This window comes from Mytilus trossulus, chromosome 13, assembly GCF_036588685.1.
Source record: "Mytilus trossulus isolate FHL-02 chromosome 13, PNRI_Mtr1.1.1.hap1, whole genome shotgun sequence".
NCBI classification, from domain to species: domain Eukaryota; kingdom Metazoa; phylum Mollusca; class Bivalvia; order Mytilida; family Mytilidae; genus Mytilus; species Mytilus trossulus.
Window position 1 is genome coordinate 26,408,233 of NC_086385.1, and position 144,179 is coordinate 26,552,411.

A 144,179-nucleotide genomic window follows, 5' to 3' on the forward strand; every position below is an offset into this window, starting at 1 on the left:
TTGAGTGACTTAGTTATATTAGTGATATTTGTTTTGTTTTCTTATCTTAATTAGTCAATAACACTATTATAGTTTTCAGATGTTCATAAGTGAAATCATTTCAATTAAATGAAACGAAAATATTATGTTTAGATCTAAATGAAAATATTTCACACTGGATAGCATAACAAGAATGATCTTAAGGTGGATTCTCGAACTTATCCTTTGCGATCCATCCAGGCTGTTCAAACTATATAGAATACAAATATCAGAAATCACTGTTTTTAATATATTAAAAATCCCGACTTTAAGAGCATATCGTCTTATTGATTAACGCTAAACAAACAAAAACTGAACAGAAAACGTTGTATTATATAAACTAGTGGCTTTTAAGAGCTTGTGTGCCGTGGTTTGGGAAATGATTTAAGATAAGGTTAAAATCTCAGTAAATACTTTTAGATATCCAAATAATGATCACGACTAAGTTTGGTTTAATTTGTTAGATAAGAAGCAGGTCATCCCAGTGTAGTCATACAATAGTTATTGAAGACCCCTAACTATTATTCAAATAAGTGTTCAAGATGTGAACATCTGAAATTGTTTTCAACAATTTTACCGTAGACTTCTAAACCCCTATGTTCTATTTTTAGCCATGGCAACCATGTTGGTTGGATGACAGGGTCATCGGCAAAATTTGTCTATCAAGATACCGAAAAGTGTGGCTAAGTTCAATTCTATTTTGCCTATTAGATGAAGTTGATAAGGTTTTGTAAAAGATAACAAACGTTTATAAAAAAAATGTTAGAAATTGACTATAAAGGGGAATAACTCCTTAAGGGGTCAATTGACTATTTTGATCATTTGACTTATTTGTAGATCTTTATTTGCTGAACATAATTGCTGTGTACAGTTTATCGCTATCTATAATAGTATTGAAGAAAATAACCATAAACTGCAAAAAGTCCTTACAATTACTAATTCAGGGCCAGCCACCCAACTACGGGTTGTATGATTTGTGAAATATTAGGACAGATAGATCTTAACCTTGTGAAAACTTTAATACCTGTCAGATTTGGTCTAAATCCTTTAGATTCGAAAATATCAGTAAAAATCTGCATTGTACCCTTATGTTCTATTTTTTTAGCCATGGTAGCCATGTTGGTTGGTAGGTTGGCTCATTGGACACGTTTTTTTAGACTGGAAACCATAAGTTTGATTTCGGCCAAGATTGGTTTAATTTGTCGCAGTACTTTCAGAGAAGAAGACTTTTGTAAAATATTACAAAAAATGTTTTAAAAAATGACTATAAAGAGAATTAACTCCTTAAGGGGTCAATTGACAAGCTCGGTTGTTTTGACTTATTTGTATTTTGGATCCTTAATGCTCTTCAACTTTCAAATTTGTACGTGCGATTAATATTGAATTGTCATCTCTGTATACGTCTTCTTTGCTACATGAATGGAAATTGACATACCGGTACATCATTCTAAAATAGCTATATCACATCTTGGAATATTAAACAACTCAGAAACTCTTCAAAAACCTGCAAAAGCAATGAAACACTTTGTACTTTTTTGGTTTTATAACTATTTTGATATGAGCGTCACTGGTGAGTCTTTTGTAGACGAAACGCGTCTCTGGCGTACAAAATTATAATCCTGGTACCATTGATAACTATTGTAGTTCTCCCTTATGTCTTAATTTTTTGCTGCTTTCAGTTTATCTTTATCTTTAATATCATTGAACATAATTACCAAAACCTACAAAATGTCATTAAAATTACCAATTCAGGGTTGTCTGATTCGTCAGAAAAGTTCAGGTCAGTATAAACCTGATGAACATTTTTACCCATTTCAAGGACAAGCGGGGTCGTTGGAAACATTTGTTCACCAGATACCATAATGATGAGTGTGGCCAAGTTTGGTTAAATGTTGGCCCAGTAGTTTTAGAGGTGAAGATTTTGTATAAGTGAACTGACGACGACGACGACGACGAAGGACCGACGACAGACGCCAAGTGATGAAAAAAGTTCACTTGTCCTTTCAGGTTAGGTGAGCTTAAATTGATTTCTATGTATCAAATTCTTTATATCAAAATATTTCATCAAAGACATTAAATGTTAATTATGCCTTTGATATGTTGCAGGACCGATCAGAGCGAAAAAAGCGACAAGATCAATTTAAAGAAAATTTAGAACTTATTTTGATTAACCAGGAAAAGAAAGGTCACTTGAGAAACATTTATTTTGTTTCGAATACTGAGGATGCTGATATTGTGTTTGAAGAGATCAGGAATGAAATTTCACGTCAAGCCATGGATATGAAAAAGTGGGGCAAAGACTGTCCGTTTAAATGGCTTTTGTTTCAACAAGTCTTATTAAAGTTGAAAGACAGCAATGTACCAATTTCAAGCATTCAAGCATTACTGAAAACCGCAAAACATAAAGATATTGATATCAGGGAAGATAATGAAATCAAACAATGCTTGCAATACTGTCATGATGTTGGAATAGTTGTCTACTTTGATGAAGAACACTTAGCCGATTTTGTTATTCTGGACCCTAAATGGTTGATAAATGCTTTCAAATGTCTTGTTAGTGATAAAATTGATAATGTTATTAAAGTTTCCGATGACTGGCAAAAACTGAAAGAAACTGGACTATTAACAGATTCACTTATATCTCGCATGTTCATGAAAGAAACAGAATTGAAATTTGATGAAAACAAAGCACATTTAATAGAAGTGATGAAACAGTTTGATATCATAGTGAAATTGAAAAACTCTACTGCCTTATACATGCCATGTATGATGAAGTCCTGCTCTTTCAATGATTTTCAAAATCATTTTTTTGACAAAAATCTGTCATATTTCAAATCTAGTTGGTTATGTTTAGAATTTAAGTTTCTTCCTCCAGCCTTTTTCAATCATGTTATTGCATGGTACATTAAGCAATATCAAGTGGGTGTAATAATCGATAAAGAACTTCGTATGAAAAGACATGCACTTTATCGCCAGATTGGTGTGTTTGATTTGGATTCTTCTGGTTATAAACAACTTGTAGTTTGTGAAGGACCTAATACCATAGCCCTTCAGGTATGGGACTCAAGCATGTCAAAAACGACTTACGAAGATTTGGGATCAGAGCTTTTCCGATTCGTTGACACACTACGAAAGCGCTACAGTCTTCGTATATCATATACAAAAACATTCACATGTAAAGACGGTGATTTTAAAATCAATCGAAAAAGAAGTGAAGATTTGGTCGCTAGAGAATTTCGATGCTCAGAGCACAAGACACTCCACTTATCTGAAGATTTGTTAAAGCCTTGGATAAGAAAACTATAACTGTTACAGTAAAAGATGAGTAATGGCACTTTGACTAAGGCGACTGATGTTTCATATATGCGTTCAAAATTTGTGTATTTTTCTAAAAATAAATGCTGATATATGGCATAAAATATGTATAAATTCAAATACATTTAGACAAATATTTTTCATTCTTTAAGACAATACATACAGACACATTAATGTAAATAATGATTTTCGTGAATAAACAAAGTCCAGACAAAGGAAATAAAATGACCGACTCCTGTGTTGAAGCAGTTAGTAGTGGAAATCAACAACCAAAAAGTCTATAAAAAGGTCAAGAAAAAGAAATATTTCTCCTTGAAGAATATGTTCTGGAGTAAGACCTTCAAAATCTTTTCCGATACATGCAAACGTCTACAAAGCATTAATGACCAAGTACAGATACGGCCGTTGGTTGGTTTGCAGAGGGCTCTTTGCATCTGGCGAATATATTTTGACAACACATTTGACAGGAAGAACCTTGTGTCCACGGGGTAACTATAAGGAGAAGATCTATTACTATTCATTCTAGAAACACTAAAATCGTGCTAAAAACAAACCAAGATAAATGAAAGCATAGGTGAATGATGTACCTCTTTCTGTAGATGATGGCCAGGTAATAAGAACGCTAGAAACCTCAGTTATGAAGTTTTAAAGAACATATGACAGAGAAAGACTAAAAATGGACAATCTACTAAACAATTCAGAAAAGTGGCCGCATTGTGATATGCAAACCTTTTTATCCACCTCTACCTAAGTCGGTACAGATTTGAAAATATTGGGCTAATATACAACACTATGATCAGGTCCTTTCCAAACAGTCTCTTAGTGCAGATTTTTCCCAGGGAGGATTAACTATGGGGCATTTGCGGTCTTTCTATTCATATCTTAAATAATCTAGGTTGAATTGATTTTTTGTCAAATTCAGACGGTACTTGCCAGAATTTATTTCTTGCGGAACCAAAACAGTTACACATGCGTTAAGTGGTGACAAAGTCTTTACATTACCAAAGAATGAGATTAAAGAAATTTTGAATTCCTTCGAAAAAACATTTTGGAAAGAGATATTTATTATCTACACATGGCAAAGCCTTATACAAAATTATGTTTTCCAGATTTTTTTTCCTTGAATATTTTAAATCTGTTTACCCTTTTTATATGAAATGAAAGTTATATAGTGTATATTATATGAAGAACATTATAAATAGTCAACGCAAATTGTTGTCAACATTTCAACAAGTAAGACAAAAACTTAATATTCACTTTTTTATATACATAGTTAAGTATTAGACATCCAAAATATATCAAAACATGCATCAAATATAAAAAAAAAAAAGAAGATGTGGTATGATTGCCAATGAGACAACTATCTACACAAGACCAAAATGACACAAACATTAACAACTATAGGTCATCGTACGGCCTTCAACAATGAGTAAAGCCCATACCGCATAGTCAGCTATAAAAGACCCCGATAAGACAATGTAAAACAATTCAAACGAGAAAACAAACGGCCTTATTTATATAAAAAAAATGAACGAAAAACAAAAATGTAACAAATAAAAAAACGATAAAGACTACTCAGAAAAAAAATTCCCTTTTCATCCGTTTCCTAAAAAGATCTTGGAAAATAAGGAATTGAAATTTGTATGCAGAGATCTTGAAGATAAAAATGTGCATACCTGTGTATAATATTGTTGTAAGTGGCGGATGTTTATTCAAGGTTATTGTGTTTTTTCTTGAATTATTTAACATTTCACAGGGATTTAACACTGTAACTTTAATTATCTATCCCTTATTCTATTGATTTAGTATATACATTGTATCATATATCATTCGTTCAGTGTATGTTCTATTGTGTTAATATGTCTTTTATTTGAGTTATGCCATTTCAATTGATATTTTATAGTGCGTCTTTCTATGTTGTGATATGTCAATATTGGTTGAGTTTATTGTGAAGTTGTGGTACCATTTAAACATTTAAACCCGACGAAATTGTTTGCAACTCTTCTATTTCAAGAATCTGGTGTTCAGTAGTTGTCGTTCGTTGATGTGGTTTATAATTGTTTCTCGTTTTTTATTTAGATTAGACCATTGGTTCTCCCGTTTGAATTGTTTTACATAAGAAGTTTTTAAGGTCCTGTATAGGTTGCTGTTCGTCGTGAGCTAAGTCCGTACTTTGACCTATAATGGTTTACTTTATAAATTGTGACTTATATTGAGAATTGTCTCATTTTGCACTCATGCCACAACTTCTTATATCTTTCCAATGCGAGAAATATATTAATTGGGAGGAATTCACAAATTCTAAAATCTAAGAATGGTCTAAGTATTTTTCTCGTCTAAAAAGTTGTTGTAGAGATACATATTAAAGGATTTTCAATATAAAGTATAGCATAGAATCATTTCTAAAAATATATTTGTATATAGAATTAAGGTGGCACCCTACAGATATAGCAATTTTTTCCCCCCATTGATTTTTTTTTTAAATTTGCATACATATACTATGCAATGGCCTCTATAAAAAATGGTTTAAAATAGTATGTAACGAGACTCGTTTCCATGGTAACGGCCACCAAAGTTGGTACATTACGGGTATGCATAAATACATACCTGATGTTAAAAACCTGGATTTTTTTTAAGCTTTTGAAAGTATTTTGAAAGGTTTGTTCTTCATTTATTACAAAATTATTATTAAAAATGTAAATAAAACACAAATAATGGCAGTTTTATTCATATTCATTAATTTCGGCTCCAATTTCATTTACACTGCTGCACACAAAAATCACAGATTTTGTTAAAAAATTCTATTTTCTGAAAATTCCAAAAAAATGGTACAATGATTTTTTTTTTAAATTTGACACATGATGGTCATAACAATTAGCTTCAAAAAAATAAAATTAAAAAAAAGGGGTCACCAGGCTACTTTTTGACTGAAAATCGTTTTTGTGACCTCTAACGACACAGTGATGAACAGCTGTTATTTACATGTCTTTTAAAATCAGTAAAAAAAGTGTGACACATGTTGTCATGTCCTTTGTTAAACTTACACAGAATATTACAGTTTTAAAAGACAATGAAATGAAATCATTTTTGTGTCTCTACGATCAATGGTTGCCATGGCAACAGGACAATAAGTTGAAAAATTCAAGTTTAGCATTGTTCTGAGGTGCAAGAGATACTACCTAAAAGACACAAAGAGATCAACTACCATTATTTCAGAGCTACAACACATGGCTTCTATGTAAATGTAAACAAATTGATATGTTACACTGTAATGTAGCTTATATAAGCATTACTGTGGTCAAAAATGAGCAAAATAGATAAGTCAGGAGTTTGCGAAAATCTCCCTATTTTTTTCAATTATCGATTCATAGCTATAGACAACAGTTATGCAAGTAAATGGATTAAAAAAGTGTCAAGACTCTGTCACCATGTCCTATATTAATGATTAAAGTTTGATGAAGTATAATGATAATACATTATATATTTTCAGTTGTCATAGTTACATAACCAAATAAAGGGCTGCGCTTTAGCGCATGATACGCCCATTGCTCTTTTAACTTGTCTTTTAATGAATTTATATGATCAACTATAAATAGTGTGAACCCTGTCAAATAATAAATAAAAATGCACAAAAAAATTGGCACTATTAAGGCTACATCAAATTTAACTAAGTTTGTTGTCTTTATTTTTCATCCATACATTCTATCTTGTTCACAACACACTTTCTGAGTACCAAGTACCTTTTATATTTATAAAATGGAAAGGGAGCTTATGTGAGTTATTGTCTGAAGTGTGGACGACGGACGGACAGACGGACGGACAGACGGACGGACGGGAATACCATAAAACGTCCCGTCTGAAAGACGACAGGCGTATAAAAATGTCAAAAAAGACTACAATGACAATGAGGAGCAGCAAGAAGATAACAGGGAAAGTGAAGATGGTGAAAGTGACTCTACTGAAAGTTATGATCTAAATGAGGAAGAAGGTGATGAAAGTATGTTATCATAAAATGATATATGCCTCAGGGAACAGTTAGTAGCTCAGGGACTGCTAATGTGCTTTCATCCTTGCAACCATTCAATAATAGTACAAACGTATGACATTCATGGAACCTATTTTTTAAAAGAAATTTAATGTTTTAAATTGAACTAAAGATTTTACAAATTTTATGTTTTCATCAGATTTTATTTAGTATTATTTGTTACATCAATAGATATAAACAATTCACCAAAGTTTCATGGACATTGGTGAAAGACTTTATGAGTTATTGTCCGAAGTGTTAAAAATCCCCCTTTTTTTATGAGTAAAGCCCCATAAATCCAAAACTTAAAATCTGATATTAAAAAAAATGAAAGGGAGCTTACAATAATAGATATAAACAATTCACCAAAGTTTCATGGACATTGGTGAAAGCCTTTTTGAGATATTGTACGAAGTGTTGAAAATCCCCCCTTTTTTATGAATAAAGCCCCATAAATCCAAAACTTAAAATCTGAAATTAAAAAAAACGAAAGGGAGCTTACGTCAATAGATATAAACAATTCACTAAAGTTTCAGGGAAATTGGTGAAAGTGTTTTTGAGTTATTGTCCGAAGTGTGGACGACGGACAGACGGACGGTACGACAGACAACGGTATACCATAATAAGTCCCGTCCCGGGCGTATAAAAATTATAAAATTATAACTTTTTCAAAGATTTCTTTATTTTCAATGCCTCAATTATTGAGCAAACATATAGACTGTTATATTTTAAAATATGTATATAGTTTAATCTTCTGATTCAGTCCAATACTGAATGATAGTCATAGCATAATTAGAGTTCACTTTGTTCTATTTCAAAATTGTCAACCCTTCCTTATTGAATACTACAGGTTGCTACCAGTCAGATATATCATAATAGACATTTGCGGAAAATAGGTCTACACCTAGGATTACACCTTAGACCTATGATTACAGTTAAAAAAACAAAGGGTCATCTCAAAATGAAAAAAAAATAATTAAGAAATACAGATACATGGCAAAATGATTTTTTTTTATTATGTAAATACGTCTTTACGGCGGCCAACGAAGGCAGCGCATATGGTCACAACAGATGTAAGCCTCTGTTTGATGTGTCCACAGAGTCCCCATAGATCTAACTTTATAATATTTTAATTCTCTGATTGCTTGTTCAATCTTAACTCTATAGTGGGTTATCAGTCTATTTAACTTTCTACATTTTCTCTTCATATTACGGGGTTTTCTAACAATTTGCTGTCTAGTATAAGCTGTCAGTTCTGGATGTCTGTTTGGATTAATTTTGTCCCTGGCCCATAAACTGCAAATGACAAAAGGGATAAGATACTAGAGGATCTATCTCCTGAAGATGATAATAACGGGCCACTTAATCCAGAGCCAAAAAAAACCCCCAAAAATGCTACTTCAATACAAAATATAGAGCAGGAAAAACCAAAAGAGCCAGAGGAACCAAAAGAACGAGACGAAACGAATTAGGAGGAAATTGGGCAACTGCAAGCTGCCATGAGGGCCAAGCTATAAAAAACCTAAACCAAAAAAAATGCCGCTCATGAATTTGATAAGAAAAATCATGAGGCCTACAGCAAGTTTATTACGAAAAAGGTTCCGAAGTTGCTCCGCAGTCTTGTTGTCTCTTCATCAGAGTCTGACGATGATGAATAATAGTTCAAATTCTATATTAAAAGATCGACATAAATATAAACACCAAAAAATAGGTTGTGTTATCTTTTCGTATACTTTTGAACGTTTATTGATAGAGGAAACGTAAAAAAAACTGTTTGCTCGATTGAGATAAAGTTAAATATTATAAACATTTACGGAATAGGAAATGAAATACCACGAAAAAAATTTATATATATACATGTAGTTCTTAAACAACAACTTGTTGAATCTCATTCTCCTTAAAATAATCTCTGTTGTCAAATCATTTTATGAAATAATGTTCGTTAATTTTTTCATATAAAGATATATGAAGATGTGGTATCAGTGCCAATGAGATAACTCTCCATCCAAAAAACAATTTAAAAAAGTAAACCATCATAGGTCAATGTACGGCCTTCAACATATGCATACTTTTGGAGTGGCATACTTGAACTATAGTGTAACACAACGACCAAAATAAAACATTTTAATTATAATTTCATGTTTTGCTTGAAAACTCAATTGTTCAACATTTAAAATCATCATAGAAGAGATAGCATTGGTTTGGAACGATAGTTTGTATTTACACTTTGAGACGACCAACGTTTAAATGTTACCTGTAAGTGTAATCGTAATCCTATTCGTAGGTGTATGCGAGTTTTCGCAAATGTCTAATACTATTAGTAGCATTAGTGAAAAATAAATGCCAGTTATTTTGCTTGCTTCATTTAAAATGTCACATCTGCACATATTCTATCCCTGAAATAGGTTTCATCCACTGACAGCTCCTTACTGAGTGATGTTACTCTTTCTTGGAGGACGTCTTAATTTCTTCTTCACTTTCCCAAACTTTCAGCGTAAATTTTCCTGGGGAACTTTCTGATGCTGCATTTACCTGAAAGTTTAATTTATTTATCATTAATGAAAAAGTGTAAAATATAATATTAGAGTGCAAAATTAATCCAATCATGCATTAGCACATCAGATTAAAATGATTATATACCTGACTAACAAAGACACTCATTTAGCGTTTAACTTCAAAATGTGATATATAGCCAGGTTTTGGAAGTGATTGAAAATAATTAGGTCCCCTAGCTGATGGGTATGCAATCGTATATTGCTTCTGCATATGATGTGGGGTTTTTTTTAATGTATTATGACAATTTGGAATGAAATATAAGTGACAATATAGGGAGCATTATAGTGTCCAATACAAATGCAAATTCAAGGTACATGTACATATTTTATAGATGTGACCTTGACCATTTACCTTACACTGTAAATCAATACAATTGAACTAGATATAGGAAGATGTGGTGTGAGTGCCAATGAGACAACTCTCCATCCAAATAACAATTTAAAAAGTAAACCATTATAGGTTAAAGTACGGACTTCAACACGGAGGCTTGGCTCACACCGAACAACAAGCTATAAAGGGCCCCAAAATTACTAGTGTAAAACCATTCAAACGGGAAAACCAACGGTCTAATCTATATAAACAAAACAAGAAACGAGAAACACGTATATATTATATAAACAAACGACAACTACTGTAAATCAGATTCCTGATTAAGGACAGGTGCAAACATTTGCAGCGGGATTAAACGTTTTAATGGATCCAATATTTTTGTGATTTATATCATTTATTCTTTAAATAATACTGTCGTGAGCGGTTGATATTTTATTTGTACTTTACTTGTATATTTAGATGTGAATGCATCAGGGTAAGATTGCAGTGACTATGTGCTAGTTGTGAGAGAAAATGTGAGTCTGAGTATCTGTTTTTTCTCCAGTCATTATATTACCGTATTGTGAATATACATTTTATAACACAACTGGATAGTCTTGTACATATTTTTCGATATCAACCCAGAATACCGTAGTCAGGATTGTTGTTATATTGTAAAATCCTGATTATTGAAAAACAAATAAGATTGAAAAAACTGTATGCAGGTCTTTTAGTGTAAATAATGTGAGGCAATATTTGGTTTCAAATTCACTTTATTTTTTATGTTTGGATATATATTAATTAATGTAAAGAAATGCAAAAATGCAGTATTTTTTATGTACGGATACATATTAATGTAAATAGTTATCAAAGGTACAAGGATGATATTTTCAGACTTATCAGTGACGCTCAAATCAAAATATTCAAATCCGCATGAACCGAAACACGTGTAGAAAGCAGTGAAGCACGTCAAGTACATGCTCAGAATAAAATACTGTAATCAAACTGTTGATATTCCTTACAAACATAAAGGTAACACAATACAATACAATATGCTTTATTTCAAAAACAGTCCGTCACATTGACACGTGAAACTGTCAACGTATATTTGTTCCACCTAACAGAAGTTCCAATGGAAACTTTATTATAAACAATGTCATAATACCTGTACCTGTTGGAACAAATATTCTATATTATTTATTCCGTTAGGAACATCTACTGTAATATTTATTCCTGTTGAAATAATATTCCAGAATAGTTTTTCCATTTGGAACTTATATTGTGAAGGAACTTCTATTCCGTGACAAAACAAGAGATAATAAAATCACATACAATTAAATAAATAAATAAAACAACTTAAAAATGAAATATATATAAAACAACTTTACTTTACATTATGATTTTTTAATATTATGATATTTTAGTTAATTTTGAAATGAATAAAGACACTTTTTTAAAGTACGTTAATATAAGTCAATGACAGTAGTCCGTTTATTTTTGCTTCTCTCGGATATTTCACATAGTACTCTGGAATATGCTGATTTCTGATATTTTTTAATAATATAGAATTGCATTCAAATAAATAATGGTATTCATTGCCGATTGCAGTTAAACACAAATTACATGTCCTCTCTTCTTCCGGAATGTTATACCATCTTTCCAGCTTAAATGGAGTTTTTACTTTGCAGCATCTTAATTTTGAAATATATTTACGTTCGAATGGTGTTAATTTTAAAAGGTAGTTTTCTAAGCCAAAGATTGTTTTAAAAAGTCCATAATATTCTCCTCTGGGTGAGTTGTCAATTTGACTATGCCATTGTTGAATGAATGAATCTTTTAGTTTTTCTGTCAGTACGATTTTTAGTTGATTTATACCTAATGGTGATCGTTGAGTCCAAATATAGCTTAGTTCGACATTGTCTAGGATCGATTTAATATAATCCATTCATTTGAAAATGTGATCATCTTTTAAGTTGAACATAATTTGATAAAGTATACTGCTAAGTTCATTTTCATTGGTGAGAAGTTTGTTCCAAAAACACACCATTCTACATTTTTTACGGTATCTATTGGTGTACGACCAAGTTCTCCATATGCCATAAAATTTGGTGTCGACGATCTAATTTTCAACACATTCCGGCAAAACTGTAGATGGATTTTTTCAAAAAAAAACACTCCCATACTCTCAAATGATGCACATGTTTTACTTTTATTATGACTGTAATGAGTTGCAAATGGAAATTGACATATTTGACCTAGATACGACAGCCGTTCATGCTGGCTGTTCAAACTTTCGCTCGGGCAAAAATAATCACGAATATTATGCCTACCCATGTTAAGACTACAATAAAGTATAGCTTGCATCAATTATGTTTTAATCAGCAACATTTAACAGTAAAATCTAAAAATAAAATTCCTTCATCTGATCAGCATTTAAAAGTCATTTGTAAAAATCAATTGACAGCTAGGACTTTGCATCAATTAAAACCGATTTAAATACATCCTTTAAGTATTAATTTAAAAAATAGAAAAGGACACCATTATCATGGCTTAAATTTAAATAAATAATAATCTTCATCAGCAACATTTTATTGTAATATCTTAAAATAAAATTTCTTCATCAGTACCATTTTATAGTAATATCTCAAAATAAATTCTCAATCAGCTTTTAAAAGCTTGTCACCTCAAGACAATGAAACAGTTCTCTATACATATCTTAAAAGCAGTGTAAGGGAGTTGATTCAAACCATATTGTGTTTGAAATACCTCCATTACACTATAAAATAAAAAAAAATGTAAGGGTTCCGCGGAAACCAGTGTCTCGCCTACTTTTGCTGTAAATCGCAGGCTCAACAAAAAATGAGGAAAAAAATCAATAAAAATATTCCTCTTGATACTATCTTTTCATTGTAAGAAGCTTCTGTCCAAGTTTGGTAAAAATCTAGGATAGTTAATGAATCTAATTAATGTTTTGAAAACTTTAACTGCCGCCTGTATGTAATGTTAACTGGAAGAAAATCTAAGTCCATTTACAGTAAAATACAGAAAAAATGAAGTTATCTTTTTACAAAATTTACTTCTGGATACTATCTTATGATCATAAATAAGCTTCTGTCCAAGTTTGGTACAAACCAAGAATAGTTTAAGAAAGTTATTAAAATTTTAAAAACTTTAACCACAGAGTGAATGTAATGTTTCCCTGCAGAAAAACTAAGTCCATTTAATAGTAAAATACGGAAAAAATGGATTTATATTTTTACAAAATTACTTCTGGATACTATCTTATGATCATAAACAAGCTTCTGACAAAGTTTGGTTCAAACCAAGGATAGTTTAAGAAAGTTATTAAAATTCTAAAAACTTTAGCCACAGAGTGAATGTAATGTTTCCCTGCAGAAAAAACTAAGTCCATTTATAAGAAAAAAAACGGAAAAAATGGAATTTTATTTTTACAAATTTACTTCTGCATACTATCTTATGATCATAAACAAGCTTCTGTCTAAGTTTGGTAGAAATCCAGTATAGTTTAAGAAAGTTATTAAAATTTCAAAAACTTTAACCACAGAGTGAATATTTGTGGACGCCGCCGACGATGACGCCGACGACGGAAAGTAGGATCGCTTAGTCTCGCTTTTTCGACTTAAGTCGAAGGCTCGACAAAAAGAAGATGTGGTTTGATTGCCAAATAGACAACTCTCCAAAAGAGACCAAAATGACACAGAAATTAACAACTATATGTCACTGTACGGCCTTCAAAAATTAGCAAAGCTAATACCGCTTATAACATGGTTTGTACTTAAGTAATTGTTCATTTGCCAGGACATCCTTTTTCAGCTCTTTTTTGCCCCCAATTCCTAACCAGTGTAGGCCATAACCAACCAAAGCCAATTCTTACCATTCCTTTGTGGAATGGAAACTTGTGGTATAATTTCAGAGATCTCCATACACCATTCCATAAGTAATTGTCTGGAAACTAGAAAAATGCTTATTTGGGCCCCTAATTCCTAAACTGATTGGACCTTAACCCCCATAATCAATCCCAACCTTCGTTGTGTGGTCATAAATCTTGTGTTTACATTTCATAGATTTCTATTAACTTATACTAAAGTAAATGTAAGGAAACCAAATGTCTTCGGAAGAAAACGATGACACCGAATGTTTTTGCGGTCCTATGATAAATACAGTAATAAGTTTGGCAAACCAACAAAAAAGTGATATAATATTCGATCAAGAAAAATAATCATTTTCAAATAATTTACAGTTTTTATTAGGGAAAGAATAAGATAAAGTGATGGGACAATCCATTTGCTTGAAATAGCAATATTGGTAAAATCCTATTCATCTTAAAAGTTTATAGATACAGACAAAGATTCAAAAGAAAGATTTATTCTAATTGATGTAGAAATAAACAAAAATCTTTACACCTTACTAAAGATGTATGCCCAAACTTAATTAAAAACCAGATGCTCTGCAGGGCGCAGCTTTATATGACAGAAGGTCACACCCTGAATGGTTGGGGCAAGTATGGACACAACATGCAAGCTGAATACAGCTCTGAATTTGGATTGTGATTAAAGAGTCGACACAGCATAGGTTTCTGACACAGAATGAATGTAGAGCAATTTACTATGCTGTTGTATATTAATCCTCTCAAAGAAAAAATATTTGAAGAAATTTTCTTTTAAAATTCTAAAATCTGAAATGAGATAAAAAAAAATATCCCATCCCAATTTTGTTTTCACTTCCCCCTTTCCCTTATTCCAAAAATGATCTCAATTCAAATTTGGAATGAAGTTTGCAACAATAACTACTCATTTAAATACATCATGAAATATCAAAATATAAAATCTCATATAGTCATAGTTAAGATTAATATTAATTAATAGTAACTTCTAAAAAAAATGAATGGGGAATGTGACCAAAAGGACACAGATGATGCACCCGCTAGCATATACCATAAAGGGACATACCTCAAGAACTGTGAAGCTGCCAAAAATTGAAATTAAACTGAGGTTAGAGGTAATAAACAGATATACACATTTCATTAAATTTAGTTGAGACAAACTTAAGTTAAAAGAACAGAAACTAAAAAATCTTCAATTTTTCCATTTGTAAAGTGGCATAACCTTAGAATGGTAATCAAAGTGCTTGTAATCACTGAATGGTAAAGATTGCTTTATTTTATCAGTTGGTAATAAAGTGAATATTGCATTGTATATTGTATATAGCATTGATTTAAGTTGATTCAACTTCTATTCCGGACAAAGAAAGATAACTCCAATTTTCAAAGAAGATAACATAAAGCATTGGTTTTAGGTGATTCAACAACCATTCTGGATAACTCCAATTTATTGACTTGAAACTACAAAATTGTTTAATGACATTTCAATGCATGTACAGACACTGAGTTCTGTCACAAGACTGTTGTCACCAACGAGGGTCATGGAGTTTTATAGTTCGTTCCAATGTTGTACTGTTACACCACCGTCCCAGGTTAAGGGGGTTAGGATCCCGCTAACATATTTAACCCCACAACATTTTGTCATATGGTTCACCATGCAGTTGTGAATATTATTGATAGAGGACAATATTGTTCATGTTTCTTCTATATACTCTTGTTTGTAATTTCTTACTTACTTATATACAATTTTGAAATCTAAATGTAAAAGTGCAACAAACATCATCTACACACTTTAGATATAGCATCGTACATATCCCCATTTATATTAAGGACAAAACAAGCAATGATGATTTTTTTTTTATTCAGGAAAACATTTATTGTTATAAAATATTACTATTGTCTTCTAGTGGGCGATTTTTTTTCTTCCCCGGGTGCTTTTATTTTTCCCTGGGCGTTTTTTCTTTTCCCAGGAGCTCTCCGCATTTTGGGGCGCTTTTTAGTAGGACTGAAAAAATATATTACATCAATCAAATCTGATGAACTTTAATTTTAGTGAAGGACTATAATACTGGTTCAGGTTAGGGTAAAGTGCTCACAAATATGTTTAACCCGCCATGATTTATGTGCCTGTCCTAAGTCAGGAACCCGTGGTTCAGTTGGTGTCATTAGTTGTGTCCGTCATATTATAATTTTATGTTATAAATTAGGCCTATAATTTTCAATTGAATTGTTTCATATCTTTTATGTCAGGGCCTTTTATATCCGACAATGCGGTTTAAGTTTTTCTCAATGTTGAAGGTTGCTAAACATAAACATAATACAGTCATTCCTTATAATTTAAAAATTCTAAATTCCATTTTAAGCTGGAGTCAATCATGAAAAAATGTTGATGAAGTCACAGTTACATGACAAAATTATGTATATGAACTGATAGACAAAATACTGCCTGCCAATCAGAGAACGTATTACATCCAAAATAAAATTATTTAAAAATATACCAGAGAAACTATTCTACCTTCATATTTTTCAACGGTGGTCTTATAATTGATAATACTTCAAGACTAGAAATTCAGTTATTAAATTTATTATTTTATCTATGATGCATTAATCAAAATAATATTGTATTCATTTATGTAAGACATGTTTATGTGCAATAATTAATAACAAATGCAATAAAAACATAAAAAAACCTTCTTTATTAATATAAATAAATTGCATAACTAAGCAATTGAACCAATTGTTCAATAACTGATATCCTACAAAACAATCTTAAAAAGAAAATATGTAATAAATGTACTCAAGTTCAGATTATTATGAAATTAGTTCCTGATGTTGAATTTTATGTAAATTAAGCTTCATGGCTTCAAATCGGGAATGTACTTTCTCTAAATTGATGGTAGACTGAGCTTCTGACTGCAATGGCTGTGAATATATTGAAGCATTTGTAACAGAAGAGGAACGAGACTTTGAGGATGGCTTAGATCTGAAAACATAAAAACATAAGACACATTAAGTAAAAAAAAAGATCTTACATGCAATGTCATGTAAAAAATGTAATGTCATGTAAAAAGAGTCTGAGGCACAAGATATCAAGGTGATATTCAAACTGATAATTGAAATTGATTTGATAACGCCATGGGAAAAAACAAAAAAAAACAAGAATGTGTCCATTGTACATGGATGCATAACTCGCACTGTCATTTTCTATGTCCAGTGGATGGTGAAAAATGTATTGGACTTTAACTTTATTTAAAAACTACTTTGACCATAAACTGTATCCTGAAGCGGGGTAGACGAAAGGAAGAACAAACAAATGAAAAACATTATGCCCCTAGGTGGGTATAAAAATAACAAAAAAAAGAACGGATTGCAAAACACTACATAGAAACCTGATGAGCAATAAGAACTCATAAAGTATACCCCATCTTTCAAAATCAATACAACTTGATAATGCTAAGAGCCAGACCAACTATATGAACCAACTATGAAAACCTGTCATTAAAGCCAGAATACAAAATTAAATCTTCTAACCTCAGTGGCAATGTGTACAAATATTTAGTAATGTCAAAAAGAAGGGTGACTGACTGGCAGATAAAGAAATCAATGACACAGGTTATATGTTCTTCTCGTATATTTCATAATGGTATAATACTAAACCCCTAACAGAAGGGATTGGACCTGATATTCATATGATGAAGACATAATCTTTCAATCAGTTTAGATAAGGTCTGGGGCTATCATGTCAGTAATTGCTAGTAGTCAGCCAGCTGAAGGACGCCTCTGGAAGCGGGAATTTCTCGCTACATTGAAGACCCATTGGTGGCCTTCAGCAGTTTTCTGCTCTATGGTCGGGTTGTTGTTGCTTTGACACATTCCCCATTTCTATTCTCAATGTTATAAATGAACCTACCAAATTCCATGATGACACAAAAGCAATAATTACAATGTGTCACAATTGTTTGAACTATTTAAATATACAACAATCTTTTCCTTATTATTTCCTCCAAACAAGAGCATAGAATGTCCACTCTGACTTCTGTATTAGCAAAAAATATTCCACTGTTGGCATACTTTATGGAAAATTGTCATACTAGAAAATAATACTACACGTACCTCTTTACTGGGATCAAGTAATGTAAATTCAGAAATAAATGCGAGGTTTTTATTATTGCGAAAAATGCAACTGAGTTTTAAACGCAATAATTTAAACTCGCATTTTGAAATATTTTATATGAATTTAACAGGATTTTTTTCAAAATCGTAAAAATTAAAATCGCATTTAAGCCTAAAATGACATAATCGCAATAATAAATGCACGCAATAATTTCTGAATTTACAGTAGTTTCAGAGCAAGAAATATATTTCTGGATATTTCTGATACAGTATTTTGATCATGATGAAATATCTGTCAAAAGTTTCATAAAATTATTTTGAATCAATGTTTGAATCTTTATTTCATTTTAATGGCATAGACAGAATGTAGAAAATGAATTTCTTGCTTGATTTTCCTTCGAGGTATGACATACACTTCATTGTATAATATTATTCTATCTTACCTGACAGGATGCCCCTTTCGGCCCCTCTGAACTATTTTAATAATGTTTTTGTTATTGGTCATTTCTTCTGCCAGTTTTCCATCCAAGGTCGGAATATTTAAATCAGTCTCTGAACAATTCTGGAACAAAGAATAATAAACGAATCTACAAATAATAATCACAAAAAGTTTGGTTATTTAATTTTTTTTGGGTCTAATTTTTAGGTTTTAACTATCTATCATGTGCATATTATAAGTGCTGACTACTGGGCTGGTTAGAAAACTATTTTTAGTAGCAACATATCACTCATATATACTTAAAACATACACTGACTTTTGGTTTTATCAGGTTCACAATGTATAACTTTTGATTAGATTGGACTTAAGAACATGAATGGTTTAGACAGGTTTTTAGTTTAAGCAAGAACCAGTTTAATATATTTATGTGCGTATGATTTTTTAAGTATGTAATTGTAGATGTTTGATTGCTGTCTTTTACCGGTATTGTTGATCAAATTGAGATTGTGTGATGTTGATAGAGGATTTGTTTTCGTGGATGCATGGTTTTGGTATTCAAAACATGAACTGTTAATGATGTTTGATAAAATATTGTGATCTAAGGATCTAGTAATCAAAATTGAGATGGTCATTGCGCCTAACAGTACCTAAATATGTATTTAGTTTACTATTATGCCTTTATTGTATAAAGGTAAATGTGCTCAGATATGTATGCTTCATACCACATCTTCTTTTTATATTCACACAAATCTAGAGAGATTTAGCACATAAATACTTTATGTTCGTTTGAACACAGTGAATTTAGAACATAATACAGGTTTCACTATATCATGTTGTCAACGTATCAAATACAAACAGTATACTTACAACAAGAATGTCTGTACATTTCCTCCTTTCTAACTGGCAGGCTGAATGTAAAGGGGTAAACCCTGAGATGTTTTGAAGGTTGACAGTCATATCATTGGGATCTATTTTTAGTAACAACTCCATTATTCTGAAGTTATCTCCCTTGAGTAAACAGTTATGTATTGCAGTGGAACCATCCATGGAATTAACAGCACATATATGATTGATAAATCCATCTGTTATTAAACAAAAATAATATACATGTACTGTAAATTCAGATATTATTGTATGCATTTATTATTGCGATGTTTGAAGAACAAAAATGCGAGTTTGATTATTGTGATTTTAGGAAAAACTATATATCATGTACAGATATATGTATTAGATATCAGAATGCAATTTCCTATTATTACAATAATAAAAATTGTCTAGTAATTTTTTTATTTTACCAACATAGACGTTTACATTCATAGCTTTACCAAACTCTAAAACCTAAAAAAATGTGAAAAAATCATCCAAACATTGACCATGTGACTGGTTTCTGCATCAGCCAGTTACATATAAATGGCAATTGTATTTTAAAACTATATGTAACATACCATGATATATAGATAGTCCTAATGGGCGACTAATATCTTGTAGTAAAGACTCAACTTTTCTGCTTTCTACCACTTCAGATCTACAATTTTAAGTCAGAAAAGATTTGATATGTATAACCATAGCAACCATTCAAAACGAGGAATGCAAATGCAGATCAACCTATGGTAGCAATACACAATTAGGAGTTTAGTTTCGCATAATGGCCCCTGTGGATTTTTCAAATAGGAAAGTTATTGTGTAATAAAATTCATTTTAAGACAGATGAGTGATAATTTAGCCTTCAAAGATGGTTTATTAGAGCATCAAGATTATTTTTTACATGTTTTATGGGCTGTTTTCTATTTGACAGTCCGTATTTTCATAGCTAGACCCGCCATCGGTCCAGAAATTAATGTACTGTTTACAAACACTCTTTTTCTACACGAAGTATTTGACGCAATTTTACAAAAAAATGAGACGAAAGACATATGATTTTCATTGGATTTGCTGAATGATATATGTACACAGCTTCAGAAAAGGTATTACTTCAAGCGATTGAAATTCTACTTTTAGCATAATTTTGGGGAAATATGTGACATCTTTCCCCCCCTTTTTGCAATATTTTATAACAAATAAATGCAGATTGTTGCCATGGATACACCAAAAAAAAATTATATTTTACCATTTTATATACTGGAAATAAAATCTATGGAAGATTCTGATTATATACATATGCCTATATATGACACAAACAGTAAGCTTGATATTGCAAGAAAGCAATGAAAAGGGAATGGTAAAATTCATAAGGGCAAATTTTAGTATTTTTTCCTAACTGTTTATTGCTACCTATACTGAAGTAAAATAGACAATAGTTGAATTTCATACGAATTATTTTCTGAAGCATCTGTTGGAAGATAAAATTGAATAAGAGTACTTATTACATTGGTTGCAATCAATTACATTGATTTCCCAGTTAAATAAAAAAAACGATAATTTCACATGTGAAATAAACATGGTTATTTCACTCTCTGACGTCATACAACAATAGGCGTTGTCAAGACGTCGATAACGGCGGATGAAAAACAAATTGTAAATGTGTAGAAAAGATATAGTTCCTTACATGTTTTACATTAATTTCTTTATAAAAACCCATTTGCCAATGAAATAAAAAGAATAACTAATTGAAGATTTCAAATATCTAAAAATATTCAACTCGTGACCGGACAACACTGATAATTAACTCATGCTACGCACATTCATGAATTAATGTGTTGTTTGACCACTCGTTGAATATTTTTCTCTATTTGAATTCTTCGATTAGTTATTCTATAAATATTTTTTTTTAAAGTAAACTATAAAAGTTAAATGATTTGTTATAGATGTTTAATACCAGTTTCAGCAACACATAGCTATATCATAACAGCCAGCTTTAGTGTTGGTTTTCCAAAACAATTTCCACAAATGCATATATGATATGAAAAATAATTGTCAATATTGAAAGATTTTCAATTCATATAACTGACAAAAAAGTGAATACAAAATAAGAAGATATGGTATGTTTGCCAATGAGACAACTCTCCACAAGAGAAAACAAATTACCAAATGACACAGAAATTACATATTGGTCACTGTACAGCCGTCAGCAGTGAACAAACCCCATCGTCAACTAAATCTACTTTACAGTAAAGAGACAAATCTATATGCAATCTCAGTGGAAGAGAAAATTTCTTACCTCATTACTGGAGAGTTTCTCACAACTGGATAATAAGTACATTGAGGTTCACCTACACAAATAAAACAAAGTACTCTATGTTATGAAACTTTAAAGTTACCAATAATATATGCTTCAAACAATATCTAAATTCTTTTTTTATTATGTTCATTAATTCACCATACCATCATTTTCTTACATAAGATAATTTTCTACCTACAAAATTGAAAAAGAAAAATAATCTGATTCATTGATAGCAAAATATGAGACTTTATGTTGATGCAGTTTTTATTTTTTATTTTAAACATGAAATTGAATGAAAAGGTCTGTTTTATAGTTTTATTACCTACCTTCCTGACTACCAGTTCTTACAGAGTCAGTATCCAGAACTCCAGAATCATTATCTGAGTTGTCCTCTCTGAAAAGATAAATCCGTTTTTTCTGATATGTATTTGGTTTTCCCCTATTTTCACTTTACTAATTAAATACAAGTTATCATCAGTGCAAAGTGATTTCAAGTTAAATTAATTCTTGAAAATAACATACGACTTATTTAAAAAAGAAGTGTGAGTTTCTCTTTAACTAGAATATTCAATAAGTATATTATTTTACAATCTTAACAGGTACCGAGGTTTCAAATCCTAAATCAAATTTACCATAGAATTTCTTTTTCATTTGATACAATGCTGTATCTTATTATCCATTTTTTTTTTATCTACAATGATTGTTTATTTCTTTTACAAAGATAATGAAAAGTACAAAAATATTACAAGAGGCTATCATCTTCCGCAAAGGATTGTGGGTAAACAGCAGACTGTAACAGGAACAGAACTACATCAACATTGCCAACTTTACATGCTACCATTAGTGGAGTGTTACCATGGTGATCTCTAAGGTTATGATCAAACCCTGGCTGTAAATAAAAATTACAACAACATCAGCTTTATTTTATCCATATATATCATAAGGCATGTAAAATCGTAGTAATATAGCCATCAAGTTTAATCCTAATAAAATAAATTTACAAATGTAAGAATAATAACTTTTTTTCTGCTATATTTTAGTTATAAAAACAATGTACATGTGATCCTTGTTATTTGTTTACAAGTCCGATTTCAAAATCAGAACATGATTCATTTCCCTAACTTAATACCAACCAATTCAAAACTTCCTAGACTACCATTACACATACATGTACATCATGTAAATCACTTTTTACAAATTGTGACTTGGATGGAGAAATGTCTCATTTGCACTTATACCCCATCTTCTTATATCTATATATCCAAGCTGTATGATGAATAAAGCCTTAGTTAAATCATTGTCAGTTGTATTTAAAAAAAAATCACCAATAATTTAAAAGTAAACTGGCCATAAAATAAGTTGTTCTTATCGATACTCACCACCCAAGCCTTTTTCAGTTTTTCAATATTTTGTTTTGAATCTTTTTCTATCAAATTCATGACCAGATCTGTATGTCTCTGTCTGTGTGATAGTATTTCACTCCAAACACCTTCATATTCAGGCACAGAAAATAGGTTACCATTGGCATCCAGAAGGGCTGTTGTTGATCCATGGTTCAATAAACATTTGACAGGTTTCAGAAAACCTAGAGAGAGGGACACAAATTATATATAAACAAGAATGTGTTTATAGTACATACATGCTCCCCTCGCACTATCATTTTCTATGTTCTGTGGACTGTGAAATTGGGGGTAAAAACTCTAATATGGCATCAAAATTAGAAAGATCCATATCATAGGAAACATATGTACTTAGTTTCAATTTGATTAGACTTCAACTTCATCAAAAACTTTAACCAAAAACTTTAACCTGAAGTGGGACAATTGGATGAATGGACAAACCGACCCACAGACAAGAAAACACAATTCCCCTCTACTACAGTGGCTGAGGCATAAAAATTATGTTTTTTGTGTATTTGCGATCAAACTTAAACATTTTCAGAGAATCATTTCCTCCTGGTCAAGGTATCAAAACTTTAGTACGTTCTATTGTCAAATTGAAAAAACACGACAGCTATTGTTCTCTGTGTTGATTATTCACTGGGTCCTCAACATTTCTTGCGAGAAAAATCCATCCCTTATTGATTTTTTGGGCCAACAGTAGATGATTTTGTGGAAATGTATAATTTGGTTTTGCAACAAGCGTCATAACTACAAAAATCATTGATGGCCTATTCATTTACCTTTGTCTGCTGATAACTGTAGAGCTGTCCTATCAGATCCATTCAAAGCATTGACACTGAGCCTCTTTTTGGAACTCCCTGAGAATCTTCCCACATCAACTCCATATTGAGGCTTACAGAAGTTTAACAGGAACTCTAAAACATCTAAACGACCTAGGCTTGCAGCTAAATGCAGAACAGTATTTCCTGTAGCTAGGTGGCGCTTTCTCAGATCAGCTCCTTTCTGAAATTACAAATAAGTATCTGTGCTTGTACTGAATTTTAAAAGAATAAGCAACAGTAGTAATTAAAAGTTGAATACAATGTGGCACTTTGAAGTTTCAGTCTAAATTTTCCATAATACTTTGATGGATTTTTTTAACAATCAAATACGAAATAAAGATGAATTTAGGTCTTTTTTGTACAGTTCTTATAAGGACTCAATTTACAAACAATAACAAGATTTCCATATAGATTTTGTGTCTTCTGGAGAGTTGTCTCATTGGCAATCATACCACATCTCCTTTTTCATATATTATGTAAATTTTAAAAGTTCTGACATACATCATCATGTATTGCCTACAAAGATGCGGTCAAAGTTAACACTTAATGCCCCCTTTGTCTACAGCAGGGGAATAAAAACATACCTCACACAGAAGTGTGACCACATCATAATATCCATTTTCTATTGCTAAGTACAATGGCCAACTACCAAATGCACTCTGAAATGATAAATGTATTAGGAATATATACTAACTAGAGGCTCTAAAGAGCCTGTGTCGCTCACCTTGGTATATGTGAATTAAACAAAGGCAGCAGACAGTTCATGACAAAATTGTGTTTAGGTGATTGTGATGTGTTTGTACATCTTACTTTACTGAACATTCTTGCTGCTTACAATTATCTCTATCTATAATGAACTTGTCCGTGTAGTTTCAGTGGAAAATGTTAGTAAAAATTTACAAATTTTATGAAAATTGTTAAAAATTGATTATAAAGGACAATAACTTCTTAGGGGGTCAATTGACCATTTTGGTCATTTTGTCTTATTTTTTAGTCTTAAATTGCTGTACATTATTGCTGTTTATATTATCTCTATCTATAATAATATTCAAGATAATAACCCAAAACAGCAAAATTTCCTTAAAATTACCAATTTAGGGGCAGCAACCTAACAACAAGTTGTCCGATTCATTTAAAAATTTCAAGGCAGATAGATCTTGACCAGATAAACAATTTTACCTCTTGTCAGATGTGCTCTAAATGCTTTGGTTTTTGATTTATAAGCCAAAAACTGCATTTTCCCCCTATGTTCTATGTTTACCCTTAGCAGTCATCTTGGTTGGTTTCCCCGGTCACAAAACATAAATTTTAAACTAGATACATCAATGATGATTGTGGCCAAGTTTGGTTAAATTTGGCCCAGTAGTTTCAGAGAAGAAGATTTTTGTAAAAGTTAACGACAGACGACGGAAGACGGACGCCAAGTGATGATAAAAGCTCACTTGGCCCTTCGGGCCCGGTGAGCTAAAAATATGAAAAGACATCTTTACCTAGAGTGTGTCAGCACTATTGTCTTTTGATGCAAAATGCCTATATAATTTCAAAAGCAATAAAGGATCTACCTTTCACTTTACAATGTCAAATTGTAGAGCTCATAAAAACATTTTGCTCATTTGGATTTTCCTTTCTTGTTCTTTTAAATTATACTAGCATTTACCACATGTTTATTTTCCCCTCAATTTGTTATTTGTTTATTTGTTGTGTTTTTTTTTCTTTTTGATGTTGCTTGTTTGATTTGCAATTGCTTTTCTAATTTAAAAAAAAATCTCCTAATAATATGTTTTTGCAGATTGACAAAACAGAAATTCCATTTTTCACATAACTCCCTAATTCTATTCAATTTCAGCATGATGTGTCATTAACTACTACATGGAGATGATTAATGACCCTGACTAACCATGAGGGACTCACACTGTCATCTCAGAAGCCATCACTTTAATTTTATTTACCTTTGTATCAACCACATCTCCTTCCTCTAATAAACAGTACAGCTTGTCAGCATTGCCTTCCATAGTAAACTCAAGTAATCCAGGAGAGACAATCTCATCCTGTCTTCTAAAAAATGAAATAGAAAAAAGAAGATAAGGAGAAAACTAGTCCTCTCTTCTATAGGGTATTGATTTTAAAAATACAACATTCACCTTCACCCCCACCCACCCCCTTCCCCCCAAAAAAAAATAACAAAATCTAAAAGTGAAAAACATAGAATGATTATTTTATCCATTGGAAAAAAATGTTTCTTTATATCTTATCTTATTGAATAAAATAATTTGTATTGTATTTGTAACTAAGATACTTTTGTGAAAATTCAATCAGATATCAAAATGTGTAATAGGATGAGAAAAGTCAAGGGAGTCCAGGACTTCTGTATTATCGTTCATACTGTAGGTTCATTTAAATTTGTGGATTTAAAATAAAATTTATCTTTTCGTGGATATTCGACTTTGTGGCTTTGCAAATATCTGCATACAAAGCCATAGAAAACTTGTAATTTGTTGAACATTTGAATATGTGGTTCACCTGTTCCCATAACACCTATGAAAATAAGTATCCAAAGAATTATTATGAACCTTCAGTATATGAAATTTGTACTTCTTGGAACACCTGTGGTTCAAATTTAGGATAAAATTACACAGTAACTGGTTTCCCACAAATAATTTTATAATAATTCACAGTAGTCTGTACTCTTGTGCCTTACCTCTGATGTGCTTGCTTTAATTTTCTTTGTAAAACAGGACTGTTGCATAAATCTAACCCTTTCTTTAGTCCCTACAAAATTAATGTATAACTAAAGTTTTTTCTGTTAAAAAAGATGTAGAACTGATTTTCCCTGAAAAATCTTCTTAGCATGAGATTACAATTTCACTTGACAAAATCTTATAAAAAATTCAGACTCTATCAGGGGATGCCAATTAAAGAGATGTTATGTTAATTGTTGATTTTTTTTACAAGTAAAGGAAATGAATGGCATAATAATATCTACAGCACAGCTACCTCACTGCAAAAATTACAATAAAAATATGTTCCTTTGACAGATGCTTATTGAATTTAAGCAGGACCCCAAAATAGAAAAAAAGTTTAATGCACTTTTGAAAGGGTGACCTAATATTTATTTGAAATTTATACCTTATAAGTCAAAGGAAAAAAGTCTAGAATGACTTCAACAACATCATCATCATTCTGTATCACAGCATGGTGTAAGGGGAGATAACCACTGATGTCAGCAATGCATGGATTAGCTCCCTTCCTAAAAGTAGAACAAAACTCACTCATACACTGACAATTATTGATAATACAAACAAATAAATATTTTTTTGTATTGTTGATTGAAAATACAAACACTAAAACATGTTATCAAAATTTCCAGTGACATTTTCTTGGCAAAATTTTTATGCTCATTTTATTATAAAGCGTTTAGTCTTGTTCTTATCACCAAGTTGGGGGCATGCATTATGCAAGATTAATATCAGCAAGATTTTATAAGGTGCAACTAATAAAATGCAGTATCTGACAAAATGGTATTGATAATAATTAATGAATGGCTGTTATTTATTTTGAATTTATTGAACCATAAAATTAATTTTTGACTCTTCACATTGAATAATCCGCGAAGCGGATTATGTTAAATGTGAAGAGTCAAAAATTAATTTTATGGTTCAATAAATTCAAAATAAATTATTGCCATTCATTATAAATAAATTTCTATCAAAAATAAGGCTCAAAGATATATATTAATATGAATAACAACGTACACAGATGTTTGCGTATGAATACACAACGTTAGAGTGGGCGTGTCTTCATAAAAATTGATAACATTGAAAATAAAGCTAATTGTTTTAACCAATCAGGAGACAGTAAATACACCAAATTTATTTATTGTCCAATCTTTGCAACTTTTCATGGATAAAAAATGATTTTGACCTTACCCCCAAAATTCAAGGCCCTTTAAGAACCTTAGAATCAGTCATGTCTGGAAAATTGGAAAATGTTACCTTTTCCAGACCCTCGCTATTGATGTATAGTAGTTTAATTGAAGGTTTTGTCTATTGTGAGGTGTGCTACTCTTTTTATTAATACTTACAAAAGTAACAGTCTTGCACTATCTTTATTTCCCATACTGGCTGCCATAGATAAAGCTGTCATTCCAATCTCTTTCATACTGTCCTTTTTGGAATTCTAGGAAAAACAAGAAAATACTGTCATTTTGAAATTGATATACTATTTTTTCAATTACAACCAGATGCTCTGCAGGGCGTAGCTTTATACGACCGCAGAGGTTGAACCCTGAACGGTTGGGGCAAGTATGGACACAACATTCAAGCTGAATTCAGCTCTAAATTTGGATTGTGATTAAATAGTTGACACAGCATAGGTTTCTGACACAGAATGGATGTGTTCTAATGAACTTAAAATTTTTGTTTTCTCTTAGAGCAATTCACTATGCTGTTGAATATTAATCCTCTCAAAAAAATGTTTCAAGAAATTTTCTTTTTATTTATGAAATTTCAAATGAGAAAAATTGAACCCATTTTTTTTAATCACATCCCCCTTTCCCTTATTCCAAAACTAATCTCAATTAAAATTTCAAATGGAGTTTGCAACAATAACTACACATTTAAATACATCATAAAATATTAAGATGTAAAAAAAATGCTTGTTATCACTGAATGGTAAAGATTATTTTAATTTATCAGTTGGTAGTAAAAAGGGAACATACATTGTATATTGTATATAACAAAGATTTAAGTTGATTCTGGACAAAGAAAGATAACTCCAATTAAAAAAAAATCTTGCCATTTCACAATATTGTGCAATTAGATATTTCTTGCCATTGTGCAATACTTTGCAATTGAAAAGCACAATACTTAATATAATAATTTTAGATCCTGATTTGGACCAACTTGAAAACTGGGCCCATAATCAAAAATCTAAGTACATGTTTGGATTCAGCATATCAAAGAACCCCAAGATTTCAATTTTTGTTAAAATCAAACTAAGTTTAATTTTGGACCCTTTGGACTTTAATGTAGACCAATTTGAAAACAGGACCAAAAATCAAGAATCTACATACACAGTTAGATTTGGCATATCAAAGAACCCCATTTATTCAATTTTTGATGAAATCAAACAAAGTTTAATTTTGGACCCCGATTTGGACCAACTTGAAAACTGGGCCAATAATCAAGAATCTAAGTACATTTTTAGATTCAGCATATCAAAGAATCCAACCAATTCATTTTTTGTCAAAATCAAACTAAGTTTAATTTTGGACCCTTTGGACCTTAATGTAGACCAATAAGAAAACGGGACCAAAAGTTAAGAATCTACATACACAGTTAGCATTCGGCATATCAAAGAACCCCGATTATTCAATTTTGATGAAATCAAACAAAGTTTAATTTTGGACCCTTTGGGCCCCTTATTCCTAAACTGTTGGGACCAAAACTCCCAAAATCAATACCAACCTTCCTTTTATGGTCATAAACCTTGTGTTTAAATTTCATTGATTTCTATTTACTTCAACTAAAGTAATTGTGCGAAAACCAAGAATAATGCTTATTTGGCCCCTTTTTTGGCCCCTAATTCCTAAACTGTTGAAACCAAAACTCCCAAAATCAATCCCAACCTTTCTTTTGTGGTCATAAACATTGTGTCAAAATTTCATAGATTTCTATTAACATAAACTAAAGTTATAGTGCGAAAACCAAGAAAATGCTTATTTGAGCCCTTTTTGGCCCCTAATTCCTAAAATATTGGGACCAAAACTCCCAAAATCATTACCAACCTTCCTTTTGTGGTCATAAACCTTGTGTTAAAATTTCATAGATTTCTATTCACTTTTACTAAAGTTAGAGTGCGAAAACTAAAAGTATTCGGATGACGACGACGACAACGACGCAGACGACGATGACGCAGACGACGACGCCAACGTGATAGCAATATACGACGAAATTTTTTTCAAATTTTGCGGTCGTATCAAAAGACACTATGTACAGATCTGAGAGTACTTGCAGTTACTGACAGCTAGTTCAAAGCCCAGACCAGCCTCCTTATTCACACTCGTAAATGACAAACTTTTGTAACTTTGCGTATGTTTTTTTGTTAATAATCCTGTGTATTTATTTGTGCTTGTTTTATATCATAAAATATAATCATAATTACATTTTTTTGTTATTAAATGATTACAGTGAAGATTTCAAAAACATTGTATGCTACTATACACACATGTTTGTAAATCAATTGATAACAACAATAGAAAAGTCATATGGTTCAAGATAATCTGGAGTCATTATTGTTTCTTTGATCTTTAATTGGTTTTTACTTGTCACCTGTTCAATATTTTTAGGTTTTTTATTTATCAGATAACAGAGTTGGAAACCTGTCATGTCACCATGTAAGGTCAAGTTTAAATGCATAGATGAACAGTAATTTTTCAGTTAAAAGGTTGGATTTAGATTTGCATGTATTTATTTTTGTGATAATAAACCAACTGTAAAATTCGTGAAAATAAATACACCGTTAAAATAAGTACAATTACAGTATATAAACAAGAGTGCACACGCTGAAATGTCTCACCTTCTTTTCTAATAATTGATTTTATGTAAACAGTCCTTAATATAAAGCTTTATTACACTGTCACATAAACTTAACATTAAACAAAAAAACTAAACATTGACTTATGAACCATGAAAATGAATTAAGGGCAGATGAACAATGCCAGGCAGACATGTACAGCTATAATTCTTCATACAACAAATATAAATGACCTATTGCTTATAGTTTAAGAAAAAGAGACCAAAGCACAAAATTTTTACACTGAGCAATGAACCGTGAAAATGAGGTCAAGGTCAAATAAAACCTGCGTGACTGACATACAGATCATAAAATATATCATACACTTATTATTGACCTATTGCATAAAGCATGTAAATTAGTATTAGAAAAAAAAGACCAAAACTCAAAAACTTTACTTTGACCACTGAACCATGAAAATGAGGTCAAGGTCAGATGACACCTGTCAGCTAGACATGAACACCTTAAAATCATTCCATACTCCAAATATAGTAGACCTATTGCATACAGTATAGGAAAAACAGACCAAAACACAAAAATTAACCACTGAACCATCAACCTGAGGTCAAGGTCAGATGACACCCGCCAGCTAGACATGTACACCTTACAATCATTCTATACACCAAATATAGTAGACCTATTGCATACAGAATTAAAAAAAACAGACCAAAACACAAAAATTTAACTATAACCACTGAACCATGAAAATAAGGTCAAGGGCAAATAAAACCTGTGCGACTGATATATAGATTATAAAATATTTTCATACACCAAATATAGTTGACTTAGCTTATTGAATATAGTATTAGAAAAAAAAGATCCTCTTAAACTTAACTATAACCACTGAACCAATGAGAAAATGAGGTCAAGGTCAGATGACATCTACCAGTTGGACATGTTCACCTTACACCGAATATACTAGACCTATTGCTTATAGTATCCAAGAGATGGACTTGACCACCAAAACTTAACCTTGTTTAATGATCCATGAAGTGAGGTTGAGGTCAAGTGAAAACTGTCTGACAGGCATGAGGACATTGTAAGGTATGCACATACCAAATATAGGTATCCTATTACTGATTATAAGAGAGAATTTCATATTACAAAAAAAAGGCCAAGGACATTGGACATGTGATTGACGGAAACTTCGTAACATGAGGTATCTATATACAAAGTATGAGGCATCCAGGTCTTCCACCTTCTAAAATATATAGCTTTTAAGAAGTTAGCTAATAGCGCCGCCGGATCACTGTGTCTATGTCAAGCTTTCTATGACATAATTCGCAGGCTGGGCAAAAAGACACGACCAGAACACTGTACTAATAGTCAAATTTAAACCACATTAATATATATACGAGCAGTCAGTATTTAAAACAATCAAAACCTAAACCCAAAATTGAATCTTCTCAATGGTTTCTTTAAACTGATATCATTCAAATGGATAGTATACGAGGTTACTGTAAACATATTGATATTTAACAATCAGATGGAGGATTTAAAATACTGTGGATTAATTTATTTTCGTGGGTACTAATTTTCGTGGTATGAGAATAACTTACATATTCGTGGATATTTAATTTCGTGGTTTTGGCAAAGTGTACAACATTTCCATAGGAAAACTTATAATTCGTTGCACATTTGAATTCGTGGTTCTCCTGTACCCACGAAATCCAAGAAAATTGATATCCAACAAATATTAATGAATCCACAGTAGAAAAAAATAACACTGATGCTTACATTTAGGACAAAAAAAATGTTGATAAAAAAACATGCCAAATCTAACTGTGTATGTAGATTCTTCATTTTTGGTCCCGTTTTCAAATTGGCCTACATTAAGGTCCAAAGAGTCCAAAATTAAACTAAGTTTGATTTTAACAAAAATTAAATTCTTGGGCCTCTTTGATATGCTGAATCTAAACATGTACTTAGATTTTTGATTATGGGCCCAGTTTTCATGTTGGTCCAAATCAGGATCTAAAATTATTATATTAAGTATTGTGGAATAGCAAGTCTTTTCAATTGCACAGTATTGTGCAATGGCAAGAAATATCTAATTTCACAATATTGTGAAATAGCAAATTTTTTTTTAATTAGAGTTATCTTTCTTTGTCCAAAATTGTAAGCAAGAAATATCTTATTGCAAGATTTTTTTTAATTGGAGTTATCTTTCTTTGTCCAGAATCAACTTAAATTTTTGTTATATACAATATACAATGTATATTCACTTTTTACTACCAACTGATAAATTTAAATAATCTTTACTATTCAGTGATAACAAGCAGTTTTTTACATCTTAATATTTTATGATGTATGTAAATGAGTAGTTATTGTTGCAAACTCCATTAGAATATTTTAATTGAGATTAGTTTTGGAATAAGGGAAAGGGGGATGTGATTAAAAAATTGGGTTCAATTTTTCTCATTTGAAATTTCATAAATAAAAAGAAAATTTCTTCAAACATTTTTTTGAGAGGATTAATATTCAACAGCATAGTGAATTGCACTCAGAGAAAACAAAAATTTTAAGTTCATTAGAACACATTCATTCTGTGTCAGAAACCTATGCTGTGTCAACTATTTAATCACAATCCAAATTTAGAGCTTAATCCAGCTTGAATGTTGTGTCCATACTTGCCCCAACCGTTCAGGGTTCAACCTCTGCGGTCGTATAAAGCTACGCCCTGCGAAGCATCTGGTTGATGAAATCAAACAAAGTTTAATTTTGGACCCCGATTTGGACCAACTTGAAAACTGGGCCAATAATCAAGAATCTAAGTACATTTTTAGATTCAGCATATCAAAGAACCCAACCAATTCATTTTTTGTCAAAATCAAACTAAGTTTAATTTTGGACCCTTTGGACCTTAATGTAGACAAATAAGAAAACAGGACCAAAAGTTAAGAATCTACATACACAGTTAGCATTCGGCATATCAAAGAACCCCGATTATTCAATTTTGATGAAATCAAACAAAGTTTAATTTTGGACCCTTTGGGCCCCTTATTCCTAAACTGTTGGGACCAAAACTCCCAAAATCAATACCAACCTTCCTTTTATGGTCATAAACCTTGTGTTTAAATTTCATTGATTTCTATTTACTTCAACTAAAGTAATTGTGCGAAAACCAAGAATAATGCTTATTTGGCCCCTTTTTTGGCCCCTAATTCCTAAAATATTGAGACCAAAACTCCCAAAATCAATACCAACCGCTACGACGACAACGACGCAGACGATGAATCCAACGTGATAGCAATATACGACAAAATTTTTTTCAAATTTTGCGGTCGAATAAAAATGTTTCTTTCAAATTTAGGCTAAAAGATCAACTTTTCATCATTAATTTTTAATGTAGGCAATTTATCTTACAAAACTAATCTGTTGCATAATTGATAGTTTTTAACATAAAACATGTTAATTTGTCAGTAAGAAGTAAAAAGGGGTCATCAATAAAAGTCAACAACTTTCTCAAATATACTAGTAATGACTTTTCAGAAACAATCAGGTTTTTCACTAATAAAAAATAAGCATTAAGACAACTTTTCAATAAAACATTTTTACATAAGAATTTTTTATACTGTTACAGATTAACACAAATTTCTTAATCTCCATAATCAACAACAAGTTCAACAAGAATGTGTCCCTAGTGCACGGATGCCCCATCCACACTATCATTTTCTATGTTCAGTGGACTGTAAACATGGGGGAAAATCTCTAATTTGGCATTAGATTTAGAAGGATCATATCATAAGGAACATGTATACTAAGTTTTAAGTTAATTGGACTTCAACTTCAACAAAAACTACCTCGACCAAAATCTTTATTCTGAAGTGGGACATACAGACGATCCAAAGAACAGACAGACAGATGCACAAACACGAAAACATAAAGGGGGCATAAAAATGTGAGTAGCCATCAATAAACATAGAGCTGTCTACAAATTATCATATTAGTTTTCTCATTTGAATTATTCATTTGTCACTTCTGGGACATTTATTGATTGCTATGAAGTATTGTTTTGCTCATTGTTAAAGGCTCTTCACTAAACAATAGCTACTAAATTCTATGTTATTTTAGTCACTGGTGGAGAGTTGTCTCATGGTAAAGTTTACCACATCTTCTTATCTTTACCAGTGCATTTGTTTACACTTATCTTAAGTCATAAGCCTGTTGTTAAGTGGTTGTCGTTTGTTGATGTGGTTCATAAGTGTTTCTTATTTTTTTTATAGATTACACTGTCATTTCGGAGCCTTTATAGCTTGCTGTTCTGTGTGAGTCAAAACTCTGTGTTGAAGGCAGTACTTTATATTATATTTATAACAGTCAACTTTTTACACATTATGACTCGGATTGAAAGTTGTCTCATTGGCAAATAAACTTATCTCATTGGCACTCACACCACATCTTCCTATATCCAATTATCACATCTACATATTTCTAATCACCACAAAAAAGTTGATGCCGATCTTGCAGCAAAATAAAAACTTACATTAGAGTACTGTGCATCTACAGACTTTAGACTAAAGTCTAACAGTTCCTTCAGGTTTTCTATCCTGAACAAAAAAAAAATCAGTATTTTTTTCAGTATTATTAAACATTTATCTTGAATAACAGCAAAAAGATCTCAATATAGATAGTAATATTTATAATTCACTGTGGGATTAACGATACAAATGTTTCAAATTGAAAGTCAATATCTGAAATTCCATAAAGGCACTTAAAAGAGATGAATGGATTTGTATTGAACTTCAAGTGGCCTTTTAAATGCATATATTTCTCATATTTGTTTTTCGTTTCTTTTTTGTATAGTTTGAGCTTGTGGAGTGCCTTTGCAATTTGCATCACTGTCCCAGGTTAAGGGTTGGCCCCCAAAAAAAGAGTTTAACCTGCCACATTCTGTATGTGCATGTCCCAAGTCAGGAGCATGTAATTCAGCGGTTATCATTTGTTGCTGTATATCCTATTTTGTAAATTATTTTGTAAGTAAATCAGAGTTTAGTTTTCTCGTTTGAAATGTTTAACATTTGTCAATAGGGCCTTTTATAGCTGGCTATGCGTTATGAGATTTACTCATTGTTGACCTATAGTTGTTTATTGCTATGGCATTTGATTATTTGATTTCTTGAGGAGAGTTGTATCATTAGTAATCATACCACATCTTCTTGTTTTTGATATAACAGAAAAAAATCATTTTAATACTATATGGATATGCTCTATTGGTACTTTTCTGGCAGACTCAGAATTTTTTTTTCAGGTGCAAGTCAACAATTTAATCAAAATGGATATCATATATTTACCTGTTATTTCTAGCTGCTAACATGATAATTGTATAACCCTCATCATCAACACAACATAAATCACTTTCTACAAGGTCATCTGTAGTTATCTGCCCCTGAAAAAAAACATGATTATTGTATAACCCTCATTGTCAACACAACATAAATCACTTTCTACAAGGTCATCTGGAGTTATCTGCCCCTGAAAATGATGAATGGACTTAGATTTTGGTTCATAATTTGCTATTAAGTGCTAAATTGTCCATACAACCAGAATAATTTTTTTTTGTCATATTTTTCATCTTAATATTGAATTTATGTACTACAGTCAAATATTGCTGTTTTTTTTCTTCTTGAAAATTGGTTGTACATCAATGAAATTGCAGCACATGTAATAAATTAATGCCAACATACAAGACCACTTCAGCCTTATAACAACTGTCTGGGTAAGGTAACAAATCTTCCTGTTGACTTTTACTCTGAAAAAATCCAGCTAAGTGTGTCAATCAAACAAAGCAGGGTTTATATTCCTACAAGCTGACACTTGTTGAAAAGCTAAATAAAACCTCCCTAAATATTCAAAGAGAACTTTTTAATAGTTGATGTTTATAGAAGTTATGGTAAGCAATTACTATTTAAGTTTTGCCTCACTCTTGAAAATCTTTCTAAGGACGTCATTTTTATAACAACCAAGTCAATTTGTGAAAAACAAGTCTGAGCTAATACTTGCAATCGTACATATATAGAAACATTATTTCTTAATGCTTACATTTATAACAATGTCAACCAGAGTTTCTCGTCTTTGCTTCCGTCGCTGACAAATTATTTCATTGCAATCAGCAGATGTGTAGTACTTGTGCATTGTGGGAAGGTTGTCAGGGAGACAGCCATGGTAGTCTTCTTGGTTTATGTCAGCTCCCCTCTTAATCAGACAGCTGAAAAACCAAAAAAAACTAACTGTTACACAAGTATTTAGTTGTTATGAAAACATTGTGTCCTACCATTGTCCACAAATATACTTCTTTTATGTTTCAAAATGACAGAAAGGACAAATAACATTATTTGTACAATATAGAGATAAAATTTAGAATTGAAATGAGGAATTGGTCAAAGAGACAACAAACTGACCAAAGAGCCAAAAAACAACCAAAGGTCACCAATGGGTGTTTAACACTGCGAGAAAATCCAGCACCCAAAGGCTTGCTTTAGCTGGCCCTGAATAAAATTGTTTACTAGTTCTGAGATAATGGAAGCATATTTTTTAAAACATAAATTTAGGATTATAACTGTTTTTTATGAATTTCAAATTTTCTGATCATTGTATAACTTTCTCTATCTGACATGTTAACAGTTGAGGTTTCATCTTTATTAAAACAAAAAGAATATTTAGTCCTTTGCCTTTCACATTTTCCCCATCATATAATCATATACATCTTAAAAGTTCAGATAATACGACTTAAGGTGGTACCCAACACCTTGACTAAAATTAATTAAGCTCGTTTAATTTTCGTAAAATTTTGACAAAGCATCGACTTTGACCCTTAAACAAAAATATAAAAATTTTCAAAAAATATACTGGTTATATAGCAGTTTGACAAACACCAATTTTGATCATTGAGAAGCCTAATATTCCCTTAACAACACATTGTAATTAAAACATTAAGCTGACTTTACAGAGTTATCTCCCTGTAGTGTTAGGTACCGCCTTAAAATACCCCTGTATTACCTGACAACATCTTCATGACAGTTCTGTGCAGCGTAATGAAGAGCACTTCTTCCATTTTCTACATTAACTTTGTTAGGATCAGCTCCTTGAACACAAATCAATAACTGAAAGAAATAGCAAGACATAACATCATAAAAAATATATGATTTGTATGTTACACAATTTTGACAGAGTGTTTAACTTTTCGACGGGTAACAGACTCAGCTGTAATACATTCTGGTTAATAGCAAAGGAAAAAATTAAACACTGGCTTTAAATCAGTGCAATTTGGAAAAAACAATCAAAGCCTGAAAGGCTGTAAAAGCAATTGCTGCCATGTTTATGTTTTGGGGACTTTTTTTTCATCCACATATATTTAAGAATTAAACATGACAGGAGTGTTTTCTAGTGAGAATTAAGAAGGTTTTAACTTTATATCAATTAAAGACTGTAGCAGAAAGTAATTTTTAATATGTTTTATATTTCACAAGGAGACGTTTACCAGGCTAAAGTTGGGGTCAAATATACATGTGCTGAAACATATAACTCCAAGAGAAATTATTATGGATTATCCCCTAGTAGTGTTTGTAACTGGACAATAATTTCCTTTATTGATTTAATTTTCATAATTAATTTAAATTTAACACTTCAGTTAAAACATTTCAACTTTCCAGACGCTAATGTTGAAAAACTGGAAAGAAACAAAATATTTTACAAGGCATAAACATGTAAAAAATAAATATATATTTCAGCTGACTAAAAATATTTTCATAATGTTACTTTGTCATCATTTCTTAAAAACTAAGTCCCAAACATTATTGCTCAGTTGATATGTGTCATCCTCATGGGGAACGAGATAACTATAATTATCGTGCAATCCCGAAAAGAGGGGCCATCACAGACAAACATGACATTAAATCGTCATTATACGAACAAGAACAAACAGCTCTAAGTTGCTTTGATATTTATCCAATTTTCAGGAAACATTGTGAAAATGATCTTCAATATTTCGAATTCATGTGAAATAAAATTGCAAACACGGTGGACCGTAGAGGGTCAACAAACGTAGTAGACTCGTTCATTGGAAAGACTAGGATAATGGTTTCATCATTTGTCATGCATACCCAGTTTTGAATATGATATCCAAAAAGGATGTACTTTTTTTAATCTATGAAACTAGAAAATTCCAAATTGTAAATATCTCTTCATCTGTACTTGGCATCTATCACGTTTGGACGGGTCCATTTCATTAGTAAGGTGATCGATAAATCTTACGGAGTTATGGCAAAAAAGGAAAACAAACTTATTGTTGTGTGTTTTTAACAAGGGTTTCGTTCCTCTAAATTATTTGCGCAAACAAATCAACAAAGTAGGTCAGTTAACTTTGTCTATTTTTAGATTACAGGTAATCATTTGACACTACGTATAACCTGATAACCTGTGTAGTGATTTTGATTTTACGATAAATTTATGAATGAACGACAATTTTATGAATGAACAAGAGCACCTGACCTCTTTCTTAAAAGAACACCAATTAAACATATAAAACCGTATATTATAAAAGATAATTCAGTCAAATTTTCAATACTAAATCAACAACTGAAATGATTCCATATTTTGTTGAAACATCGTACGAACGGAAAACGGAATCGCAAGTATAAAAATGCATTTTTTTTCACTCGGACGTCTATGTTTTTTGATAGTCAAACGGTTGTCCCCCTAAATACAAAAATACATCTACAAGAACGTATGCTGAAACTTCTTAAATCCACTAACGTTTTTCAAAAGTTTCAAGCTATGTATTGCATTAGAAAACATACACAGGTGTTTAAGAATGACAGACCAGGAGCCTGTTTAACAAAATACTATGGCTTGATCTGGGCGGAGTCTCTGATCTGGGTCACAAAGATGGCCATACGCGACGGCATGAAAGCAATTGCTTTAAAAACTGTTTTCTGATGATTTTGTTGTAAATAAACAACAGTTTTAATACATGGTTTGAGCCTGAAGCATACTTGAAATAAATTTGAAAATTTGGTCAAAGTGTTTTTGTGTTAATGAATGGACTCTGTTTAGCAGCCTCTCTCCTGCCCGCCCTACATCCCCAAGTCAATAACATATTTTTCTTTCAAAAATCCAGATAATAGTCTATTTCAAAGATTACTATTACAAAAAATGTATAACCTTCATTATTTTCAGCCTTTCCAATGTGACACAAGACCTTCCTACTTTGATAAATTCTTATGTCATGCATCAAAACAGTAACTATAAAAACTAGAGGCTCCAAAGAGCCTGTGTCGCTCACCTTGGTCTATATGAATATTAAACAAAGGACGCATTTGAATTAATGACAAGATTGTGTTTTGGTGATGGTGATGTGTTTGAACATCTTACTTTACTGAACATTCTTGCTGCTTACAATCATTCTATCTATATTGAACTTGGCCTAAGAGTTTCAGTCGAAAATGTTAGTTAAAATTTACAAATTTGATGAAAATTGTTAAAAATTGACTATAAAGGGCAATAACTCCTTATGGGGTCAATTGACCATTTAGGTCATGTTGACTTATTTTAAGGTCTTACTTTGCTGTACATTGTTGCTCTTTACAGTTTATCTCTATCTATAATAATATTCAAGATAATAACAAAAAAGGCAAAATTTCCTTAAAATGACTAATTCAGGGGCAGCAATCTAACAGCACTTTGTCCGATCCATCTGAAAATTTCATGGCAGATAGATCTTGACCTGATAAACAATTTTACTCCCTGTTAGATTTGCTCTAAATGAATTGGTTTTTGAGTTATAAGCCAAAAACTGCATTTTACCCCTATGTTCTATTTTTAGCCATGGCGGCCATCTAGGTTGGTTGGCCGGGTCACGCCACACAGTTTTTAAACTAGATACCCAAATGATGATTGAGGCCAAGTTTGTTTAAACTTTGGAGTAGGGGCTTTAATGGCCTAAAATGGCCCCAGATTTACAAGATAATAAAAATTCTAACAGAGCAGATTTTTCTCCATAAATTATTAGAATATGAGTTAATGATTTAAAAAAAAATATTTTATTTAACTGAAAAAGGTTCAATGACGTCACAATGGTAGGTGCAAATGACGTCATAACTGGGAAAATAAGCAAAAATACCGAAAATTTGATGGTTTTTCTAAATTTTGACCACCGCACCATGCTTGCACCAATTAGAAATTCTAACATTTTGACAAGTTCATACATTTCAAACTTCAGATAAAAAATCTTTTTGGTGCAAGGTTGGTGCGATAGTTTATTTTATATTTTTCATAGCCAAGCGGAGCAATAAAAAGCTGAAATTTGCCGTCCAAATTTGACCTTTTCATCTGACAAAGTTTAGTTTATACATTCTTATACCTATAGAAACTTGTTTTTTTTTTTTTTGGTTTATGAATGTAAAGTGTATTCCTAATTATATTTCCGTAAGTTTATCTAGTTTAATTTCTTTAAAAAAATCGACAGCAATAGACTTCATGTGTAAGGGAGTCAATTACAACTTTGAGGACAATTTTTTTAATTATGAAATTTTAGATAGACCTTCAATATAACAAAATCTGTACATTTCTGATGTTTTTGCTAATTATAAATTTGTTGTTTGAATGGGGCAATCTTCTCTCTCTGGTATTAGGGTCAGATCTATGCTTTATGTAACGAAAAGTGGGGGTGGGGTGGGTGGGTGGGGGGTGGGGGGGGGGTGTTTGTGGTATTTTACTTAAATTTCCATAATTGGTGAGAAACACGAGATTTATTTCGAAAATGAAACTACCTATATTCCAATTGGATGTGTCTTTGTGGGTAATGTGCATAGAGAACATGTTCTATAAAATTTGATGGTAAAAAAACGGAAACGGCCTAAGGTAGTCTATCCATATATCCTTATAAACATGTATATATTATTATACAAGTACGCCTGAGCCTGTGACAACTCTACAACAGATTTATTCATTGGATCACCAGCAGTGATGGTGATACATGGCTGTGTACATTATGTATATACAACTCGTTTAAACATCAACCCAACAATGTAAGATCTGTAAACTTGCAAATAGATATAGGAAGATGTGGTGTGAGTGCCAATGAGACAACTCTCCATCCAAATAACAATTTAAAAAGTAAACCATTATAGGTTAAAGTACGGCCTTCAACACGTAGCCTTGGCTCACACCGAACAACAAGCTATAAAGGGCCCCAAAATTACTAGTGTACTATATGGATAATTGACCTTTCCATGCGTAGAAACAAGAGCCTGAAGTCTGTAAGCATTCTATATGTCTGTTACCTTTTTAAAGGTTATGTTTTGAATAGTTTTATAATCATGCGTAAAAATGAAGTGTAAATTTTAAAATGTGACCCGGCTTTGTTGTTAAGCCCCATTTGTGGGCATTATGTTTTCTGGTCTATGCGTCTGTTCATCCATGCGTATGTCAGTCCAATTGTCCTTTTGTCTCGCTTCAGGTTTAAGTGTTTGGTCAAGGTAGTTGAATCTGTCATCAGACTCAGACTTTTTTTTAAGTAAATTTTACTGTTTGTATTGTGCGTTTGATTTTTTTCTACTTTGCCTAGAGGTAAAGGGAGAGGGGGTTTGAGATCGCAAAAATAACATGTTTAAAAGGGGTGCCGCTGTTTTGTCACCTTACCCAGTTTTAAATTTTAAAAATATATACCTTTTCATAAATTGCGTAGGAAAAAAAGTTATATTATATATATCTGATAGTTTTCTCAACTTTTCACTTATTCAAGCTTAAAAAGGTGTAAATAGAAGTGCCCCCCTTCAAACCCAACCCCTTCCGGTAACATAACTACTGTCATGGAAATAAACTGACTTTTGAAAACACCCTTTAATGCATGTGTCTGTATCTATTTATTTAAGATAATCAATATAAAGATTTCTAAGCGCTAAATGTGTCTTGTCTTTATATTATTCTTCTTGTAGCTGATAAGTGAGACCCCACCCAGCATCAGATGCACAATCTGTATATATCAGCCATACCCAGTGTTTTGTTTTGTTTGTTGGTGTTTTAATATTGCTTTCCCCCTTAATATTTACCTTGGAGTTTGTTTCTTTTTACAATTTACATCTTAAATTGCCTTTCTGTTTCAATATATTTAAAATTAAATCTTGTAAATAGAAAACAAATCGCGGTTGCCATGGGCACAGATATGTTGCTAGGGAGAAACAACAGTGAATTGGCAAAAATGTGCAATTAATTATGTTATATTTAAATAGTGTACAAGTGTAAAGTTCACTACATGCTAAACAGGTTCAATTTCAAATATAGCTATATTTAAGTTGTATAATAATCATATTTGATGAGATTAACTCCGCCATTTTAGTGGTTGCTAGGCAACAGAATAAACGAGCTAGACCCAAAATTCAATTATTTTCAGAAGGTCTATGGTATAGACTTACAACATGACAAATAATATGGAATTTGGGGGTGGGGCCAAAAATGGCCCTTATAGCCCCTAGTCCTTTGGCCTGATAGTTTCAGAGGAGAAGATTTTTGTAAAAGATTACCAAGATTTACGAAAAATGGTTAAAAATTGACTATAAAGAGCAATAACTCCTAAAGGGGTCAACTGACCATTTTGGTTATGTTGACTTATTTGTAGATCTTACTTTGCTGAACATTATTGCTGTTTACAGTTTATCTCTATCTATAATAATATTCAAGATAATAACAAAAAACAGCAAAATTTCCCTAAAATTACAAATTCAGAGGCAGCAACCCAACAAGGGGTTGTCCGATTCATCTGAAAATTTCAGGGCAATTAGATCTTGACCTGATGAACATTTTAACCCCATGTCAGATTTGCTCTAAATGGTTTGGTTTTTGAGTTATAAGCCAAAAACTGCATTTTACCCCTATGTTCTATTTTTAGCCATGGCGGCCATCTTGGTTGGTTGGCGGGGTCACGCCACACAATTTTTAAACTAGATACCCCAATGATGATTATGGCGAAGTTTGCATTAATTTGGCCCAGCAGTTTCAGAGGAGAAGATTTTTGTAAAAGTTAACGACGACAACGGACGACGCTGGACGCCTGACGCCAAGTGAGATAAGCTCACTTGGCCCTTGGGCCAGGTGAGCTAAAAAGTGGCCTTCAAGTGTATTTAAAGAGTTGCAAATTATAAACATAGAACAACAACAATAACAACACTGACTGACATTGTCCAATATACATTATTAATGCAGAAAAAACGAAATTAAAAAAAAAAAAAAAAAAAATATTTTTTTTTTATAAATTTCTAAAACCATCTATAGTTGTGTATAGTCCGCACCCCTTGTACAAACTTCATATTTCAGGAAAAAAAGTGCGGACTATACATGCCAAAATACGGTATACATATTGTTTTTAATTGGACTATCATTGCTGTGTTATTATCTATCCAAAAGTATGTGCATCTTTTTGTTTTAATGTTAAATTTTTTACAGATTCTCATGGTGCACATAACTTGCAGATACTTACATCACATAATATGCTGTTCCCAGATTGAGCTGCAATCATAAGTGGGGTCATGCCCTTTGAATTACAGAGTTCAATATCAGCATGTTGTATCCTTACTAGAGTCATAATCAGTGGTAGTTGACATAGTCCTAAAATAAAACATAACATGAAAATGAAAAAAATGGTGATCGTATTAAAATAGTTTATATTAAGTGTAAAGCAACTTAATTTTGCTGATACTTTGTTCTGCTTTACCATTTCTAGTCAATTTTGAACCTATTTAATTTCACAATTTTCTTATTTACTTTTGAAGTTTTAAAAGGAAAATTCCAAGTTTTACATATTCACGATGATTTATATTTGCGTTAATTTTGAAATCAAATTCCTTGCGACAATAAGTTGGTTTACAGTAGTTTAATCATATTTCATTGTTCAACAAGAATGTGTCTTTAGTACATGGATGCCCCAATCGCACTATCATTTTCTATGTTAAGTGGACAGTGAAATTGGGGTTAGAACTCTAATTTGGCATTTAAATTAGAAAGATCATTTCATAAAATCATGTATACTAAGTTTCAAAGTGATTGGACTTCAACTTCATACTGTGAAAGTACTTTTATTCGTGGGGTACCAATTTTCGTGGTTTTCGTGGATGACTTTATCCACGAATTTAAGTGTCCAACGAAATAAAACAACCATTATCCAAATCAAGACACTGACAGATCCCCATCGGAGGTTTGAATACTGATATGATCTGGAGAATATATTGGATAACGCCAAATCTGAGAATACTTTAATGGCAGTCACAGAACTACAACCGCATGCAAGATTATACCCATTTAATCTTTAATAATCTTAACTGCACAACTATTGATCTTTTAAGTCTCATAAAAAATAATTTGGTCGATAAAAGTCAGATTTTCGGTATTGATATGCTAGTATGATAAAGTGTTCATTTTATATCCTCATAGTTCTCGTACATATGGGAAATAATAATTTCATGCTGGGCTTGATTTTGATAACAACTATTTCACAATTCAATATACGTTTATGACATTTGTTTATGTTACTGTTTTCTTAAGGTGACATGTTTATGGCCTCATTAATACCTTTGATGGTATTTAATCCGTTGATCACTTTATCATGGATTAATAAGTGTTATCACTACGATTTACACGATCAATGTTTACTTTGCAATTTTCTTCAATCCACACTATTGGTAACCTTCTTTTTTTATAATTTTTCAATTTTTTTTCTTCAAGAAAACAAAAATCCACGAATTTAAAAACCCACGAACATGTAAATATTGATCAAACCACGAAAATTAATACCCACGAATTAAAGAACTTTCACAGTAAACAGCAAATGTACCTTGACTAAAAACTTTAACCTGAAGAGTAACAGACAGACCAACAGACTGACAAAAGATGAAACAAACAGACGAACGGATACACAGAACCAGAAAACATAATGCCTATAAATGGGCCATAAAAGGACAAACAAGCAGTCAACAGTGATTTGTCCTTCAAATTTTCAGTTTGTAGAGAAGAACAAGTAGATAAAGATAAGAGATACATGTATCAGGCAATGAGATCAGTCACTGATGTTTGATGCAGCAAGTCTTAAAAGGCAAACTAATGAATATGCATAAGCAAACTCATGAATATGCATACATCTTTCAATACACGTATAGTAGACGTGCAGCCTTATAAATTCAAGGCAAATACATTTATTTAATTTATGTGATGTATGTACATATATGTATTGACAAGTGTAGGGTTGAGATTTCCAAAGCATGTTTTACGTTGCCACATTCTTAATGCTCCTATCCAAAGTCAGGAGCCTGAAAATCAGTGGTTGTATCTTTTTTTGTAAATTAAATTGTTATAAGTTTGACCAATTTTTCTCATTTTAAATGTTTCAAATTTTCTTTGCTGAAGCTTTTATAACTTACTAAACTGTATGGGTTTTTTTTAATTGTTGAAGGTCTTAATTTGACCTATAATTGCAAACATCCTTGACATTTGAACTTTTATTTCATATAGTTTCATCATCATTTATATGTTTTAGAGTTAAGTGTGACCCACTTTTTTTGCTGAACTATTATCCAATTTGGTTCAGGGGCCATCTAAAGCCTATCTGTAGGTGCAGGATTTTCTCGCTGTGTTAAAGACCCATTGGTGTTTTATGCAATTGACTTGCTTTGGTGTCTCCTTGACACATTCCCTATTTTCATTCTCAATTTAACCATTAGCTTTTTTTATGATAATTTAAGGTGGTACCCAACACTTTCACTAAAATTAATTTGGCTCAATTAATTTTCAAAAAAATTAACAAAGTATTTACTTTGACCCTTTGAGAAAAATATAAAAAATTTAAAAAATTTGAACCAACCAATTTATCAGAAAAATTACACTGGTTATATAGCAGTTTGAAAAACACTAATTTTGATCATTGAGAAGCTAAATATTCCCTTAACAACCCAATGTAATTAAAAAAACATTTAGCTGATTTTACAGAGTTATCTCCCTGTAGTGTTAGGTACCACATTAAGTCATTGCATAATGAACTCAATTATTTCAAACATGAATTACGGGAACAATATTACCTCCCCTTACAGCTACATGGATCAAGAAATCTCCATCTGTATTACATTCTGTATTCACATTAAAGTTTAAAGTCTGCAAGTAAAATTACATGGTTAAAAACACAAGAAAGATCAAGTTCAATTTGATAAAAATCAGGCATAATGTGATAAAACTATCTCATACAAACCTTGATCAGTAATAGAATTTCTTTATCTATTAATGAGAATGCAACCATACAACACAATAAATATAAGAAAAAACATATCTTTCACAAAAGACTCATAAATCAAGGTCTTGGAAAGGGCAGAAAAATAAGTTTATTGGACCACAGATGAAATATAACGTTGTGATTGGTTGAACGCCATCACGTGGTGACCCCCTATGAAACCGTATGGGGTTAGAAAGTTTCTTATGGAGTTTATGACGCGTTTATGGCGACGTCATCTATAAATGTTGTTGTGTTTCATTTTTTATTTTTCACTAAAACGCTGCAGAAAAAGTCCAGCGTCCGATAAATTCGTTTTACGGTTAACTACTGACCCCCTATGGATGCATAGAGGGTGAATAAAGTTCAAAGGGGACTCGGCCTCCCGCCTCACCCCTATGGATTTTACTAACCCTCTATGGATCCGTATGGGGTCAGTAGCGTACCATATAACTTATAATGTTTAACACTCCAAGCAAATTTGTTATTTTTTTGGCCAAAAATGTAATATTTTGGTTTATACAAGATAACCAACTATAATTACTTTGTTCAAGATCTTCTTCTAATGGATTACTACTTTTGTATAATTAGAATCCCCCTCCTCCTGTTTATAACATAAGATTTGAAAGCCCTGTAATCATACCTGTAGATTCATTTGTATTTCGTAAACATTTCCTGTCATTTGAGCCATTCTGAAAAGCACTGATTTATCATGGAAACTGGGAACAATCAAAGTCTCATAAGATGGACAAACACTTGTGTTGATGTGGTATTTATTTGGTAGGTGCCTCCAAATCTTTGGACAAAAACATGTTTCATCAGCTGTATATCCTAAAACATAAAACACTATTTTTATTCATGATTGAAGCAATGCAATGAAGGTGTTATATTACACTATAGGGAGATAACTCTGTAATACTCAGCTGAAGGTTTTAATCACATTCTAATCTTAAGCATATATCAATGATTAAAATTATTAGAGTTTGTCAAACTGCAATTTTTTCCATAAAATGATTCAGATAAAGTTTTTTTTTTCAATTTTTCAATTCCTGTCAAAGAATGAAAGTAAATATTTCTTCCAAATTTTATGAAAATCAGTTTTATTCAAGGCGTTTGGTACCACCTTTAATATTGAAATCAATAAGTTACCATTCCATTCTGACCATAATTATGTGCACTGAATAGAATTCAGAAAAAAGGCTCAATCAATTTGGAATACAAATCCTGTGTCCATGCATCACTTACAAGGATTTAACAAGGTTTTGTTCTACTTTCTGTTTTATATATAAAGCTTTAGGATTCCTCTGGTTTTATCCTTATAATACATATATACCGTCAAAAATTTAAAAGCTGAAATTTGATTGGCTGATGTAATCATATTACAAGAACAGAAAGTAGAACTGAATGTAAATCATATACTTGTATAAAGCAAGGTTAGCATTGAAACAGAATCTGTATTTTTTTATAAGATTGAAAAAAGAATTATCTGTGCTAAGAACTTATGAATTAGTTAGGTTTTAGAAAAATTACAATGTATATCTTTAGAAAATTTTCTTTGAACAAAAGTTAAAAGTTACAGCAAATTAAAATATTTTAATATCTTGGATTTATGATGTTTTTTTTCATTCTTGATACACAAGGTACAATGAATTTACATAGTAATAAAAAATAAATGTATTTAGTTCAAAGTCCAAATGTTATAGTTACCTCTCCTATCAGGGAGTTCAGGCATTATTCCAGATTTGGTTAGATAGGTAATCAACTGTGGTCTCCTCATTAAACAGGCATAGTGTAGTAATCCTTGTCCATCTTCCAAATGACAATCTAGTCCTTTAAAACAGATATTAAAAGAGAGAGGTTAGTACAGGATTAATATTTTAAGTTGTTACCAATTTAGAGAAGTAATGTTGAAATTAAGAGTGCAACAGTCAAAACTTTCCTGCAATATATTGAATACAAAAATCACAAAATCAAATATCTTGACTTGACATAAAAGTATTACCAATAGCTGTATTAAGGTGAGGTATTCTTAAAATTTTGAATTATTTGAGAATTTTTGTGTAAACATTCAGAGCTAATTATATAAGTTCCCATCTTAATGTCTTAATGTGGAAAAACCATAAACTTTAAACTTTTTTCTTTTTGTGGCAAACAAACAAAATAAGAAAATGCATTTTTAACTTAAAAGTACACACAAGGTGAATCAAATTATAAGTTCTTGCTGGTGTTCAGTGAATACATGTTGAACAAGGTGAAACAGAATTGAAAGAGCTCTTAAAGGCCCCTTCTAACAAATTCTTTATATATATTAATGGGTAGGTCATGTAGGTAGTGAGGGATTATATATAATTTGTTTTGGATGAAGACATTTATCAATAAGACAAGAAGTTAATGTTTAAGTAGGAAAAAGTCTTTAAACAAAAATGTTGAAATGATTTGTCACAATTTTTGTCTGGTAGGCTGCTTTGAGTCAAATTATCTAGGTTTGCAAGTAGGCAACATCAAACAATTTAAATTTTATATATATATATATACATGTATATTTTTGGCTAAAACAGAAAGAATTTTTAGTGGTAATTGCAATTATTCACCACTAAATCAACAGAGTTCATTTTGAAAATTTACCAATATATATAAGAGTATTTTTTCACTGAATTTCCTTACTTTTACTGTATCTTATACACTGAATTAATACTTACTAACAAGAGACGAGCTAATAAGAGATTCTAGTAATTGAACAGGACCACAAACAACAGCCAGCAAAGCTAGCTCAGATATGGCGTCACATAATGCTGTATTCTGTAATCCATCTGTTAACAAAGATTTCAGACTGGACTCTTCTGGCCATAGAGATTCAAATTCAATGAGATTTCCAATACCAATTTTACGATTAGAGAAACGCTGTTGGTTTAATGATAGTGCTGGACGCCAAAACGTATTGCAAACATTCAAATATCTTTGGTTTGCTTCAACGAATTCTACTCTAGATGCAAAATGTTTTTCAGTATTTTCCGATATTTCTACTGGCAAGAAAAAAGTTCGATTTTGAAACGTGTGGTAATGAAACTTTGAGCATGTACACTGCTCTCCAGTTTCCAAATTTCCACCAATCACTAATGAGCAACTAGAATTAGTTTCATTACAATTTGCATGCTCTTGATTTGTTTTTAGTTTCTTTTTATCTTTTGACAATTTCACTCCTTTTAACCATTGAAAATACTGTCTTAGTGAAGTCTTAACAGTCTTGCTGTGAGTGCTTTTATCAACAGGAGTTTTCTGATTGTTGTGAATTTTGTATTTACCATCATTTTGTCTTAGAACATGAACAGATTTACTAAAGTCTTCGATGTCCTCACGATCTTTTGGACCTCCACAATCAATAGACTGTACACCACCAAGATCTAGAGATTTTGTAAAATTTGATCTCTTTCTGTCTACCAAACTTTTTTCTGGAATGATATTTCCTAACGTAGACATATGTTATCTATGTTTGAAACAGGCTTTCCCGAAAAATGTCACTCTTATTTACAATACTAGCACTACATGATTTGTTTCTTCTTATTTGTTTTTCCATGACTTCCAACTTCCAACATGGTAAATGGTTTACCTGAAAGAGACAAATGAAATCAATGTCATCTCCTGCCATTAAGTTTTAAAAAATATTGAACAAATTAAGAGTGCTCATAGAATCTTTAGTTGTCTTTTTTTTTTTAAAAGACATTTTAAATTAATAATAAAATTTCTTCAATTATAACTTCATTAAATTGACCAGATTTATAATTGTTATGTCACTACAAATTGTCACCACAAGTCTGGAGGTGTCAAAGTATATATGACACTCCCAAAGACAAATTTTCATGTTCATGCACTTTTCTGTAAATTTCCTATGTCACAAATGATAAATGTGCCTGTTACAATTCAGGAAAGATACTGAAGCCTGTTGTCAATTGGTTGTTGTTGGTTCTTGTCTTTCATATAATTTGTTTTACATAAACTGTTTTGTTATTAATTAGGCTGTCAGTTTTATGTCCTCATTGACATGTTTGAATTTCACTTTTTTTTCATGTCAGCACCTTTTATAGCCAACTGTACATTTTGCTTTTTTTCTCATTATGAAGGCTGTTGGGTTGCCTTGAATTGCTTACATCTACTATATTTGAACTTTGGTGAAAATACATCTGTGTTGTAGTGGTCTCATCCATCATTGTTCATTCATTGGCAATCATATCATTCATATAGATTGCATATTTTGGCGTTAATATTGAGTCACTGATAAGGTCTTTGCGTCGGAACTAAACACATTTATTCTAAAAACAGTTGTTGGCATGACACGGGTTATGTTCTTCTCATATATGTTATGATGGTAAAATACTAAACCCCTAACGGGAAGGATTGTGCCTGATGTTCATATGATGAAATCATAATCTTTCAGTCAGTTTAATTGAAGTCTGGAGCTGGCATGTCAGTTAACTGCTAGTAGTCTGTTGTTATTTATGTATTATTGTCATTTTGTTTATTTTCTTTGGTTACATCTTCTGACATCAGACTCGGACTTCTCTTGAACTGAATTTTAATGTGCGTATTGTTATGCGTTTACTTTTCTACATTGGTTAGAGGTATAGGGGGAGGGTTGAGATCTCACAAACATGTTTAACCCCGCCGCATTTTTGCGCCTGTCCCAAGTCAGGAGCCTCTGACCTTTGTTAGTCTTGTATTATTTTAATTTTAGTTTCTTGTGTACAATTTGGAAATAAGTATGGCGTTCTTTATCACTGAACTAGTATATATTTGTTTAGGGGCCAGCTGAAGGACGCCTCCGGGTGCGGGAATTTCTCGCAACATTGAAGACCTGTTGGTGACCTTATGCTGTTGTTTTTTTCTACGGTCGGGTTGTTGTCTCTTTGACACATTCCCCATTTCCATTCTCAATTTTATATCACATCTTCTAAATATTTTTATATTATGTTATCATGGTTATAATGTCAAAATTTACATAAGCAAGTAAGGAGGGTGGGAGTTCTGAAAAAAAATCTTGCCAAATGACATTTACAATAATTTTTGATAAACAACTATAAAATGTTCATTTTCTTTTAGACGATAAAAAATTAACTATTTTAAAAAAAAAATATCTGTGACAATAATTATTAGAAGTGTGACGGGATTGCTTCCCTTAGAAAACTTAGTGGATATTTAGTCAGCCGTAAGCGGTTGATCTAAAAGGAAGTACTTCTTTAGCTCAGTCGGTTAACACGCTGCCTTGTAACACAGATGTCCCAGGTTCGAGTCCCGGTGGAGACATGCGATTTTGCAAATAAAATCATGTTCTCCGATTAAGGAGTAGCCGAAAATTACCATAAAAAGCCTGACAGTAAAGGGCATTTCTACCCTAACGTCATAACCAATTGATTGGTGAATTTCAACAGATGGAATGTCCATGAGTTGACCAGTGTAACTCTTTAATGAAAAACAACTCACAATGCCAGATGGGTGCATTACTAATCCAGTTTCCCAAATTAGACCGTTCAACGGGTTACACTAAAGACCTGAAAGTGGACCTGAAAAGACCTGAAAAGACCTGAAAAGACCTGAAAAGACCTGAAAGTATACGACTAAAATTATTCAAATTGCAACAACTTTTTTATTATTGGATGGAATTTCTTCAAGTTGGAATTTTATTAATTGTCAATATCCACATTTCATTAAAATTTAAAAAAAATAAATTAAAAACAAAATTTTGATGCCAAAAGTTGGACCTGAAGGGAGAAATGAAAAGACCTGAAGGGACCTGAAAATCTATGTTCGGACTAATTCTAACTTCAATAACTTTTTTAATATTGAATGGTTATCTTTCAACTTTAGATTTTGTGAAACTAAAAATTCAGTATAATGATAAAATTAAGAAAAAAGATATGAAAAATATCGTTGAAAACTCGGACCTGAACGGAAAATTAAATAACATAAATTTGCTTGAAAAGACTGTGGTCAAATTTATTCAAAATCTTTAACTGTTTTCAATCAATCTCCTTGAAGTATGAATTTTGTTATAGGAAAGGTATAATTTATCATTAAAATGATAAAGAATTTTATCGAAAATATAATGGTTGAGCTACAAAATTTGGACCTTGTCGGGGAAATAAAAGACATGAATAACAGGATCATAGGGGTAGATGTATTTAAACTCGCACAGCATTGTCTTTTCTATTTGTTTTAATTTTAGACAAGTGTCCATTGAAGAGAAAGAATGACTTTATATTTATACAGGAACATATTTGAATACAAAATACCTTGTTGATGATGAATCCTAAACCTAAAGAGAAAAAGAAGATTGCCCGGTGAAATTATTCAAACTTATTCAACTTGCTTATACTGCATTAATATATATATCTTAAACTGTTTTATTTATAAAATAAAAATAATAGTATTGCTACCCCATGAACCAAATATGTAATTTAAAGACGTGTGTTCGTCCATTGGAATTTTTAATTACATAACGTGTGCCAGTTTTAATTTACACCTTGTATTGATATTAGGTGATAATTGGATCATTAATCTAAATAAACATTTCACTTTAATCTTTTAATTGGATTATCGTTAAAATTAGATATTTTTATCACAATTTAAGTTGCTTTTGACTCTTCTTGAATGAAAATGCAAATGTTTTATAAGCTATGTTGAATTAACTATATATACACAGGTTCATTCAGGACTTTATTTTTCATCCAGCAGGTCCGACATTTGTCACAAAGTGCAGGTTCCAGACTTGGGACACACACACAACGATTGTGATGGGGTTATCATAGTTTAAAGACACCAAATCTTTTTCTTAATTATTTATTTCTATGGTAAATCATGTCTCTTTGACTGGTTTATTCCTTGAATGCCAACATCCTTTGATCTACGGACAATTTACGTGTAAAATTATGTTGGCATTCGAGGAATAGGTGCAAGAAGTTATCACAACAAACGTGGATGCTTTTCAAAACAATCCTTCTAATTAAACAGAAAGGTAAATTCCAGGTGATATCCATGTTTGTAAAATTGTTGAAAATTCAGATTTTGCTGTAACTGCTTAAACCAATATGCTCTTTTCCAAGTATAAAACTTTGAAATTGTTGTAACACCAAGTCTTTGGACTTTGAAGCTTTTTCAATATTTTTATAGGTTTGTGTGCTGTAATATTCTCCTATTTTAGATGATGGAATTTCTCGAAACTTTGTATAATTCTAGCAGTATAACAAGAAGAAAATTTGGAAAAATATATTATTTGTTTGCCAACAATACATATAACATAAGTAAACATATAAGCAGATAAAAAAAGCACTATAATTCTTCATATTTGAATATTGTTGAATATTTTATACAAGCAATTTTCATTTAACAGTCTATTTCAAGTGAAAAATTTAATTAATTGTTCAAATAAAAACTTAATACAATTTATAATTACTAATAAAAAATTCAATATGATATGGATTTAGTTAAATTTCTTATATCTTTTTTTTAGTTTGAAATAATTGTATTTAACTAGAATATCTTTAATATTTTTTTTAAAAATATCTTATTCTGAGAATCATTTTCATTCCCAAATTATTTATTTTTTTAATAAAAAGTAATAAAAATATTTTTATTTTCTTTATTTCTTTAGAATTCATGATAATTTTAACCCCCAAATCTGCTATATATTCTTATAAAAAACTGATAAGATGTTTTATCAAGTTCTCTAATTAACTTTTACATTTAAATACCAAGAAAATCATTTAAATAGTAATAAAAACACTTATTGTTTTTATATAAACATCTATTGAAATATTTTTGTTGGCATTCAAGGAATAGGTAACATATAAAATGTTGGCATTCCAGGAAGACACCCTTTGACTTATGAGTTTTGACACGTGAGTTTTGATTATTCTTTGGTATCTCCCGTCTTTTTTGTATCAGTTTTGCGTATCATATTAGTATCTTCCGTCAATAAAAATTAGAAGGAAGGGTGACCGAAAGAAAGTGTGATCCCAATGAGACAGTTTTCCAAAAGAGAACAAATGACACCGAACATGAAATGTTAACAACCATATTTTTCGTTTCTGTTTATTATTTTCTTTTAAAAAAAAATAGCGGAATTTTAGGCACATTTAGATTTTTGAATTTACGTTCAGGTCAGAGTTTTGACACCCACACGATATTTTTCATGTATTTTTTTTATATTATCATTATATTGAACTTTTTGTTTCACAAAAACAAAAGTTGAAAGATATCCACTGTATATTAAAAAAGTTATTGAAGTTAGAATTATTCCGACCATAGATTTTCAGGTCCCTTCAGGTCTTTTCATTTCTCCCTTCAGGTCCAACTATTGGCATCAAAATTTTGTTTTTAATTTAAAAAATTTAAATTTTAATGAAATATGGCTATTAACAATTGATTAAATTCCAACTTGAAGAAATTCCATCCAATAATAAAAAAGTTGTTGCAATTTGAATAATTTTAGCCGTATACTTTCAGGTCTTTTCAGTTCAACAATTCAGAGCATTTAGCATACAGGGGCGGATCCAGGACCTTGATGTCTGGGGGGGCACCATGAACCTTTTTTCTTTTTTAGAGATACAATGTATATAAAAACATGCGAATTTGAATGGTTGTTAGGTTTGTTGTTGGGTTTGTTTTGTTTGTTGTTGTTGTGTTTTTTTTTGGGGGGGGGGGGGGGGTCAGATCATCATATTTTTATGTTTTATTATTTTTACATTTATACTTTATTCTTTATTTCCTGCCAATTGATCTTTATTATACTCGATCTAAACATTTATCAAATATTTGCCACTGGTCGTTTAACATTTATGCAACAATCAACAATATCTTCTTTATATTTCATCAGCTTTGTATTCTTTAATCTTTATTTTTTTGGAATCGTTTCCAGACTAACATTTTGCACATTATTCAAATATCTGTAAAACACCTGCATATCCTTATAAATGGGGGGCTTTTGCATAGCCTCATACATGTACACGGTAATTGAAACAAGAAAAATAAAAACAAATATAACTGCATGCATGGACTTTACAGAAATGCATAAGTCCTCAATTCTGGTACAAAGTAAATTTTAACGAAAATCAAACAGCATTTTATTAATGATTATTTATTAAGAGATGTCAATTCATTTCCTTGACCGCGGAAAGCATTAGGGAAAGGGGGGAGTAGAACAAACTGTTGATTTCCCTTGAAAATAAGAGGGGAATGAAATATGACATTCCGTGTAAAAAACAAATCTTGTAAGTTATAAAAAAATAAATAGTTTAATTTGTTGCTGAATAAATTCACTAAAAGAGTCTTGAAAAAAACGTACATTTATAGGAAATGTTATTGTGAGTACTGTATTTTGGAATGAAGAGATACCCCAAAATAGATGTAAACAACATTATCGACATTAAACATATACCTATTCTTCAAATACACAAATCAGAAGTTTCACCAGGTAAACGATCTTAATCGGTATTGTATTATAAACCAATGCATTTGTGTACTATCCCAATAAACATGTAAATGTATTTTACATAAAAGCTTTTGCATAGAGAAATTACACACAGGTGTCAATATTTACATACCCACCGATAAGTTGTCATAAATCACGCATGTGGACGCTGGTATTAATTAAGAAGTCTATTCAAGCTGGGACAATTTCCGCACTTGATAAGAAGTTTCATTAGCAATACAATTATCATTTTTATATGTTAGAATTTTTTTTTGGTGACCTGAACTGGGGGGGCACGTGCCCCCTGTGCCCCCCCCGGTAAATCCGCCACTGGCATATATGTAAAATGTGCTGAAAAACTTGAAAAAAATTACAAAGCAATCATTTTTTACTTACAGCAATGATTTGTGTAGAACAAATCCTTGATTACAATTTACAGATTGCTTGATAAATGTCATATGATTCTAATTAAACATGTTAACAGGTTAAAGGAAGTTTTTAATTACATCACCTGATCATGTTGAGCACTTGATTTTGTGAAGCTGATTGATTCTTTGCAGAACTCTATCTTTCATTGGATAAAAACTAATTTCGTCGAATAAAATATGTGTGACAATTTGTTGACTCTCATTTAGATGGGTTTTTTTCTGACAGCTTCGAAAATCATGTGTTTTTGTTTTTACCGGAAGTTACCCAAGGACCTGTCATTTTATAAAATTTCTAACACAAGTAACAAATGGACCAAAGTTAAATTTACATCCATAATTATTCAAACATATTTTTTTAGCATTAGTATCTTGATTTTCTCAGGTTGTTTTCTGAAAATTTGAATAATTTGAATAATACGAGAAAGTATAGATTGGTATTGTAATATTTTGAGAAGATCCCTATTGTTTAGACTCACTTCCTGTTTAAAAAATTTGTTGTTTTATATTTTTATCTAACTTACATTTGTCATTTCTTGATAGGATCTCGTTCAAAAATAAGTATATAATGCGAAAACAGGTAATTTGATGATTTGATGAAACCTACGGCATGATATCAAATAATTCATGATTCTTTAAAATACACAAATTAGAAAAATGAGGTGGGATCTACATGTCAACCAGACAGTAACCCAACAACACAAAAATGTCCTTATGCCAATGTGGACTTTTGTATGTGTATGTAAACAGTGTGTTACCTGTCCTACAACATGGCCTTATAGTACCTTACAGGGTTGTTAAAACTGAAGCAGTTGCCCAACAAATAAGTGTTACTAAACTTCAAGTCTTGTCCAAATAATTGAGACGAGCAGGAGGGACACATATGTCCATGTTTTAATGTATGCAAACTCTTCGTCATTGCTTTTTCTCTTTCAAATTAAAGACTGAGGATTAAACAATGTAATATTTTTCTTCAATGGTAATCCCATATGTACATTTAACTCAGTATAACAGTCATTTATACCAGTGTCGGTATCAGGTTTGTTTGCCCTAATAACATGTTCGCCCTGGGTCTGTTCACCCTGAGTCTGTTTGCCCTACTTATAAAAAATATATATTAATATTCAGACCATTGAAGTTGAATAAAATTACTGTATATATATTTTTGAATTTTATGTAAACATGGAAATATTTAAAAGTTGGTGGCTTGTTAAGGATTATTATTTGTTTATTGACATAATAATTCTTGTTGTTATACTTGTCTTTTGATGGTTTAATAATAAATACAAACGTTTTGTTTTGATGAACTAGCATATATACATGTATAGCCAGCTTGGAATTAATAAAAACAATGAATATATAGATAATGTACGAACTGTTACAAAATGCATGAAAAGGATTTACAAGTTCATTTATTTTTAGCCTCAGTTATACTAGGCATAAATTGACTGAATACAATACACCTTATCACTATTAGCCTACTCAGCCGCCCGACCCGGCGCTTAACCTTTTGACGCAGACAATAATCACTTTTCCATTGTGGCGTCAGATGTTTTGTTTTATGACGTCAAAATTTTACAGGAACCAGAGTGTGTGATATCCAGTAATGGCTGACAAATAGCGATAAGGTGTCTTATTTTGTTAACAAATGTCAATAAAGATAATATCATTGTATTCCAGTAATTGCTACAGACTACTATGCAAATCAACAGGAAACTAATAAATTTGGTTTCCATGGTTTCGGCAATACAATTAAATATTCAGGCAATTTTTTAAACAAACTTTAACATTATTTGTTCAAATAATAAACATTATGCAACTAGACAACAGTGTGGGAATTTCTCGCTACATTGAAGACCTGTTGGTGACCTTCTGCTGTTGTGTTTTTTTATTTGGTCAGGTTGTTGTCTCTTTGACACATTCCCCATTTCCATTCTCAATTTTAACAATTAGAAACTAAATAATAATCTGGGTGAATGGACCCTGGGCAAACAAGTATCAGGGCGAACAGGTTACTAGGGTGAATCAGGTTGAACGGACCCAGATTCTATATAAAGGTAATAATACCATCAGGTGTCAAACTTTAGTGTCAAATTGGTTAAGATTTTACTTATGTTCGTCAAATTATCTTATATTTGGTTTATATAAAGTCTGAGGTCTCAAATAGTCATTGATAGTTATTATCATTAAAAATTTAAATTTTAAATTCAGTCTATTGTTACACATGTATATTGTCTTAAAGGCAGTGTATATTTTGTCGTCGTGCACCAAAAATTACCATTCACATCATTCAGCAAGAATTTTTACCATAATTTGTAATGAAGGTACCCCCATTACCACCCTCATACATGTATATTGAATGACAGTTTTCTGGTTTGAATTGTTTTACACTGGTGATTTTGAGGCCTGTTATAGCTGACTTTGCAATATGGGCTTTCTCATTGTTAAAGGCTGTACCTTGACCTATAGCTGTTAATGTCTGTGTCTCTTGGTCGTTTGTGGAGAGTTGTCTGATTGGCACATACCACATCTTCTTATTTCATTAAAGTCTATACTCAATGCATATTCAGCTATAAAGGGCCACAAAATGACAGATGTAAAACAATTCAAACAAGAAGACTGACAGCCTGATTTATGTACAAAAAATAGAAAGAAAACACACACATACATGTATGATAAACACAGCAACTATCATCAACCACTTAATTATACACTTGACTTGTGACAGACACCTCCGGGTGTGAGAGTTTCTCGTTACATTGAAGACCTGTTGGTGATCTTCTGCTGTTGTTTTTTCTATGGTTGGGTTGTTGCCTCTTTGATACCTTCCCCATTTCCATTCTCAATTTTACATACATGTACTGAATGTGACATTGTTACATGCTTGCAAGAGCCGAACTCTCCCCTAACATCAGTTAGTGGTAACGTGGAATAGTACAACATTTTATCCAACTATAAAAGTCAGTTGAGAAGGGCTTAACTCATTAGATTCATACAAAGCGGAAAAGATACTAACAAATACACAGATCAGACATGTTACATTAATTTTTCATCCCTACTACTAAAACAAGACTACTTACCATGCTTACAGACTTGAGAGTACTGACAGTTACTGGCAAATAACTAAAAACTTGTTCAAAACCATTAACATAATTAACAACTTATAAACAATTCATGTACATGTATTTATTTTAAGACTGAGGTCAACATTCAATAAGTTTACAACAAAATTCAATGCATAAATAGATATAATTATTACATTGGTTGCGATGAATTATATTGATTTCCCAGTGAAATAAAAACCGATATTTTCACATGTGAAATAAACATGGTTATTTTACTCTCTGACGTCTTACAACAATGATATAGGCGTTGTCAAGACGTCTATAACAGCGAATCAAAACAAATCGTGAATGCTTAGAAAAAAGATATAGTTCCTTATATGTTCATGTTTTACATTAATTTCTTTAAAAAAGCCATTTGCCAATGTAATAAAAAGAATAACTAATAAAAGACCAATCAATTCAGTTGATTTAAAAAACATCCTGATTATTCATGCACATTTTTTGTATTCAAATTTATATTTTGTAGGTTTAACAGAAAAGACTAAGATTCAAATTACAAGAGTTTTAAAACTCTGGATTTGGAACAACAAAAGTCAACACCAGGATTCTTATGTTGTGAACAGTCTTTGTTACCATGGTTACAGCATGAATATATTTTGAAAGTTTTTCTTACATTTTTAAATCAATGCTAAATTTAAAATTTAAAACATTTTTTTTATAATTGCTTATTCTTAAAAAATTAAAAATGTGAAAATGTAATGTCTTAAAGGGAAAGAGAAGGCGACTTCATACTAATGAATAGTTGTGAATATTGAAAATACATGGAAGTAATAGAACTGGTGACCAGTCAGAGTCACTTATTATTTCATGGAAGTAATACTTGCTGTCCTACGTCCCCGACACAATGTCGGGAGTCATGATTTTAAGCTTAAAGGAGGCATTCTTGAGTATAAACCAAAACTGTATGATATTCTGTTGTTTGATAGTACAAAAAACCATGAACCGCGACCAACAAAATATCTCCCAGCATTCCCATTAACCAACTCAGAGGAGGAGCCAAGGGATGAAGTTTTAACTAATTTGTACCAGTTGACAGGGGGAGATAAGCATGGTGGAATCAAAGGTTTGTACATGTTTTTAAAATTCTTTGTTTTTGTTAGAACTTAATTTTGAAAGGGAAAAGGGAAAGAAAAAGTAACGTGTTTTAATTCAATGCTTTTGAATAGAAACATGGTTCGCATGCTGTTAATGATCATCATCTTAAAGTCACAGTCAGGCCTTCTTCATGGAGTAAGCCTCAACCTCACAGCATATTCAAAGTTGTCATGTGATTTATAGTAAGACAATCACATAAATAACTATACCAATTTCGACAATAAATGTCTCTCCAGTGACACTTGAGGCCAATATACATAAAAATCCAAAACTAATGCAGCAAATCAGCTTATCAAATAAAAAGTCCAGAGGATGTAAATATGTAACGGGGTATTCCTGGACAAATACTGTGGATTCATTATTATTTGTTGGATACCAATTTTCGTGGTTTTCGTGGGAACAGTTGAACCACGAAATTAAATGTTCAACGAATGACAAATTTTCTCATGGCTTGTACGCAGACTTCGGCAAGACCACGAAATCAAATATCCACGAACATGTGAGTTTTCCTCAATCCACGAAAATTGGTATCCACGAAAATAAATGAATCCACAGTACAATGTAATCTAATCTAGGGTTCTAATTTCTTTTATTACACAATATTTAAGACCCTACAACATATACATGTAATAACAAATAATAAATATTCACATGACAAGATAGTACATATAACATATGGGCAAAGGGGAATAACTACAATTCATATTTATTCCTTTAGATATCTATATACTGAAATAAGTCCTAAAAGCACACACATCTAACTCTTTGGTTAACTTTCAAATACAATATTCATATGTATCTCATAATAATTAATGATCATATACATCTACCAACTATTGGTAATTCCTGTATAATGTACATGTATTGCCTGCAAAAGGGGACATAACTTATGATGTTTTTTTCTTGATATTTATATTTACTGATATTTAATTAAAGTTACATTGTAGATGAGAGGGGGCTACTGATTCCATAGATGTGACAAACAGAAATCGATTCCTTGTCCAATTCACTAAAGGGAGATAACTTATTTTATAATATTTATTTCTTGATTTTTATAAAATTTACATTTTAGGTGAGAGGGGATTGCTGATCCCATGGAAACGACAAGCAGAAAGAGATTCTTTGTCAAGTTTTTATGTGTATTGTGTTCCTGTTAACTATAGAGGTAAATATAAATAAGAAGATGTGGTATGAGTACCAATGAGACAACTCTCCATCCAAGTGACAAGTCACAAAATATAAAAAAGTCAACAATTATAGGTCAAAGTACGCCCGGCAACACTGAGCCTTGGATTACAATGAACAGCAAGCTATGAAGGACCCCAAAATTACTAGTGTACATCAATTTAAACAGGGGAAAAAAGGGTCTTATCTACATGAAAAATGAGAAACAAAAAACACTAATGAACCGCAGCAACATATAAAAAGTGTTTTTGAGCTATAAATTTTATCAGTTTACTTCTACACTACAGGTTGTATTATTCTTTATGCATAGGTTGCTGTACCAATGGTAAGGCTAGGATTAAAAATGTAATTATTTCTATGTGAACTTTGATGGAAAAACAAACATATCATTTTCTTCATTTTATACATATTTTATTAAAAAAGGACAGCTGGATCAGACACATATTCTTTTAAAATCAAATTGTTGCAAGATTCTATGATTTGATTCTAATTTAAAAATACAGTAAAGAAATTTTTTTTCTTTGTCTATATTGTAGATAAATTGAATGCTGTTTTTGTGGACAAGTCACCAGATAAACCTGGTTTCTACTCACTAGAAAATGTGATAGACTCTATCAACAATAGAAGTATCAGTTTCCCTCCACCTACAAGAAAATTTATATCACACTTAGAAAGGTTTGTAATTTGTATACTTTACAGTCAGTCAGATTTTATTTAAGGTGGTACCTAACACTACAGGGAGATAACTCTGTAAAATCAGCTAAACGTTTTAATTACGTTGTGTTGTTAAGGGAATATTAAGCTTCTCAATGATCAAAATAAGTGTTTGTCAAACTGTTATATAACCAGTGTAATTTTTCTGATGAAACGGTTGGTACAAATTTTTGATTTTTTTATATTTTTGTCAAAGGGTCAAAGTAAATACTTTGTCAAAATTTTAAGAAAATTAAAAGAGCCAAATTTATTTTAGTTAAAGTGTTAGGTACCACCTTAAATATTGAATTCTATTTTTTGTAAATTCATTGGGGTTTAAAGTGTTGACCGAAGTACATGTTGTATGAAGTGTGCGAGTGCTTGAATATAAATGTGTGCACGGTCAACGCTTTTACAACCCTATGAAATTACTAAATGAAGAGTTCAACACTTTGCTATAATTATGAAAACATGATAACCTGTGCACTTTATCGTAGAAACATGTGTCATCATTGTAATCATGAAGGTTACAACTCATTTTGAAATCAAATTTAAATTTCAGAATGATATGAGATTACTGTGTGCAATCAAAATTATAAAAAATAATGAAACATTCAATTTATGTAATTATTCTGTATTTTAAAAAGTAAAATAACAAAAATACTGAATGCCAAGAAAAATTTCAAAACAGAAAGTCCATAAACAAATAGCAAAATCAAAACCTCAAACACATCAAACAAATAGATAACAATTGGCAAATTACTGACTTTGTACAAGCATTTCTTATGTAGATTGATTAAACCTGGTTTTATAGCTAGCTAAACTTCAATTTTTTATGACAATCATCAATTAATCATTCTGAACATCATGCATGAAATATTGTCACTGGAAATTAAAGGGAAAATTCACGATTTTTTACTTATGGTTTAAATATGTTCATTATGACATGATATATATATTCACAAAGTTTTATCGCTATATGTGCAGTAATAAAGGAGAAATTCAATATTTAATGAAAAAATATTAACTACTTCCTGTAGGTCGTGACGTTTTCTCCTGGTTTTTGCATGCAGGGATTTAAAATACAATCATTAAAAGTCTTGGTTTTTAATCATATTTTAACGTAATCGTAAGCGCGCCGATGACTCGTGCTTTATCTAAATAACCATCCGATAATAAGAAGATAAAACGCACAGGCGTTCAATTGTACATATTCATGAGATAAATTTTCTATGTTAAACGTATATATTCGAATTATTTTTGTAGACAACACAACAAGTTATAAATTTATTTTTAATTAATATATTTTCGGACTGATAAGGTGAACAAAGTAAAGTACAATAATCTGTAAAGACAATATGTTGGTGTACTCTTATTGACCTTTTACTATCTCTGCTATGACTTGGTTGATACGATGTGTGTATTCACGGTTCTGTGGCAATACTCGTAGATGGCTTGTTGAAAGGTAAATTGTTATTTGCACTTCGGTATTTAACCACGCCTCTCGGGCACACCTTGCCAGGTGTGACTGTCTATTTGGATCAGTGAATTATAAGACAATACACATATTTAAAATATATATTCAAGTTGGTGACAAATAAAAATTGATCGCCGTGGAATTATTTAATTATGTTTGGTGTTATTATTTATTTGAATTTAAATAAGTTAATTTACTAAGAAATACACAATTTTCGGTTAAAGACGGGAAACTTAAATTATATGTCCGATTGAAATGATTTACACCTTTTGTCCTTGATTGATGTCTAATAAAAAGGAGAACTTAGAAATTATAAATAGCTTTACCAAAGTATTTTTATTTGTCTTTATTAGGCAAATAAATGAATGAGAACACTTAGATTTAGACTTTTTAAAAGCCACGTATAAATTAATAACTGGAACTCACTGAAGATAACTCTACTGAAGCGGAATATAATATGAACGAATAAAGAAAAAATATTTTTCTACTTGAGAAGTTTTAAAAAGTTGACAGCAAATTTAAGGTCTTCTTGGAATGGAATCGAAAAATTACGAATAGATATTCTTTATCAAGTGTGAAAAACGTCAACCAAATTTAATCATAATCGGGGACCTCCTTATTAAAATAGTCTTCGTCTCACAACGTATAATACTTAATAACTATTTGACCAAAGATGTTTAAAAACAGAAGACAACGAATTTAATGTCATCTTTCCCTATTTTTGAATGTAATTATAAGTCTGTTCAACTGTGTATATATTTTAAATTGCGCTGTAGTTCCGTAACTTTCTATCCGGGCGTATAAACGAATCGTCGACAAGTACTCACATTTTTTAATCAACATTTCTGGAATGATCCAACTATGTTCTTTACTATTGACAACGAGTAAATATTACATTTTCCCAGAGACAAATAATACAATTATATGTCTCTGATTTCCCCAAATTAACCCTTGGAAAAAATACGTATATTTGTATATCTTCATATATTATTTTTTTTAATCATTTTTTTTTATAAATAATATTCTTTACACCAGAAATTTTATTTATAAACAAGCGTATGAGTTAAATAATGACTAGTATATTATATAACTTTCGGACACGCAAGACAGAGATGTATATTATACATGCACCTGATAGTTCAAAATGGAAAGTTATAAGTTATCGGCCGTGTACACTGATCAATACCTACAGAAGTGAAACGATGCATGAACTTGCAAGCCCGACAGGAAATCGCTTGAATACCTGGACGTGTCACCTTACACCCCTCACAATACCTTTGGGAGTAATACCTTAAGCCATGCGGGTGATCAGTGGAGCGAAGATCCTAATTTATTTGAATAAAGTATATTACTTTAAAGAATTATAAACGAATTAGATTTTCGAAAACAATTTTCACGGAACACTTATTTATGATTTGAACTTTGACTTTTCAACTAATTCCAATATTAACAGTTTAAAAATAACAGACTATATGGTTATTAAAAAAATAAGAACATTTTCCGTATCAAGTTAGTTAGTCAGATAAAACAACCGTACATGTACTATTGACAAGATATCGACACGTAATTAAGACTACATCGGTTACTGTAGTTTTGTTTCTTTGTGGTTTATAGACATATCGTGATTTTCATTTGGACATGATAACAAAATGGCGGAAGGCAATGAACTGATACTCAAAATTTAAAATCGATAGTGATCTCTTATCTAGCGGAATAAAACTTTAATATTTATAAATTTAAGCATTTTAATACAGAATGGATATAATATCAATTTTTGATTTTTTTGCGAAGTTTCCCTTTAAGCAAGCAAACAATACATTGTTCTACATTGCTTGAAAATGCAAGTCTAATTTATTTGTATAATTTACATGTTCTTTTCAAAATTTGAATTAGAACCCATTTTGCTTTTTCCTATTAATATTTTTTAAACATTAAAAAAAAACATTCTTGTAAATTTAAAAAAAAAAGAAGTTAAGTCTTGCTATTTCTTGTATTTTTTTTTTTAATTTTGCATGTGTTTTAATAAAAACAAGATATTTTTTTAAATCAGCTGGTTAAAAGAAAAGCATGCAAGGCCAGAGACTCTGGACATATTATTCCATAGCAGAGCTGACTACCGCATTAAATTTAGTGTCAGCAACCCAGCATTTTTACCAACAAGACTTCCACTCTCAGACAACCTTGATGAACTACGAAACACTGCACATGAAGCTCTCGCCAAAATGTTGGCCATAGAGAAATGTGAAATAGTTGTGATCAATCCATTATTTAACTCTGGTCTGCCATATAAAACAAAGGTAAGCTTAGGAAAGAACACAGAATGTGAATTTATTGGAAAATTGAAGGGTAAAGTTCAATATTTGGTTCATTTAAATTTTGTGCCCCCAAATTTGGTGGCATCACTATATCCATTTTAGAGTTAAGTCCCTTTATAAACATATAGGTTGCTGAATTTTTCGTTTCTGTTCTCTCAACCAAATGGTATGACACTTGTACCCAATACTTATTATCACATTATACAGATCAAGTACAAATTTGGATAGCATCCCTTTCCCGTTCCTCAGTTACATTCCTTTATAACTATATGAAATGCAAGCAGGGGCATCTTCTGTGTCTGATGAACACATTCCCCATTTATTTGTAAATAAACCATCAGTATTTTTTAGATAAACAACATTGATTTTGATGAATAGCCAGCTACTCACAACAAGGTCTTTGTTTATATATATTTCTATTTTGCAGGTTGATAAAATGAAAAATTTATATTGGGGTTCACAAGAGGATCAGAGTGTGTCTTCACGAAGAACAAGTTCCAGTACAAATTCTAGTGATGTGTGAGTATAAAGGGAATGTTTTATTTCTCCTCATGTTGCCATGGAAATTATGTTTATATCAAAAACTGTTTGTTTTCAGCATATACATTTCCCCTTTAGGAGCCCTTTTGTGAACATTAAAATTCCCTACCATTGCTGCTTCTTTTAGAGGAACATTTTTTATTTTGTGTTTTTTAATATTTTTATGCCCCACCTACGATAGTGGCATTATGTTTTCTGGTCTGTGGGTCCATTTGTTCATGCGTCCATCCATTCGTTCATCTGTTTGTCTTGCTTCAAGTTAAAGTTTTTTGGTCAAGGTAGTTTTTGATGAAGTTGAATTCTTATCAACTTGAAACTTAATTCACATGTTCCCTATGATATGATCTTTCCAATTTTAATGCCAAAAAAGGGTATTTACCCCAATTCCATGGTCCACTGAACATGGAAAATAATAGCGTTAAGCAACCAACAATCAATCAATCAATCTTTCTGAGGTCAAACCCCTTGATTAAGTGGACGTTAGCCAGATTTTTGTTTCCAGACAATAGCATAAAGATTCCTTAATTTAATTAATAGAAATTTGAAAATGTTGTCACAGACCACTGAACTCAGATTCAAATTGAGTGTCACAATGTATTTACTTTATTCACTTTTGTTATTCAAGAATCACACCACTTATGACCTTGAAAATAGGGTTATAACTTAACCTCAGGTGTCCAATAAAAACTACAAGAAGCATAGTCAAATTCAGGGTTTTTTAAAAGAGTTAAGTGAACAGAATTCTTTCAATTGATTATTAATCTATTTATTCAATTAACTTTAATTTGACTGATTTCATTATTCATTGATTACTTGTTCATATGAATTTTCTTGTTTACCTCACTAAACATGCTAAAAGGCAGCAACCACTTGATTTTCAGGGAGGGCTATGGATTTTTTTTGGAAAAAAAAGTTTGTTTCCATTTTTTGAAGAAAAAAATAACTTGTTTTTGACCCTCACAAAAAAAAAATGTTTGTTTCACCCTTAACTGCCACATACCTGCCAACTTTTGAAAATGCCCATGGGGGTTTTAGCGCAACAACAATTTCAAAGTTTAAAATTCTTTGCGACGACTATTTTGCGCGTGCTGTTTTGTAGTCTAGAAAAAGTGTCATATTTGCATGATTTGTAAGATGAGCTTACATCCCTTTTTTTAAAGTTTATTTGCATGATTCTAGTTATTATATCAGCAGAAAATATGAACATGTAGCTGTAAGACCAGGAATTATTTTCATGTGTAAGGATACTAAATAGTTGTTGACTTTTCCAATTTAAAATTATACACAAAGAAGGACCTTTATCATATCGGGAACAACACATAGGGATCCCCCCTCAATGTTAGGACATTAAAAACCACTTTTAAAGTACAATTGAGCACACATTCATATGCATATTATTTAAAGAAACTTTTCCCAAAGAACTATACATCTTATGACCTATCTGGTATTATATGGTCAACACATGTCCAAGAATTTTGATATGTTCTTGGCCTTATATCTTCTTTATTATTCAAAATAATAGGACTCTTCATTTAGAAAAGCTGTTCCAAATATAATGTCAGAATTTCCCATTTTAAAGTTAATAAATCTACATTTTTCTATTTTATTTTTTACAAGAGTGACCCCTTGACTAAGGGTAGTCCCTCATTTAAGGGATTCCTCATGTTGATGTGGGTGTGGGGGTCCATGTGAAAAATAATGAATAGTACATTATACTTTAAATGATTGAATACATAAATGAAATTATGTTACAGCAAGTGTATATGTAATGTCAATAAATTAGTGAATAAACTACTATTTATTATATTCATGGTAGTACTGCATCATTGAAGTTTGTCAATCAGCCATGCTTTTATTCTTATTCTGTGTAAGAACCTCCTTGCAGTTGAAAAATCATTTGCCATGTTCAGGTTTTTACATCAACAAACAGTGGAATACAACACAAGTTCAATATCTAGCATGTTAAAACAATCTTGAGAGAAAACGTTTTTGATTGGCTGATTAATTTGATCATGAGAAACACACAATTTGATTGGCTGAACACGATTTTCCTCCATTAGACACAGTTCAAAATCGGGAACAACAATATTTTTCGTGTAGATTTTCACCAAATCGTGTTTTAGAGGGTTTTTCAGGAACACAATCGTGCAATCGTGACTATTAGGGTCAAAATCGTGTAGTACACGCCTAAATCGTGAAAGTTGGCAGGTATGCTGCCACTATATGTAATGCTAAAATTGAAAGAAAAAAATAGTTTTCGACTTGTCGCAAAAAAAATAGATTGTTTTTTCGCCGAAAGCGGAAAAAAAAGTTTGTCCAGAAAAAAAATCCATAGCCCCCCCCGAAAATCAAATGGTTGCTGCCTAAGGTGGTACACAATGCTACAGGGAGATATCTTTGTAAAATTCAGCTGAACGTTTGTTTTAATCATGTATTATTGTTAACCCTCTTGCTGCCAAAGGGACATTTATGGCTTCTACACACAAATCTTGTTGATTCTGTAGAACGTCAAAGGTCCATTGTTATGTCACAATACTCAGGGGCACCGACAACGTCAAAAGACGCCGTCAAAAGGGTGATTTTGGCGGGAATGAAGCAAACTGAATAAAATGCTTTCAAAGTATACTTAAAACGGATGTCAAGAAATGATACAGGATCATAAGCTTGTTAGTACTATAATACCAACTTATTTAACGTGTTGACTTATTATATAGTTCGTCATTTTCATGTAAAATGTTGCAATCTTTCAAGAAATTTGTTTTACGTTTTTTTCGTACATCAATCAGAATGGCAGAATATCTCATATAAATCAAAAATCTTATCCCTGTTAAATAATCATAAAAAAGGTAACTGTTATACTTGATTACGCGAAATATTAATATTCATTCACAATACACCATACACGCCTTATTTAAAAGAACTGGATAATTTATTAAGGGCTCAAATACAACGATTGAAATCTCAGGGTTTTTTGTGTAAAAGTACACACATGTTAACCAATGTACTTGTATAATATTGCCATACGATATTTCAATACATTTTAAACCTGTTTCATCATGGAAGCACTGACTTAATTTTTTTTAATTTTCTTTCGAAATGGGGATGTAAAATTAGTAGTAGACACAATGATTTCTATTCATATCATAGATATTCTTTCCCAGTGGCAACCTCTTTTTTCTGACATTCACCACAGATTTTTTACTTTGTAGGACCCACTGAGCAATAGATTTATTGTATACTGAATTTCAGATGTCCTTAATATTGCATGAAATACTTGCCACTGAACGTTGAGAAGAGAACAATTTATCAATTAACATATTTTAAAGATATTTCGTGTATGTCAATAACAGTGTGTACTTATCATAGTAAATGACAATGAATTATTATTGATTCATTTTCACTTGTAGACAATAGAAATTCATTTTAGACAATTTCTTCTCTCGTTTTTACTATGTTTTTTTTATTCGTATTCTCTAAAATTTTGAGCTATAAGTAGTCAACAAAAGAATAATGAAACATGACTGAAAAATAAGCAAAATGAATATCGATAATAAATTTTATATAAAAAATATATCCTCGCCTACCGAAACAAGGATTGAAATCATGATAATTTTAATCTGAAACGTTTGATACTTTACAACAAGAAGTAGTTTAACTTTATAGAATCATAGAGCAGCTGCTCGGAGATTTTATTTATTTCTTTATTAATTTGTACACGCTTTGTTTTTATTTTTATTTTCTTTGGGTGATTATTATATAATGATTTGAGAGGTGTTTTTTTACAGTATTTACCAATTACCTAATAAAAAAACAAGAATAAATATTTTAGTATTTTATAGGTGGTTAAGAATCGTTTATGCATTTCACTTGACAAAGATAAAACAAAGTCGCCTTCAGAGCTAATATCAAAGCTAGTATAGCAGTTGGTATATTATTTTCAATTTATTTTAAGCCGACAAGAAAGATAAAAAAAATATATATTCCAAGGTTGAAAATTGTATTTTTAAATAATGTTTTATTAAAAACATCGTTTATAACTTCCGTAAAACTACTTATACATCGCTTTTCATAATTACGGCTACATTGACGCGGGAAAAACTATGGACGGCGGGAAAGCGCAGTTCTACAGAGAGGCACAAGTTTTGCAACGTCAAGATGCTTTTGGCGCGACAAAGCAAGAAAAAAACTCGGCAGCAAGAGGGTTAAGGAAATATAAAGCTTCTCAATGATCAAATTTAGTGTTTGCCTAAATGGTATATATATCCAATGAAATTTTTCCGATAGATTGTGTTGTTCAAATTTTTTAATTTTTAAATATTCTGTTTTTGTAAAATGTTCAAAATGAATATTTTTTCGTAAAAATTTTATGAAAATAAAAGAGCACAATAAATTTTATGAGAGATGTTTAGAACCACCTTAAAGGAGGAAAAATATATTTATTTTAGAAATAATTCCTTTTTAGAATGTATCCCTCTCCGTCACGATCGATGTCGGGATATCTATTGCACAAATATGCTAAAGAAGGTAACCTGAATGGATTAAAAGAGTACATCAACCATCGGGACTTTACAGATAAAGACGATCAGGGATTTGCTCCTATTCATTGGGCAGCTGAGTAAGTATACCGTAAATTCGTAAATTACTATTTACGCTCGAAAAATGCGGCAGGGTTATATTCGCAATAATTCAAACACATTTTGAAATTTTTGTATGAATTAAAACAGGATTTTCTCAATATCAAAAAAATTGAAATCCTATTTTGGTCTTAAATGACAAAATTGCAATAATAAATTCCCCCCAATAATTTCTGAATTTACAGTATACTGTGAAAGTACTTTAATTCGTGGGTATCAATTTTCGTGGTTTGAGCAATATTGACATGTTCGTGGGTTTTTAAATTCGTGGATTTCAGTTTTCTAAAAAAATAATATGAGAAATTAAAGCCTTTAGAAACGTAGGTAACAAATAGTCTGGATTCATGGAAATTGCAAAGTAAACATTGACCCTGTAAATCATAGTGATAACACTAATTAACCCATGATAAAGTTTTGAACAGATTAAAGACATTCAAAGGTGTTAATTAGGCCATAAAACACAATATCACACACCTATACACCCCCTCCAAAAAAAAAAAAAAATTTGACCCCCAAAAAATTACCCTCATTTCAAGTAAAAGAGCCCTAAATTTTTATAAAAAAGCAAAAAAACACCCCAAAAAACACCAAATTTTCTTACTCCCAAAAAATTTTTTTTTTTACTTTGGGAAAAAAACCAACAATAAAAACACCCAAAAAACAACAAAAAAATTCCAAAAAAAAATAAATAAAAAAACCCGGGAGAACTGACAGAGAAAGAATTCTGTGGGATTTAAGAGTGCACACTCCTAAAATAAAAAATACTATCAATGAAGTGTTTATTGTCTCCAAGTGAGTATTTACTGCATCTAAGGAGTTGTTTACTTTTCTAGGAAAGCTATGTGAATCTAAGCAAGTGTTTACTGTATCCAAGTAAGTGTTTTGGTTAGCTAAGCAGCTGTTTATTGAAACTAAGCATACAAATCAATAGCATTACATTAAACCGATGATCAAAGGATCTTTTCACAACTTTCTATAGTTAATTCAATAGCAACGATCGATTCTGTATGAAACATTATTGACAAATGAATAGATAGGACATGACTTTTAAATAAACTAAATCGATCATTAGAAATATTTACATGGTTGTCAAGAGTATGTTTACATGTTGCCTAGACAATGTTGTCATCACATGTAAACATATAGCAGACTGGTGCGGTCTTTCGTTTCAAATTAACAGTGGTGAGAAGACGTGTGTGCTTTTTAGTGTGTTGTGGTTTTTCATGTCGGACAGTATATCTTCCTCTCAAGAAGAAGAATTGTTAGGTAGTCCTACTGCACTAGAATTAGAACAGGAAATTAGTGAATCACAAGCAGTACATCAAAACCTGTTGGATTATTCAGAGCAGGCTGTTAGTTTAATTCTTTCTGAAGATATGGAATCAGAACAACAATGGACTGATACCCAAAAACAATTTATTAATGATTATAGAATTTACTATCACAATATGGGATTGTTGGTTGACGAAATTGATTTAAATGGACCAACCGGAAAGATGCCGAAGCTTCCTAAAAAACCTAAACAACGGCTTAGTGACCTTTATGGAAAAGTGAATAAGAAAAAAATGACCCCCCAAGAACTGCACAAATATCTAGCAGACAACATTGCTGATGTTAACCGCACAATTTCTAGAGAAATATTCACCGACGTTTATTTGCTTTTAGGCAATGAGAGTGAGACGATCATTGTGGAAAAATTAAATAAAGGGATACGAAATCTAAAACGGCAGGATGCTCAAACACTTTTAATTCATATTAATTTTGGACAGTTTTTAAATCTTGCCAAAGCCTGGCTGGAAAATGAAAGGAAAGAAGGAAGAATTCAACAATTTTGGTCTGTATGGTTAAAAGAGAAGACAGGGTATTCCGATGACCACGCGAGGAAGCTACGTGCTCTCGCAAAGGTTCTTCACGGATACCCGCAATTTTTTTATGTGGGATTACCTCTAAATTTCATTTTGGGAAAACTAAAAGAAATTGAAATCATGCTGCAAATTCCAGATTTCAATGCATTCTGGAGAGTACCTGTGGATCTACCAACCACCAATGCTCTTCAATCATCGCAAGACGATACACTTACACTGACTGCTTCCGAGTGACTTTTTTAAATGCTATATTTAGAAACTTAGAACTTTCTCAATCTGTAATTGTGTTTTTTAATATAGAATATGTGATATTGATTTTCTTATTCCATATAAGGAGTAATCATACATGATCAGTGGCTGGGACAACTTTGTATATATTCCGTATAAGGAATGACTATTTCTCAATGCTATATTTAGAAACGGTTATGCATAACCGGGTAACTTTCAGTGAATGTGACAGTTCTAACTTTGAACAGTGATATTATGTTTATAGTGTTTGATTTGTATGTATTCATTGCACTTTTGTTTTCAAATTAAAATTTTGAAACTGATTATTGTTTTGGTAATAAATTAACCGTAAGTAAAGGAGGAGCAAAAAACCAAAGGGACGTTATATCTCATAAGTAAAAAGTAAATCGACAAAGCCATGGCTAAAAAAGAAACAGACAAACAGACAAACAACAGAACACAAAATACAACACAGAAAAAAACCCTAAAGACTGAGAAACACGAACCCCACCAAAAACCGGGGGTGATCTCAGGTGCTCTGGAAGGGTAAGCGGACCCTGTTCCACATGTGGTACCTTTCATTTAGAAAGATCTAAAACTTAGTCATCATTAATTCTTGTTCATAGAAAGAACCTGTTATTTCTTCGCCTTTTAAATCAATTATTTTATAAGTAAAAGGAATTGTATTTAAAACTTTTTCAATTACAAATATTTCTTTAGTCCAACGAGTAGTATAACCCTTTTCAAATTTACCCTTTTTTTTTGTTATTCTTACTCTATCTCCGACTTTGAATTTAGCTTTTTTAATTTTCTCTTCTTTTTCTGGATATAAATTTTTATACACTGTTAATTCATTTTTTAATTTACTTGCTTCAACAGGTGTCATTTTAATTGAAGAATGTACTGTATTATTATAATTTTTAACTAATTTATCTAATATATCATAATATTTTAAAGTTTCATTAGCAGTAAAGTATTTATACATATGTTGTTTCATTGTTCCTATCCATCGTTCCACTACACTGGATTTTTCTTCATTCTCAGTTGAATATAACTTTATGTTATTATCTTTTAACAATTCTTTTACTTGTCGATTATAAAATTCGGATCCTTTATCTGACCAAATATATATTGGTTTTCTTTCTTTAAATAATGTTTTAAATGCTTCACTCACTGCTACTCCTGTTTTATTTTTCAAAGGGCTTAACCAACCATATTTACTAAAAACATCTATAACTGCTAATAAATATTTATAGTGTTTATTTTGTTTTGAATATGGTTGCATATCTATTAAATCAACTGCCCATGTTTGATCTATTGAATGAACATAAACACGTCTTTTAGGAAAAGATTTTATAACTCTATGATGTAATTCATCTGCTAATTTATTTGTTAGATTTGTTTTAGACATTTTTAAGTAACTAAAATGTTTTCTTAAAAAATGGAGGCAAAAAAGGATAAAATTTTATCCAAGCGAGGAGATTCATATAAACTTGTTTTGACAAAAGAATATAAACATAAAGCAAGTATTTATGTATTTAATTATAAAATTAGTCTAAAGGATGAAAAACAAGAAACATTTACAAATGCTTTTGATCACATGGTAGACTATTCCATAAAAGATTACCCTAATGGAAGAATTAAAATAGTACCTATTCATGAAATCATAATTACTAAACATAAAAGCTGGCCTATAAGAACATATAATACAGTTAAAAAGTTATTCATGGATCAAATGGAAAGATTATTAAATAGTGCTGAAGAATTAAATTTAGAAGAAGTTATTTTTGAAGTTACTATTATACCCAATAAAAGAGGAAAAGGTAAAGCTTTAAAAATATTAGATGTCATAAATAAAAGAAGTATTATCAAAATAAAAAATGATGATACAATATGTTTATCAAGGGCAATTGTAACTTCTTTAGCTTCAAATAAGTTATTAAAAGATTTTACAGATTCTCAATTAAAACACATTAAAGAGGGTAGACCATTACAAAAAAGAGTTGCTGAAGATTTGCATGAACAATCAGGAGTAGAAATAAAAGAAGAAGGAAATGATTTGGAAGATTTAAAAGCTTTTGAAAATTATCTTAATATTAGGATAATTGTTTTTACATCAAATAGTACAGAATATATTGTATATGATGGTAATGAAGAATATAATGACCAAATATATTTATATTATCATGATGAACACTTTGACACTATAACAAATATAACAGGATTTTTAGCTAAACGTAGGTTTTGTAAAGTATGTTTAATTGGTTATACTGAACAACATACATGCAAAGATAACACAGTAACAACTATCAGAAAACAACATATTTGTGATAAATGTAACAAAACATATACAGGTAAAAATCACAAATGTGGTGAAAAAATATGTTTAATATGTTATGAAAAATACACGGAAAGTAATGAAGAACACTTATGTTATATGAAACCATCAGTACCAAAACAAGTAAAAAATAATAAATATATATATTTTGATTTTGAAGCAAATCAAGAAACAGGAATACATATAATGAATTTTTGTATAGCTTACGATTTAGAAAATATTTATTGTTTTAAAAATAACTATGTAAAAGTATTTAAATGTGATTTCAATATTGATAATTTAAACTTGTTAAAATTGGACATAGATGATTGTTTTAGTGATGTAGAAAAAATTAAATATGAAACAAATTCTGTAATAGACAACTTTTGTAAATATTTCATAAGAGATAAATTTAAAGACTACACTTTTATTTCACATTATGGAAAAGGTTATGATATGCAACCGATTTTAGGATACATTGTAAAAAATAAAATTGAACATAACATAATTTCTTCTGGACTAAAATTAACAGCTATATTTATTAAAGGAATAAATTTAATATTCATAGATTCTATAAATTTTACATTATGTGGATTAGCTGCTTTCCCAAAAACATTTGGATTTGTGGGTAACAAAGGTTATTTTCCACATTATTTTAATACAACAGAGAATCAAAAATATGAGGGAATTTATCCTGATAAAGAATATTTTGGTTATAATACTATGACAATTAAAAATAAAGAATTATTTGATGAATGGTATAATAAAGTTAAAGAAAAAGAATTTAAATTCTATAAAGAAATATTTTATTATTGTCTATTGGATGTTTTAATTCTTGCCAAAGGTTGTACCTTATATAGAAAATTATTTTTAAATATAACCAATAATTGTATCGATCCATTTCAATATATTACAATTGCTCAATGTTGTACAAAAATATTTAAAACATTAATGTTGACAAATGAAACAATTGGAATTCACAAAAAGATGACAATTAAAGAAGTACATTCACAAAAATCAATACAATGGTTAGAGTATATTTCTTTAGAATATAATATAATGATTCAACATGCTAAAAGGGGAGGTGAAAAGAAATTATTCATTAATAATAAATGTTATAAAGTCGATGGTTATTATTATGATAGAGAAAATAAAATGCGTAATGTTTATGAATTTTTTGGATGTTATTGGCATGGATGTACAAAATGTTATAGTCCTGAAGAAATATGTAAAAAAGATAGAAATAAAAAAACTATGAAAGAGTTATATGACCAAACTAAAGAAAGACTTAAAACTATTGAAGATTATCTAAAACCAAATGTAAAAATTCATACAATATGGGAATGTGAGTTTGATCAACAAAAATATCCTGAAGTTGATCCACATTTAAAACCTATTGATAAAAGAGATGCATTTTATGGAGGAAGAACAGAAACTATTCAATTATACAATAATCTTTCTGATTTAAAAGGTAGATATGTAGATTTTTGTTCTCTGTATCCATCAGTAAATAAATATTGTAAATATCCTATAGGACATCCTATTACATCTACAGAAATATCTGTAGATGATTATATAAAAAATAATTATTTCGGAATAATGAAATGTAAAATATTACCACCTAAAGGATTGTATCACCCTGTTTTACCTTATAAACAATTAACTAGTGATAATACACATAAATTACTTTTTGGATTATGTAGAACATGTATGAATAAAATATCTTTTAAATGTAAACACATAGATGATCCTACTTTAAATAAACATGATAAAATACATGAAATAAAAAGATGTAAAGAATGTAAAAATATTAAAAATGAAAAATGTATACATTCTGATGAGGAAAGAGTTATAGTAGGTACATGGTCTACAATAGAAATAGATAAAGCAATAGAAAAAGGTTATGAATTACAAAAAATATATGAACTAGAACATTTTGAAAAAACATCTACAGATATATTTAAACTTTATGTAGATACGTTTATGAAATATAAACAAGAAGCTTCAGGATGTAAATGTGATCCTAAATATTGTAAAAATGATTGTAAAAACGATAAAGAATGTAAAACAAAAATACAATACATTATAGATAATACTGCTTATGATCTAGATATTGACAAAGTTAAGTACAATTCAGGATTAAGATTTATAGCTAAAATATGTTTAAATAATTTATGGGGACATTTTGGTATGAGAGATAATTTTACACAAAAAGAATATTGTTTTACTTTAGAACATATAACTAAAATAGTATTTAATGAAAAATATAAAGATATAAGTACTATGATATTAGATGAAGATATTGTTTTAACAGAATATAAAAATAAAGAAGAATACTCTAAACCTAATCCAAGTGTAAATGTTTATATAGCTTTGTTTACAACAGCACATGCTAGATTAAAATTATACGAACTATTGGATATTCTTCAAGAAAGAGTTTTATACATGGATACAGATTCTTGTATTTATAATGATGATGGTTCTGAAGCTTGTAAAAAAATAGAAAGTATGATGGGAAATAAATTAGGAGATTTAACAGATGAAATTGTTTCAAAACATAACGCTAATCATATAAAACAATTTATATCTGCTGGTCCAAAAGATTATTCTATGAAACTAGATACAGAAAAACTAGTTAGCTGTTGTAAAGGTTTTAGATTAAATGCTGAAGTAGAAAAAAAGATTACATTAGATAAAAAAATAAAAATAGTTACTGATGAAAATGAAAAATATGAAACTGTTAAATATAATAATATAAAAATAGGAAAAGATCATCAACTTAAAACAGTTAAACAAGTTAAAGCTTATGATTATATGTTTGATAAAAGAATGGTATATTGTGAAAATGAAAATTTAATTAGAAGTTTTCCTTATGGATATTAAAAAATATATAATTTAAATTTTTATTTTAAAAAATAAAAGACTAAAAAATGATTGAAGCTTATACTGAGAAAGATGATCCTGACGCTAAAGTTATATTAGGAAGAATAATGTTATCAGATTATCAGATATGTTGTTTAAGAGATGATGGAGAATGTCCTTTGACTCCAAAACAAATGGAAGTAATGGAAAAGTTTGATGGTAAAAAGTTATCTAAGTTTCCTCCTGGTTGGGATGCTTTTATTAGACCAGATAAAGTTTATGAATATGTTTTTGAAAAACCATGTCCTGAAATTTCTTTTTAAGAATTTTTTATTTTATTTTATTATTTCTCTATACCCTTAAAAACAGAAAAATTGCAGGAATTAGGGACTCTAATTTTTATCAATTTTTTCTTATTTTTCCAATTTTTCATACAAACGTAAATTGTTTTTATTTTTTATTTTAATTTCCAAACAATAAAACCAGTTAATGTCATACCACCAACAACAAATGCAATCTCTCTATTTTTCTGGTCTTCTGATGGAGTATAAAAATCACTTAATGTAGGTTTAGGTGATAATGAAGTTAATTTTTTATTCGTGACACGATAGTATAGTTTCATTGCCTGGTCAACATCATCAAAAGTCTGAACCGCATGATGTTCCTTTTGTAATTGTTCATTTATAAAATCTAATCTTTGTATTCTTTTTTTATTCCATTCTGATTGTGCTTTTTCTAATTTTTCTATAGCTTTATCATGTCTTATTTTCTCTTCATTTGCATTACTACCCATATGTGAAAATAAATAATTACTCCCTGAAAATGCAAAAGCATTTGTTATTGCCCCACCAAGCATCATTGTTAAAGCACTTGCCATTTTATAAAAACAAAAATTACTTCATAATATCAGCAGGTATAATACCTTGCTTAATCAACATATCTTTTGTTGCCATCGCAAGTAATATATCAATGGATAACATTACAACATCATTCATATTAAAATCCACTTTTGGTGCTGGCCTCCTTAATACCTTTTTACCTATTTCTGCATATCCAACTGTTAACAATGTTTCCACTCCAGCATGATATAACATATTTGCTATTTGTTTTCCGTCTTTTTGAGTTGTCATTTTAATGTACTAAATTTAATTAAATTCAAAAGGATCAATTTCTTTCTTTTGTTTTTCTGGTTTTGTTATTTCTTTAATCATTCTTTCTGGTTTCTTACTTTGGTTGTAAAAAAACAATCCCAATCCAACAATACTTATAGGAAAAAGTACAAATTTGTAATCAACTAGGGAACTGGAGTGTTTCTTGACAGAAGGGATATGTTCGTTTGATTCATAATCTGTTTCTGTATCAGAATCTTTTGTTATTTGTTTGATTTTTGAATTTTCTTTTTTTAATTTTTCCACTTCTTTTTTTCTCAATTCTGCATTTCTTATTCTTACTTCTGCACCTTTCTTACCAGCAGCTACTCTTTTTGGGTCTTTTGGTTTGGGTTTTTTAAATACTTCTTTTTTTTCTTCTTTGTTTTCTTTTTGTTCAGGATTTTCATTCATCATTTTTTATGTCATTTTTTTCATCTTTTTTTTGGAAATCGAGCGAAGCGAGTGGTTCGATATGTCTTGCTGTTGTTAATATTGCAGTAAAAGGAGCAAGATACATTCCATATCTATAGTACAGTTCACAACATGTATTAGTTAAAGCATTATTGATAAAAGGATCTTCCTCTAAGTCTTGTATTAAAATTGGTGGATTAACAACTTTGAAAAACTTTGATACACCCATGACATATAAATTTATAAAAGAGTTTCCTAATGTCTTGGTCATACTAGCTCCCAATTTTGCTTCATATTTACAGTATAGTTTGTTTATTTGTTCTGTTGTCATTTTATCAATATCTGACAGTTGTAATTCTTTACCCAGATATTGTTTACTACTCCCACCAGCAACAACGGATGATAATCTTTCGCGTTTTTTTTCTTGAAGGGAACCGTTCACTTCGCTCGCTTCATCATCAATATTTATGTTTTCCACAATTTGCTCGCTTAATAATTCTTCAGCATTCATTTTATACGTTTCAAAAAACGGATATAATTTATTTTTAACTTTAAAAAAAATAAATACAACATATCCAACCAATGATAAGACTGCAGTGTTTGTTGCAATTGTTAGTATTTCCAACAGCATTGCTTTTTTTTATTGCTTATTTTGGTTAAATTACTTAAGCATTATTTTGCTTATTTTGGTTAAATTACTTAAGAATTACTTATTTTGGTTAAATTACTTAAGAATTACTTAAGCATTACTTAAGCATTACTTAAGTATTACTTAAGCATTACTTGAGAATTGCTAAAAAAATCAATTAAGTAACCAATAATCAGTAGGTTGATCTGTCTTTAATATTAATTTACGATGTTTCTTTTTTTTAAGTTCTTCCTTTATTCTTTGTCTTTCTTCCAAAGTAGGAATAACATCATTTTCTCTTAGACAATTATCAAAACTATCTCTATCTTTTGTGTAGAACATGCATAACCATTTTGTTTGTTCTCTTAGATCTTTTAAAACAGAGTTGTATCTCTGTGAAATGACCCACACTGATTGTTCCGCATGTCTTCCTGAAAATGCAAGCTCGGACAGCATATCTTTTTTCTTTGTTAGTTCTTTTGTTGCACTGCAGTCATCAATGATATATAATGTTGGATGACCAGCATATTTTTTAAAGAACATTCTTAGTAGTTCTTGTAGCTTCTCTTCTTCATTAAGGGAACCGTTCGCTTCTCTCACTTCAACAATAGGATTAACAATTATTAGATTTTTTGTTTTTGGTTTTCTAACATCACCAATCCATTCACGATTTTTGTATGCTTTGTTCCATTGGATGGTTGGACAAAGTATGACTATATATTTGAAAACTCCACTATATTCTCCTTCTAATAAATCAAGAACAAACTCTGTTTTTCCACATCCTGTTTGTCCACATATAATAGCACAATGGGGATATTTTGGTAATTCATAAAGGGAATCGGAGTGTATCTCGCTCCGCTCGTTTGTTTCCATTTTTTAAGGGGAACCGCTAGTAATTAACTTCTTTAAATCTTCCATCTTCAAAATTAATTTGTGCATCTTGTATAACAAACAGATAAACATTTATTAATTTATTTGCTCCTGCTGTTTTAGTTATTTGGATAGTAATACCTTCAGAAGCATTTTCAATTCTTCTACCTGAACCGTGTAATGAGTTGTCATCTGTTGAACGTAAATCTAACCATAATGCATAATTAGTTGTAAGATATTTTTCTAATGTTGTATAGGATAAATTTAAATCCTTTAAAACTTCTTCTGTTGTTTTATTTCTTTTTGAATTTAAAGCAAAGAATTTATTTATTTCATCCCATTGTTGATATGCTTTCATTCCTTGACTGTATAGTTGATTTGGAACACCTTCTATTGTCATTTCTACTTTTGTTATGTTAGGATTATAATAAGTTTCGGTACTTGTTCTTTCAGGATCTTCGAACAACATTAGAATTCCTTTCATACTTCTAGCTGGAACATTTAAATTTATATTCCACAATGTATCAGATTTGTTTTTGGTTATTTTTCTATGTCTTAGTATTCTATCGTACAAAATAACCATCTTACCATTAACTTGTTGTCTTATCTGTCTTGCTAATTCTGCATCAGTAACCATATCAAATTCTAAACAAATGTTTTTGATTGTATAACTTGCAGATGTATCTGTTGATTTAATAACATTGCTATAATTATTAAATGTAAGTTCATATTCAAGTCTATCACCAAGACCTGCTTGATAAAAAGGCATATGAGTTTCTAATAGTTCAAAATCAAGTGGGATACAAAATCTTGCACCATATGCAGTTGCAATTGCTTCATCCCCTATGTTTGATGCTTTATCATCCGCGCCAACTCTGTGTTTTAACATGTTTGTTTCACCAATTCCTTGGTATGCCATATTTAAACGTTCAGATGTAGATTTCCATAAATCAACATAACAATGATAAATATCACTATCATCAATTGACATAATTTCATTTCCACTTATACGAATTGTTGTTTTTTTAACTATTGTTCTTCCTATGTTTTGATATATAGTTGCATTGTCGTCTGTAGATGTGAGTTCTATTTCAAATGCCAATCTGGTTGTTCCAGGAACAATAACATCATTATTGCTTAGATTGGGGAATCTCACTAATAGCTGTTGATTTTGATCAATAGTTGAAGGATTATTTGTTATTGATACACTTTGACGAATACCTTTCACACCACGGGGTTCTCTTATTTTTCTGTAAGGATTTAATTTGTTTCCGTATGCCGACATTTTTAAGGATTAAATTTGTTATAAAAATAATTCAATTATCACTGATACTAGAGTATTGATACATGTAGAATTATCACTCTCACTAACAAACCCTATAATATCTCCAGCCTTAACTTCAAAAGGTATATCAAAGTTATGATAACTGTGTGTGTCACCATTACTTAAACTTATTCCGTAACTATATGTCTTATAATTATTAACAGTTATCATAACATCTATATTATCTGAGTTTGTTCTTAAACTTACTAAACTAATACCCAATATTTGTCCTGGAAAGTTCATTACATAATAACCACCACCACCATCACCAAAATTAAACTTTTGTCTTGCATGTATTGAACCATCAATTCCAGCATTTATACTTATTAATTTTTTGTCTGGTTTATTTTTAATATTACTAACTATATTTTCAACATTTAAAACTCTGATGGTTAGGGCAGCGACACTCCGGCGTAAATCTCTATCCTTAGTATCCCTTGTTCGAAGTTCACTCTTCATATTTAATATTTCCTTTTTTATTTCCGATGTATCTACGTTTTTTTTTTTGACACCAAGTATGCTCATTTTATTAAATAAATTATATAACTTCTAAAACACAATTAATTGGTAAATGATTAATTATCTTGTTATTATTTTCATCTCTTATTTCTAATTTCAATTCTGTTATAACATCATTTACTAAACACTTATATTCCGGATGCTCAAATCTCGCTGTTATAACTTCACCAAACTCTTTATTCTCGACTGGAATAACAGCCAATAATGTACTTGGCTTACCATCAAGATAATTATGAGAAGTGCTAACTTGTTCCAAATGGATATATAATGATTTATGGATAGCAAAATCCACAAATTTGTTTCCATAATGTAATTCATTAGGTTCGAATTTACGTTTATTATTAAATCCTAACATATTTCCCAAACCCTTACTTATCTTTAACTCAGTAGTAGTGTTTAATGAAGCGATACCATTTGCTTCATTTACGGATAATACAATATTTTCTTTTTGAAATTCATCCACTATTTGTTGAAAACTATAATAACCATTCATAATCCTTTGTTGTTCCTCTCCGGTTTTTGTTATAAACCCATGATAAACATTATACCAACCTATACTGTATCTTATAAATTTCAAACCAATACGTTTATTTCCATTTCTGTTATTTATGTATTGTTCTAAGTTTATTGTATTATCAATATTTGAAATAGTATGAAACATTTTTAATATAAAAAAATGATAACAAAAGAATTTAAATATAATCCTAATGTTTCATATAATCCAGGTATTAAATATTCTGAAAAAGATCATCAATTAAAAACAAATCTTGTAAATCAAACAATATTTGTAAATCAAAAAGAGAACTTTAAAACATCTTTTCCTGATTTATTTCAAAACTATCAAAACCCATCAATACACACTAACGAACCATGGAATGCCTGGATTCATTCTTCATTTGATTGGTGGCAATGTCAGTTAAATTTTGCAGTTTGGTGTGCAAGTACAGGATGTGGTGTTTCTTATAATGATCATATACAAAATACTTCAAATCTTACAAAGTCTTTTTATATGTTTCATTTATATTATTGTATTGCCAGAATTTTAAAAGAACTTAAATCACCTTTACCAACAGATTCTTCTTTTTGTTATTACAAGAACCCATATGACAAAGCTGTATATCAAAAAATATGTGATGAATTTAATATTTCTCCAAATACAGATTGGAGACAAAAACTAGAATCATCATGTCAAGGATTAGGAAGTTTTGAGCAATATTATAAACCAAGTGGTGAATATAGACAAAATCATAAAAAGGATGGTCCATTCTTTAATATTCATGATAAATTGTATCATGAAAAAGATATAAGTATGGCTTGGACAACATTTATTTTAGATAACTCTAATGGGTTTACACAAGCAGGTATTGAACGTATTAATGAAAGTATTAAAATTTATGTATGGGCTTTGTTAGGTGCACAATCTCAAACAAAAACAGAAATTTTAAAAGTAGGAACAGGATTTGATGCACAAAAACAATTCTTAGCAAATGTACAAGATGTAATAAATAGTCCTATCGATTTACCCACCCAGATATCGAATTATGAAAATGTTTTAAAATATGCAAGAAGTAAAGTTGATTATGCTTATGGGCTTGGTTTATATATGTCTCCCAGTGATATGGTTTTACAAATTGGAAGTATTGTTGGTTATAATAATAAAATTATAATTGCAACAGAAAATCAAACACTTGGGTTAAATGATGATTTAAATAATAAAAATTTTGATCATGTTGATTTTAAACCAAAAAAACCTGTAAAACCACAAGAACCTATAAAACCTGAAAAGCCTAAAGAACCAAAAATAGATCCAATAAAAAAAATTGAACATGAAGATCATGAAGATAATAAACAAGCAATAATATTTGTAAGTATTGTAATAGGATTTACAGCACTTTATTTTTTCAAATAATCTCTAGCAGCAGTAAACAATAAACTAACAACTAAAATAAGCAATGCCCATAAGTTGTTTGCAAACCAATTAACTACGTCTTTTGTTGCAGACAATAACCAAGAAACAATAGAACCTATAATACCTGGTAATGCAGCTGCTAATTTTCCTGCAAGAAAAGATAATAATTTTCCAAGATTTTTTAATTGTTTTTTTATCCAGTCTTGTACACCACCACCTTTTGATGGAGGAGAAGGAGAAGGAGAAGGAGAACCAGTAAATGCTTCAACAATAACACCAATAATCATTCCAAAAGCAGTTAAAACACTAACTATTGTTATTCCTTGTTCTCTGAATAATGTTCTTATTCTTTCACCTAATGTTCTGTCTTCGTTTAAAATTTTATGTATTGTTTGTTTAAATCTATCTAATTGACTACGTAGTTTTTCTCTATTAATATTAATTACTTCTATTCTTGCACTTCTCTCAGATTCCAACTCTCTCATTCGACTACTTATTCTTTTTATTTGAAATTTTAAATTGTCTTCTTTAGCTTGTTTTAATTTGGCATTTTCTTTTGCTAAGTTTTTATTTGTTTCATTCAGTTTTGCTAATTCATTTGCAATCTCTTCCTTTACTGATGTCATTGCACTGATTATTCCATCCATCTCTCTTTTTGTCATTTCTGTTTGTGTTTCATTATCTACTAAAGATGTTCCTTGTTCAATAAATGAAGTTTCTATTTCTTTCACATATGTTTCTGCATTACTTGCTGTTTCTAATAATTCTTGTCCTTCTTCTTGTGTAGATATTTCTTGTAATGGAATTTCTATATTATCGAGTTCACGAATTGGTGCTTTTATCTTTTTTTGAAAATCTTGAAACACTGATCTACCTTCTTTTAAATAATCAGATATTTTATAATCATCTACACCTAAAACATCCCTGACAAAATTAACACGGTATTCTTTTTGAAGAGTACTAAATTTATAAAACTTTAATACTCCTTTTTGGTAATATGTTAATGCAATATCATTACCTTTTTCATCTTTTACATATAAGATTTGTCTTTCATTATGATCTTCCCTAACAAAAAAACCTACTTCATTACGTGTAGTTTCACCATTTTTTTTATAAAATTGTTTAATCATTTTTTTTGTAGTTTCTTTTTTACGAATTTTAGCATCATTTTCTGATAAATCTCTTGTTACTTCAATTTCTTTATTTATATACTTTTGAAACTCTTCATCATTTTGAACAGACGTTTCTTCTTCTTCTTTATCATAATCATTATCAAACTCATAACCTCCTTCAGCCATTTTATTCATCTAAAATATTAGATAATAAACAATAAAAAGAACCTGTTAAAAACAACTTAAGATAAAAATAATTAAATTTTTTATTTAACATTATTTTTACATTTTTTACTAATTTTTCTTTTGTTTCTTCATCCATTTATTTAATTAAAAATTGATTCATAGTTTGGTGGATTTCCCACGTTCACATAGTGGTGATTTTCAACTAAAGTTATTTTGTTTATAAAAATTATAGATTTTCCATTTTTTTTTTTATTTCATTTCTTACTCTATTTTCTGTTTCTTCTATAATTTTTCTTCTTTCATCTTCTGGTAAACTTTTTGAAGTTTTTAAATTTGCCATTTTTAAATTTTTTTTCATCTCATTAAATTTTTCTAGTTCTTCTAAAATAAGTTTAAATTCTTCTTCACTTATTTTATTGTCAGTTAAAGATCTAGAAATTAAATCTTTAATACTATTTAATTTACACTCTGCTAAAGTTTTTATTTCATAATGTTTTTTAGCTTTTGAAGTAAGCTTTCTTCTTATTAATTTTATTACACCCCCAACACTACCGCATGCGACTGCTGTAATCTGTAATGGTAATAAAATAGGAATAGCAATACCTATACCTGCAGAAATAACTGATGCTGAAATTAAAGTTGTATCTATTCCATCTGTAAAGTTTACTCCTCTTTTATATTTTTTATATAAAGAATTTCTTTTGTCTCTTTCATTTTTTAAAGAATTTTCTATTTCTGAAATTTTTTGTAATCTATAGTTTTGTCCATCTTCTATAGGTAATTCTGGATATAAATTAGGAGCTGTAGGTTGTTTCATTTTTTTAAGTAAAAATTGATTTTTTTATTTTTCTCTTAAATCCCACAGAATTCTTTCTCTGTCAGTTCTCCCGGGTTTTTTTATTTATTTTTTTTTGGAATTTTTTTGTTGTTTTTTGGGTGTTTTTATTGTTGGTTTTTTTCCCAAAGTAAAAAAAAAAATTTTTTGGGAGTAAGAAAATTTGGTGTTTTTTGGGGTGTTTTTTTGCTTTTTTATAAAAATTTAGGGCTCTTTTACTTGAAATGAGGGTAATTTTTTGGGGGTCAAATTTTTTTTTTTTTTTGGAGGGGGTGTATAGGTGTGTGATATTGTGTCATAAACATGTCACCTAAAGAAAACAGTAACATAGTCAAATGCTTAATAAACATATTTGATTTGTCAAAAATTCTAATCAAAATCAAGCCCAGCATGAAATTATTTTTTCCCTCATGCACGAGCAAGATGAGGATATAAAATGAACACTTTATCATACCAGCATATCAATACCGGAAATCTGACTTTCATCGATCAAAACTATTTTTTATGAGATTTAAAAGACCAAAAGATGTACAGTTGAGTTATTAAAGATTAAATGGGTATAATCCTGATTGCGGTTGTAGTTCTGTCACTGCTATTAAAGTATTCTCAAATTTGGCTTATTCAATATATTTTCTAGATCATATCAGTAGTCAAACATTCCGATGGGGATCTGTCCACGTCTTGATTTGGACAATGGTTGTTTTATTTCGTTGGACACTTAAATTCATGGATAAAGTCATCCACGAAAAACACGAAAATTGGTACCCCACGAATAAAAGTACTTTCACAGTACATTAATAGATACATAAGAAGATGTGGTATGAGTGCTATAATGACAACTCTCCGTCCAAGACACAATTTGTTAAAGTAAACCATTATATTTCAAAGCAAGGTCTTCAACACAGAGCCTTTGCTCACACTGAACAGCAAGTTACAAAGAGCACCAAAAAATACTAGTGCAAAACGACAACCAATGAACGTCAGGTGTTTTTTCAAGTATTTTCAAAAAGCACCACAGAGTTCAGAATATTCAACATATATAGCATCAGAATAAAAAATTTTGAGAAAAAAATATTTATTCAGATAGTATCATTGTTCTCATGGTGCTAAGAGCATACAAAGGCACCTTGTGGGGATCACTGCATGATTAATTTGAATAAAAAAAAAAATCCTAATATTCTGACGAATATAAATGAGATGAAATGTTTCGACAGAAACAATTATTAATGCCAAAAAATAAAATGTCCAAACTTCTTTGAGTTTAAATTTCATTTCTAGGTGTGGTTTTGGAGATGTTGTTAAATTTTTATTGGAGTATGGCTGCTCACCGAACTTAGAGACTCATCAACATTCCACACCACTACACTTAGCAGTAGAGAAAGGTCATGTACAGGTTGTTGAAGTGTTGCTTAGTTACCCAGATACTAATGTGGTAAGTTACCATGGCAACAAAAAAAGTCATGTACAGGTTGTAGAAGTGTTACTTAGTTACCCAGATACTAATGTGGTAAGTTACCGTGACAACATAGAAAGGTCATGTACATGTTGATGTAGTATTGCTAAGTTACCCAGATACAAATTTGGTAAGTTACCGTAACAACAAAAAAGTTCATGTACAGGTTGTTGAAGTGTTGCTAAGTTACCCAGATACCAATGTGGTAAGTTACCGTGACAACATAGAAGGTCATGTACAGGTTGTTGAAGTGTTGCTAAGTTACCCAGATACCAATGTGGTAAGTTACCGTGACAACATAGAAGGTCATGTACAGGTTGTAGAAGTGTTGCTAAGTTACCCAGATACTAATGTGGTAAGTTACCGTGACAACAAAATAAGTCATGTACAGGTTGTTGAAGTGTTGCTTAGTTACCCAGATACCAATGTGGTAAGTAACCGTGACAACAAAAAAGGTCATGTGCAAGTTGTTGTAGTGTTACTTAGTTACCCAGATACGAATGTGGTAAGTTACCATGGCAACAGAGTTCATGGACAGTGGACACAGAGGTGCACCTAAATAGTTGTATTAAAATCAAAAATTGATTTATTTCTTTTCCTTTACCTTGGCATCCTTCAACAAGTATCCACTCTTTAGTATATTTCTGTTAAAGCAACTGGCAAAACAGGTCATAAAAATATTACATTCTCTAAAATAAATTATTTTAGTTTATAGCGATTAACATGTATCAAACAATAGATTCTCATACATTGACTGTAAAATTTCTATTTCAGAATATTTTAGACAGTAGGGGTCAGATTGTTATTTTCTTTTTCAGAATGCTTTAGATAGTAATGGTCAAACAGCCTTTGATAAATGTGATCCATACAGCTACAACGAACATCAAAATATATCTGTAATGTTAAAGACGGCCATTAATAAACTGGTAAGTTGTCATGACAACCAGTCATTGAACATCAAAATATATCTGTAATGTAAAAGACGGCCATTAATAAATTGGTAAGTTGTCATGACAACCAGTCATTGAACATCAAAATATATCTGTAATGTTACACAAGGCCATTAATAAACTGGTAAGTTGTCATGAGAACCAGTCATTGAACATCAAAATATATCTGTAATGTTAAAGACGGCCATTAATAAACTGGTAAGTTGTCATGACAACCAGTCATTGAACATCAAAATATATCTGTAATGTTAAAGACGGCCATTAATAAACTGGTAAGTTGTCATGACAACCAGTCATTGCAAATAAAAAATATATCTGTAATGTTAAAGACAACCATTAATAAACTGGTAAGTTGTCATGACAACCAGTCATTGAACTTCAAAATATATCTGTAATGTTAAAGATGGCCATTAACAAACGTTAATACATTTAGTGATAAATATGTATTCTATATATAATGATATTATGAATTATATTTGAGCTTGAAAGATGCTATTGTACATTCAAATTTCCTTTTGATATAGAAATAGATACAATATTTCTGATCTGTTATTTGGTTTCAATAATCATAATTATCTTGCAAAAGACTTGTTGCAAGGGACATATAAATGCTAGAAGTCCAGCTGGCAGGCCTTGTTAGTGCTCACACATGCACAATTCTTGCCAGATTTTTATAAAACTGATACCAAAGGTTTATATCAGCAATGTCTTGGTTGAGTTTAAAAATCAGTGTCAACCAATTATTTCTAAAGAGTTTTGCCCATAGGATGTAGTAATTATATGGAAAATTACATCATTATAGATCTCGTTTGTTCATTTTTTGCCAGATTTTTATGAAACTTGTATCATAGGTTTATATTAGCAATGTCTTGTATGAAAACAACCCATGCCAAATAAAAGCAACCAACATCATATTAATTCCAATCAAGATTTAAAAATTATAATCTCTGAATCCCAAATTAATCAACACTTTTTTTTGCCATTGTTCATGTACTTCATTCAAATAAATATTCTTTTTAAAAAATCATTCTATCCATTTAAAAAATGAAGTTGATGATATATATTATTTAAAATAATGACATATATGTACAATAATGATTTAGATTTGCTTACAACTATATGTGCTACTGTGGATTCATTAATATTCATTGGATACCAAATTTTGTGGACTTCGTGGGTACAGGGGAGCAACGCATATAAATGTTTAACAACATACCCGTAGCCAGAGGGGTTCTGGGGGTTTCGGACCAACCCCCCCATTGAAACCAAATAAGCACTGTTAAAGTCAACGTTCTGTTCAAAATTGTGACTGTTAAAGTCGAGTTCATGGGTCCAAATCCCCCCCCCCCCTGGAAATTCCTTGCAATGGACCTGAGCAAGTTACAAGTTTTCTAACGTAATGTATGCAGACTTTGGCAAAACACGAAATTTAATATCCACAAATATGCAATTTTTCCTCAAACCATGAAAAAAAGTAATATCACAAAAATACTGAACTCCAAGGAAAATTGAAAACGGAAACTCCCTAATCAAAAGGCAAAATAAAATGATAAAACACATCAAACGAAAGGACAACAAATGCCATATTCCTGACTCGGTACAGACATTTTCAAATGTAAAAAAATGGTAGATTTAACCTGGTTTTATAGCACTAAACGTCTCACTTGTATGACAGTTGCATCAAATTCCATAATATTTATAACGATGCGTGTATAAAACAGACATAATAGGTAAAATAGACAAAATATAGTCAAAATATGGGTACAGCAATAATCACTATTTCACAAACTCAAAACAAACAAATATTTAACAAAAACATTGAATTTTGGTACCCACAAAAAAAAAAAGGATGTTGTTATAACTGATTTCATTTTGAATTTGATGCTACCCTCCATATAACTAAACAATTTTAACCGATGTTTTATTTTTAGCTTTTCTCATCACTTGGCGTCCGGCTTCGTCCGGCGTCGTTGTCCTGCGTCCGGCATTAACTTTTACAAAAATCTTCTCCTCTGAAACTACTAGGCCAAATTTAACCAAACTTGGCCACAATCATCATTGGGGTATCTAGTTTAAAAATTGTGTCCGGTGACCCCGCCAACTAACCAAGATGGCCGCCATGGCTATAAATAGAACATAGGGGTAAAATGCAGTTTTTGGCTTATAACTCAAAAACCAAAGCATTTAGGGCAAATCTGACATGGGGTTATATTGTTAATCAGGTTAAGATCTATCTGCCCTGAAATTTTCAGATGAATCTGACATTCAGTTGTTAGGTTGCTGCCCCTGAATTGGTAATTTTAAGGAAATTTTGTTGTTTTTGGTTATTATCTTGAATATTATTTTAGATAGAGATAAACTGTAAAAAGCAATAATGTTCAGCCAAGTAAGATCTACAAAAAAGTCAACATGACCAAAATGATCAGTTGACCACTTTAGGAGTTATTGCCCTTTATAGTCAATTTTTAACCATTTTTCGTAAATCTTAGTTATCTTTTAGAAAAATCTTCTCCCCTGAAACTGCTGGGCCAAATTATTTGAAACTTGGCCACAATCATCATTGGGGTATCTAGTTTAAAAATTGTGTCCAGTGACCTGGCCATCAAACCAAGATGGCCACCACGGCTAAAAATAGAACATAGGGGTAAAATGCAGTTTTTGGCTTATAACTCAAAAACCAAATAATTTAGAGAAAATCTGACATGAAGTAAAATTGTTAATCAGGTCAAGATCTATCTGCCCTGAAATTTTCAGATGAATTGGACAACCTGTTTTTGGGTTGCGGCCCCTGAATTGGTAATTTTAAGGAAATTTTGCTGTTTTTGGTTATTATATTGAATATTATTATAGATATAGGTAAACTGTAAACAGCAATAATGTTCAGCAAAGTAAGATCTACAAATAAGTCAACATGAACGAAATGGTCAATTGACCCCTGTAGGAGTTATTGACCTTTGTAGTCAATTTTCAATCTGCTTCCTTTGTTTAATATTCACATAGACCAAGGTGAGCGACACAGGCTCTTTAGAGCCTCTAGTTTAAGTTTTACTTTCAGTGAATATCAAATATATTTCTTTTAATTTCAAAAATCTATTAAAATAAATATTGAATGCTGTACATGTGTTTTTAAAAATTTATAAAAAGACGAAACCAAGTGACCATCACATTTTAGCAAAACACGCTTTCGCATTATATGCTAAAAGGGGTATACACTTGCTTTCATTTTATATATTACAAAAATGGTATTGAAGTCTGTTTTTAAGATTTTTTGTGCTCATCTTACTTCTTAAAGACATGATTTGAAATTCTTAGTTTAAATAATATTTCTTAATGAAAAATGTCAAGACAATTATTACAATGTTACATATTGTTCAAATATGGGATTTGGAAACAAGCGTCTAAAAACTTTTATAAATCCGTCTCCCACGGAAGCACCATCATTAATTCTTCACATAACTCTTTGAATCATTTCATCAGTGATTTCAATTACTATTGATTTTGTATGGGGACAGGTTATTTTATTGTACTGTGGATTCATTAGTTTCTTGGGGACCAGTTTTTGTGGATTGAGGAAAACTTACATTTTCATGGATATTTGATTTCCTGGTTTTAGAAAAAGTCTGCGTTTAATCATACAGCAAATTTGCGATTCGTTGAACATTTAAATTCATGGTTTTCCCGTACCAACTTAATCTGTGAAAAATTGGTGTCCAATGATTAATAAAGAATCCACAGTATTTGTTTTGGTTTTGTTTGTTATTTTTTTTTGGGGGGGGGGGGGGGGGGGGGGTCAATGTGGGAGGGGTGTAGATCTAATTAATTGAGATATCACAGATTTGATTAATTGTTCTATAATTATGACAAACAATTTGATTTTTAATTTTTTTTTATTTTTAATACAGAGTCAAATAACAATATATATCATGGATGGTACAAAAAAGATTCTAAAATTACCAAGTGGGAGTGAAACGACAGTTGAACAGCTAAACAGACAGCTTCTAAGGGTAAGTAAAATGATTTAAACAGTTTTGCAGTCATATTTTTGTGAGGGTAAGTAAGGTAATTAGAACAGCTGAATATACAGAAAAGAAGAAGAAGTGAACTACTGAGAGTAAGTAAAATGATTGGAACAGCTAAACAGTTGATTTTTACCTCACCTGGCACAAAGGGCCAAGTGAGCTTATCTCATCACTTGGGGTGATTCGTTGTCCATTTACTTTTATTCTGACATTACTAGGCCAAATTTAACCATACTCGACCACAATCATCATTTGGGTTTATAGTGTAAAATATGTGTCTGGTGACCTAACTTGCCAACCAACATGGCTGCCATGGCTAAAAATAGAATATTTTGGTTAAATGCAAGTACTGTCTATTATCTTGAAAACTGCTCTAGATAGAGAAAATGTGATACGGATAGAATTATTTACAATATTGAGATCTTCCTATTGTCTTTTAAATCAAAACTGTCAGACAATTTTTATAGGAGTTATTGCCCTTGAAATGTAAATTTTTACCAGTTGTTTGCATTATTGCATAATGCCTTAACAACTAAAATAGAGAACAAGAAAATCAAGATCTACTATAAACAAATTTTACCAATTTTGGGTTTTTGCCTTTAATCTCAAAACTTTTAATAAAAAGTTAGAAACTTTAAAAATTAGCAAACAATAATTTAAGGTAAACAGTAAGGGATTCTGAGCCATTATAAATTGCAATCAAGCAAGCACTCCTTTCTCATGTCTCACCACTTCTCCCTTCCTGTCAGATTGTACACCAGACGTTTTTTTCCCTCTGATACCTGGCTGAGAACAACAGTTGCATAATGCTTTTAAAAATTGTTTCCATGACGATCGATTTGAAAAAACGTATATTATAGGGTTAAAACAAGCATCTAAAAGTTCTAGGAATGTTAATATTTCAATGAAAAAAACGTGCATGCTAGTTCTCATGCACATAAAGTAAAGCACAAACAGAGGAAAGAGAGCAGGAATGAAATTGATAGCAAATGTCACTATTAAGACAAATGCAGTTTTTGTCATTTTTATGTTTTTCCTGGTTTCGCTGGCCAGGAATTCTTTACAAATTTTATTCCTTTTGATTAGACCAACTGCCATGGCAACACTTGTGGAAACAACAATTGTAAAAGGTATCAACTGTTGTAATGTGAAATTTATCAATAAAAAGTGATGGGGGAGGTTCACACCACATGCACGAAACAAAGTGATGGCCGGTGTCAGTATGGTATTAATCAAAACAACTATACCTATGCCTATTGATGTGTACGTTTTTCTCCACGATGTTTTATACCACATGGGTTTCAATATGATTAATGATCTCTCGATACCTATCAGGCTCATAGCGCCATTACGCAGACCACTAGACCATTGGACAAACAGTGTGACAAAATGCACCTTAATTCCAATCAGACTTAGATTTTTAAAAACTATAAAATACACAAAGAGAAGGATATTGAAGATCAACAAACACGGTATTGTAATAGATAGTGATTTTATCTTGCGTTTGAGTATCATGACCAAAAATAGAACATTGCAAACTATTTTGAATGCTGATATTCCACATTCATTGTAGTTAAAAATAGATGTAACATAGCTGACTGATTCTACTGATATTCTAAGCTCTATTATGTGCCTGAATGTAAAGACACTAATACAAATGTATGTCTGGGTTACATTCGATATTCCAATATCATCCCTAAGAAGGGTGTGGTTAGTTTTTGAAAAGTTTGTCTGTTCCTGGGAATGGGCGTGGCGATTGGTATTGCCTGATTGATTGAAGGTGAAGTTGTTGTTATGATCAATGTTACCTGTTTGATTGAAGGTGAAGTTGCCATTAGGAAAAGTTGACTGATCTTTGAAGTTGTTGTTATGATCAATGTTGCCTGATTGATTGAAGGTGAAGTTGTTGTTATGATCAATGTTACCTGTTTGATTGAAGGTGAAGTTGCCATTAGGAAAAGTTGACTGATCTTTGAAGTTGTTGTTATGATCAATGTTGCCTGATTGATTGAAGGTGAAGTTGTTGTTATGATCATTGTTGCCTGTTTTATTGAAGGTGAAGTTGTTGTTATGATCAATGTTACCTGTTTGATTGAAGGTGAAGTTGCCATTAGGAAAAGTTGACTGATCTTTGAAGTTGTTGTTATGATCAATGTTGCCTGATTGATTGAAGGTGAAGTTGTTGTTATGATCAATGTTACCTGTTTGATTGAAGGTGAAGTTGCCATTAGGAAAAGTTGACTGATCTTTGAAGTTGTTGTTATGATCAATGTTGCCTGTTTGGTTGAAGGTGAAGTTGCTGTTATGATCAATGTTACCTGTTTGATGAAAGGTGAAGTTGTTGTTATGATCAATGTTGCCTGTTTGATTAAAGGTGAAGTTGTTGTTGTGATCATTGTTGCCTGTTTGATTAAAGGTGAAGTTGTTGTTGTGATCAATGTTGCCTGTTTGATGAAAGGTGAAGTTGTTGTTATGATAATTGTTACCTGTTTTATTGAAGGTGAAGCTGTTGTTATGATCAATGTTGCCTGTTTGATTAAAGGTGAAGTTGTTGTTATGATCATTGTTGCCTGTTTGATGAAAGGTGAAGCTGTTGTTATGATCAATGTTACCTGTTTGATGAAAGGTGAAGTTGTTGTTATGATCATTGTTGCCTGTTTGATGAAAGGTGAAGTTGTTGATATGATCATTGTTGCCTGTTTGATTAAAGGTGAAGTTGTTGTTATGATCAATGTTGCCTGTTTGATGAAAGGTGAAGTTGTTGTTATGATCATTGTTGTCTGTTTGATTAAAGGTGAAGTTGTTGTTATGATCAATGTTACCTGTTTGATTGAAGGTGACGTTGTTGTTATGATCAATGTTGCCTGTTTGATTAAATGTGAAGTTGTTGTTATGATCAATGTTACCTGTTTGATTGAAGGTGACGTTGTTGTTATGATCAATGTTGCCTGTTTGATTGAAGGTGAAGCTGTTGTTGTGATCATTGTTGCCTGTTTTATTGAAGGTGACGTTGTTATTATGATCATTGTTGCCTGTTTGATTGAAGGTAAAGTTGTTGTTATGATCATTGTTGCCTGTTTGATAAAAGGTGAAGTTGTTGTTTTGATCAATGTTACCTGTTTGATGAAAGGTGAAGTTGTTGTTATGATAATTGTTACCTGTTTGATGAAAGGTGAAGTTGTTGTTATGATCAATGTTGCCTGTTTGATTAAAGGTGAAGTTGTTGTTATGATCAATGTTGTCTGTTTGATTGAAGGTGAACTTGTTGTTATGATCAATGTTGTCTGTTTGATTAAAGGTGAAGTTGTTGTTATGATCATTGTTGTCTGTTTAATGAAAGGTGAAGTTGTTGTTATGATCAATGTTACCTGTATGATGAAAGGTGAAGTTGTTGTTATGGTCAATGTTGCCTGTTTGATTAAAGGTGAAGCTGTTGTTATGATCAATGTTGCCTGTTTGATAAAAGGTGAAGTTGTTGTTATGATCAATGTTGCCTGTTTGATTAAAGGTGAAGTTGTTGATATGATCAATGTTTCCTGTTTGATGAAAAGTGAAGTTGTTGTTATGATCAATGTTGTCTGTTTGATTAAAGGTGAAGTTGTTGTTATGATCATTGTTGCCTGTTTTATTGAAGGTGAAGTTGTTGTTATGATCAATGTTGCCTGTTTGATTGAAGGTGAAGTTGTTGTTATGATCAATGTTGCCTGTTTGATTGAAGGTGAAGTTGTTGTTATGATCAATGTTGTCTGTTTGATTAAAGGTGAAGTTGTTGTTATGATTAATGTTGCCAGTTTGATTAAAGGTGAAGTTGTTGTTATGATCATTGTTGTCTGTTTGATTAAAGGTGAAGTTGTTGTTATGATCAATGTTGCCTGTTTGATTAAAGGTGAAGTTGTTGTTATGATCAATGTTGCCTGTTTGATTAAAGGTGAAGTTGTTGTTATGATCAATGTTGTCTGTTTGATTAAAGGTGAAGTTGTTGTTATGATCATTGTTGCCTGTTTGATTAAAGGTGAAGTTGTTGTTATGATTAATGTTGTCTGTTTGATTAACGGTGAAGTTGTTGTTATGATCATTGTTGCCTGTTTGATTAAAGGTGAAGTTGTTGTTGTGATCAATGTTGCCTGTTTGATTAACGGTGAAGTTGTTGTTATGATTAATGTTGCCTGTTTGATTAAAGGTGAAGTTGTTGTTATGATCAATGTGCCTGTTTGATTAACGGTGAAGTTGTTGTTATGATCACTGTTGCCTGTTTGATTAAAGGTGAAGTTGTTGTTATGATCACTGTTGCCTGTTTGATTAAAGGTGAAGTTGTTGTTTTAATCAATCTTGCCTGTTTGATTGAAGGTGAAGTTGTTGTTATAATGAAGGCTGTACCTTTACCTATAATGGTTTACTTTTATAATTTGTTGCTTGGATGGAGAGTTGTCTCATTGGCACTCACACCACATCTTCCTATATCTATACAACAGAAACATAAGATAAAAAATTAAAACTTTCACAAAATGCACTTCTTTTAAACTGAGTGTTACTGTGTGTTTATATATTCTACATTGTCTATAAAAACTAGAGGAGGGTTGAGTTCTCACACAATATGTTTTACCCCAGCCCCATTTGTGCATGTATCCCAAGTCAGGAACCTCTAGTCTTTGTTTATCTTGTGTCTGTATGTTTTTTTTATATATATATAACTATGGTTCATTTGTATTGGAGTTTTAAGGGTGGTGTCCATTTCACTGAACTAGTGAACACAATAATTAAGTTATCAGCTGAAGCCCACCTATGTGTGCAGGGTTTACTTCCTATGTTAAAGTCTCACTATAGTGGCCTTATTTTCTCTTTGACACATTCCCTGTTTCCATTCTCTAAGTGATGTCTGTATTTAATATACATGGTATTTAGGCCATAATTAAAAATATTTTGGTTTGTCCAAACCCTACCCAAGGTTAAGACAGTGGGTAGGTAGGTAGGCATTTTTTTAATTTTTTGTTTGTTTGTTGAGAAATTGAAGTATCGGATGTTAATAAGTCTTCATGCCTATCTGATTAAAAAAAAAACTTCTTCAAATCAGGACAATAAAAGAATTTGGATAGGCAGCTTTTTTCTGGGTAGGTAGGGTTTGGGCAAACAAACCTATTCTTTTTTATGGCCCTACTTACCCTTGTCAAAGTCACAGAAGGGAGATAAAGGAATGCTGTGTCCAGCAGCAGTGTTAGCAATGTTAATAAGGTCAGTTTGGAGAAAACCACTAGTAGTTGTTAGGTCACTATGTCAATAATATTTGGTATGAAGTGGTTCTGAGATGAGCAGATAAAGGTATGCTGTTTATGCAATGTTAATAAGGTCAGTTTAAAGGAAACCACTAGTAGTAGGTAGGTCAATAATAATTGCTATGAAGTGATTCTGACATGAGCACATCTCATTTTTATGGTGATGATTTGGACCTACCTCTTCAGTCATGTTCTATTGATTTTGAAACTGTTGGTTAGCTCACATGTATTAGCTTCTGGTAAAGTTAGTTTAGCATATGAAAAAGATGTGGTATGATTCTCAATGAGACAACTCTCCACGAGAGACCAAAATAACACAGAAATTAAGGACTATTGGTCAGGGTATGGCCTTCAACAATGAGCAAAGCCCATACTGCAGTTGGTCAATGATATTTGGTATGCAGCTGTATTAAAATTGGTATGTCTCATTTCCATTGCCAAACCTGGGACAGCAGTCTGCACCAAAAACTTTTTCAACTACTAGCTCGATGACCAATATTCTTTTTTTTTGTAATATATATTTTATTATTTTCATATCATTTTCATATCTCCTCTACAAATAAAGATGCACAAACAAATTATTCTGCTATAAATCCTAAACATATAGTTAACCATACTTGTTATAAATTATAAAATACAAAGTCAAATAACAGAATACAGAATACATCTGCATTGAGCTCTATTTCTTAATAATATTATCAATGTTTGACCATTTTTCCTTTATTCTTATTGCTTTATTGGTAGAGCACAAATTCATAGAGACCATGTCAACCCTATAATAATAGTTAAGCCATTCAATTGCTTCAGCAACAGATGGGACTGTAAATTTAACTCTACATAAATAAACATATCTCTTCAATATCAGAATACATGTATTAAGAATATCTTTAAACAGGTGATATTTAACACCCAAGATTATACTTGATAAGGTTGGGAGAAAGCTTACATTACATACATCTTCTAACTTTTGAAAAAAATTAAGCCAGAATGTTCGAACGTATCTACATTAAAAAAAGAGGTGTATGTATGTTTCTTTAGTTTCTGTACAAAAAGTGCACAGTTCTGTTTCTCTTTATTTACACTTCATAAGTAGAGTATTTGTTCCTAGAATTCTATGGAGTAATCTGTATTGAAATGCCCTTAATGCAGGATCTTCAGTTATAAGTTATAAGACCAATATTCTGACATTTTTCTTATTGGTCTAAACAAGTTTTACAAAAACTTACTAGTCCAAAGGAATTTTACTAGTCTGGGGCATGGGACTAGTGGCTAACCGTGCAGACTGGGAAAGTGGTGCAAAACTGTGGATTCATTTATTTTCATGGGTACCAATTTTCGTGGATTCAGGTAAACTTATGAATATGTGGATATTTAATTTCGTGGTTTTACCAATTCTGCATACACGCCTTCGTAAAATTTGTCATTTGTTGAACATTTAATTTTGTGGTTTGCCTGTACCAACGAAATCCACGAAAATTGGTATCCCACGAATAATAATGAATCCACAGTATACTGTATATTCAGAAATCATTGCAATGTTTTCATTATTGCAAAAAATGCAACAGGGCTATAATCGCAATAATTTAAGATTGCATTTTGAAATTTTTTATATGAAGTATACAGGATTTGTCTCAATATTGCAAAAAATAAAATCACATTTTAGTCTAAAATGACAAAATCGCATTAATAAATAATTACATTAGATGGATGTTTCATTATAATATGTTATTTTGATTGGCTAACTGCACATCACATGTTATTCCGTAAGCAATTGCACTAGACAATAAAATTTATCATTCATGATGACACGAGGTCCCACAATAAAGTTCACAGGTGAATTAAATAAGACTTGATAAAAATCGTGTATTCATGATCCTAGCTATAAAAAAAATGTAATTATAAGTATTGAATGCTTCTTTTTGTAATTTTATATGGTTGTAAAAGCGTTGACCGTGCATACATTTTTATGCTTCTGCGCATCATACAAAATGTACTTCGGTCAACGCTTTTACACCCCAATATATTTACAAAAAGAAGCATTCAATTCTTAAATGCACACAATTATTTCTTAATTTACAGTAATGTACATGGTTTTCTCGTTTGAATGGTTTTGCACTAGTAATTTTGGGGGTTTTAATAGCTTGTTGTTTGGTGTGAGCCAAGTCTCTGTGTTGAATGCCATACATTGACCTATAATGGTTTACTTTTATATATTGTTATTTGGATGGAGAGTTGTCTCATTGGCACTCATACCACATCTTCCTATATCTAAAAACAATTTGTAGTAAAAAAAAGAGTTCATATTTATATAATAGTCCCAAACATATGATGCATGTAATAATTGACACTGGTGATTCATCAACCAATCATTTTATTTTAATTGTAGGAATGTAACATGCCAGAGAAACCGTATGGAGATATTTTTACCATTTGGATCTGTTCAGAAAGCTTAGGTTTGTATTTCTTTACATAATTCTTTGATGATTAAAATTTCTCCCAGAAACATCAAAGACCCAGCTTGCAAATAAAACCGGAAACATGTTAGGCCCAAACTGCAAATAAAACCTGAAACATGTAAGGCCCAAACTGCAAATAAAACCAGAAACATGTAAGGCCCAAACTGCAAATAAAACTTGAAACATCTAAGGCCCTAACTGAAAATAAAACCTGAAACATGTAAGGCCCAAACTGAAAATAAAACCTGAAACATGTAAGGCCCAAACTGCAAAAAAAAACTTGAAACATGTAAGACCCAATTTGAAAATAAAACCTGAAACCTCTAAGGCCCAAACTGCAAATAGAATCATATTCGAAACAGTGTGGTCCTGGCCATTGATTGACAACCGAAATTATCCCATTGACTGGGACAGATTAGATGAACGTTTGTCGGTAACGACTATTGCTCACTTCTTACTTATTATAGAATTTAAACTGTGGGGTCACCAAAGGTTCTTAACGCCTTTAATGATAAAATAATTTGAAAAAGTATTCAGGAATAACCTTTATGTTTTGATTTATATTATTGATATAAATCAACACATCGAATTATTCCGAATTAGTTTTTCGAATTGCTTTATTTAGGTGTTGAGAACCTTTGGTGACCCCACAGATTCAGTGTCTTTAACAAGTACAAAGTGAGCAGTGATTGTTACCGACAAACGTTCATCTAATCTGTCCCAGTCAATGGGATAATTCAGGTTGTCAATCAATGGCCAGGACCACACTGTTTCGAATATGATTCTAAAACCTGAAACATGTAAGGCCCAAACTGCAAAAAAAAACTGAAATATGTAAGGCCCAAACTGCAAATAAAACCTGAAATATGAAAGGCCCAAACTGCAAATAAAACTTGAAACATCTAAGGCCCAAAATGAAAATAAAACCTGAAACATGTAAGGCTCAAACTGAAAATAAAACTTTACACATATAAGGCCAAAAATGCAAACAAAACTTACACATCAAGTGTCCAAACTTATAATAAAATCTGACACATCTAAGATATAAAATAAAAACATTAAACATCTATAAGGCTCAAACTGTAAATAAAACCTTGCAAATCAAAGGCTTAGACAAAAAATGAAACCTAACACATCAAAGATTGATAATTCAAATAAAACCAGACACATCTAAGAACCAAACAGCAAACAGAACCTGAATAATCTGAGGCCCAAACTGCAACAAAACCAACACGAAAATAACCTGGTATACAGCATTTTGATTTAGTATTCTATTAACAGAACTTCAGCTGAAACCAGATCACAAGCCAGTTGAACAAATGGAGAACTGGAGACATAAGATTCTGAGGCAGCTGACAGAGGGTGACCCTTCTAAGGAGGACCCTAAATTAAAATGGAGAAGAAATGCTAAAACTGGCATTATGGATGAACGAACTGTAAGTAGATGAAAAAAAAATATAAAAAAATTGAATAAATAGCAGGATAATGGTATTAATGGAGTTCAAACATTGAACATTGAACATAAGAACTGAATTTACTAAACACGGGGGGAATAAATCATTTAATCAGCTTAATGCTTATGTATATGAGAAAAGAAGATCTGGTAAACATCTTAAAAATAAAAAAAGGCCAAGCAAAACATATCATCTTTCTTAAAGAGGGAGAAAATCCAAAATAAATCTTTTGGTCTTTCTTTTTGAACTAACAGGATACTGTGGATTTATTTATTTTCGTATAAAAAAACTTGCATTTTCTTGTATATTTGAATTCATGGCTTTCCAAATCTCTGCATACAAACCCTTTAGAAATTTTTAATTAGTTGAACATTTGAATTTGTGTTTTTTTTTGTACCCATGAAACCCATAGAAATTGGTCCAAACGAATAATAATGAATCCTCACAGTATCTTAATATGACTTTTAGAATGTAGGAATCAAGAAACTTCAGGAAATATTTTCTGCTGAAAATTCTGCAAACATCAATTTTGTCCTGGTTACTTGATTAAACATACTGTGATGATGGTTTTATTTTTCAATTTATAGATTACACACCAAGCATTTTTATTTAAAGATTACACACCCAGCATTTCTATTAATAGTTTACACACCATGCATTTCTATTTAAAGATTACACACCATGCATTTCTATTTATAGATTACACACCCAGCAGCCATCCATTTATTGTTCCATGAAGCATATAAAAACTACATTACCGCCCTCTATCCATGTAAAGACCAGGATGTTCTTAACTTTGCTGTGATCATTATTCTGATGAAACAAGATGGCGTCTACAACACATCAACAGCCAAAACATTTCTCAGGTAAAAACATGAAAATTTCTACTTTTCTAGAAACTTTTGATTATGATGTTGAGTTGTAAAATGTAAGCAATTTATTGAGAAAAAATGTATTCTCTCTGAATTTTTGTTATTAGCTTCTGTATTCAGGAATGATTTGATATTTGATCAGGAACTTATAGTGTAGACTTGTACCAATTTTCAGATCTTTCAGGTTATCACTTCCATACTTTAACATTTAATTTTACCCATTGAGCACAGATTTTATCAATGTCTAATAAACAACAAGGATATAATTTGCAAGTCATTGCTTGCACCGCGTTTCCGGCACCAGATGTGCTAAGAAATATTTGTTTCTGACTTTGGGTATTATTTTTTTATTTTTTTAAACTTTTTCATGCCGGCTGTAGTGGAGGTGGCATTAAGTACTTTGTCCATACATTGTCCCTACGTTCCAAAATTAGTTTCTGTTCTGTAACTTTAGTTTGCCTCAACCAAATGAAAAGTAACTTAAACACAATGCTCATTATCACAAAACACAGATCGTGTGTAAGTTTTGGTGGCGTCACGTTTACTATTCTAGAGTTATGCCCCTTTAGTAATGGAAAAATTGCTGAATTTGTTTTAGTTCTTTAATGTTTGTCTCAACTCAATGTTATTAAATGTGTGTATAAATAAGGCTTATTGTTGCAGTTCAAATTTTGGTAGCATGACTTTTACAGTTTTAATACCCCCGCTTTAAAAAAGGGGGGGTATACTGTTTTACCTCTGTCTGTCCTTCCGTCAGTCGGTCAGTCAGTCCGTCCGTCCCATGAATATTTTTCGTAGCATTTTTCTCAGGAACTACAATACAAGGATTTCTGAAATTTGGTTTCAGGGTTTATCTAAGTCAGCTTTACCGTGTGATGCGTTTTCAGATTGATCACTTGACAACTTCCTGTTTACCAAACACTTGTATGATTTTACACATGATAGCCAAGTTGAAAATTTTCGTCACATTTTTCTCAGGAACTACAATACAAGGATTTCTGAAATTTGGTTTCAGGATTTATATAAGTCAGCTATGTGATGTGTTTTCAGATTCATCACTCGACAACTTCCTGTTTACCAAACACTTGCATATTTTTATAACATTATATATGCTAGCTGGGGCATCATCTGTGTCCCTATGGACATATTTACCATTTATTTATAGTTTATTTTTGTACAATTATCATAATATTTGATGGAAATCTCTTTTCAAAAATAAATAAGAAAAGGTGAAAATTCTTAAAAACTACTAACAGAATTTAGAATTTGAACAGATTCTATTTTTCATATTTTGTATTAAAATTGGTTTATAATTTCTATTTTTAGTAAAAACTTGCAGGCAATGGTACCAGAACAAATGATGAAAGGAAAGAGTCATGCATGGTCTAACAATGTATTTCGACATTATAAGGATGTAGGAAAAAGCATGCTTGAAGGTCCTTCTCATGTACAAGTGGATATGGTATGTTTTAGTATTACTGTAAATTCAGAAATTATTGCATGCATTTTTTATTGCGATTTTGTCATTTTAAACTTGGATGCGATTTTAATTTTTGCGGTTTTGAAAAAAGTCATGCTTAATTCAGTTAAAATATTACAAAATGCAAGTTTTAATTATTGCGTTTACAACTCTGTCACAATATTCGCAATAATAAAAACCTCCCAATGATTTTTAAATTTACAGTAGTTGTAGACCTTAGTACTAAAACTAAATTGATCCTTCTCAAAATTTCAAATCTGCATCATTCGGTATACATAATGTCATAGATATGGTTCAAAAGACTTTTGTGTGTAATATAGGGTTATTGTTTCTAAGACCTATTACATAATTGAATTGCAAAACAAAACTATTGCTACAAAAATTGTTGGTTGATGAAAAAGATGTTTATTGTCTTAACATCCCTAATTTTATTCTTCCTTTTTATGAACATACTTAGTACAATGGGGGTTCCTTCATTTCTGTATTCTTTAATTTAGGCATTTTTTTTCTATTCTTTATTTTTCTACATTGGCTAGAGGTATAGGGGGAGGGTTGAGATCTCATTAACATGTTTAACCCTGCTGCATTATTGTGCCTGTCCCAATTCAGGAGCCTCTGGTCTTTGTTAGTCTTGTATTATTTTAATTTTAGTTTCTTGTGTACAATTTGGAAATTAGTATGGCGTTCCTTATCACTGAACTAGTATTTATTTGTTATGGGGCCATCTGAAGGACGCCTCCGGGTGTGGGAATTTCTCGTTACATTGAAGACCTGTTGGTGACCTTCTTCTGTTGTTTTTTCTATGGTCGGGTTGTTGTCTCTTTGATACATTCCCCATTTCCATTCTCAATTTTATTTACAAGTTTTTCACATTATTCCCATTCTAATATTTTACCACCTCATTATTCTCTTAATGATATTTATACCTTGGAAATATGTATATATTTGGTTACTGTAGAGTTGTCTCCCATTGAGTAGTAAACAACATTTTTGTACATTGACACTCATTAAACAAGAAATACAGATCATTACAGCTAATTTCCTAATGCATGTAAAGCAAAAATTTGGTTGACTTGCTTGCTTGTTTGTATAATTGTTTATGCAAGCTTTGAAAAAAAGATTGACATCTTTAAACAATATATATAGACATAGTTTAACCTGTATATATAATATTTGTATTTAATTGGGTGTTATCCAAATAATTGTACATATAAAAAAAAAGCAAGCAAGCTAACTAAAGTCTTGCTCTTCATGCTTTAGGAAATTAGCTGTAAGAAATTTGTTTATAAGGCACTCTCAATAAAGTCTATCTTTTAACATATACCTTTTACATGAAGAAAAATTATTTACAATCATCATAATAATAAAAATATGATGTGGTATGATTGCTTAAACGAGACAACACTCCACAACAGACCAAATTCCTCAGTAGTTAACAGCTATAGATCACCATATGTGGCTTTCAACAATAAGAAAAATCTATACTGCATATTCAGCTTTAAAAGGTACCAAAATGTCACATTTAAATATTTGTATGAGGCTAGGAAACAAGGTGTATGCGAGCTCTTAGCGAGCTACTACATCTGTTTCGAGCCGAGTACAAATACAGCTGATATTTAAAGACACTAAACAGTTATTGTCTTTATCCTGCAATTAATTCTGGATATGGTTTGTGTTTTGAAAGACACAAATACTAACATATTTAGCATTTGTTTTCCATTTGTAATCCCTTGAGGCACGCGTAGTTATATCAAAATCAAGCATTACGCTGAAGTTGGGTTCGCAAAAAAGAATCTCAAATGGTCAACAATAATACATCGCTCAAGGTGAATAATTATCTATTTTAACATTACAACTAATTTCAACAGTAACCAGATGCTCCGCAGGGCGTAGCTTTATACCACCGCAGAGGTTGAACCCTGAACGGTTGGGGCAAGTATGGACACAACATTCAAGCTGGATTCAGCTCTAAATTTGGATTGTGATTAAATAGTTGACACAGCATAGGTTTCTGACACAGAATGAATGTATTCAAATGAACTTAAAATTTTTGTTTTCTCTTAGAGCAATTCACTATGCTGTTGAATATTAATCCTCTCAAAAAAATGTTTGAAGAAATTTTCTTTTTATTTATGAAATTTCAAATGAGAAAAATTGAACCCAATTTTTTATTTACATCCCCCTTTCCCTTATTCCAAAAATAATTTCAATTAAAATATTCTAATGAAGTTTGCAACAATTACTACTCATTTAAAAACATCATAAAATATTAAGATGTAAAAAAACTGCTTGTTATCACTGAATGGTAAAGATTATTTAAATTTATCAGTTGGTAGAAAATGTGAATATACATTGTATATTGTATATAACAAAGATTTAAGTTGATTCTGGACAAAGAAAGATAACTCCAATTAAAAAAAATTCTTGCAGATATTTCTTGCTTACTATATTGGACAAAGAAAGATAACTCTTAATTAAAAAAAAATTTGCTATTTCACAATATTGTGAAATTAGATATTTCTTGCCATTGCACAATACTGTGCAATTGAAAAGACTTGCTATTGCACAATACTTAATATAATAATTTTAGATCCTGATTTGGACCAACTTGAAAACTGGGCCCATAATCAAAAATCTAAGTACATGTTTAGATTCAGCATATCAAAGAGACCCAAGAATTTAATTTTTGTTAAAATCAAACTTAGTTTAATTTTGGACCCTTTGCACTTTAATTTAAACCAATTTTAAAACTGGACCAAAAATTAAAAATCTACATACACAGTTAGATTTGGCATATCAAAGAACCCCAATTATTCAATTTTTGATAAAATCAAACAATGTTTAATTTTGGACCTCGATTTGGGCCAACTTGAAAACTGGGCCAAAAATCAAAAATCTAAGTACATTTTTAGATTCAGCATATCAAAGAACCCCAAGGTTTCAATTTTTGTTAAAATCAAACTAAGTTTAATTTTGGACCCTTTGGACCTTAATGTAGACCAATTTGAAAACGGGACCAAAAATTAAGAATCTACACACACAGTTAGATTCGGCATATTAAAGAACCCCAATTATTCAATTTTGATGAAATCAAACAAAGTTTAATTTTGGACCCTTTGGGCCCCTTTTTCCTTAACTGTTGGGACCAAAACTCCCAAAATCAATCCCAACCTTCCTTTTATAGTCATAAACCTTGTGTTTAAATTTCATAGATTTCTATTTACTTATACTAACGCTATGGTGCGAAAACCAAGAAAAATGCTTATTTGGGTCCCTTTTTGGCCCCTAATTCCTAAACTGTTGGGACCGAAACTCCCAAAATCAATACCAACCTTCCTTTTGTGGTCATAAACATTGTGTTTAAATTTCATTGATTTCTATTTACTTTAACTAAAGTTATTGTGCGAAAACCAAGAATAATGCTTATTTGGGCCCTTTTTTGGCCCCTAATTCCTAAACTGTTGAAACCAAAACTCCCAAAATCAATCCCAACCTTTCTTTTGTGGTCATAAACCTTGTGTCAAAATTTCATAGATTTCTATTAACTTAAACTAAAGTTATAGTGCGAAAACCAAGAAAATGCTTATTTGGGCCCTTTTTGGCCCCTAATTCCTAAAATGTTGGGACCAACACTCCCAAAATCAATACCAGCCTTCCTTTTATGGTCATAAACCTTGTGTTAAAATTTCATAGATTTCTATTCACTTTTACTAAAGTTAGAGTGCGAAAACTAAAAGTATTCTGACGACGACGACGACGCCAACGTGATAGCAATATACGACGAAAATTTTTTCAAAATTTGCGGTCGTTTAAAAACAAATAACAAAACATTGTCAAATTTGAAACAGAAGTGTACGAGTTTTCCTACGCTTCAGACTTGACATTCATTAAACATGCATGCTGAAATTGACATGTTTGATTTTGTAACACAATCATACACATTCAAGTTTTGAAATCGACAATTGTCAGCGTCATTGGAATGCAACTGAAATACACATTCTGAGGTCACACAGGTTCAAACAATACTCAGTCCGGCAGTGGGTGGAGCTTTAAAGCAATATCTGTATAGTTATAGATACAGCATAGCGATAGATATTTGTGGGCCTGTATCTGTATAGTTATAGATACAGCATAGCGATAGATATTTGTGGGGCTGTATCTGTATAGTAGGACACCCAATTGCAGGATAAAACAATTTAAAAAGTAAATTAGATACTACCAGCCTGATTTATTTACAAAATAATAAACAAAAAAATAAAATATGATTTACATAAAAAAATAACAACCACTAAATAACAGTCTCCTGCTTGGGACAGGCACATACAGAATGTGGAAGGCTTTAAGTAGCTTGAAGTTAATCATCCCCTAATCTGAGACAGTATGACCACTCTCAAATATGCTATCTTTCCAAGATTGATGGTCGTTTCATTTTATTTCCCCCTATTAAAGGAACCTATTTCTATTAGCTCTAATTTAATAAATTTTTAAGGATGTAGGATAAAAATTGTTAACATTTTGTCTGGGTTTTTTTTTTCTCAGATTTTAAAGCAGCAGTTCCTGAAGTTCTGCAGAAACCTGACTGTTTATGGATCTGCTTTCTTCACTGGTACACTACTGGTACCCCAGGTCAAGGTAAAAATAATTCATATAACATACACAAGTTTTATATGTCGATATTGTAGACCATGAGTTAAGATTTGAAAGTTTTAAAAAAGAAGATGTGGTATGCTTGCCAATGAGACAACTCTCCACAAGAGACCAAATAACACAGAATTTACAACTTTAGCTAAGCCACCGTACAGCCTTGGACAATGAGCAAAGCCCATACCGCATAGTCAGCTATAAAAATATAATAGGTATAACCAAAAAAGCAGTTTTTATGCTGGTTAAATTTCAAAATTGTAATTTGATAAGATATCAAACAAATAAATTAATGTGCCACATTGTTCTGAATAGAAAAACAAAGGACATGGGGTATCCATCCATCCATGACTCAAAATCAGTACATACACAGCAAAATTAAAAGTTTAAAAAAAAAAAACACACACAAAAAGCAAAGGAACAGTTCTAAAATATGGTTTTTTTTTCTGTTTTAAATCTTGAGTGGAATGTTAGCTCAATCTAATTAAAATTACGCATGCAGTGACCAAGCATAAAATGAGCGAGTGCGAAGATTTTATTTTAATTAGATTGAATGTTAGCTTTAATAAATTTGGAAGGTCCTGAACATGATACTCATTGAGGAAGCACCCTTTCTTACAGCACTTTCAAGCGCTTTGATTTGTCATTTTAGGGTAGCATGTGCCATATTGGTGTCAATGATGTGGGTATCCATGTTATAAACTCTCAAACAAGGGTGAGTTATTAAAAAAAGTGTATATAGTTAGCTTTATAGCTTAGATGTTTTTCATTTGACAATAAGTTAGTTTTGGATGTAACACGTCTTCTGATTGGCTGACGTTATTTTGTTATGAGCCCATAGACATAATTTAGTCATGTGACCGTGGCGTCATCAAAGTTTTTTCATGGTTTTCTACGGTTTAAAATGTGTGTTATTCAGTGTGCACCACATTTTTTATGTTATTTCTTCATAGACAGAAAAAATATTACAGCCATTCCTTAAATTACTTATTACTGAACTGAATATACTGAATTTTATTATTCTGTAACAAATGAGAGAATTATAAACAAATTTTGTAATAAATTGTTGTTTCATTAGTTTAAAAGATGACTGGAATAGACCACTTTCGAGTTCACCCGTCACTGCAAAAAACTCATCAATTAAACGCGCCTTTATGCGTTATTTACCAGATAGAGGGGGTCGCCTGTATCCCTGCACTATTAACTTTCATCAAGTGTCTTAGTGATCGTCATTGTGCAGGATAAACTAGAAATAATTGTTGTTCTGTAGGTACTTAAGTACAATAGTGCTGATTGTCAATTTTGAGAATTCAGATTGCTGAATAATTTGTACAATATAGAATTATAGTTTTTTAATCACTCACTCAACATTGGAATGGAAGTGACGACGCCCCTAAACAAACAAATGAATTTCACTAAAACCAGAGTTTTTGATTAAAATGCATCGACCTCCAAAGTTATCTATTGTGAAACTTATACTGATGGTTACCATGGTTACTATTTCATGGTTTTGTTGTTCTTTATAATCAAAAGATTAAACACTCAGTAAATATACAATATTAGGTCAATGAAAAAAAATATAAACTTTTTTGTATGAGACTGAGAAACTGGGAAGAGTGAAAGTTCTACTGATCCCTTCCCCAGTTTTGCGCCTACTCCTTTGACATCATAATAAAAAATTCAACCAATCATTTGCTGAGAACAGATATTTTTCTCACACCAATGTAGATCAAGAAATGTGACAATAGCATAAAAATCAGAGAAACAATAATACATGGTCAATATTTTTTCTGTTTATGTTTTCAGGTAATGTTACATAGTTTCAAATATTCTGAAATCAGCTGTAAACTTCCTGAAGCGAATCGGCTGGAAGTAAATGTGATACGATTTGAAAGTCGAACTGACAGAAATATTCCACGGCAGTTAACAATACGGACTAAACAGGCCGGGTTAATTGAGAGACTAATTGAAAAATTATCAGAAATTCATGCTATCAAGGACAGACAAGTTGAAATACGATATGGTGGGATGAATTCATAGCACAGGACGATGTAGGAAGTTATTTATAGAAATGGAAGGCTGATAACATATTTGTACATTACTTTTGGTGGCAGTGCTTACTGGAAATAGTGTTTGCTCAATGGTTTTCAGAACAAAGAAATCATGATTTTATTATCCATGTACCATGATCTCTAGATCTGATGAAATTAAATTATATCTGACTTTTTGGATCGCACATCCACATCTATGAAAATAAATATACTTTTATACTGTAAATTAAAAAAAACATTGCGATTTTCTTATTGTTGTGAATAATGAGACTTTGCGTGTTTCACATTGATAAGAACTTACATTTTGTTATCTGATGCATATATCTATATGCAGATTTTCCTGAAATAGAAATAATTAATTTGTTTTTTATTCATTCGCCAAAATTTGCAATGATTAATGCACACAATAATTTCTCAGTTTACAGAAAAAATTGCTACTGTTAAGTCTATATTTGTCCATGCTTCTCAAATATTTTACGTTGAATTATATGATTTACACTTAAAACTGATGGTTTTCATTTTTTTTTTTTTCAAATGTATTAACAAAAATATTAATGTACATGGCCTTTCATGAATGTGTAGTGCCTTCAGGGATATTTTTTAGTGGAAGCTAGATTTTTTTAAATAAATTTGAATTTGCTTATGTTTAGCATTTCCTTTTTAGAATGAAGAAAGTCTTCATAACATGTGTTTGTATTGCCAAATGCGTTAAAAAAAATGCATTATTGTTACTTTTAAACATTGTATGAAAGTTTTATCAGTTTAAATTAAAGCAAGAGGGTTGAAAGATACTGTCAAAATGCCCCACAACCAAAATATTTTCTAAAGTACTGTGGATTCATTATTAAATCATTTTGGTACCAATTTTTGTGGATTTCGTGGTTACAAGTGAACTACAAATTAAAAAATTCAATGAAATACAAATTATGCGACTTTGACATATTATCTATATGAATATATGCAGACTTTGACAGAAAGTCAAATTCAAAATATCCTCGAAATTGCAAGTTTATCTCAAAACACAAAAGTTGGTATCAACAAAAATAAAATAAATCCACAATAATAAACTTTGTTACCAATATTGTCTCAACATCTCTTAAATTTATAAAATTAATGTCACCAAAAGATATTCATTTAAGAGTACTTAAGAGAATGATAAAAATGTTTTTCTTGCTTATTCTCAGTCTATAGATATACCTATTTACTTTTAGGGCTGCCTCTGTGTTCAAACCTAGTCATCAGATTTATTGTAAAATCTTAGTTTTGATATTCATTGCTAACACTAGGCATTTTTTATTATTTATTTCTGATTTGAAAAAAAAATGTGTTTGTCTTCCTGGTTTGTTTTTTGTTTTAGTTTTTTGCTTGTTTTTGTCTTATTTGTTTTGTGGTAGAGAGTTCACCTCAAGTGTCGGAAGTTGTTAAATTAATTCTGTCTGGACCAGACCATTAACCTCAATAAAGGTACTATGGATTCTATAATAATTGTTGGATACTTATTTTTATGGATTTCGTGGGTACAGGGCAGCCACGAATGTAACTTTTCAACGAATTACAAATTTTCTACAGAAAAGTATGCAGAATTTCCTGAAACCAAAAATCAAATATCCACAATATGCAAGTTTTTATCAATCCATGAAAATTGGTACCCACGAAAAACCCACAAGTATGTATTGTTTCTATTCCTTGCACACATTCATTGATGTGTTGGACCAATGATAAGTCAACTGGGAGTCAGTGCTACCTGTCTGAGTATGGTGATTTCTTTTTCTGGAGTAGCACAGGGGCTGATACCCTTCCCCAAATATTTAGGAATATGATATGTATTTTATTTTTCTTGTTTGTTAAATCAATTCCTAATCCTAGAATGGAACATCCACACACATGCCACACTGTTTTTGTGCCTGTCCCATTAGTCAGAAGCATGTTATCAAGTGATATTTTCTCATTTGAATTGTACATTTGTCATTTGGGGCCTTTAATAGATGACTATGCAGTATGTGTTTTGCTCATCATTGAGGGCTGTAGTGTATGAAGACGTATAGTTGTTAACTTCTACCTGAATGTTATTTGGTCTCTGGTGGAGAGTTGTCTCATTGGCAATATTCATATAAGAATTTTTAAAAGTTTTAAAAAATTGTTTGTATGGAGATAGTCTATCGCCATATCCTTCCACCCTTTTAAAAAAAACCATCACAACTTTCAATTACAGATCATTGCTTGATGATTGAATATTTTTTTTTATATGAGGAAGAAAAAAAGTGTACCGGTACTAATGGAAATTCAGAAATTATTGCCTGCATTTATTACTGCAATTTTTCAAAATGTGAGTTTTAATTATTGTGATTATAACCCTGTGGCTTTTTTTCGCAATAATTTCTGAATTTACAGTATTTTAACTTTAAAATCCAATTGTATATTTAGTGAACAATTACAGTCAGTTTAATGACTTAAATTACAGAGGGTAAAATAGTTGTATGCTTTTTAGATGTACATGTATAGTAGTGCTTGATATTATTTTCAGTCAATGGTGTTAAATCTCATATACTAGTACACGTTTAGTAATTGATACTTTAGGAAGAAAAAAACAGTCTAGATTGAAAAGTAAACCAGTTAGCGAAGGTGTATTGTATTACAAAAGAATGCAAGTTATGTAATAATAGGTATTTTAATGGCAGACTAATTTATGTTTTAAATTTTATGTATTGCTGCATTATTTATTTAATAGTCATACAAGTAGGATAGAATTTTATTTGACAATTTTTTTATGTTTTGTCTACAAACTATGTAACACAGTGTGAAAAACAAGTTAAATCTTAATCTAGTTGTGAAAGTTAAGTTTAGATAGAAATGTTAAACCTTTCCTTCAGGTTAGCTTTTCCTATTTAGAAAGTAGTACTTGAGGTCCATATATTAAAAATTAAATTGGGTTTCTTTTTACTTGTACCTTTTACTATTTAACTGATCAAGATTAATAAAGGCAGGTTGAGCTCTCAAATATATTTTTTTATTTTTTTAGGTTTCCCATTGCAAACATAAACTTTTCTATGTGAGGGTCCTGATATGGGAGATTTCCTTACTGCATTCTTTAAATTTATTACAATTTTTCTCTATTCAGCATTTGTTATGCTCATTATTTTTTATTCTTCAAATTTTATCACCACCTAATTTTTTTATTCTTTATTCTATATTGTTTTGCCTATATTTTTTTCATTCTGTAAACCCCATCCACATCTTTCTTTGTTTATTCAAATGAGCAAGCAAGATATGGAGTTGCTAAGATGATTAGAATATAAGAATATATTTTGTTAGTTATTTTTATGATGAAAAGATTTTCTTTTAAAAAGCTGCATGATATCACAAAATTTCACCTTGTTCCCAAATGCGATTGTTGTAATTATTACATCTCTTGCTAAACCAATGTTGTGTAATTTTCCTAGATCATCTGAACAATTGTGATCTAAATAAGCCGCTAAAATAAATTCATCGAATGTTATTTTTGTCTATCATGCCATGCGACTTAATATCATCCCAATTTAATACAAAAGTTTGTTTAATTGTTTGTTATGTTTTGTCATGTTTCATATGATGAGTATAAAAAGTGTCATGATTGGAATAATTGTGAAAAAATTATGCAACTTTTCTATCATGTCATCTGTCACATGATTAAAATAAACCAATGGTAAGAGTGTATATTTTGATTGATGTGATATTGCCTTCCATGTGATTTCTGTGATTTGTTGATCAGAGGTTGTTCTTTTTCAATTAAATATTTTATAAAAAAAATTGTTTATTTATTTATGCATGTTGCCAGTATTTAATTTTTATATCAGCTATGTTCTTAACTTACATATATATATATATATATACAACTCGTCTAAACATCAACCCAACAATGTTAGATCTGTAAATTTGCTTTCGCAAATTTTTGGTTCTTCCCTCGCCGGGATTCGAACCCATGCTACTGTGATATCGTGACACCAAATCGCCTGCACTGCAGCCGTCCCGCTAGACCACACGACCACCTGGGCTCTCAATAAAAGAGCTTTCGGTGGCCATATGTTACCTTTCCACGTCAGTTTTAATCTAGCGGCGTACTACAGTACATGATATATAAGGCATGAAGATGTTATTGTTACAGATCAGCTAAATTATCTATAGTAAAGGATCCTACAAATTAATGTAAGATACAGTCACAGAAAATAATTATATTCATAAGTACGTCTGAGTCAGTGACAACCCTACAACAGATGTATCCATCGGATCGCCATCAATGATGGTGATACATGGCTGTGTACATAATGTATATACAACTCGTCTAAACATCAACCCAACAATGTTAGATCTGTAAATTTGCTTTCGCAAATTTTTGGTTCTTCCCTCGCCGGGATTCGAACCCATGCTACTGTGATATCGTGACACCAAATCGCCTGCACTGCAGCCGTCCCGCTAGACCACACGACCACCTGGGCTCTCAATAAAAGAGCTTTCGGTGGCCATATGTTACCTTTCCACGTCAGTTTTAATCTAGCGGCGTACTACAGTACATGATATATAAGGCATGAAGATGTTATTGTTACAGATCAGCTAAATTATCTATAGTAAAGGATCCTACAAATTAATGTAAGATACAGTCACAGAAAATAATTATATTCATAAGTACGTCTGAGTCAGTGACAACCCTACAACAGATGTATCCATCGGATCGCCATCAATGATGGTGATACATGGCTGTGTACATAATGTATATACAACTCGTCTAAACATCAACCCAACAATGTTAGATCTGTAAATTTGCTTTCGCAAATTTTTGGTTCTTCCCTCGCCGGGATTCGAACCCATGCTACTGTGATATCGTGACACCAAATCGCCTGCACATATATATATATGTAAGTTAAGAACATAGCTGATATATATATATATGTATGAATAAATGAAGCTGTTGGATATACGTAAGTGGACAACAACCAAACAAAACAGATAAAAACCCACTTGAAAAGTGAAATCAATAAAAGGTAATATATAAATAAAAGGATATGTAAGTTATACATTAATAAAGCAGCAACAAATCAACAAAAAAAGCAAGCAAAATCTATGCATGGTTAGGGAACCACCATTTAACTTCAAGATGGGGGTGTTATGGTTTATTCTAATAAACTAATCTGATCCTCAATTTGATGAGGCAAAACATATTGTGGTCAATTAGATGACAAAAAAAGTAATGTGAATCCAGATTTTGTGGATACCTTGTATATAGTGTTAAATTTTGAAAAAATAATTTGATTGTGAGCGGCGAAAAAACTTCAAAAAAAATTCTGACTCGTCATTTCATGGTTCAGTAGACAATATTTAGTTTTTGTTGAGCCTGCAACTTTTGTTGCAGAAAGCCTGACATAGGCATAGTGAACAGGCAGCTAAGGCGTATATTTTGTATATAGATGCCTCATGTTAAGAAGTTTCCGTCAGTCACATGTCAGATGTCCTTGACCTCATTTTCATGGTTCAGTGACCACTTGAAAAAAAAGTTCAGATTTTTTTAATGTTGAATTCTCTCTTATTATAAGTAATAGGATAATTATATTTGGTATGTGCATACCTTGCAAGGTCCTCATGCCTGTCAGACAGATTTCACTTGACCTCGACCTCATTTAATGGATCAGTGAACAAGGTCAAGTTTTGGTGGTCAAGTCCATATCTCAGATACTATAAGCAATAGGGCTAGTATATTCAGTGTATGGAAGGACTAAGGTGGCAGATGTCATCTGACCTTGACCTCATTTTCATGGTTCAGTGGTTATAGTTAAGTTTTTGTGTTTTGGTCTGTTTTTCTCATACTTTATGCAATAGATCTACTATATTTGTTGTAAGGTGTACATGTCTAGCGGGCAGATGACATCTGACCTTGACCTCATTTTAATGGTTGAGTTAAGTTTTTGAGTTTTGATCTTTTTATCTAATACTATATGCTATTGGTCAACTTTATTTGGTGTATGGAAATATTTTATGATCTATATGTCAGTCGCGCAGGTTTATTTGACCTCAACCTCATTTTCACGGTTCATTGCTCAGTGTTAAGTTTTTGTGTTTTGGTCTATTTTTCTTAAACTATAAGTAATAGGTCAACTATATGTGTTGTATGGAAGCATTGTTAGCTGTATATGTCTGCCTGTCATGGTTCATCTGACCTTGACCTCTTTTTCATGGTTCATTGGTCTTTTTTTAGTTATCTTGGTTAATGTTAAGTTTATGTGTCAGTTTTTAATAAAGCATTATACTTAATTAGGACTATCAACATAATATTGATGATAAGTAAAGAAGGCGAGACCATTCAGTTTGTGCACTCTTGTTTTGGTTTGATCTATTTCTCAGATGCTATAAGCAATAGTGCCTCTTACTGTTGGCTTGTGGAATGCTTGTAAGGTATAAATGACCTTGACTGCCTATTCAATTATCTGATCTTGACTTAATTCCTTGTATCATTGATTTTTTTTAGTAGTTTGTTATAACTCTTAGAGAGTATAAGCAATAGGATCGAATATTTTTATTGTTCAAAATGATTTTAAGGTGAACATGTCTCTCTGTCAGGGTTCATATGACCTTGACCTCATTTTCAAGGTTCTTTGATCAATGTTAAGTTTTTGTAGTTTGATCTGTTTTCTAGGTACTATAAGTGGTTGGACTACTATATTTGGTGTGTAAATTCATTGTATAGTGTACCTCTCTGTCTCACATGGTTCATCTGATCTTGACCTCATTTTCAGGGATCATTAAGAGTGTTGAGTTTTAAGTGGCACTAGTGGAAACCTTCATATTATCGACTTTCAACATAACATCAATAATAAGTAAAATAGGTTTTACCACATGGAAAAGGGTAATTCTGGATACTCCCAGTTAGGTAGCACCCAAAGGGTTAAAAATCTTAAAATGGTAATAGATAGATAGAAACTTATGTAAGCACAAATTGTCATAAAAACACTACAAGATCTACAATTAAGAAAAAGCTCTTTTTAGGAGTGAGTGTGCTGAAATGAGGATTTATTTTACCCTCTTTAATGATATTAGCAAAAACCAAAGAAGATAGAGAGAAAAAAATGATCAGCTATACATTATATGAATACTTCTACAAAGTTGTAGAGAACCCATTGTTGAATACACACATTTTTTAGAGACATGGGCTCTTTGGAGCCTTTGATTGTGGATAAAGTCCGAAATCGCCAGATTGAATTGAATTATTCCAAAGTTATTACTTTTAAATAATGAAGAGCAAATATAAACAACTACCATAGGTTCAATGAAATTGCTCAGAGCATTTTTTAGTTACAGTCAGACATCTGGAAAATCCTATTTCAGTATTTGTTAAGAAAATCCTACAAATCGGACACCAAAAATGCAAATCCGATATTTATATGAATTTAATAGTTAATTACATTGGTTTTCATGCTGCCGACACATCATATACAACTATTCAGAATTCACAACTAAAACATTGTTTAGGATGGGGCTATCTTCACGTTAATCTATTCCGTTATTAACACAGAAAAGTAGTTTACGAAAACGAATATGAACACTTCATCAAAGTTTCATGAAAGTTGTTGTAAGCTTTTTGAGTTAATCTTAAATTCAAAGATTTGGTGACTACAGACGGACAAAAGGAATGTTATACAAAAATATGCCACTTAAACGTGCAGTATACCAACTGTCCTCAACTTTTACCACTGGGAGAAAATGTCAATCCCTAGATCTTTGAAATTGAGCGACCTCTTTGATCTTCAATGGATAATTTAATTACAAGTATATTGTTAACTTATTTGATTTATACCACCAACACGTACGTTGTTTATTATATGTAATATCTCAATCTGTAACTGAATAACTCCTTTTTTTCCCTACTCTTTAATAACGAATTATCCGTGTTTCGACCTACGCAAAACACACCCAAGTTAATAAAGAATGCTTAATTTTTCACGCTGTTTGCGCGGTCATCTTCGTCCCCATTGCTTCTATATAGTCTTTTGTTTGTTTGTTCAGTTTGTTTTTTATTTTTACTTCGTCGGGTATCATATGATATTTTGTTACATAATACTTTATTCATTAATATGTCCCCTGTCTATCCTAGGCCATAATAGAGGGGGTAATCTGGACGGGAAAATGCGAAATAAAATTGCCATTTCGCTATGAACGAACAATCGAAAATTTCCGTTGCAAGTTGATTGTTTTACCGATTTCGCGATACACGGTAAATAACGAACCTTTTTCATGACTGCACGTGAAATATAAATGGCAAAACATGTAGCACGAAAATAGCCCTTTACCACCCTCAATATACATTGACAGTATATGTATACTATTCCCAAGTCCTCCTAGTTTCAGTACAACAATCACGTACTATTCAGGACAAGTACTCTGTATAAAAAAAATCGTGGGATTGAAATTCAATATTAAAATTATATTTCTTAATATTTAATTTGAAAAGCTTTTATGTATTTTGTCAATTATTGTCACAGTTTGTTATGTAACTGAGCGTAAAGCTCGAATGGCTGACCGAATTGTCCTTATGACATGCACGTGGTGAGACGCCATTTTTTTTGCCAGCATTATTTACATTTTGAATTATGATACAACTATAGATACAATGAATAAATTGATATAAAACTGTCTTCATTTTAAGTGTTCATAAATCAAGAAAAATTGTAAAGATTACGTAACACGACAAAAATATTTATATTTATGCAGAAAGTACACTGCGCCTGCATCGACCGTTTTTTTGTAATGGAGATTTACAGCGTGATATAAATTAATGAGTATGATACACGTTTTCTATTGACAAAAAACGTAAGATTTTGTTTGGTGTAGTGGTTGACTATTCATTAATTTGCAACCCTGTATCTTCTTCAATTAAATTTACAGATACGAAAAGGATGCGTAATTGTCCGTTAAGTTTAAAAGAAAAAGCCGAGCGTAGCGATGTGACTTTTTGACGATTTTACGTTAAAAACATATATCACAAAAGAAGATTTGTGTTATACATTACACTTAAAAAAAATATAAGTATCAGATCTAGACCAAAACTCACTGCATGATAATCTTGTTAATAGTCATGATAATTTAACAAAAAAGTGTTAAAAAAATAGAAAAACATGTAAAATTGTGCCGGAGTTTTAGTGATACGAGACTATATCCCCATACAGTCTTTTTGGATCTTGATCATCCGTGTATGGCAATCGGCTACGACTCGGGCAAACATATAAAAATAAACTCATATATATAAGTGTTCTCGAAAATTTGAAAATTGGAAGTCTCCTATATTACATCTAGAAATTAGAAAATTGCGAAATAACTGCAGAGTCGGCTGGAATAGAGTAGGAAGGAAATAAAGTATCCCGATGATAAAAACAGTATTGTTGGTCAAAACCATATGTTGGTAATGGTTCCATATACTGGAACCTTTGGCAGTCTACTTACTCATGTATAAACCCAACAACATACAGTCAGTATGTGATATTTGCCAACCAAAAAATAAAGTTGCGATATTGTAGGATGTGTATTAAGCGGTGTATAAAGGGCACACAAGTACTAGGGAAAAATGGTCCCAAAAAAAAACCAAAATAATGCGGTGCTGAAATATATATTATAGAATTACGGCAAATATAAAAATAATTGGATAAAATATACAATAAAGAACAAAATACAGTTTATCAAGATATTGCATTTCTTTTAAAGAGAAAGAATAATGAGCGAAAAAATCAAATAATACAGAAATGGAGGACATCCCCTCCCCCATTTTCACCCGATTATTCCATACTCTCATAAAGAAAAAGGATGAGAGAGAATACCAGAGAGGCAACCAAAACATGTGATTTGGAGATAGACAGATAGACAGATAATGGAAAATGGAAGAACAGTGACAGAAAAGAAACAAAAATAAGTAAAACAGTACAAAATTATAGATTGAGAAAAATAATAAACCCAACCAAAACTCAGGGAGCACTGAATTGCACCGGAAAGACCAGCAGTCGTTGTTCCACTTCTGGCAACCGTCGTGTAACTCCTGTATAGATATTAAATAGAAAGAAGTGGTATGATTACCAATGAAACAACTACCCAACGGAGTTCAAGTGACATTCGGATCCCAGTGGTGTTTTGGATCTGGGGAACGATATAATTACGCTGGTCTTCTGTCCCTGTCCAGTATACGCAAAGTGATGAGAAAATCTCACTTGACCCTTTGGGCCAGGTGAGCTAAAAAAAGGAGATGTGGTGTGATTTCCAATGAGAAAATTCTTTTCAAGAGTCCAAATGACACCGAAATTAACAACTATAGGTCACCGTACAGCCTTCAACAATAGACAACGCCCATATCGCATAGTTAGCCATAAAAGGACCCCTAAATGACAAATCTAGAACAATTCAAACGAGAAAACGTATAGCCTAATTTATGTACAAAAAGATGATCGAACAACAAATATGTAACACAGCAACGAACGACGACCACTGAATTACAGGCTCCGGACTTAGTACAGGCTCTTGACTTATTCCAGGCTCCTGACTTGGCATGACATGTTTGTGAGCACTCAACCTAACGTTGAACAGTGGTGTAACAGCACAACATATATAAGAACAAACTCTAAAAATCAATTGGAAATGGCTTGATTCATCCGATTGACACGAAATACAAAGACGAAAAACATAAATACGTTCCAGACAGCGTTTTACAAAACAAGCGCTTTAAATTTCTACATCTGTCATCTCTGTCATAGCTATGCATGTAAACATGCTTTTGGTGCAACAGTGCAAAGCTTACGCATATTAATCCACGAATGCACAAAATATAATCTGGTATATTGGTGTTCGTGTGTTATCGGAACAAAAATGTAACCATATATGTTTTCTCTGTGCTTTAGAAGTTTTGATATATATCACGTATATATTAAACATGTATTTATTAAACATGTATTAAACATGTATATATGGCGTTTTTAAACCTGCTGTGAGCATTCAACCCTCCACATAAATTCTAACAGTTCAACATAAGAACAAACTCTAAATATCAATTGGAAATGGCTTGTTCATGAGATCAACACAAAATACAAACACGAGAAGTTTTCTCATTCTTGTGGAGAGTTGTCTCATTAACAATCATACCACATCTTCTATTTATACGACTAGCATGAATACGTTTCAGACAGCATTTTTCAAAATCAGACAGCGTTTTCCAAAACAAACGTTTTAAATTTCTACATCTGTCATAGGTATGCATGTAAACATGCTTTTGGTGCAAAGCTTACGCATATAAAAATTGGAAAATGTCGATTACCCAAGAATGTACAAAATATAATCTGTATATTTTGGTGTTCACGTGTTATCGGAACAGAAATGTAACGATATCTGTTTTCTCTGTGCTTTAGAAGTTTTTGATACATATCACGTATAATTCGTTATGTTGGTCATTATCTGGTCATGACCCTGCCTCAGTACATGCTAATTAAATTTTCACGTTAGCATGTTTATATATACATGTCATGTTAAGTTTTAAAAGCATCAACATTTTGTTTTTACAACGTCTACAGTTGCTAATTATCAATAACTATTTCTCCTAAATAGATAAGTTTTACACTTGGTAAAAAATATTTCACGGGAAGCTAGGGTAATGAATAAGAACGTATGCACAAGGAATGACATGTAAAACTCGAATGAAATGTATTTAATAGCTATTTTGTGTTGAGATTACTCAAGCTTCTTTATTTAAAAGTATCCTAGACAAAACAGACTCAGTAGCGGATCCAGGGGGGTCCGGGGGTTGGAACCCCTTTTGTTTGGACGATCAATGCGTTTGAATTGGCGCATATAGTTGGACCCCCCCTTTTGTTAACTCTGGGTTGGGACCCACCTTTTTTTAAAATGGCTGGATCCGCCACTGAACGCGAGGCTATAGTTTGATAACTGCACACCTAATACCGATTTGAATATCCAGGACTATGATTGGTCTTTTTTTTCTCAGACAAGTTGGTTTTAAATTTTTGTTTTGCATGGAAGCCTAAAACGGGATTCGGGTTTTTTAGCTGGTATTGCTATAAAGACCCACACTGAGTGATGCTGCTTCTCCTTAATGTAATACTTCAGGTTAGGAAGAAGGTTGGAACCTGTTAACACGTATGAAACCGCTGCACCTGTTTATATGGTTCACACGTGTTTTTCGATTCTCTTTTGTTTTACTAGTATATAGATAGATGGTTTTTCTGTTTGAATGGTTGTACACTAATCATTTTTGAACGGTCCTTTATATCTTGCTGTTCATATTGGCACTCATACCACATCTTATATCTACTGTACATGTGGATTCGTTTTTATCACAGGTATCAATATAAGTGGATTCTGGGAACGCTTTCATTTTCTTGTATTTGATTTCAGGGTTTTGCCAATCACTGCATACAAAGCCTATAACAAATTTGTTAATCGTCGAACATTTGTAACATTTGAATTCGTGGTTCACGAAACCCACAAAAATTGGTATCCAACGGATTATAATGAATGCACAGTATTCATTTTAGAGCGAGAGAAAATACTGTTCGAGTTAGAATTTGATACATCCGGGTATCGTGAATTGTCTCTCCATAGACCACTATTACTTTATTGGAAACAACTACGTTCGAAAATATGCTCATCGTTACGGTCTAGTACATAGCAGAGTTCATATCCATATCATATCAACATGTACTTACTTACTTACTTACTGTATTCGTCCTAATAGATATGTAATATTGCCTCATGTCATTAAGCTTAAAACCATCGTACCTCTGAACTATACATATAAGTGAAATAAATCTCATGTTTCATAAAAGCTTTTCGTTTACTCTATTTATCTTGAATTAAAATGTGTTTTATTCGTTCGTTTCAAACTTTAAAAATGAAATTCCAGTCGTACAAATATTTGACACAATGAATACGATAGTAATACAAGCATTTTTTATTATGATAATAAGATATGTTCGCAGTACAAGTTTGCTAAGTAAAGGCAACAGTAGAATACCGCTGTTCAAGAGTAATAAATTTGGTACATGACATTTTAAGAAAAAATGGTGGGCTCAATCTGGTTTTATGGCTAGACACTCCCGCCAATATGAGTATAAGAACAGCTGCATACAGCTCTATTGATGGTCAATTATTGTCTAGCAGGAACAGCAAGCTTTAAATAGTTCATCGGTAAGAAAACAGATAACGACCCCTCCTCCTTTTTAGTAGAATGAATGAAAACAAATCATATGATAGAAGGGAAGAAACCAACTATTAAAAGCTTGTACGCCATTTAACCTCAAAGTGGTTATGGTTATTGTCTGAGTCATCATTTGCGAACATTTATTTCTATTTAACTGTTTGACGCTATCAATCAAATTATTTTTTCAATTTTTTTCTTGCCGTCAACAAAGGATCAGAATATTTTTTAAGGATCCCCCTTTCTAAATAAGTTAAATGATTGTTCCATAATTGAATGAATGATTATTTTATTTGCGAAAGCATAAATAATATGCTATGGCAATACATAAACAAGTATATACAATGTGACAAAACAGCAGATAGCAGAGAACAATACATAATATAATAAAGGTACAATTAATTCACAATACATTATATAATTTCCCAAGCACATATCAGATATAGTTACACAGTTTAATTGTGATTGATTTTGATTTTGCTTGAAGCAAATGAAAAAGTTTTAAATTATTTGGCCAAAAACAATAATATTTTGGCATATTATAATTCTATAATGTACGTACATGTATAACAGACCAATTCATTACTTAGAAATACAATGGCTAATTAGCCTCTACAAAGTTTATTCATATAACAAGCCTAGATTATCGGAGGGTTGGGCGCCCTCAGATATATCTAACCCCATAATATTTTGTACGAGTCTGTCTGGATCCAGAAGGCTATAAGTCAGTAGTTATCATGTGTAAGGTTGCTGTTACGGGGCGCCGAATGGGACTCTTGTGGTTTTGTACAAAATTCAATTCTGTCATAACAAAATCATTTTTGTCTTACAAAACTATGTGCTACAGACTTGTTTTGTGAGAACTTCAATTTTGTGATGACAAAATTCATTTGTGTAGACAAAATTCATTTTTGTGATGACAAAATTCATTTTTGTCATGACAAAATTCATTTTTGTAGACAAAATTCATATCTGTCATGACAAAAGTCAATTTTGTCTTAAAGGTATGCAAATATAAAGACTTTTGTTACCTGATATGGAAACTAAATCACAAAGGTCAATTGTGTACGGTAAGATTCAATTTTGTGAGACAAAATTGACTTTTGTGAGACAAAATTGACTTTTGTGAGACAAAATTGACTTTTGTGAGACAAAATTCAATTTTGTCATTTTTGTTGAGACAAAATTCAATTTTGTCATTTTTGTTGAGACAAAAGTCAATTTTGTTAATTTTGTTGAGACAAAAGTCAATTTTGTCAATTTTGTTGAGACAAAAGTCAATTTTGTCAATTTTGTTGAGACAAAAGTCAATTTTGTGACGACAAAATTCATTTTTGTGATGACAAAATTCAATTTTGTAACAACAAAATTGACTTTTATGAGACAAAATTGACTTTCGTGAGACAAAATTTACTTTCGTGAGACAAAAATCAATTTTGTTGAGACAAAATTCAATTTTGTTAATTTTGTTGAGACAAAATTCAATTTTGTTAATTTTGTTGAGACAAAATTCAATTTTGTCAATTTTGTTGAGACAAAAGTCAATTTTGTCAATTTTGTCAATTTTGTCTCACAAAAGTCAATTTTGTGTAACAAAAGTCAATTTTGTGTAACAAAAGTAATTTTTGTGTAACAAAAGTCAATTTTGTGTAACAAAAGTCGATTTTGTATGCAAATTAGTTCACAGAAACCAAACTTAACTAATTTAAATACAGACTTGACTTTTGTCGCTCAATTTTCAAATTAGGTAACAAAAGTCAAGTCTGTGTAACAAAAATGAATTTTGTCATGACAAAAGTGACTTTTGTCCGCTGATAGATAATTTTGTCATACAAAATTTCAAATTTGTAGTATGATACAAATTTTGTTAAACTGAACTCATTTTTGTTGAACAAAAGTCACTTTTGTCCGTACAAAATTGAATTTTGAGTACAAAAACACAAGAGTCCCATTCGGCGCCCCGTAGCTGTCACTCATATTCGTTCAGGCGCGAATCCAGAGGAGTGGGTTCCGGGGGTTGGAACCCCCTTTTTTGGGACGATCAATGCATTTGAATGGTAACATGTAGTTGGACCCCCCTTTGTCCTGGGTGAGGAACCACCCTCCTTTTTAAAATGGCTGAATCCGCCACTGTCGTTTGTCGTCTTTTGTTTTGTACATGAATCATGCCGTTGATTTTCTCGTTTGATTGTGTTTGGTAAATTGTCATTTCTGGATCTTATATAGCTTGTTATGCTGTTTGGGTTTTGCTCATTAATGAAGTCCGTACGGTGACCTTATTTTTTTTAACATTCTTCATTCTTTGGTGTCCCAGGTGTACAGTTGTCTCATATGCAAATCTAATTTAATTTTATAGGATTGTTCAATTCGAGAGAAAATTAATCCTTGTAAGAATTTATTTTTATACATACTTTACCGAGAACAAAACGATCATATTTACTTGAAAAAAATCGTCCAATATTACATTTTGAAAGAGTGTCCAAATTGAGATGATCATTATGCTAGAAAAAAAACAACCATTTAGAGCATGTGTTTTGTAGATTACTGTTTGTCTTTTCGTATTAGTATGCCTTTTTGGTGTTGTTTTACTGTTTGTGTTTTCGTATTTGTATGCCTATCTGGTGTTGTTTTACTGTTTAACTTTTCGTATTACAAAAAATGTAGTATGCCTCTTTGGTGTTGTTTTACTGTTTGTGTTTTCGTATTTGTATGCCTATCTGGTGTTGTTTTACTGTTTGTCTTTTCGTATTACAAAAAAATGTAGTATGCCTCTTTGGTGTTGTTTTACTGTTTGTCTTTTCGTATTTTTATGCCTATCTGGTGTTGTTTTACTGTTTAACTTTTCGTATTACAAAAAATGTAGTATGCCTTTTTGGTGTTGTTTTACTGTTTGTCTTTTCGTATTTGTATGCCGCCTATCTGGTGTTGTTTTACTGTTTGTCTTTTCGTATTTGTATGCCTTTTTGGTGTTGTTTACTTTTATTGTGTTTGTATATCTTTATAGTGTCTCCATGGTATATTTTCCTTTTATTGCATCTTGTATTGTGAGGGTTATTTTGTTTAAGTTGTTGTTTTGTTTTATTGAATTATTGTTCTTGCCTTTAATGTTGTTGGAATTTGTTTGGGTCTTAAGGGGGGATAGTTTGTTGTGTTCAGGTTTTTTCATACGCGGCTGTTCGTGGAGATTGTTACGGCAATTACAGCGGCCAACATAAGAATGTAGATAATACACTCATAGATACCAGGATCGAAATTTTATATTTACGCCAGACGCGCGTTTCGTCTAAAAAAAGACTTGTCAGTGACGCTCGAATAAAAAAAAGTTTAAAAGGCCAAATAGAGTGCTAAGTTGAAGAGCATTTAGGCCTAAAAATTCCTAAACAATAAATGGCACTATTTGTCATTTTGTTAAGCAATTAAAGTAAGTGAAGTTTTATAAACTGCAGGCATATTTCACGAGATATATTTAGGGAAAACTATAATTCTTATCGATTTGGTTGCGTACTTAAATCTACATTTGTAGACATTGCATTGACGCGTTCGGTAGTGTTGTTATCCCGTACGACGTGACAAAGTCACAAAGGGCACCATAAATCTTTACATACTTTCATAGAATACATTTTGTCTGTCATCCCCTTTGTATGAAATTTAAAGACATGAACCATATGGTGATATATGAAACGTCTGTTCCAATCGGCCATGTCCATAAAAGTTTTGGTATTATTTTCGCTGCATATATGTTATGTAGGTATTTGCGCCAGAATTGTTTTAGAGCAGCCATTGCGCATCTATATAGAAAATCCATGCCATATTCAGTGGTCCTTATTGCGCAGATTACATGTATATGTCTTATTTCTACTTATAAATGTAAGACTTTGAACCGCGATGGTCACGCTGATTTGTGATGGTTTGGCGTCGAAGGACGTTTTGGATCACGCTGAAAAGCGATGGTTGCGTTGTGACGCTATCTTGTTGACGCCGAAGTTTATGTTCAATGAAGCATGGCATTCTCTAAACGAGTTCGCAGACAGACTTTTCGTATTCATTATATTACGGTTAACACGAAACTCACGAGCGGAACCAAGTAAAGATGTAATGTAAACGCAGATTTATGTCTATATGCAGAAAATCAAAGAGAACGATCTATTTGTTCGTGCACTTCTTACTAAGTTTGCAGGGTTGGTTGGGATTGGGGAAACAAACAATATTTGATTTTAGGCCTACATGTAATATGTTTAGGAAAATTAACAAATCATTGGCAGATCCTGGAGGGGGATGGGGGTGATGTATATTACCATAAGGACGTGCATAGACAATACAGAATGCAAACTGATTAACTAATTTCTAGCATTACAATATCTACTTCGGATAGGCATTATGATAGGCATTATGATTAAACGTCTGTTTATTTCAAAATAGCCATCACGCAGAATGTAAAACATCGCACATCAACGGACCATCGTACTTCGCCTTTCCCATCGCACTTTAGCGGGACCGTTGTACTTTAGAACCAATCACACCTCCGAGTCCTACAGATAAAAAATTGAAAAAAAATTATAGGTTATAAACTTATTGATTTTTTGTATGATATTAATTCGTGTTCAATTAACGTTGTGCATAAAAATCTTGATTTATCAAAGAGTTGGCACCATTTTGAACATAAGTGACTTAATCTTCAATGTAGGGACCAACTAATGACTCTGCCGTGAACTTTGTGGCCGGTATTCTTTAGAGCCCGTCAAGTTGTACTTGATGGTTTAAAAATAAATGTGTCGAAATAACATTGCTACTCTGTCATAAAATAAGAACAGATTTTGATAAATTCTTTCGAGAGGTGCGAAATGTTTATGTATATGCAGGTAAAGGCCGATCTAAGTCTAGACACCTGAGTAGTGTATTATAGTGACAGCCCGTCTAGATTGAGTGTCCAAATTCTCGGCGTTTTAGGGTATACAAAAATACCAGTTAGCAAATCATTAAGTTACGCTTATTAGCGTATGGATACATAATATGAATTATTATCAAATAGTTAATTGGAGTAAATATTTTAAGGTTACATATTAGGGCGGCTATATTTCTATGTCGATATTGAAGCCATTTTTTTGTATGCTTCAACTGTGTCCCCATTATTTTCTATTCTTTCTATCTAAGCACCTTCTTCTGTGATTTAAAAAAAAAAATCTCATTATTCTATCAAACGTTCGTAAGCACACGTGTGTTCGTGCATGCAGTGCTGGAACTTCACATACGGCCGTCTGCAATGATTGTTTGTGATATGTGATAGTTTGATTCTGAATCAAATGCAAAGGAAGTGCATTACACTAGGTCACCGTATGACCTTCAACAAAGAGCAAAAAAGAGGCAAAAGATACCAAACTCACAAGTCGAAAACAAAATTACAATGCCATGGCAACTAACGAAAAACGACGAAAGACAAACAACAGAACACACCCACAACATAGAAAACTAAAACTAAAACACAAACCCCTGAGTGTGATCGAATGTGCTTCGGAAGGGTCAGATTTACAAAAAGTACCAGGATGACATAATGGGAAAACCAACGGCTTAATTTGTATTTTATAATTTACTCCTGTTTGGGGACACTCCACTTTTGTTCACTTAATCACAAATAAAGCATCAAACTGAACGCGTTGTACATATTAAAGCTTCCAATACACAAAATACCTGTGATGTAACATAAGGAACACCTTGATATATAAGAAATGTCAATACTGGGTCAAACAGCTGATATCGTATGGAGGGAAGATAAAAAGAATATGTATACTCTAGCTTCTGGCCGAAGAAAAATAAAATCAGTCATAATGAATACTATCAAATGTCTTTGTTTTTACTAATTTTCATATATTTGAAAGCGACAGAACATATGAAATATAGTCACTCTAATGTAAAAGGTGGTTGCATTTTTTTCTACACAATGAGTAAACATTAGAAATGTAAAAAGTCGCCCATTATGTTTGTAAGGCCTCGAGAGTTCACTTTGAAGTTTAGCCTTGTGACGAAAATTGTGTTAACTACAAAGAACCTAGGCTAAAAAACGATAACGAAACTATTTATAACTTTTGTCTATAAAACATGGTGAAGTCATGTTTTCCTCTTCTGTATAACTTTCCGTTTGGTGTAGTTACAATTCCGTCATAATTTCTACTTCTGTCACGGTAACTTTCCGATTGGTAGTCACAATCCCGTCATGTTTTCCGCTTCTGTGTTTCTTTCCGTTTGGTGTTATCAGTCCCGTCAAGTTTTCCGCTTCTGTGTAAATTTCCGTTTGGTGTAGTCACTCTCCCGTCATGTTTCCGCTTGTGTGTAACTTTCCGTTTGATGTAGTCACACTCCCGTAATGTTTCCGCTTATGTGTTACTTTCCGTTTGGTGTAGTCACACTCCAGTCATATTTCCGCTAATGTGTAACTTTCCGTTTGGTGTAGTCACTCTCCCGTCATGTTTCCGCTTGTGTGTAACTTTCCGTATGGTGTAGTCACACTCCTGTCATGTTTCCGCTACTGTGTAACTTTTCGTTTGGTGTAGTCAATCTCCCATCATGTTTCCGCTTGTGTGTAACTTTCTGTTTGGGGTAGTCACACTCCTGTCATGTTTTCGCTTCTGTGTAACTTTCCAAGTTTTTTTGTAGTCACACTCCTGTCATTTTCCCGCTTGTGTTTGGTGTAGTGACACTCCCGCCATGTTCCCGCTTGTGTGAAACTTTCGTTTGGTGTTGGCACACGTTCGTCATGTTCCCGCTTGTGTGTGACTTTTGTTTGGTGTTGTCACACGTCCATCATGTTCCCGCTTGTGTGTAACTTTACGATGGGTGTTGTCAGTCCCGTCATGTTCACTCTTGTGTGTAACTTTCTGTTTGGTGTTGTCACATTCCTATTATTTTTCTGCTTGTATGTAACTTTCCGTTTGGTGTAGTTACACGTCCGTCATATTTCCGCTTCTGTGCTTGTAGCATTCCGTTTAGTGAAGTAAAAATCACGTCAGGTTTTCCGCGAATCTGTGTTGCTTTCAGTTTGGTGTAGTCACACTCCCGCCATAGTTTCCACTTCTATGTTTCTTTCTGTTTTGGGTAGTCATGTTTCCGTCGTGTTTACCGCTTCTTGTGTACATATTTTTGGTGTAATCGAAATCCTATCATGATTTCCGCTTTTTTTCTGTGTAACTTTTCGTATGGGGTATAACAAATGGAAGTTCAAAACGACCTTGACTACATGACTATACAGCCCTTGCACGGTCGGGTTATGGGAAATAACACGACATATGCTATATAAGGGGAGCAGGATTTGCAACAGCATCAATAGGAGTCTCTTGAATATTTTGCTGCAGTAGTTGTTTTTTTTTTGTTTAAGTTGCGCAGAGACCATAACATTTGCTCTTCACGAGTTATTGGAGCTTACATTAAGATTAAAGGTTACTAGAGCGCAATTATTTGTTTACAAAGATGGTACTCAGAATAGAATTCTATACGGCTTCTGATTGAATGATACAGGATTGGAATTAGATTTAATCGAAAGCTTATCTAACTAGCCGCAAAATTGCCGAAAATCATATTCACATTTTACGAAGTATAGAAAATATCTTCCATTTCTGCACGTCGGAGCCTTAAAAATATACCCTTTTTATTAAGCGAAAAACATGGACGATATTTTTCAACTGCAGGTTAAGTAAATTTGAGTTGCATGCCCCTATATATGTTTTTGGTTGTAATGCAACACTGGCATTTCTAGTAACAGGAACTGATACCTGTTTTTTCCCTAGTTTGTGTAGTCTTCGAGAAAAAAAAAATACGGAACACCAGTGGTACCCTATGGAAAATGCATTACGAATAATTGCGCTCTTGTAGCCTATAGACATTTGGGCAACCATATGTCTACACGCCAGTTAATGTTGGATAGAAAATCACCATGAGAAGAAACTTCTAATATTTTTACCTGATACTAGACCGGCTTATTTATTTTTGAGACTGACATACTACACAATGTATTAATAATACCTGCCATTTTTATTTTTTTTTAAAGAGGGGACATTTTCGTCCTGTCTTGAGTTAAATTACCCTTTATACTGGTTATTACAATTATTGTCCAAAATGCTTCGCCTCAAATATCATTCGTTTTATGGAATTGTACCCCGTTAACTGAAATCCAGGATCCTCACTCGATATGGTATAACTTTGCTTAATGTTTCATTTGTTGGAGATTTCTATTTATGTATAAATTATAACGCATACATGCATTCATCTTGCCCTATCATGGGACTGTGATGTAACAACATAAAAATACCCCCCCCCCCCCCCCCCAAAAAAAAAAACAGTTGAAAATATAGACACGAAGCATACATGCATAAACAAAATATATATATTTACGTTTTAAGTTTTGAAGTTTGAGTTAAGCTGGTTAAAATCAGAAGATCGTCTACGAGGGAATTTTTATTATTGTTACTAATTTGACAATGAAGGAAGAAGTGTTCCTAATTATCAATTTTTCAACCAACTTTACAAATGAATGCATTTTAATCCACACAATTCTTAAGGTTAATTCAGAACGATTGTTTGTTGCTCGCTATGAGGGTGTGGATGGGGTTTTATAGGATAGAAAATAATGGTCGAACAACTGTTTTTTGCTCTAGCTATGAGATCTTATGAGGATGTGGATCGGGTTTATAGAATAGAAAATAATGGGCAAAATATGCTGAAAAATAAAGAAACTGAGGCTAAAAAATAGGCAATCAAAGTTGGATATTAATTGATTGCTAAAATGTAAAGATAAAAAGAGAATAACTGTCAAAATTTATGAAAAATGGAGAATATAGATATAAGAAGATTTGGTGTGAGTGCCAATGAGACAACTCTCCATCCAAATAACAATTTATACAAGTAAACCAGTATAGGCCAATGTACGGCCTTCAACACGGAGCCTTGGCTCACACCAAACAACAAGCTATAAAGAGCCCTAAAATTACTCGTGTGAAACCATTCAAAAGGGAAAACCAACGGTCTAATCTATATAAAAAAAGAGAAATGAAAATATCCATTAAAAGAGAAGAGTACAGAAATGAAGGACCCTCATCCAGATCTGCCTCTATGTTTTGTTGTTTTTGCTGGGTAACTGTTTCGTGCTTTACATCTCACTTTGTTTATATTTGGACATACAAATATAACGCACATGCAAATACCAACAAAATAATGTATCGCGATGATCGATGATAAATAAAATGCATCTCGTGTCAATTTGATGAAGTGTTTTTTTTCATTTTTATCTCTTTTAAAAAAGTAAACATTTTATGTTTTAATGATGCTTTCAACTTTGTTCACACTTATCAGGTAACCTTACGAAAAAGTAATCCGATGTTTAACTCACCTGACCGAAAGGGCCAAGTGAGATTTCCTCATCACACATGTCTCTCTTACCGCTTAAATATTTTTTTATTACAAGAAATACATAAACATTGTCAATGATTCGTGACCATGAGGTCAAGGTCAAATAAGCCAAGTCAGACCGACATGTACTTACGATCATTCCAAGGACCAACCATAGCTAGTTGACCTATTGCTTATAACTAGAGTCAGTATAATAAAACACCAACTCATGAAAATTGTATACTGATCAATGAACCTTAGAATTGATGTCAAGGTCAAATGATACATGCCAGACAGACATGTAAACCGTACAACAATACCACGAACCAAATGAAAAAGAGATCAAGGACAAAGGGCATAGGGCAGCACCGTAACATATGTATACAAGGTACGAAGCTTCCATGTCTTCTATACCTTCTGAAATATATGTACACAAGGCATCGTAACATATGTATACAAGGTATGAAGCTTCCATGTCTTCTACCTTCTGAAAGATATTTAGAATTTTGCGAACAGTTAACAGCGCCGCGGCCGGATTGTAACCACTGTCTTGCATTCTGCCATGCACTTTTGTCGCAGAGGAGACAAAATTACGAATTACCAGACAGAATGCCCGAATTGTGGGTGTATTTTAAGATTTGAAAATAAACAAGTGACGAATCTATTTATCGCCCACTCGCGGCATAGCAAGGATGGAATTTAATTGTTTTACAGTATAACTGCTGAATATTTATTTAGTAATGGAGAATATAACACATTCATTAGTTGATATTGGCTTTGACTGACTATACCTTTCAGTAATTGCGAGTACCCTTCGAACATTATTTTGCGTCCTTTGTCTTTTACCTTAATTTTTGTCAAGTTTTTTATTCGTTCCAATCTAATGTGTCAAGTCGTTTCCAACTGATCGTATCACGTATGGTGTATCTTTACATCAGTGGTCCTGATTAGGAAGAGTGTTGACCGCTCACAAATGTGTTAACCCTGTCACATTCTGTTTGTGCCGGTCCAAGGTCTTTATTCAGTTGTTTGACTAGTTTGGTCCATTTTTTTTTCTCTGAATATTCTGGATCCGTACTGTCTGTAGCTGACTATACGATATGGTTTTGTTCATTGTTGAAGGTCATGTAATGACCATTATTTGCTTATATTCTGGTTATGTTTGATAGTTGACTTATTAACAACACATCTACAAATTCATTTCACGCGGCCGTTTGCACTTTTTTTAACAAGGCAACGACTATTCATCTTTTGAGTGTTTGGAAAGGAATTTTCGAAAACAACTTGCATAACTTGAGTTATCGTAAATTTTTTGAAATAAATGTTTTAAAAAAACAAATACATTGATCGTTTGATTGTAACTTTTGTGAAAACGGTGTTTTAAAAACAAATAAATTGTGTGTTCGGAAAAGGGTTTTTAGGGAAAAAAGCAAATACATCGTTTGATTGTAACTGTCTTAGAGAAAAAACAATTGGTGTTTTACGATTAAAAAATAAGGTGAAAATTAACTCCAACATTAAGTAAAAAAAAATTTGGACGGTTTCTGAATGTTTTTTATAAAAAAAAAATATTCGAAAAAATTAATTGTAAGGCTAGACGAAAAAATCTACCTCCACCAAAAAAACCTTAGTAATGATTTTAACAAATTCGATGTATTGATGATCATGTCGCATTTTTTTTTAAGTGGCGAACACCAAAACCACGGAGGGGACTTAAAAGTTATAACAAGACTTAAGAAGTGATTGCTATGAAATGTTAGTAGCTTAAAACCCCTTTCAGTACCGAAGGTTTTAACATTTTGTGGGTTTCCTTTTGTTTGTATTTTGTTATACCCCATAATAAGTGATGAAAAACATGAACATGATGAATGGCTCTTGTTTGTGTGTTTTTAATATATATATACCACATGCTGCGTTTCAGAGTGCTGCGACAGCGTAATCATGTTTGTATTTTTAATACCACATGCTGAGTGACAACAAAAAATTGAAAATGAATGACTTTTTTTACGAGAGAAAAAAAGAAACAAAGAAAAATGTAGTTTGTGAAAACATAAGGACACTTATCTAAATCAGAGACACATATAATACAATTGTATTATGATCTATTATATGTCTGACTGTCTAAATTTATTGCATTTTTGTATCAATATTAAAGCAAGGATTTATATAGTATTCAAATCCTTGATTAAAGTAAATGGTTTTGCTGGATCAATTTTACATTTTTGTATCAATATTAAATATAAAGTAAAAGGCTAGCCGTAGATCTACCAACAAATAAATAATCATTTATAAATCTGGAACGAATTAATATAAGACGCATTACAATTTTACAAAAAATTATCAGATTATTTTTTCGGTAAACTATTTATAATTAGGTAGATACCGTCATCCCATTATTTACATGACATCTCGCAGGGTCATTTTCATATACAAAATTTAAACAACTTCACGCACTAGTGAACCCGTCTGGGTCTGTTATATGAGAGTCGAACAACCACAAAAGTTTAGTGCACCTCGAAGTTATGAATGGATAGATTACGTCATCGAGTCGCCTCCCCTTTGATAACAATATTTGTCTATGGTCGTATTCTAGTATTGGATTTCACGTGCTAGGAACTTGAAGAGTCAACACCGTTATTTTGACGGGATCAAAAACGCACGTGTAGTGAAATTGTGTAAACACACATGTCGATCCTCTTCATAAAAGTTTTGAATTTCGGGATGTAAACAATGACTTTAAAAGAGTGATAAGTTTTGTTTACAAAAGTTTCTTACTTTGGAATTCCAATTTCATAGCACAGAGAGGATTTTTGACAGACGTAAAAGAGAGTTGTTAAAACAAGTGGTTGAAATCAATTTATGATCAAAATGTGGCATTTCCAAGTTATATTTCCTCTTGTTTGTATATTTGTTCAAGTTTATACCCAGTCAGGTAAGTTTCTACGTTTTTACCTTTGTGTATGAAATAGATTTTTTCTTGATTACAAAAACGTCGGTTGTTCATTCAACTTTCACTAAGTTTATTTACTTTTTTCGTGTGCTTGTAACGTTATCAGTTGGGGATATATTTTAACCTAAAAATTGACTTTGTAAATAAATGAGATTTGTCATTTAATTCTCATTTGACCTGGCGATATTGGGGATACGATTTAATACTTTATAGTGGACTCGAAGGTGGTAATCTTTTAAACCCCTTGTAGATATAATTATTGTAATTATAGGATGAAATGTACACGGTTGTAACGTTATCAGATTTATTAGAACCCTCAAGGGGGGACTGTCTTTTATCCCATTATACATGTATAATGTAAACGATCCTGTTTATAGTATTGAACAAGATACTTGGGGTAGTCTCTTAAATACCTAAACTTTAACTATGTAGGTACAATATATACAAGTTATATAGTAGGTACATGGTGTCCTTTATTGCCCTGATTTTCTTTTTTCAGATATTTAGGTGAAAGAATTTTGAATTCCTCATATTGACCATTTAACTTAGAAATATTTTAATACCCCCTCCTCCTTTAAAAAAAATCTTTAAAAAACAATTATATTAAAATTGAATCAAGAATTTGTATTTCCTACTAGTATACAAATCCTTAATTGAATGTACATGAAATTATAAAAATAAAAAGGTCAAAAATGATATACATGTATTCTTTGAATTAATTGGGGCTCATCATGGTCATTAATTGTATGTTTCTTTTTTCGTGTGCCTGCAATTCTAATGTAGGTAACTATTAGGTGATTCTACATGTATGCACTGCAAATTTACGCTAATACATGTACTTGTATTTATAATATATATCAGGTCCAATGCAGTGTGCACCTGTATGTAAAATACTAATTATGAACCTAAAAATGAAATTGTACCATTGTTTTTTCAAATTTGATGAAATAAATTTGAAAGAGTATGATAAATAATTATCAATTTTGAATGCAGAATCTTCCAACTGTATTTAAAAACTTGAATGAAATATTGCTGCAAGTTGGTTGCTTAAACTTTAAAATAAAAAAACTAAATCATTGATAGTTAAACATAAAAACTGTGGTAACATATGAAGTTGAAAGCAAAAAAACCCAAACCATTGTCACCAAGGTACATGTATTATAGTTAGACATATTTCCTTGGGGGTGACATATAATACATTTGTTATATGTCTCTGCGTGAACCATGTGGTTGCATGTACAACATATATAATTATATATCTTGAAAAGGTACAGCTTTTAATTATACAGGTACAATACATGTACTATGTATCTTTTTGAAAATTTTGCCACTTGATTAAATTAAGAGTGGAAAATTACAGGTTTTTAACTCCAAGTACAAGAGGAAAATCTTATGTTTGCATTGCACATGTGCAGTTAAATGCATGTTCAAACAAAATATCATTATGGAATTACCCCAGTTTGATAAAGAACCTAACGCCTTAAAAACCTAGACATGTGCGGTTATTTTATTAAGTCTTGTTTTTAATGGGACAATTTCTTTTCATAAACCTTATCAAATTTCAATACATTTAAAATTTATGATCATTTTTGTAAATCGTCTATTTATTTATTCCACAAAAAAACTTTTATGCGGTACAGGTATAAATAGATTGTTCTTGTATCATGATAGGTGTATGATACATGTATCTGTCGTTTGAATATTTTGCCGTTGAACATTAATTATAGTCTTTTATCTGTTATAAAATGTCTGTAAGCGTTTTGTTAAACAGACAGTACACAACTAAAGATATAACACTGTACATGTAATCCCATTTGTAATTCTTTTGGTATTTTATTAAGGGGAGATAATAAACAAAATGCACATGTGACAAATTAGGTACATTTTGTAGTTGCTGTATTATTGCAGTTGACAATGGTTGAAGATATGTAGAACTGCTTTCACCAAGATGTTGTTAAATGAAATTGGATACTCTGCTTTTAGCATGCTTTTCTATAACATATGGTAAAATTCCTGAAAGACCCTAGCCCAAATTATTGAAAACTATTATTCTGCTTTTGACAATAATATCTTGGTGTAAATTAGATTTAGTAAATAGGTCCTGCTATAATGTTTATAAATCCTTGAAGACACCCATTCGGACAAATACCCTCTAGTTCAATATTAGTGTGCAGAATTCTGCCTTCCTCATGTTCAAGTTATGAATGTAAAAAAAAACGTGTTGGCCTTACTTTTGAAATTTCATGTTGTTTTTGTTAATTTTAAATGAAAGAATTACACAAAGCTATATATATGCCATAATGCATCAATTGGCCTAATATGTGAAAAAATCATACAGTATTATAAGACGAGGATCTCAAATAATGTTTATCTTCATATACATGTATATATATTTTCTGGAGAAACTTTACACTGTAACATTTTTATACGACCGCAAATTTTGAAAAAATTTTCGTCGTATATTGCTATCACGTTGGCGTCGTCGTCGTCGTCGTCGTCGTCGTCGTCGGCGTCGTCGTCGTCGTCGTCGTCGTCGTCCGAATACTTTTAGTTTTCGCACTCTAACTTTAGTAAAAGTGAATAGAAATCTATGAAATTTTAACACAAGGTTTATGACCATAAAAGGAAGGCTGGTATTGATTTTGGGAGTTTTGGTCCCAACATTTTAGGAATTAGGGGCCAAAAAGGGCCCAAATAAGCATTTTCTTGGTTTTCGCACTATAACTTTAGTTTAAGTTAATAGAAATCTATGAAATTTTGACACAAGGTTTATGACCACAAAAGAAAGGTTGGGATTGATTTTGGGAGTTTTGGTTTCAACAGTTTAGGAATTAGGGGCCAAAAAAGGGCCCAAATAAGCATTATTCTTGGTTTTCGCACAATTACTTTAGTTAAAGTGAATAGAAATCAATGAAATTTAAACACAATGTTTATGACCACAAAAGGAAGGTTGGTATTGATTTTGGGAGTTTCGGTCCCAACAGTTTAGGAATTAGGGGCCAAAAAGGGACCCAAATAAGCATTTTTCTTGGTTTTCGCACCATAGCGTTAGTATAAGTAAATAGAAATCTATGAAATTTAAACATAAGGTTTATGACTATAAAAGGAAGGTTGGTATTGATTTTGGGTTTTGGAGTTTTGGTCCCAACAGTTAAGGAAAAAGGGGCCCAAAGGGTCCAAAATTAAACTTTGTTTGATTTCATCAAAATTGAATAATTGGGGTTCTTTAATATGCTGAATCTAACTGTGTATGGAGATTCTTAATTTTTGGTCCCGTTTTCAAATTGGTCTACATTAAGGTCCAAAGGGTCCAAAATTAAACTTAGTTTGATTTTAACAAAAATTAAATTCTTGGGCCTCTTTGATATGCTGAATCTAAACATGTACTTAGATTTTTGATTATTGGCCCAGTTTTCAAGTTGGCCCAAATCGAGGTCCAAAATTAAACATTGTTTGATTTCATCAAAAATTGAATAATTGGGGTTCTTTGATATGCCAAATCTAACTGTGTATGTAGATTCCTAATTTTTGGCCCAGTTTTAAAATTGGTCTAAATTAAAGTGCAAAGGGTCCAAAATTAAACTAAGTTTGATTTTAACAAAAATTAAATTCTTGGGCCTCTTTGATATGCTGAATCTAAACATGTACTTAGATTTTTGATTATGGGCCCAGTTTTCAAGTTGGTCCAAATCAGGATCTAAAATTATTATATTAAGTATTGTGCAATAGCAAGTCTTTTCAATTGCACAGTATTGTGCAATGGCAAGAAATATCTAATTTCACAATATTGTGAAATAGCAAATTTTTTTTTAATTAAGAGTTATCTTTCTTTGTCCAGTATAGTAAGCAAGAAATATCTGCAAGAATTTTTTTTAATTGGAGTTATCTTTCTTTGTCCAGAATCAACTTAAATCTTTGTTATATACAATATACAATGTATATTCACTTTTTACTACCAACTGGTAAATTTAAATAATCTTTACCATTCAGTGATAACAAGCAGTTTTTTTACATCTTAATATTTTATGATGTATTTAAATGAGTAGTAATTGTTGCAAACTCCATTAGAATATTTTAATTGAAATTAGTTTTGGAATAAGGGAAAGGGGGATGTGAATAAAAAATTGGGTTCAATTTTTCTCATTTGAAATTTCATAAATAAAAAGAAAATTTCTTCAAACATTTTTTTGAGAGGATTAATATTCAACAGCATAGTGAATTGCTCTAAGAGAAAACAAAAATTTTAAGTTCATTTGAATACATTCATTCTGTGTCAGAAACCTATGCTGTGTCAACTATTTAATCACAATCCAAATTTAGAGTGGAATCCAGCTTGAATGTTGTGTCCATACTTGCCCCAACCGTTCAGGGTTCAACCTCTGCGGTCGTATAAAGCTACGCCCTGCGGAGCATCTGGTTGTATTTACTAGTCATAGATATCTGATGTCAGTCCTATGACTTAACCATAATTTTAGAATTTGTAAAAAATGTTGAGAAATACAAAATACACAAATCATGCAAATAGATCATTAGAGTTTCAGGAAATTCATGAAATATTGCAGAAAGAAAAAAATGCAAAGCTGCTTCGAAAAGGATAAATTAGGGCCCTTGATTGGAAATAATGAATATTCTTATTCTTAAACAATACAGTATAACTTTGTATACATTATAGATACTAGTTGCATGTGTTTTTTTAGGGGGGAATTAAGGTGTGTAACTAGTATAAATACTTCTTTAGGGGCCAGCTGAAGGACACATCTGGGTGCAGGAGTTTCTTGCTACATTGAAGACCCATTGGTGGCCTTTGGCTGAAAAATGTCTGCTCTTCATAGTCAGGTTGTTGTCTCTTTGACACATTCCCCAAGAACATTCTCAATTTTACTTAAAACATATGTAATCATTTCTCCCCCTTGAAAAGCCCTCCCAGAAAGATGAAGTATTAGAAAGATACATTTTGTAAATTTTCAACATTGTACTTATTTTAACTCCTACTACAATATCCTTTAGAACAAATTGACTTTATAATTTAATCATTAGGTCTGTTTATTTAACTGAAGTTTGCAAATACCTTTTACACTTTTGAATAGATTTTCTTTACATGTTTCTTTCATGTTTCTATGTACTTTTCGTGTGAACGAGTAGAAATGTACATGGATAAAGTGTTTAATAATTGTTTATAATGCATGTGTTGATTCAATTAAAATTACTCTTGCTTCGCCACTGTGTGAAATATTCCCAGTGACTCAATGCTGATGGTTTCAAATATATATATATATATATATATATATATTTGGAGGGCAATCATTTAAAATGTCACAAGGTCTTGAACTATTTAAAGACTTTTGCAACTTAAAAAAAGCCAAAATTCAATCAGTCTGCATTTAATGTGAATCAGACATTCTTTCTTAAAAGAATAGCAGTTTGTCTTAGTTTTAGATCAATTGTGCTGCCAGAATTTCAGTTGAAATTTGTGTTTGTTTTAAATTGTATTTCAGAAGGTTATAAATTATTCCTGGAAAAAAAGTTCAGCCAAGGTGACATTGTTTCTTAAAATTCTAAGAACATTGTAAAATATTTTATTGCATAGTTCAAGATAATTTATTTAAAAATTATGTTGTTTTATATGGCCCTGTTGGTATTGTCTTATTTCAGTCTAGACTTAAGGCAATATATTATAATTTAGTGCTAAGATTGACAATATACATTTTTTACCATGTACATGTATGACATGTATGAAGGTCTGCCACCAAAAATGCAGATTATTTGACAAAAATATTATAGAAAAACAGGGTACATTCTTTATGTATAAAAATAAGAAGATGTGTCTTTATTTGTCTGTTTCACATTTGGTTAAATATAATCTAGAGCCTTCTAGGCTTATTACTACATGTACAGTATGCTCATTGTTGAAGGTGGCTCTCACAGTGAGCCATACAGTAACCAATGACTTTGGAATT

The 144,179-nt window shown here is 31.5% G+C and overlaps 2 protein-coding genes across 3 annotated transcripts; one reads left to right on the forward strand and one right to left on the reverse strand.

Annotated features, from left to right (window-relative positions):
• Positions 1 to 16,804: 16,804 nt before the first annotated feature.
• On the reverse strand, positions 16,805 to 57,021 carry LOC134695075 (serine/threonine-protein phosphatase 6 regulatory ankyrin repeat subunit B-like). The gene is made up of 24 exons (XM_063556267.1): positions 56,850 to 57,021; positions 49,578 to 50,485; positions 48,586 to 48,708; positions 47,522 to 47,709; positions 46,694 to 46,766; positions 44,107 to 44,234; positions 37,632 to 37,735; positions 36,675 to 36,840; positions 35,927 to 36,021; positions 35,119 to 35,182; positions 28,141 to 28,235; positions 27,186 to 27,306; positions 26,758 to 26,828; positions 26,009 to 26,114; positions 24,644 to 24,718; positions 24,018 to 24,240; positions 23,215 to 23,420; positions 22,582 to 22,724; positions 22,162 to 22,229; positions 21,833 to 21,884; positions 20,121 to 20,200; positions 19,543 to 19,757; positions 18,680 to 18,798; positions 16,805 to 17,106 (listed from the first exon to the last, which is right to left on the reverse strand). The coding sequence occupies exons 2-24, from the start codon at positions 50,353 to 50,355 to the stop codon at positions 16,935 to 16,937; spliced, it is 3,465 nt and encodes a 1,154-aa protein (XP_063412337.1). The 5' UTR covers positions 50,356 to 50,485; positions 56,850 to 57,021; the 3' UTR covers positions 16,805 to 16,934.
• Positions 57,022 to 57,225: 204 nt separating this feature from the next.
• LOC134694915 (krev interaction trapped protein 1-like) lies at positions 57,226 to 114,846 on the forward strand. 2 transcript variants are annotated; one of them, XM_063556025.1, is made up of 18 exons: positions 57,226 to 57,343; positions 60,355 to 60,951; positions 62,056 to 62,148; positions 62,705 to 62,843; positions 66,389 to 66,635; positions 67,081 to 67,172; positions 71,656 to 71,808; positions 89,323 to 89,426; positions 89,728 to 89,777; positions 90,316 to 90,423; positions 94,350 to 94,451; positions 102,123 to 102,189; positions 103,474 to 103,628; positions 104,346 to 104,512; positions 105,845 to 105,980; positions 110,538 to 110,630; positions 111,292 to 111,354; positions 112,446 to 114,846. In XM_063556025.1, the coding sequence occupies exons 2-18, from the start codon at positions 60,696 to 60,698 to the stop codon at positions 112,677 to 112,679; spliced, it is 2,259 nt and encodes a 752-aa protein (XP_063412095.1). In that variant the 5' UTR covers positions 57,226 to 57,343; positions 60,355 to 60,695; the 3' UTR covers positions 112,680 to 114,846. The 2 variants fall into 2 exon arrangements, with proteins under 2 accessions (XP_063412095.1, XP_063412094.1); XM_063556024.1 differs by lacking the exon at positions 89,728 to 89,777 and adding an exon at positions 89,803 to 89,852 and having other exon boundaries at positions 112,446 to 114,845.
• Positions 114,847 to 144,179: the final 29,333 nt, after the last annotated feature.

What these genes read in the sequence shown, in the direction of transcription:
- LOC134695075 (XM_063556267.1), bottom strand. Translation starts at nt 50,355, where the DNA reads ATGTCTACGTTAGGAAATATCATTCCAGAAAAAAGTTTGGTAGACAGA. An exon ending in TTAGCAGCTAGAAATAACAG is followed by an intron (nt 35,183 to 35,926) that starts GTAAATATATGA and finishes TTTTTTGTTCAG; the next exon opens with GATAGAAAACCTGAAGGAAC. An exon ending in AACTGAAAAAGGCTTGGGTG is followed by an intron (nt 22,725 to 23,214) that starts GTGAGTATCGAT and finishes TTTTATTTACAG; the next exon opens with CCAGGGTTTGATCATAACCT.
- LOC134694915 (XM_063556025.1), top strand. Translation starts at nt 60,696, where the DNA reads ATGGAAGTAATACTTGCTGTCCTACGTCCCCGACACAATGTCGGGAGT. An exon ending in CCTATTCATTGGGCAGCTGA is followed by an intron (nt 71,809 to 89,322) that starts GTAAGTATACCG and finishes TTTCATTTCTAG; the next exon opens with GTGTGGTTTTGGAGATGTTG. An exon ending in AGACGGCCATTAATAAACTG is followed by an intron (nt 90,424 to 94,349) that starts GTAAGTTGTCAT and finishes TTTTTAATACAG; the next exon opens with AGTCAAATAACAATATATAT.